We start from the raw sequence: 144179 nt of genomic DNA, 5'->3' as shown, positions 1-144179 counted from the left end.
ACATACACACACACACACACACACACACACACACACACACACACACACACACACACACACACACGCACACACTGTTATATATCTTCTGTATATGAAACTGTATTCAGAACTGAATTTTGAACGAGATCAGGGGTCAAATTCTGTAGTTGGAGAAGAGCCAAAATCTGTGGTATCAACTTGTAAACTGTTGGAGCCTGGCAACAGTAGGAAAAGACATATAAGCATACAGTATATGTTTTTTCTATATAAAGCTGATTAGATTTTAATTGGATTGACAAGGAATAACAAAGAAAAAAGTGTAACCTATGGTTTAGATGGTATAATGTAATCCAATAATCAAAAGGTTGCCAGTTCCATCCGAGTCATTCTTCATTGTGTCATTGGGCAAGACACGTCACCCACTTTGCTCCCACTTTCTCAGACTGGTGTAAGAATGTCAGGTCAATATTGTAAATAAGACATACTGACCCATCTGGTTATGTAAAGGTTAAAAAAAAAAGCATTTGAGAATATCACCTTAGTGAAAACGATGATATATAAAGGTGACTTTGCAAATTTTACATTTCCAAAAGATGTTTGAGTGGACCCATGGAGGATTTGTCTCGTTAATGACTCACCCAGTACTTTAAATAAAACATATCGTACAGTGATTATCCACCTCAATCACCTTTACATCGTGCTGACAGGGTCTGTGTTGTTGGGTAATTATTACAAATTAAAGGTTGGGACCCAGTAATTGGTCCAATGTACTATGCTGTGAGTGCTACAAACAAGAGAACACCTGACATATTTCAGGGGGGTTAGTGGGTTGTGTGTGTTGTGTTTCTCACCTCTTCTCCATACTGTTGCACCAATGAACTGCTCCACCATTCCCCCCATTTCAGTTGCTTTGTTGGATAACTTCCTAGGAGTTCATGTGCAAAGGGTGGTGCAGTTAGTTGTAGTTAAGTGCAGTTATTGTGATCAATTTGTACATGGAAGGAGTGCAACACAGGGCCCTGACCTCATTCAACGGAGCAACACCAAGCCACTGGTTCTGTTACGTGGACAACACATGGCTCAAGATCAAAACCCACGATGTGCAACCTTTCACCAAACACATGAACAACGGCAATGTCAAGTTTTGCAGAGAGGATGTAAACGTAAAGAAAACAGGTATAATAACAGTGATTCCATACGTGTCCTGAGTGTATGGAAAATAACAAACAAATTTGTTACAAATTTCGAATTTGACTCTATTTTGGCCCAACAAACTCCTTTGAAGAGTGGCATATGTAACACAAACTGTATATAGTTATGTTAAAAGCCTATTACAACCTTTTTTTTTAAATTCAAAACAAGATCCATGAGTGTGTTTTTAGCTTTTACGTGCAAGAAAACACAATTTTTCCATTTTAGAATTTGACTGTGTGTCTAATTTGGCCCAACAAACTCATTTGAATAGTGGCGTAAGTGACACAAACTGTGTATAGTTATGTTAGAAGCCTAGGCAACCTTTTTGGAGTTCAAAATCAATTCGATGAGCATGGTTTTGACAAATATCAAAGGTACCAAAAAACAACCACAATAGGTCAGGGGTCTAAGAGTTAAACAGGTTTGGGAATAGGAGGTACTTTAAAAAGGTATATTTGGTGCAATTTGAACTAATAGTCAACGCATATAGTAATCTTCTTTTCCCTGAACACTCTAAAGTTTGCTGGTAGGTAATGGAATAATGGATAAATCACTGCTGCAAAATAACTGATTTATTTTCAAGACCTCAGAGTGGACTAGTAAACAGGCCGTATACTGCTGGAGGCATAACCTAGTATGGAGTTGCTTGCTAAATTGTTGTCTTTCTATTTCAATTTGGTTTCTTATTCTCCTGAAGTTGTGTTTTCTTTAGTTTGCGTTATTTTTTGTTCTACATTAAATACGCTACTACTGAAAAGAAAAAACATAGACAACTCTGACTGACGATTAATTTGGAGGGAATTTATTCACTCACAGGCAGTGATTTGTCAAAAAAACAGGGAGGGGGGTCTTTTTTAATCATAAAAATAAGCAATCAACAGGCCTAATTTAGGTTAATGGTAAGCCCAATGAGCTTACAGTTGAACATTCATATTTAACACAAACTTAAAAAGACATTTAATTTTCTGTGCTGGCTGTGATGTGGAAAATGAAGATGATCTAATTAGGCTTCAGATCCATGAATAAAGAATAACAAACAAGGTGAGGATCTATCCTATGAACAATTTGCTCTGATGTCGGACTTCATGTGGCCTTTTCACTTTCCTGTTGGCGTGTCATCTGCAGAGTTTCATCATTATATTATTCGCATCTCTGGGAACAGGGAAAAAAACGCAGTATTTATGTACATGAGGATGTTCAGGAACATTGAGACTACTGATAATTAGAGCCAGGTTGAAAGTTAGTGTCAGCAATGTAGATTATAGGCTACCATTAAAAACCTTGACCACAACCTGCGTGATGTTTCTTTTTTTTTTTTTTTTTGACAGGTTGTCAACAATGATGTATTGCATCTCCTGGGGATCGTTGGTGCTGAGGTACAAGTAGGAACCAGCTTTGGCCAGGTTAGGATTCTGGCTGGATTCATTCATAATTTTTTGACAGCTGAACATTGATTTCTTAATATTTTGCTGTTTGACATTAACTGTTGGTCAATTTAACTGAGAAATGTAATAGAAATGAAACTGAGTAATCAAGTATCAAGTGTTGTGTCAGATGTTTGGTTACCAGAAAGCGCATCAGCGCATCATTCACGTAAGTGTGGTGAAATGCCTCAGTGACTTAAAGCTTGGCTTAGTCTCTAGACCCTCAAGGATAAACTTCATTCAACAGACGTAGACCTTTTTTTATTTATTTTCTGTAGAATTTTATGTTGGAGTGACCTTGTTGTATATCCTGGTCCAATGTGCAGAGTTGAATATTTCTGCATTACAGCTCAAAAGAAGCATACGACGTTTCCTCAAGCAGTAAAAGATAAATTTTTGAGATCATTCCTGAAGGAGATTTTATGTACAGTCAGAAAGCACAGTCTGATGCTCATTATTCCCAATAGAATTTGAAATGTTAAACTTTAATGATGAGAGATCTTGAAATACTTTCTTTATGAAGCTAATTCATCAAGTCTTAGAGCATTCTAGACTTTCAGGAAATACCTCCAGAATTAATTGTGATGTCATGAAATAATGCTTGTATTTATATATTTTAAATTCAAGTATAAAGTGCCACAGGGAAACTTTAGAAAAAGAAAACAGCTGTCTCGTGTCATTTCACATGCAGAATCCAAACTCAAACATCCAAGTGGCAGAGCAATGAGAAAAACAAATTTGTTTGGAGGACTTACTATGTTAGTCCACGTAATACGCTCAAAAACAACATGACAAAGCAGAGCTGCAGCAGGAACCCATAAACAGCCAGAGATTGATTTTATTCACCCAAATTAAACTCTGTTAAATAGTATGATTAATTCTCTACTGGGAGTAAAAATCAAAATGTGTCAGTGAAATCCAAAGTGCCTGCTAAACACCAGCAATCTTTCCCTAATGAGAACTATGAGTTGTACCTTCAGTGAATGAGATAAGTGCTATTGAACAGTGTGATGGATTACACTAAAATGATTTATCTTTTAGGAATGCTGTTATCAATCATGGAGCACAGTTTGTCTTTCATCCCAGACAATCACTGTACGCCCCTTCATGATTTATTTTTCTGGGCAGCTCCAGATATTTCACCTTCAGTGCATCACTTGTTCAATCTCTTCTCTCTAGTGTTTCCCTCTGGAATACAGATCAACAAATATTAATATGTCCATCTAAAGCGAAAACACAAGTTAGCCATTCTGTTGTCACGTCGTATTGTCCACCTATCTTCAAATCTTATCTGTTGTGACCTCATGTCCTGATTTGCTGATGAATGGCTCTCCTAGCAGGTTGGTGGAGAGATATACTGCAGGTGGTAGAATGTAAATCACAGCAAAGCCAAAGGATGGAAGTTAATTAAGAAAAACAACCATGGGCACAAATCACAGTGACTTCATGCCGTATCGCACTTGACAAAGACAGACAGATTTATTATGGTTTTTATCATTTGATTTTATTGAAGAATGTTTCATTAATGTGAAGCATGCCTTGCTTGAAGAACAACAAACAGCTCAGCAGCTTTAGTTTATCTGATTGACTGCTTTATCTGCCTTCCCTTCTTGTTTAAGCGTGCTATTGTCTGTTTAACAGTGTGAAAGTTATTGGTATGGACTGGAGAGAGAATCACTTAGTGCACAAAGACATCCGAGTCTCTCTGTGTGAAAAGGGAAGAACTTGCCGATCCGTTCAGTGCAAATGTTACAGGTCCAGGCATTGGATCCCGTCGCAGATAAACATTTCTGTAAATGGAAGGAATAATGAGGACAGGCGACGTTGTGTGTTGTCAGTTCAGCTTCTCTCATTACGATTTATTTACCATTAACCTAAATATCTCGTTCCTTTTTTTCCTTTGTGTTTCTTATTTAAATGTCCTTTTTCTTTTTTTCTTTTTTTTACAAAATATCCACAGATAACAAAAATAAAACAATATGCTTACATATTTGTCTTTTCCCACCTTGAAATAAAACATGCATTTTCCATTCATCCATGAAAATGATGCTGAAATCACAGCAATACTGTGCTAATAAATCCTTCTTCAGTCCCTAAACTGAGGTGTTTTAGTGTACTTCACAACTATCAAAAATGCAAATTTAACATTCATCTAAAATGTAAAATCACTAGGCACTTATGTTTCCGTGACTTACGGTGCAAAAAAAAGGGATTAACTAGCATTATTCTAGTAAGAATATAAGATGAAGACTGGCAAAGTGCTTTTCTCCTTTTCTCCAACAAAATACTAGAAATGTTCACATGTGCATTAAACTGTAAACACCAGGAACACATATTCATATATATTTGGAATGAGCTGTTGCACAAAACCCAACAGTATTCTACTAAAACCGGAACTGTACTGGAGTCTCGAGCTAGCTTAATAATAAAAACATAAGACTGTCTCAACCCGGTCGTGGTGCTACTTCAATGTTACAGAGGGCATCATTTTAGGCGACCGTAACACTACAGAAGTGGTAGTTTCTCCACTTTCCCATATAACATGTAAATGCGGCATTTACTCTCACAGAATAACTCGAATATTAAATATGAATTTAAAAGGTGTATGTGCATTTATACTGGTTTTGCAACTTTACAAACCTGTAAATGGAAGGAATAATGAGGATAGGCAACGTTGTGTGTTGTCAGTTCAGCTTCTCTCATTAGAATGAGGACAAATAAAGAGAGACAACAAATGACTGGTATGTTTCAAATTCAAATATTATCTTAAAAATTAACAAAATAAAAGCATTCATTAAATAACATCAAATGTGATCAAATATTTTGTGTGTCACACAAAGCTCGAGAAATTTGAAAGAAACGTAATGAGATAACCTGAGGGATCCATTCGCTGTGGTATTATTTTCCAACAATTCATTCCAATAAAAAAATAGGCAGCTGTCATTGACAACACTGATTTATCCCCACAGGTGTGCATTAGTTTCAGAGTCAGTGCTTTTTTTTGTGGCAAACTGCCAGTGTTTAACTGCGGCACATCAATATGCTTCGTATAGAGATATCCTCATCGGATTTCATCTTACTCTGCTGTCTCAGCTATGGCTCTGCTTTTGTTACACCCATTTCTGTTGGATTTATGGAGGAGCAAAGCTGCAGTCAATGTCACTGTCACTTTCTGTGGCTTAACTTTGTCTGTCACAGAGTTTAAACTTAATCTGTAGCGCTGCCTCCAGATGGAATTACAGGAGAGCGCAGGCCATAAAGTATTGTAAGAGTTGTGTGTGTGTGTGTGTGTGTGTGTGTGTGTGTGTGTGTGTGTGTGTGTGTGTGTGTGTGTGTGTGTGTGTGTGTGTGTGTGTGTGTGTGTGTGTGTGTGTGTGTGTGTGTGTGTGTGTGTGTGTGTGTGTGGTCCTTACGACCAAGGTTATTGTTATGGCATTTTATAGAATATTCATAAATTTAGCCATTTACATTTGTTTCCTTTACCATTTTACCATTTTTTAATCTGGAGGTTTGTAGAGTTTGCAACTGAATACACTTATCATGAACCCTTTAAGTGATAATGATCTGTTATCTGTCACATATCATATCAAGTCCATGTTAGAGAACAAACTGTTAATAAAGCCTTACAGATCTCTTTCTCTCGTTTGCAGGGAGATCAAGTCTCTTAAACTTTGCTGCAGAAACTTATTTTTCCCTCATTTTTTAATACTCATAGAGACATTTTTTTCACTTTTAATCATCCTAAAATCCAAACAGGTATTTTTGCCACAGTAGATGAAGTACCAACGACTCCTTAATCTAATTTCAGAGCTCGCTTCTAGCTGCAGGTTACTTGCTTTCATCTATCTACTTACCTACCTACTGTAACTACCTACCTACTACCTACATACATACATGCACATATATAGAGAAAGAGAAAGAGAGAGTTAAATAGTTGTTTATTACAAAGAAGTCAGGTGATTGCAAGTCTGACATTGTGACAGACGAGTTGCACCATGCACTACAGGCAGAAACAACATCCTGCCTTGTGCTCCATGGTGTATTTCGGTTGTAGGAGTCTCCTGCTGAAAGCACTCCTGTGTTGAGCCAACATATCATTAAGGGGATGAGAGACATTGTCAAGGGTCATTTGCAGCAAAGACAGCATCCTTCTCTCTGGCACTACCTTCAGAGTCTAGTCGTAACCATCCAACATCACCAGCTTTTCTAATCAACAACCTGCCAGATATTGTGCTGTATGTTTTTGCTTATTGGTAGAAATTAAATACGGAGATGCTGTTATCTACCCCAGAAAATGGATGTATGTTTGTAAGAGATACTGGTCCATTACTGTGTGTAATGTACTTCACTGCCTTTTATTTTCTTGGTTCTGTTCTCTGCTATATGAGCACACAAATCAATAAAATGTGTGTGTGTGTGTGTGTGTGTGTGTGTGTGTGTGTGTGTGTGTGTGTGTGTGTGTGTGTGTGTGTGTGTGTGTGTGTGTGTGTGTGTGTGTGTGTGTGTGTGTGTGTGTGTGTGTGTGTGTGTGTGTGCGCGCAGGGCTGCAGAGGTTAGTCATAGTTCAGTAATCAAAATTTTCACTGATTAATTTTGGTAAATGTCAAACTCAGGGACACAACTTTAACCCACACACTGACTCAGTGCCAATAAATTATGCATTGTATGTATCAGGACACTTGGAAAAAATAATTAAAAGAAAAAATTAATTTTTGAAAACCATTATGAAACTATTAGACTGGTTATTCAGTGGTTTTCCCCTAGAGTAACTGAAATAAAGGCACCTTAACCCTCCATCCTTTATGGTTTTCCACCACTGTCAGTATTTTAACCTTAGGAGGGGTTGCTCTGAGATTATGAGGGCAACCTATTTTACTTTTCTAGCTGCTGAGGATGAACGCTGCAGACTCTCGTTAGTGTCGAGAAGCTGCAGCAACTGTCACACTGCCTGTGTTCTGTTATCAGCCATGTCAGTGGCTTCAGATGTTTTCATATTAAGGAACCTGAAAATGACACAGTTTAAAATGAGAAACCCAAGTGATGAAGGAGAGCAGATTACTGCAGACAATGCAATAAATGACCCATGACCAAACTGTCACACAGTCTATCATGGATTTACACATAGATGGGATTATATTTGCTGATGACCCTCTGGTACCTCTAACAAAGACCGCAAGAATCATCTGCTTACACACTTTAAAAATCACTGCACTGCAATACAACCAGATTGTCATCATGCAAACATAAATCCACTGTTTCCATATTCAATATAGGTTTGAGAGTGAATTTTCATATTTTTGATATGATGTGACAAATTATGGTGCATAATAGATATTGTGGTGTATATCAAAAGAATCCTTTTACATTACATGAAGAAAAAAATTAAAATAGAATATTTTGATTGTGCTTTATCACATACCTTGAAAAAATACAGCATGTTGAATTAAAAAAAAAATCATATAAAATTGAGGTTTCCGAAAGAAAACTTACAAGTAATTTGCTCATAACTTTGAAAATATTAAGTCAATTCAGTGATAGGTCTACTTTCATCACAACATACCCCTGGTGTCAGCCGAAATACTGTTTCTGATCCCTTCTTCACATTCTAACAATAATAAGTATTAATGAATGAATTAAGTGACTTCTGTGGATCATTTGAACACCAGCTCTGTAACAAGAATAGAATATAAACCATGGGTGTTGCTTAGGGCCCGATATTCATTTAGTTACTTGTTCTGAAGATTTGATATGCTGAGGCAGGAATGTTTCAGAAGGTGAAGCTTTCCACTCATCTTCATGTTGGTAGTTTGATCCCTGGGCCCTGCAGTCTATGTACATGTCAGAATGTCCTTGGGTGACATTCTGAGCCCTGGGATGTTATCAGTGGTGATTGAGAACATTTATTGCCCAGAATGAGCAGGTGGCATCTTGCCACTTTCTTGTAGGACTATGTGTGTGGATGAGTGGATGCTGGCTTGCAAAGTGCACTGAGTGGTTGGCCACAAATGCTTTAAACGTACAGCATGTAAGTAAATTCCATTTACCATATATTCACCACCTCTTTGCTACTCTGAGTCATGCTATCTTTGTAATTCTTTGAGTCCTATTATGAAAAACACATTTTTTCAGGTCTCTACAGAAACATAATGGTCTTCCCTAACCTTACCAACCCCCTTAACACGGAGTGTTTCAGGGCGGAAGTGATTTTATCAATATTAAATCAAAAATATTAAGGATCACAGATCAGTATTGGGCAAGACATTTCAAATACAGTGTAGTTGGACATCTGGCAGCTGAATGACATGAATTTTTTTTAAAAAAAAAAGCATAATATGGGACCTTTAATGTTACTGCATTCAGTGATAGAGCAGAGTAAAAACACCTAAATCACAAGTTTAAAATCACCAATAATTATTCCAAAACCCGTAGGACACATATGGAGGTTAAGTAGCCCCACCCTTTGACCTCTGCTATGTAGAAAGAACTAGCATGCCTTTCAAGGAAGAGCTTCATAATCTTACATTGTGTTTATTGGTCAGCATCTTATATAAAGTCACATGTTCTGGTTTGATTGAATTTCTGTTAAGTTTCAGCAGACATCTAGGTTTAATACTGTAAGAAAAAATAACACATAATGGATTACTTAGGTAGCAAGTCGTACTTATTTTATTCTCTTATTATTTAACAGCAAGCCACTTACTCAAATTTTTGTTTTCTAATTGGACCTTTTCCTTGTTTTGTGAGAAGTCATTTTAACACTGGTGTTGATACATGTGTATCAAAAAGTAAACACATTTAAACACTTTTTCTTCACCAACAGCAGCAGGTTTCAGTACAATTATCATAAAGTCTTGCTGGATCTGCCTTCCCTGAATGATTTTTGTCTTAACGTTAATGGTTCTCAAGGTGCAGCCTAAAGCTTGAGATGTTATCTGGGCAGTTAAATTGGAAACTGACTGCCCCAATACTTTAATGTCAGCCTGTCTTCATTCTCAAAGACAGGTTGCTCTTTGGCAGTCAGGAAATGCTACTATATGATTGACATCCAAATCATGTGCAAATGAAATGAAACCCAGAGTCTCTGCAGACAAGAGTCAAATTATTGGCCCACCTTCAAGAGAGCATGAAAACAACAGGGAATTTGAGCAGAAATTATTACCACTATCGAGTTGGAAAAAATAACCAACACAGTTACTCAGGGGGGATTGCAGATAATAAATAGCTAAATAATTATTAGTTACACTAATTAAAATTTCTGTTTGTGCCCTGGGGTAATTAATTCGGTCTTACGGCTTGGTGTCCCATTGGATGAAGTGTCTGAACCATGATAATCTCTCTGGTTTTGGATTGAATTGTCCTGTCCTAATGCATGAAACTCTGTAATTATGCACAAATAACATGATGAAGGAGTGAACAACAGGCTATACTTTCCCTTACAGATGAAACTTTTAAGTCAGTTTAGTCCAATTACTTTCCCCGTGCTACACTGCAATTCTAATGAAATAGGATATGGAATTATTTTTGGCGCAGACATAATGACAGGGTTTGTGATTGAAAATGTGAAGCACAGCTTTGGCTTTTAATTGTTTATCTCCTGATGATTGTTATTTCTGACACTGTTAAAGTCTCAAAACTCAAAGTAAAAAAACCCCACTACATTTACCGGAAACATTTCTAAAACAAGACAGTCAGAGACTGCAACATCCCTGAATTCAATATTTTACCCTGACATAAACATTTTTGTGCCTCTGACTTCCTGAAAATGTTGCTTTTTGTTTCGTGATTATATCTCATCAGGTTTCAGAGATGTGTACCTAAAAAGGTATACAGTGTGCGTCGTTCCTCGTGATTAATGGGTTCCAGGAACCACTGCCTTACAAAAATCTGCGATGAGTACAAAAGTTGAAATTTGACCTTGACCTAGTTTTCTCAAGGTCAAGGTCATCATCTCAATTTTATCTCTTTTGCCACCCGAGTAATGTGCTTTTTGTTTCATCTTTCTATCTGCAACAGTTGTGAAGATATTTGGTGGAAAGACAGACGGATGAACACACAAACAATGACAATTACAATACATCACCGCTTCGCAGGATGTAATCATTTAGGAGGTGTGTAATTCAGCCCATTTAGTTTAATGTTTATTCCATGACAAAAATCACGATGTACATTTACACTGATGCATTTTATGAATGCCTGTCAAAAACCTTGTGTTACACCTTGTATTTCCTAAACAACCTTTATGCCCTGAACTTGTTGGATAATGCAGACATGATGCTCCACTCATCTCCTTGATGGACACCTTGAGTAGGCAGCAAATCATGAACAGTAGATTGTGAACCTGTAATGATCTGGATCAAAGCCAAAATTATTAATTTTCCATGGACAATGTCTCACTTCAGGTCAAGTTTTTTTGAGCGATCTTACTCATACACATTAGACCCTTCTGAGGCACCCAGAAAGCTTTTCTCTCATCGCTAAAGACAATCATTAGAGTTCTTACAAGATTAAAATTGGCAACTGTCATACAGCAGACCCAAGATTGTATCGTATAAGTGATGTCTTTATTTAATAATTTAATGAATTGACGTTAACGCGTACATTTGCGAACAGACTAACAAAGAAAATATTTCCCTTGGAGGAGGTAACTGACTTTTTAAAAATTATGTTATATCCTACTTCTTGTCTTACATTTTTGTTTACTGCAGCTGCTCAACAGGCATTTCACATTAATTCCTCTTCTGCTGATCTGGAAAGTACCATTACTACCAAAGCACCATATCTATCTGCTTGTCATTTTTACAGTATTTTACTGTGTTAATGTTTCTTTGCATTCCCCCTTGGGTAGTAGGCTTGTAGCTCCCTGCCAGCAACAGTGGGAAGGGTGTTAGGCCAGCCTATAGGCTAAAGCACAGATGGACCAGGTTGAATTGCTGATTCCTTTCGTCTTTCATTTTGTATGTGTGTCATTGTGCATAAAGAGCTGCAGGTGTATTTCCCATGTGCTTCATCTGAATTCACAGGAAATCCAGCAGTTTGATACCTTCCTGTGGCGAGGCGTGGGGCTTGTGTATTTTTATGTAAAACTGCAACTGTGGAAAACATAGAAAATACTTTCTTATTCTCTCTCCATCCACTGTTTAACTTGCTTGACCGAAGGCTGCTCTTGTGAGCTGTGAGAGGAGAGTAAGTATCTAAAACTGACTGATTAAAAAAGGAACATTGTTTACCCACCCTGTTGTAATCGATACACTATTTTCAAATCTGCAATCTTTCACTGTGCAATCTTTTTATGATCGAGCTACCAGAAAACAACAATAACAAAGAACAAATGCACAGACAGACACATAACTTCCTTGACAGAGAAAATGAAAAAAAATAATTTTTGACTGCTGGACTGGCTCATCAAAAAGGTCTTTCTTACTTCTTTGAAATAGCTGAGACAGGAATCCTCCTGCAGTGTGACAGTAATGTTCTTCTCTTTCTTAGAGCAAAGTGAGAAGCAGCAGTTTGGAAACTGGGACAGTGAGTGTTTGGGGTTGCAGTGTGAAAGTATGAATTCAGACTTTAAACTGAGGTGATTGAAGTTTCACTTTTTTACATTGAATAGAATTGAAAGCTAAAATATAAGACATCTCAATTCAAAATGATTGCATACAGACAGAAACATTTTGGAGCTAGTGCAATTAAATTTGAATTTACAGGCTACTAAAAAATGATGATTGCTCTTAATTATGTTTATTTTTGCAGGTTGAATCAATAAGCAGTGATATATGCGATATATGCACACAACTGCAACGTTGCATAAGAGTGTACTGTATATAATTATGTATTATGTATATAAAATACCTTAAATATATTCCTTTTGTGATAGGATAAATATATTCTACTACTCATTATAAAAACAAAGCAGTGGATGAGTTTAGCGAATTAACTCATTCATTGTTATTTGGCCTGATTTAAAATTCAATCCAAGCCTTACAATAATCATGTGAATGAAAGATTGCTGATGTGGAACTCACTAAAATAAACAATATGTGCTTATGTTTCCAATATTTAATCCATACACAGCAGAGCAGCGCCCAGTTATGTAATTTAGTCAACTGATTACACAATATAGCAGTCCACGAACCCTGTGGCTGGTCCTTATCGCACTTGTAATAACAGAAGAGAGAGTAATTCCTCTGATAATGAGGTCTGACTCCATATATTCACCACCCTACTCATTATTCTGTGTCCACTTTTCTCAGAATGTCAGTTCTCAGAGTACATTGATCATTGCTGCTATTGTTTACATCCAGTGTCTTAGCCAGATTATTGTCAAAGATCTCACTTATTCTGGAGACTCTTCAGTTTGGGTATGTGATGGACCTGTATGAGTTTGTCTGCATTCCAACATCAGGTCAAGAAATTCTTCCTCTTTTTCTTCTCATTTCATAGAAGTGACCTGTATTCATGCAAGATTGTACAAGAGTTTAATGAGCCCTTCCTATTCATGATGATTAAAGACACAAAAAAAGAGCTCAGTAAAACACTATAAATGATAATGTGGAATTCAGAATCAGAAAGCTATAGCTTGATCCATTTACCCCTAATTGAAAAGGAGCTCATACATTAATTCTCCTCTATTTCTCCTCTAATAGAAACCAAAATATAGGTTGCTTGTCGTATTATTCTCATGTGTTTCTAATGATAACTGTTAATGTCCCTATCAGTTATGAATAGCTCTTAGAATTTTACATTCCTCTGATAAATATTCAGCACCAGATTTGCACAGAGTTGGTTTATATCTGCAGTCAGTTGGCCTGTGTAATTAGCATCAGGTCTATAAAGGATGTAGCCAAATTCACATTCAGTAATGGGAGTTTGTTTCTAGTCATATTCTGGAAGTGAAGGAGAGGTGAAAGGGTGCTAAATAGTGCTGAATTTGGCCTTAAGACAATTTTGAAAGACTTAACACTTTAGAAAACTTTTTTCTGAACAAGGGTCTATTACCAAAATTAAAACAGGTTTACATCGGAGGATGCACAAATAAAAATTATGTTCTGCCATGCTAGCAGCTTTGTGAACCCAACCCAACCCTGCATGTCTTCTGGATGAACGACACGATCAATTCACTAAACCAACATCAGAACCATATGGGTGGAAAGTCTCTCAATTTCAAAATGTATCCAAATGAAATAGCACAATAAAGGCTCAGAACTATCAGAGATTTTTTTTAAAAAACATTAGCCGTATCACCAAAGCATCTGTTGATGACTTCATCAAAAGCTGTTTCTGTTTACAGTTTGACATTAAAAACGGTGTGAATGAAAATTCTTATTGCTAAATTTTACTGCTACCTCAGAGAAGGAGCTCAAAAAAGCACCATTAGAAGCTATTTATCAAATGTACTATTATGAACTTGTGGCAAGGTCAAAAATATTAAATCTACTGTGACATAGAAAATCTTTTTTCCTATTAAAATATGGCATAATTAATTGCTAATGAAAAAACCTGTGATTACATGCCAAAACTGTACATGCTAGATAGGAAATTTCATTAATACTCTAAATGCAAAAGTATTATTCCCTAAGACTGATCAGAACCAGGACATAAAACAATACAGAAATGAGATAAAATACTGTAGTACCATGATATAACTTTTTTGTCTCTGCAGAATGAATTTTATCTTCAGGGGTGCAAAGGCTAAGCCAAGCTTTAATCCACTGGTGTATTCCACCGCATTTATGGGAATGACGCGCTGATGCGCTTCCTGGTCATCAAAAATCTGGCACAAGACTTGATTTGTTTAGTCTCTTTAATTTCTATTAAGTTTCTCAAATAACTTAACCAATAGTCAACATCAAATAGGCAAACATTCAGCGTACAGCGGTCAAAAAACTGTTAATGCCAACATTGGGTGGGTTGGGTTCCACTGGGTTCTACAGAGTGACAACCTCATCAATAATTTTTAAAAATATGAAATAACAAGCAGGTTGTGACGGTTTTCTTATCGGTAGTCTATAATCTACATTGCTGTCACTAATTTTCAACCTGACTTGAATTGTGTTCAGTGATGATGTTGGTGATCGTCCTCATGCACATAATTACAATGTGGGTTCGCTCCCTGCACAGAAGTTCACAGAGATGTGGATGCTGCAGATGATGCATCAACAAGAGTCTTACATTTGCTGAGTTATTTTGACATGACACGTGAAATCATAATCTATGGGGTGTTAATGTTATCAGGGATTGCAGCAGTAAGGAGAACTGCAGTAGTTGTAGTCTGTTATGGCTGCGCACGGTTGTTCATCTATGAGTGTTTGTAAGTCGGATGTACATATCTTGAGGACTACCTGCAATCATAAATATTGTGGCAGGGTTTGCACTTCATTTCAAAATATAATAACATGATATTTTCAGTGTTTGAACCTTGCATGGACATTCTGATGAGAAGAATCAAAGAAACCAGCATAAAAGCATTAATCAAAACCCTTCATATGTTGTGGTCTTGTGACATTTCTCTTCTGTAATCTATATTCTGGATTGCACTGCTCTTAAATAATGTTCTCCTTTGGTGCTGAATTCACTCTCTAGGCTGCAGCTGAGAGAAAGCTTCCTAAATCCATTAGTTATGCTCCAGGTCCAAACTATGACTGTAAATGTGTTCTGAGCAAGCCTGATTCCAAACTCACAAGTCACTTGACCTATGGTGTAAAAGGTTTGACCACAATAAATGCTGTGACAACCAGGGTCACAGCATAACAGCAAAGCTACCAAACAGTTAAACAATATGAACAGAAGAGGATTAGCTTTTGCTGAAACTGAGAAACAGAAGCATATTCCCACGTATCATTTCTGTTTTGCAACATCTTCAACAATGAAGTGGTAATGACTTAACCGATGCAACCAGAATACAGATAGTCTAAACTTGCAATGCAAACTGAAACAAGGGAAGCCTGAAACTGTGTATTTATTTATTTATTTATTTGCTTGTTTGTTTATTTGTGTTTACTTATTTAAGTGATCTATTATTTTTTCTAAATTCCCCTTAATATTTAAAATAATTCTATACAGGAATACATCAGTGCTGTCTGTATGCTACACATTTACTGTGTGGTAGTATAAAAATGTTGCATTTACAATTACCTATTATGTATAAACTATAATTGCAATATCTCCATATCTCCATATATGTCTCCATATACTGTATGTTAATCTTATGTAGCTGAGCACATGAAAACATGGAACTCAAAGCAAGTTTCTATCACATTCAGGTCTGTGTGCTATGCAAAGGTGTACAATAACCTGCTTTCATGTGTTTAATTCAATGCAGCATTAAAAGATAAGGTTGGAAACTGGTTACGGAGAGCTAATTTGCATTCATGTATGCTGCAGCAACAAGCCATGGTTTACCAAAGAGTTCAGGGAAGGGTAACACATTGAGAGAGCTCACAAGGCAGAAAATAGAGCGGAATGCAGAGCAGCGAAAACAGCACAGCAAGGAGAAGAGATTATACAAGGACACATGAAATCCTTGTTGCCTGAATGAGGTCGAGGACTCTGCATGAAGGGCCTGCATAACTTCTCCCACATCGTGTATGGACTTGTACATCAATGACACATTAATAATTTGTAATTAAATGGCAAAAATAGTGTCAATACATACATGAGTTCACTTCTTGATGGAGTGCAATGACACTTCTTCTTTTCCTTTCGGCTTTTCCCTTCAGGGGTCGCCACAGCGAATCAATTTCCTCCATCTAGCCCTGTCCTTTGAATCCTCTTCTCTCACACCAACTACCTTCATGTCTTCCCTCATTACATCCATAAACCTCCTCTTTGGTCTTCCTCTAGGCCTCCTGCCTGGCAGTTCAAAACTCAGCATCCTTCTACCAATATATTCACTATCTCTCCTCTGGACATGTCCAAACCATCTCAGTCTGGCCTCTCTGACTTTATCTCCAAGACCTCTAACATGTGCTGTCCCTCTGATGTACTCATTCCTGATCCTATCCTTCCTGGTCACTCCCAGAGAGAACCTCAGCATCTTCATCTCTGCTACCTCCAGCTCTGTCTCCTGTCTTTTCTTCAGTGACACTGTCTCTAGACCAAACAACATCGCTGGTCTCACCACAGTTTTGTACACCTTTCCCTTCATTTTAGCTGAAACTCTTCTATCACACATCACACCTGACACTTTCCTCCACCCGTTCCATCCTGCCTGTACACGCTTCTTCACCTCTTTTCCACACTCTCCATTGCTCTGGACTGTTGAGCCTAAGTACTTAAAATCCTCCACCTTCTTGATCTCTTCTCCCTGTAACCTCACTATTCCACTTGGGTCCCTCTCATTCACACACATGTACTCTGTCTTACTGCGGCTAACCTTCATTCCTCTCCTTTCCAGGACAAACCTCCACTTCTCTAGCTTCTCCTCCACCTGTTCCCTGCTCTCACTACAGATCACAATGTCATCTGCAAACATCATAGTCCATGGAGATTCCTGTCTAACCTCGTCTGTCAGCCTGTCCATCACCATAGCGAACAAGAAGGGGCTCAGAGCTGATCCCTGATGCAGTCCCACCTCCACCTTGAACTCCTCTGTCACACCTACAGCACACCTCACCACTGTCTTACAGTCTTCATACATGTCCTGCACCATTCTAACATACTTCTCTGCCACTCCAGACTTCCTCATACAATACCACAGTTCCTCTCTGGGCACCCTGTCATAAGCTTTCTCCAGATCTACAAAAACACAATGCAGCTCCCTCTGGCCTTCTCTGTACTTCTCTATCAACATCCTCAGAGCAAATACTGCATCTGTAGTACTCTTTTTTGGCATGAAACCATACTGCTGCTCACAAATGTTCACTTCTGCCCTTAGTCTAGCTTCCACTACTCTCTCCCATAACTTCATTGTATGGCTCATCAGCTTTATTCCTCTGTAGTTGCCACAACTCTGCACATCTCCCTTGTTCTTAAAAATGGGCACCAGCACACTTCTCCTCCATTCCTCAGGCATCTTCTCACTATCTAAGATCCTGTTGAACAACCCAGTCAGAAACTCTACCGCCACCTCTCCTAGACCCTTCCATACCTCTACAGGTATATCATCAGGACCGACTGCCTTTCCACTCTTCATCCTCTTCAATGCCCTCCTCACTTCATCCTGACTAATCTTTGCTACATCCTGGTCCACAACAGTGACCTCTTCTAGTCTTTGTTCCCTCTCATTTTCCACGTTCATCAACTCTTCAAAGTACTCTTTCCATCTCCCCATCACACCACTGGCACCTGTCAATAGACTTCCGTCCCTATCCTTAATCACCCTAACCTGCTGCACGTCCTTCCCATCTCTATCTCTCTGTCTTGCCAACCGGTATAGATCAGTCTCTCCCTCCTTACTGTCCAACCTAGCATACAAGTCATCATAAGCTTCTTGTTTGGCCTTTGCTACCTCTACCTTCACCTTACGCTGCATCTCCCTGTACTCCTGTCTACTCTCCTCAGTCCTCTCAGTGTCCCACTTCCTCTTGGCTAACCTCTTTCTCTGTATACACTCCTGTACCTCCTCATTCCACCACCAAGTCTCCTTATCTACTTTCCTTCCAGATGACACACCAAGTACTCTCCTACCTGTCTCCCTGATCACATTAGCTGTAGTTGTCCAGTCATCTGGAAGCACCTCCTGACCACCCAGGGCCTGTCTTAACTCCTTCCTAAAAGTCATGCAACACTCTTCCTTTTTCAGCTTCCACCATTTTGTCTTCTGCTCTGCCTTTGCCCTCTTCATCTTCCTCACCACCAGAGTCATCCTACACACCACCATCCTATGCTGTTTGGCTACACTCTCACCTACCACTACTTTGCAGTCACTGATCTCTTTCAGGTTACACCGTCTACACAAGATGTAGTCTACCTGTGTGCTCCTACCGCCACTCTTATAAGTCACTCTATGTTCCTGCCTCTTCTGGAAGAAAGTATTCACTACAGCCATTTCCATCCTTTTTGCAAAGTCAACTACCATCTGTCCTTCTGCGTTCCTCTCCTGGATACCAAACCTGCCAATCACCTCCTCATCACCTCTGTTTCCTGCACCAACATGTCCATTGAAGTCTGCTCCAATGACAACTCTCTCACTTCTAGGCATGCTCTGCATCACTTCATCAAGGTCTGACCAGAATTTCTCCTTCTCCTCCAGCTCACATCCTACCTGTGGAGCATACCCGCTAACAACATTGAACATCACACCTTCTATTTCTAGCTTCAGACTCATCACTCTATCTGACACTCTTTTTACCTCCAGGACATTCCTAACAAACTCCTCCTTCAAGATAACTCCTACTCCATTTCTCTTCCCATCTACACCATGATAGAACAACTTGAACCCTGCTCCTAAACTTCTAGCCTTGCTACCTTTCCACCTGGTCTCCTGGACACACAGTATGTCTACCTTCCTCCTCTGCATCATGTCAACCAACTCTCTACCTTTTCCTGTCATAGTTCCAACATTCAACGTCCCTACTCTCAGTCCTATACTCTTGGTGTTCCTCTTCTCCTTCTTCGTGCGAACGCACTTTCCTCCTCTCCTTCTTCGACCAACAGTAATCCAATTTCCACCGGCGCCCTGTAGGTCAACAGCGCCGATGGCGGTCGTTGTTAACCCGGGCCTCGACCGATCCGGTATGGAAGTCATAGGTTTGATTCGCATATTTGATTTGGCAAAAGTTTTACGCCGGATGCCCTTCCTGACGCAACCCTCTGTATTTATCCGGGCTTGGGACCGGCACAATAAGACACTGGCTTGTGTCCTCTTGCGGCTACATTGGATGGAGTGCAATGACACCCCTGGCTCAAAATGAGCTTGTCAGCCAGAGGTGTCCAAACTACGGCACACGGGTCAGCTGCCACCCATGACCCATAATAATAATTTTTTTTTAAATGATATGGCAACAGACAATTTTTGGAGTGACCAGTTCACCTAAGTTTTGTGTTTTTGGTGGTGGGAGGAACCATAAGGACCAGGAGAGAACCCATGCAGTCAACAGGAAGCATGCCAAGAAATTCTCCCTTCAAATTATGAATGAAAAAACGTTGCAAGAAATGACGTAAAAAAAAGCAGAGTCAAGGAAACACAAGATAGAAAGTGAGTAAAGAAAATATCAAACACATTGGGAAAATCAGTATTTCTTTACAGAAGTCAAAGGGTAGTGTGTCTGTTCGATATTCAAAGACACTCTGTACGTCAGCAATATGAAACAAAACATCAGAGCGACCAGTCCTACAAAAGCACTGAGCGAGCTGACAAAACGAAACAAATGGCAGCTAGTCTCCAGACTCAACAGCTATGTTTTCCGTACTGATCAAAAGAGAATAATTCCATAGTCTGCCAGAAGGTTGCTCAACTTACAGCAAGACACAGAAAACCTTTTTTTTGACTTCATTGAACATCGTCTCAATAAGTCACAGAAATAATGTGCCTGGAAGAGATCCAAGAAATCAACAACATGAGCATGTCCAGGAACACAGTTTTGTGTGTGAAGACTTGTCTGCAAAATAAAACCAAAAGTGTCCGTTTGTGTGCTTTTGATTTTGGCTCGATTGCATGTGAAGAGAGCACAGACGCCACAGACAGTGCACAGCTGTTCATTTTTCTGCAGGGAGTTGAAGAAACCTTTTGTGTTACAGAGGAGCTGCTTGATCTCAAGAGTCTAAAGGTCACAACAGCAGGATGTAAAAGAAGTGCAATTAGAAGTTACTGAGATGCAGTGTGATGATTCTCTGAAGGCACGCCGTCATCTTCTCTCCCTACCTGACTTCTACCAAAGTTTCCTCTGGTGTGACACCACACAAAAACAACGAGGAGCCTATTCAGCTCAAAATACATATGTGAGAAAATATTTCCTCTGGTAACTCTGAACAAAAGTAGACTGAAAACCAAACTGACTGACAGCCGTCTTTGTGATGTCCTTCACATCTCAACCACCAAACTGACTCCAGATCTGCCATCCTTCCGTCCAAAGAACAGTATTATTGCTCCCACTAAGTATATCGCTGTTCCCATCATGTGTCACACATTTATTACTCATCTATATGTTAATTCTACTTGATTTTCTAACAAAAGTTAATTGATATTGATAGCTTATTTACATAACTTAAATTTACTCCCTTGTCTCTTTACATTCCCTCTTTATACTGCGTGGTAAAGGGGGGTCTCCATCCTGTCTAAGAACCAATCACAGGCTGCTATTTTGGGAATGTGCTGTTAACCCATTTTGCAAAAAAAAAAAAAAAAAAAATGGAAAGTGGAAATGTTTTATTTTTCTATGTATGAAGATTATTATTATCAGGCATAAAATTTCACTGTTTGAGTGATCTTGTTACTGTAATAGTTAGCAAGCTGTTCATATTTTTTCCTGTAAGTGGTCAATGAACAAGGTTTGGACACCCCTGACATTAACTCATCACCTGCAGCTCTCCCTTCTGTCTTTTTACCAGCAGCTGGATAGGGCAATTGAAGAGAAAATGTTAAGCATGTTTGGCTCCACAGATTTATGTGAGCACTTTTCCTGTTATGAACCTGAACGAGAAGCGCTTGGGATCAAATCTGAGTGACTTCCAACTACATGACATTTTAGGCATGTCTACCACTGCTCTCCAACCAGACCTGAAAATTTTCGTGCTTTTTGGCGGGAACAGTTCGAAAGAAGTTACATCTGCTCCCACCGATTCTGTTCAAAACAGGCTTGGTTTGCTGCGCATCACATCATTTTCATGTCTGCTGTGCCTTAGTTTGAACAATGATGATAATGTGCAGTAATTATTATTAGACCTACAATGTAGGTACAAACATATCACTCATTGTAAGTGAGTGATATATTCTTACTGAGACACACGCTAACTGATAGCTACTATAACGTTTTAGTGGTTGGCTGTGTGGTGTGGATTCATTCTTGTAAAACAAACCCTTGTCCTGCATTTGTAATCTGTACAGCAGGCTACTAACATAGGTCCTGTTACTTTATCTTCACCTCTGCCCTTGACTCATTTCCCTTCAATTACATGTATTGTCAAAAAAATAATCCAATAGTGATGCAACTGGGTCAGAGAAGAGTACAGACTTAAGATTCCTTCAGTGCTATACAAGCATTATACCCACAGTGATATTTGGTATTCATCACAAATCATTAATAGCCTGCTGTGAACAGTAACGACTCTGAATCTACTGCCCCATCCTTAAATCAGCAACAAGGGATTACAGACTTTCTACAAAGAGGGAGATTATATAATATGGATAAAATAATGATCCATGTACTGGGATTCATAGACCCCCCCCCCCAACCCCCACCAGTTTCTGAAATGCATTCCAACACTTTGTTTTGATAAAGTGCTCTAATTAACTTTCAGTTTGGCCACATTTTGATCGTCCTATCTGGTCCACGCCTGTTTCGGCCAGTTATTCTCTTTAAACTCTCAAATTACTTTTTGGGTCTCTGTGATAAAGAGTGATGAAGGTTTTGTTTGTACTGGGGGAGTGAAAAGAGAGCAGAGGCAGTAGCCATTTGCTCAAATTACTGAAAACTTTTGTTTTTTTGTTTTTTTTCCACATACGAGTGATTTTAAGGATAATGTTCTAGACAGCACATTTCAGTCATAAACATTAAAGTCCCATTTTCATGCACATTACACCCAAAACCTGGCAATCAATGACCAATAGACTCACTGATTGGTTATTGAACAGCTACAAGTTCTATAGTTCGTGCACCCCTGCGATAATACCTGAAAATTAAATCAGTGAATGATGTTCTATACCTTCAGGAGAGGAATCAGCCGTAGAACTTGCAGTATTGATATGGTCCATTGCAGTAATCATTATGGATGGCAGATAAATATATCAAGGCTTAACATTTTTGAAGGGTTTAACAGAGGAAGAGAGACAGTAGCTAGACTTACAGTAAAACATGGGTGGCTTTACAACTTAAATATGATTGTGACAAACACAATACAGTCACCTTTGGAAAAAAAAAAAATTCAACAATTAAAATGAAATAGCACATTTCCCCTTTTGTTGCATATCTATCCCCATTATTTCTCTCTATTTCATTTTGTAAATCTCGCAAGCTGTCCTACCTAATAAATTTTATGCTGTAGTTCCAAGTCCAATACGTTCTTAGTCAAATATCCTTAGATAAGAGAAGATGACATCATGATTTCAGCATATTTATTGCATGAACTCTTAATTAAACTGAAATATATCATCATGTCACATAATGCACCACTGAATTACACAATATTCATTCACTCATTCATTCATTCGTTCGTTCATTCATTCATTCATCTTCTTATCCACTTCTTCCGCTTTCGCGGGTCATGGGGCTATTACACAATATATTATTAAAATATTCACATTAAAGACACAGCCACTGACCTCAGTGACATATGGTATGGTATTTTTTAACGTTGATGATAGAATATTAAACACACATTTATAATGATTATGGGTTCAAGCAGAGGCTTCTGCCTGTATAGTACACACACTTGTTCTGATTGCTCACAGACATGGACATAATAGACAAAACAACACAGTACCAATAGAAACAACTGGGGGCAGTATAGCTGTAAATCAATCACAAAGCCACAAATGTCATTATTCAAATAACAGAAATTTCGCTGGACATTTGCTTTTGGGCCTTTATTCCTTGTCTTGCACATATTGTGCTTTTACACAACATTAATTAACAAATCTTTAGTTTACCAAGGTTGACAATAAAAAGGCTAGAGTGTCAGAAATCTCAAGCATTGTGATACTCCAAACTTATATCTTTCCTTGAATATCACACATAAATACTCAATTACTTCTCAAGCACCTCCCTTGGCAGTATCATAATAAAACAGTATCATAATAAAACAGCCTTGACATGGATTTGAGTTGTTTGAGTAAATGATGTACTTTCAAACAGCTTAACTTGTCTGCACTACACTGTACAGGAGACTTGTCCCATTTTCTTCTGCACCTGGTGAGTCAATGTTGTTCTATCTGTAGTGTCACCACTGAATGCTAAGATTTACAAGAACTACGAAAAGAAAGGAGCCAGAGGAGATAGTTCAATGAGATTTTTAATAAACCCTTCAAAATTACTCCCATCTGGCTGTGAGAGAGAAGGATTAGATTTGTTGTCCTTGGTTATACATTTTTGTATTAAATATAACTTATAGAATTACATTTCATACAGCCTGATTGCTTGTGTTACACTAGAACTGTGGGCAATTTGGACCTTCATCATTGCTTAAGCTAGAGTTAGCATTTATGACTGATCTGGTGGTGTTTCTTTCTCTCTTCCATTCACTAATCACACACACACACACACACACACACACACACACACACACACGCACACACGCACACACTCACAAACACTTCCTTGTCTACAGTAGCATCTTGATTGTAGATGTAACATCACTGGTGAATAGTGGCATTTTTCATATTAGATTTTGTCATTTTTTTAAGAGAAATTGTTTGTATTATTTTACCTACCTAGGATGGTGTACACAACATATATAATTTTGATTTCAGTTTATACGTATTATGCCTCGACAGCTGAAGGCTGAAGGGTTGCACTACTTTACTTTTACCCTGTAATGAGATTTAAGTTCACAGTACATTTCACATTGATAGTGAGAGCAGAGGTCTTAATTCACACAATATTTGCACCTATCCAGGTCACAGAAATGAGACGGGTAAAAACTGCATAATCTTTCTGTATTTGTACTTCTCTACTTCCACCTGCTCAGACTTGCCTCTTCTCACTGTGAGTCACCCTTTATCCATTTTGCAAAGACGCATGTTGCACTTAGGAGAGCATGGGAAAAGGATAAATAATGTGACATTTATTTTGAGAAATCAGTTTTAACATTTTCTGGAACGATCACACTACATTACTTGCAACCAAACACAAGGCGCAAGGAGGGTTGTGGGGACAATGTTGAATTGAACATTCAATACATGTTATCTGAAACTGCCAGCCACGTCCCCCTCAGTGGGAGTCCACTTGTACCAGACCATTATGGAGCATGATGAGGAGGCAATACCTCTGTCCATAAGAAAATCTATGTGCTGTGGATTGAAATGACAGATAGATTCTGGTGCTGCCTTGACATTTTTAAGAGTCAACCATAAAAGACATGGTACATCTCAGATGAAGGAAAATCATTACTCTCCTGGTTTATGCTTCCTTATCAGGCTCCTACAGCCTAGGCTTGGAAAGAGAGAAACATATGCAGAGGTGGAAGAAAAAAATATGCTTAAGTATTTATGCATATCAGGTGTTGAGTTTTGCAACTTAAATTTCATCTCATCATTACACACTCTTAGGTTGGGATGCTCCGTGAACAGGAATATAAATCTGAAAGAGACTGATACCAGCTGATACAACCGATTAGGAAAAATAAGCACACAAAACAGTGTAAACAGTTTGAACATAATAATTAAATCAACTCAACATTATGCTGAAGAGATTTCTTAAATGTTGAGAAAACACGAGTATCAACATATAACTTTGTTAGCGACAGTATAGGCATCTTTACATCCGCATAGTGTGACATATAGATTTATTTAAGATCACACAGTAAAAATTTCTCAAACGCCTAGCCTCTTGTGGTCCTGACTAATAAATCCCTGATTCGTGGCCAACCCATGCACATCACATGCAGCTGCAGTAGAGGGATGGGAAAAATACTTAAGAAAGAACCTTTTTCATTGTTCTTCTCAGAAGCAGCCTTGGCTGTGCCTTTAGGCTTCACTTTGTCTTTGCCTCCCGCTTTCTTACGCCTCATATTCCTTTGGGGGTTGGTGCGAATGAAGAAGTAAGGAAGTGATTGAAGTTACAGCATACCGCTACGCTTACAGTCTCCCTGACCGACACTCTGTTACAACAGCAGAGAAAGAGCAGCACGCTAGTGTGTTTGCCATAAAACATGAAAAAGGATACAGATATAATGGCGTACCGCAACAGATGTTCTGTCATCATGGAGTCAGACTGCTCCACCCCCCAACAAGCAGACTGGCTGCATGCAAGCTACTTCTCACATCATCGTTATTGTTAGCTGCCTTAAGTTTTACAACAAATTAATTCTGAAAGCATTGAGGACAGTTTGAATTTTTGCTGCTTCTTAGTTCTGTGGTTCTGTTTGAATCACAAGTTCCTCTATATGCCGGATAACAATCACTTTTGAGATGCACAGAGATCATTTCGCCCCAGGTGAGGTCATTTCCAGCCTACAGACATTAAGCTTTAATCTGACTTCACTGGGGGGAGCAAAAACCTTCAGGTCACCTTTACTGTCAGACTCTCTTTACAGCTGAAATAATGTTGAGAAGACTTTGGTTTGATGAGACATCAAAACAGTTGAAGTGTAAATAATTTAAGTAATTTGTAATATTTTAAACTCCAGACCAATGTAAAAAATAAGCAGCAGACTTTATTAACATGATTAATAAAGTCAAGTAAAGACAAGTCATCTTTATTTATAAAGCACTGAATCACACCACAGAAGCCTCGAAGTACTTCACAGTCAGAAAAAAGAGGAAACCAATTAAAATCAACATATGTATTTGTGTGTGTGTGTGTGTGTGTGTGCGTGCGTGCGTGCGTGCGTGCGTGCGTGCGTGCGTGCGTGCGTGCGTGCGTGCGTGCGTGCGTGCGTGCGTGCGTGCGTGTGTGCGTGCGTGTGTGTGTGTGTCAGATTAACAAACAACACATTAATACACCCTATTCGTAGACTGCTGGAGATAACTAAGCAGCTGACTGTAAGGCCAAGCTAAAGCTGAGAGCTCTGCACTCTCCTCTATTGTAATATATACATCATGTACAGCAGTGTAAAAAAAGAAGAAAGCAAAGAAGAAAATGTAAATTCCACCGTGGGCAAGTCACATAAATTGTATTGCTATTGGAAAGAATGCAAATGTAAATATGCAATAGAACTTATCACTGCAGAGTTTATCATAGCAGGCACATGTGGTGCAACAAAACACCTTATTTTATCCTAGGATGAATTTTGGCCATGTGACATGAATAAAGAAGCTTGGCTATTGCAAACACAAAGACAACTAATCTGTCTCTTTGTCAGTTGAAATAGAGTTGGCAAACTGTTCTGCAGCTGCTAGTGGGTCACATATGTTCAGAGTTTTGTTTTAGATTACTTGAAGTTTGGCTGCACTTAGCTCCAGCATCAGCCAGAATGTTCCATACACTGTTGAAGGCTTGACATTGGGCTACAACCTCTGCAGTGATGTCTGGGAAAGAAGAGACTTTCTGATCCTTGTAGCTGAACGGTGTACAATGTCATCTTTGTCGTAGAATATGCCTCACGTCTTTGTTGTTATGAAATTTAGCATTGATGACCTTTGGTGGCTCCTCTTCTTTTGTCTTTGGCTTTAGGCTGCAACACGCTGTTTATTTTGACCGGATTTCTGAAGTTTTCTTGGTCAAGTAGCTTGGAGATCAGCGCAGACACAAATAACTGTTTTATTCTCCCTCTTTAATTCCAACAATGCTAATGAGTCTGCTTGAGCACCCTCCTAGGTCATTTAGTTTGGCACTAAGACGACCGTTGGCTCCTTGAAATTCCTTGCATATGGTCTCTAGTGCTGCAATGCAGTAGTCGGCATCTGTTGGAGCCTCATCCATGTCATCTACGCATCATTCCACTTCTTGATGTTTGTTCTGTAGTGCAGCCAGGTTTGCATCAATTTAGTCGGCGCGTCCTTCTATAGACATTTTATGTCTTCAACTAGCTTGGAAATACAAGTTACGTCTGCTCTTCCCTTCAGGCTAACATTGCTTCATTGCTAGCCTCAGAGGAGGGTTTAGGGTTGGAGTTTTGCTCCTTTGCATGTTCAACCTAAAAATTAGCCCACTAGTCCGGAATACAACTTAAATTCTGAACTATGACTTGAGAAACAATTGTTTCGGCAATATTCAATAAACAAAGAGGAAGTTGCACAGTGCTCTACAAAATTGTGAACCACTTTGTGATTACTGAAAGCCAACCCCACCTGGGGCCTTTCTATGCAGTTTTTATGTTCTCCCCGTGTCTGTGGTCGTTCTATCCGGGTTTTCCAACTTCCTCTCACCACCAAAAACATGCAATTTAGCTGAATTGGTCACTACAAAATTGCCCATGAGTGTGAGGTTGAGCGTGAGTGGGTGTCTGTCTTTTGGGGGATGAACTGACAACTTGTCCAGGGTGTACTCTGCCTCTCGCCCATAGTCAGCTAGGCTAGGCTCCAGTATAACTCATGACCCGGATGAGATATACAGGTGTAGACAAGGGAATGCCGATCTTCTAGTCTTTGAGGCACCGTGGTCTGAATCAACCCTTTATAAATAAAGCTGACTTGACTTCATTTACAGTCTTCAAGAACATGAATGAATGAATTTCAATGATCTTAGATTAACAAAACCATTTTGATTTACTGATCAAGAAATTTTCCTGACTATTTCCTGAAGTGCTGGTTTTTTCATTTCAGATTCACTACGTATGTATGGATTCCAGCTATGGCACAGTTAGAAGCACCACTCCACTCTTATTCCCTCTTACTAAAACCCTCATTGACTTTTGTGTTTCCTCATTCGTGAAAACAAAACTATTTGAGAGAAAATTTGTGATGTGTGGTGCCGTTCAGATGTTTGGGATTATAGCAATTCTGTTGTTTTATAAAGGAGAATAGCTAACATAAGTAATGCATCATCTAGCTGCAGTAAAAAAACAATTTCATGGGCCAATTTAGGGCAGCACAGAAACTGAACACTGCATTTACTTTTTCTTTGAATGTTGTTTTGGTCTTCGCCAACTGCTGAAGGAAACTTTTGTCATTAGCTGCTAAAATGGTTTGCTATGTTCACCAACTAGTTGAATCTGCCATTTTTTATTTGAAGAGAGTCGATCAGACCACAAGAAAAAAGAACACAACAAAATCTGTTAGTGTGGACCCAAACAATACATGACAGTTTTAAAATGAATACAAGGAGCTGCTGTTGATAAGTCATCATTTGTAGAAAACAATTGGTGCTTATTGCTAATATAAAAATTGAACAAGAAAACATTTGGTGCTTGTCGTTAATATAAAAATTCAATACTGTTATGCTGTAGCATTGATGCTGCTGAGGCTATTATTTTAACTGGAGGCATCTCCTGCACCAGTCTGCAGGGATTAATATTCATGATTCATGTCAAGACGGGAACCAGTGTCACACACTTTGACAGCACCTGAAGAGCAGGAACCTAGCATGACGGACTCCCACATCCAGGAGAGATTTTATATGTGAACGTTTGTGTCATGGCTCTGGACAGCATTGTTGAATCAATCCCCCCAGGCATGGCGCAGCCTCCGGTTATTATACAAGTAACTCTTACTGTCAAACCCATAGGAGCAACAATGCAGAAACCACTGAAGCAACTAGAATCAGAAGCCCAGATTAGCTATTGAACAGGTGTGCATGTTTCCCGCAAAGGTGGAGAGATGCAGGGGGGAAGACAAACAATTATCTTGAAAATAAAGAGCTGTCTTGATCGAGCATCTCCTGGGATTTTCTTGTACGAAGTTGAATCTAAAGGCACCGTTTTTGATCAGCAAGCTGTAGTGCGGTCAGCTCACTCAAAGGAAAAGACTTATGGATTTTCCAAAGATGTAATTGTGCCTTAATTGCATGTTGACTTTTAGGGGAAAATGTGATGAAATACAAAGCAATCTTAAAATATGTTCACAAAATATGGTGGATGGCTAATCGACTTTTTACTTCCAGTCAAAAGTATTTTTTTAAATAATAATGAGGGAGCCAGGGAGATGATTTTAATGCAGCAACTGAAGTGAAACAAGAAACAAGACAAACAGAAGAGAAGTTAAAATCATTTGAAGATCTTAGTGACAGAATTGAATGTCGCATGAGCAACTCGGTTCAGACAACTCGCATTAGTCTCAAACCTCAGACGTAGAACAAAAAAGATTTCAACTGAATCTGACTTTTTCAGGGAAGAAACATCCATGAAAATCCACTGTCATTGTATCATATTGGAACCTGCAGAGTACCTGAGCCAATAACTAAAACCGCTGGGGTTAGATTTTCCCCACAATGTCGGGATAAAACTAAATAAAATACTGTCCTTTTTTTTTTCAATGAAACTTCAGACTCAAGACAGGTAATTCATTAAAATCCATTTAGATGAAAATGTGGTGCGGCTGACAACTGCAGCAGCACATAACAGCTTGGACATCCAAGAGCCAATAAAGCAAATGTCAGATGTTATACACCAAGTACGGCTGCTATGCTGTCAAATTCAAATTACAAAGAGAATCTTGTTCTAAGTACAAATCCTGTGTCTGTGATCATGTCTTGCATTAAATGATTTTTAATGTGTTGGTGAACTGGTGTTTTCTCAGTGTTAGTTTATGATCTTGTTATCACATTTTCAGTTCTTAAGGCACAAATCCTTTACTGTGATGGACTGTCTGTTTAAAGCAAATTGGGTTTTTCTTTGATATATATAAATGAACTTAACTAATGGCTGCCTAGAAGGTAAAATATCAATTTAGAAACTTGTGCCATGCTTTAGAAAACAGGTGACAGCAGTATAAAGTATATCCAGTTAGTAGTTAATGGGCAGAATGTGTTAAACTACTGATGAGGGGTTTGAATCCACCTGGAAGACAAATTAGCAGACGAACACTATCAGAGATGAAAGATATATTTGAATAAACCCATGACCAGCTGTTTGCTTTCTTTGTGAAATAATTTATTTTGAATATGATGTATAGAATGGCACTGAACTGTAATTCATACTCATAAAAGATGAGTATGAATAAATGTGTATTTTTTTAAATCTTTTTATGGCGTTAGCTATAGCCTGTGTTTTCACAAAGAAGGATGAAAACTAGAGGAAGTAAACAGATGAGATATACATTTAAAATGTGTCTTAAAGTAATAGAATAGGAATCAGCTGTTTAAATTTGGAAAATTGCTTACATTTTTCTGACTTTAGTCTATAGAAAGGGCTCTTGTCAGAGTCCAGAGGGACTTCTATCTCCTCTGGTCTAATCAGAAGCATCGCTGTGAAGAATATGAAAAACTAGGATTGATATGATTCAGGGGAAGATCGAGAAGCAACTGATATGTTTTGAGCTCCTCGGGGGGAGCTGTTTGCTCAGGTGTCCACAAAAAAGTATTTTCAATATCTTAATGTGAACGTACTGAAAAAAACTGATCGTTGTGGGACACTGCTTATAGAACACATTTCACCACACATTTAGCAATTTTTATGTAGAATTAATTTCAGTCAGCATGCTCTATGTCAATGATCTGTGTTCATTCATTCATTCATTCATTCATTCACTACATTAAAAACTTGTGCACTCAGTAGACTGCAAACCTCTACAAGAGCCCAAAAGAATACATTTATTCATTTTGAATTTAGCAAAACCCTTTGCGAAATTGACAGCAAAATTTGATGGTTTCTACTTTGGCACATTCTCAGTCTTTCTACCCTGTTTCATCAAAATCTGGCAGCTCATGCAAAATAAACATATAAAAATGAACGAAAGTGAAAATAAAATCCTGGATCCAGTTTTCAATTTTCATGTAGAAAAGCATCAGGGGATTCTGATGTAATTCTGCTATCAAACAAAAAAGCCAACCAAGAAATTAGGGAAAACATAACCTCTTTTGGAGGTTAATATAATGTGAATGTGTTGGTTCCTTCTATTAAAAGGCTTTAGCTCATCATCCTGCAACGCAAATCAAATAGAATAATCCATGTTAAATATTTTAGAAAGAAACAGAGCAGGACAGGCAAAGTCGCAATAGGGGTTCAGATGGAGATGGGTGATGTTGGCTACCTTCACTACTGGGGATAAGTAAATGACTTCGTCTTCTAATGCTTTCCATGAAACGCAATATATTTCTGAGACACATTAATACTGCAATAGATATATGTTTCGAGAAGCTGCCATATATCTGTTTCATCTGACAGGTAACAAAACAGAATTCCTGAAAAAGTGCAGAAGAAAAGATTTACCTGTGTATAAATCAGATTGCTGCAGCAAAGACAATTTTTTACCGCAGCTGTTGCTGTGTCAAAGTGAACAGACCAACATCGTGAGGTCACAGAGGGAGACGCTCGTGCAGGAAGCATCTATTATATCCCCCAAGAATTTTCATTGGGATGTTTTTAGCAGATCCAGGACTGAACAAAATAATCACTATTATGTTATTTTTTGCTTTAAGATTCCAGAACACCCACCTAGGGGTACCCCACAATATTAAAATAAAATTTCTACAACAAACTAAACATATCCTTTATTTTTATTTTTCAAGTAGCTGAATTTTGTTTGGAAAAGAGTCTAGACAATCCATTTAGAAGTAGTTCCCCAAACAATAGGAAATTACTATATTAACTATTTGTTGTACAGACTGAATATTGTTGTAGGACAACATTGTTACATCTCTGTGACCTGTTCTCACCAGTTTCCTCACGTGGCTAACCACCTCATCCTAATTTTCCCTGCTGTCATCAGTGTTTTCTAGATGAAACAACACATCTGAGATTGACATTACTCATCAGTATCAAACAGGAAATTTCAAATCCAAATCTCAAGTAATTGCTTTATAGAGGTTCTCGGCCAGAATGTGAATTTTGTGGCAAAAACGCTATTTAATGACAGCAGTCCAGTAAGAAAAAGAAACAGCACCAAGAAATAAAACAAGGAGACTATTAGCGAGGAGTTGTACATCTCTGATTTTCTTAGAGATCAGGATGAAAGGACACATGAAGCAAAGTTTAAAAAAAAAAAAAAAAGAGGAGTTTTAAAAGTTGAAAAATGTGATGAAAGTAAAGGAAAATTCTTATATCATTTACCAAGTTTAACGTTTTATATTTTTAACACAGCCAGCTTTTTCTGTGATAGTCTTTCATCTGTTTTTGTGCTCTCTACTTTATCCTCTCCTGTGCACAGTTATCAATTTTCGTATCTGGTATTCGTCTTTTGTCTTTTTCCTTCTCCTTTTTCAAATCTTTTGTCCTTGTCCCGTCTCTCATCCCATCAGCGTCATTGTTTCTCCTCTAATAGAATTCTGAGGTTATCCATTAAGGTGCTCTTGTTTTTCAAGTACTTATCTGATGTTTCCCTGCCTCTCCGCCTTCTCTTGAGCTCCAATCGGCTTCCGGCTTGTCATTTTCTCTCACTGATGTTTCCTTTCTCTTTGCTTGACATAGTGCATTTCTGAGTTTCTGCTTTCTGAACATTCTGCAATGGTGGCTTTCCATTTCCTGTGACTTTTCAACCCTCTTGCTTCTCTAAATTTGACCTTTATCACACAGAACTAATTATCCAGAATGTTGTTCCATTTTCCTCTGTATGACTTGAGGGTCTTTTCTTGCCCACTTCACACCTATTTTCTTTCATATGGCTCTCCAATAATTCATTCTAGGGGAACATATTGTTGCTGCTTGTTAACATGCACAGTAAGCCCATACGTCCAGGTACTGGAGCTTATGTTATACAAAACATCTTTATGGTTGTTTGTTAAAAATATGTTGATTTATGAAAAAATGAAAATGTATTTCATTTAATATGTTTCTTATTTTAAATAAAAATTCCTACATAAAGATCAACCAGGGACCCTGAAATAATCATCACTCCAAACATGTAATTATATTGATCCACTGATTCATTCATCTCTACATTTTCATTCTGACCCACATACCCTCACCAGGATTCTGGGTAAAATTGCCTTTCACTGGTCTTATTGGCAGTGACAGGATAAAAGCCTGGAATAATCAGCAGTCTATCACAGAACTGACACATTGACAACCAACACTTGGACAAATTAGAATCTCACCTAACCTTCATGTCTTTGGATGATTGTTCCCAAACAAAACCCACAAATATTCAGGAAGGTCTGCACATTTCACCCTGAAAGGCTGCTTGTGTGTGTGTGTGTGTGTGTGTGTGTGTGTGTGTGTGTGTGTGTGTGTGTGTGTGTGTGTGTGTGTGTGTGTGTGTGTGTGTGTGTGTGTGTGTGTGTGTGTGTGTGTGTGGTTTATGTCACAAACAAGCATCTCTGGCTTTGACTGCATGCATCGGCTGCTATAGCAACCTCACAACCACTGGTACTGCTTATACACCAGACACAAAGGTATTATTAAACTTAACTGTAATTTCCACTTAATGATATATATGGTGTCGTCATTTTATTGCGTTAAACCAGTGCAGGTTAGCATCATTGATCAAGAGCAGAGTGTTAATGAGTAAAACTTCGTTCACCATCACAAGCAGGATGTGCAAGTTTATTATTATTGACTTAAGAAAGGAATATAAATGGAGACTCGCCCCAGGCCTGGGGCAAGTCGTCAAGTGCAGCTTGGACAGTGCTGCCACAAGTCTAATCCAACACATTCTATTAATGTTACAGATTTACAGATATTTTTTTCACTTGTACTCCTTACATTAGTGTGCAGCAGACATGACTCCATGACGTCAGCCTGTAAAGGCAATCAATGAACTGCTGCATGTCCAGATTAGTGTATTTGTCATGGTTAATAAGCTGGTCACAGATAGAAACAGAGTAGGTGAGCTACCAAGTTGAAATTACATTAGAGGTGACAAAAAATACAAAAGATGTAATACTTCAGAAACCCAAGAAACTGCTAAAATTTTAAGAATGATTTGTTATATAAAATTAAGCTTTCGTAGCTTTATAAGTGAAATGCATAATGATACCCACGTTGGACTTGAGGGGCTTTTGCAGCATTTTTAAAATACTGATCACACCTATGGTCGTAAGAGTTTTTCTTTCATCTGTAACAAAGTTTTGAACAGTTCAGAATTCAGTCAGCCAGGCCAGATATTCTATGTGCAATGGTATTGATCAACAGCTCCCTCAAACTCACAGACATATTGTGGTTACCTTTGTTGAAATGGGGCTGTAGATTTCTTTCTTCTTTCTTTAGCTTTCTTTAACCAGGAAGTCCTATTGAGATTAAAAATCTCTTTTACAAGAGAGGCCTGGAGTGATGGACGACTTTGTGAAGCCAGCACTGCTTGAGCTTCTGTTTGATATGAACAGTGCAGCTGAAACAGAATACAGTCACTGCACTGGCTGCTCACTGGTCAGTTAACGTCAATACAAAATGGAAATCAGTAAAGTGATTCCCTTACAAAGTCAAGAATTTGGGGAACAAAAGGATTCTGAATGGTTTCTGTGTTAAACAGAAGAATATTGTATTGGAGGAAAATAGATTTACACCCAACAAAGTACTGTATACAAACAAATGGTTTGGTTCCTGAATGACACCATTTACTAAAAAAGCTTTGATTATAAAATATACAACACAACTAAGCAACACTTGTTGGTCAAGGTTGAGTCAGGTCACATTTCCTAAATGTAACTGTAGCTTTTGTGTCTAAATTCACAGACAGACCCATTTGATGTTAAGCATGTGTTAGAAAGGCTTTATGTCAGGAATTTTGTGTGCCACAGATGCCAAAGGCTACAATTCTCACAGGGCCGTGACACATTGTTAGTGTGAGACGAGCTGGGATGAGAATATGTCATGCACACAGAGCACAGATGAACACACACGACTTTACAGCCAAATGCCAGAGAATAAATATGGAGTTTCCAGCAAGATTTGAGGATTATCAGTGGTGGGTTAAGATGGTGCACATCCCACATTCTGGAGGGGGCAATGAAACTTTTATAAAGGCTGTCACTGTGACTGACTGCCTCCGTATCTGTCTGGGTGAGGAATATGACAATAAATAAGTAAAACTAATGAAAACAATGAAGTGTGAGGTTGTAGTGACATGTCGTAATCTATTGACAGATTACTCAGGATCTCTTCCGCAACAGCGGTAATATCTTTTCCCTGTAGCGCTGACAAACAACAAAAAGCAGCGATGACATCCCTCTTTATGAGAGACTGGTGTCTGCAGTTAATGTGCCGAAGCACTAACTTCATCTGTGTTGTGCTGCAGACTTCTGAGGAGTTAGCAGCAGCCAATTTCGATGCAGCCTCTGTATGCAAAAGCCCACAGCAGTTAATGTTGGTTGCGTGAATGTCAGAATAAAGTATTTTATTTTATTCGAATCCTAAATAATGACAGCTACTGAGAAGGAGAGAGCAAAATGTCAAAGGTTTGATATATTCTGATCTTTGTTCAACTGTCATATGTTTGTGCTGTCATTGACTAATACAGTATTGCAATTCATTATGTTTGCTTTTTGGCCCTGTGATACACTGGCAACATGTCAGGGGTGTACCCTACCTTCTGAATGGAACAAAATCAAATGGATGGTGGATGTTTGCTATTTGTTATTCTACATGGAGCAGAAACTTTTATGCCACCTTAGGCTAATTTGAAATTGGTTCAAACATTCTGAACCATGAGGAGGGCAGTAAGGTGGAGTGGGCAGCGCTGTTGCCTAACAGCAAGAAGATCCTTAGTTTAATTCCACCGTTCTGTTCAGAGTTTTCTCCATGTGTCCCCGGGTTCTCCAGCTTCCTCCCGCCACCAAAAGCATTTAATTTATGTGAATTCTAAATTCTAAAGGTGTGAGTGTGATTGGGTGTCCAGGGTGTACCCCGCCTGCCACCTGTAGTCATCCGGGATAGGCTTCAGTGGGACCCGGATTCAGATAAGCGGCTGAAGAAGAGTCTCGTCTTCAAGAAGATGAATCGGTCAATCAATCAATCATATTTATCAGCAGCTATAACAAAAAAAAACAAAAAAAACTTGATGACAACCTAATTTGTTTCCTGGTAGACAAGAGTTTTATTTTACATACAAAATACTATTTCTAAGGACTTTTCAGGAAATTCTCATTTACAGTAAAGAAAAGTGAAAAGCGTGATTTTCTTTGGAGCATTTATTTATGAGAATCTCACTTCTGTATGGATAACACACAGGAGTGAAAATTCTTAGTCGAAAAAGATCATTATTTCTAATTATTTGTCACGTAAATAACTGACAACTGTTCTGTCCTTACTGATTTTAATTTATCTCTATAATAATGTGTTACCATATGTTCATGGAACCAACACTGTCTTACCTGTTTTACATACACAGATATGTATATAACATATTTATTCTAGACGTACTGCAATATAGAAGGATGAATGAAATATGTACTTAAACATGACACTCATACCATTAGCTGTTAATATAGCATGTTATTTACTTGAAGCTTATATTAATTAGTCTTCTTAAAACGGCTCACAGCAATCAAAGTGCAAATTATTCTTGAGTGATAATTTTTCATTCCATTAAAATCTGATCAAATTCATTCTCTCTCGCTGTGGAACTTCAATTCACATTAAACAGAAGAAAAATAGACAGACAGAATAGTCCCTCCTGAGCAATATCTCAAAACAAACCGACTCTGTGTGAGATGATCAAACAGAAAGACTTGAAAGAAAGTCATTTAAAAATTTAAGAGGTTCAACTTCATTCAAATGTAGACAGACTGCTATAGGTCACCATCTCCCCCTACTGGAGGGACACCATTCTCTTTGGAGGACACACTCAAACGATGTGCAGCAGAGCATATTAGACTATTACACAGTCTCTATTCTGTAGATTAGTTTATAGATTACATTTTGCAGCAGAGACCACAGTGTGACGCTTGTGAACACTGAAGTCGTATAAATAATAAATAAATGGCTTAAGGTGTGCACTGGTTTAAATGGAGAGCAGAATGTTATCTGTCTTCGTTGCCAACTGCCAGCCTTATTCTCATTCCAGTCCTTGCCTCTAAACCCTCAAGCACTGGCACAAGATTCTCACATGGGGACCAGGTGGGACGAAAGCTGCAGGGCCTCCAGCCGTTTCATGTCACAGAATGGGTGAACTGCAATTCTTTTAAGGAATGGGCTGCTGATTTGTATTGATTAATGCTTTTTGGGAACACAGCCTGAATAAAACCTGTAACTCCAAGGGACAATCATTATTATGTTTTATTATAAGGAGAAAAGGGGATCCAGCTTTGTTTGCCTTTGGCTGAAGGAGTGGCATACTAACTCTTCTGGGAGTGCAGAGAAAAATATTTCTTTCTTGTTTTTTTTTTTCGTCTGAATTGTTATTCCAAGCTTCCTCAACAATGTATTTAATCATTCATGAAGAGTAATAATCAGATGGACAACTTTAACTTGCGCCATAGTTTATAAAGGTACATTTTCCTATAAGAGGAAAGCAGTCAATGGGGGAAGGGGGGAGTACACTGTAAAAAAAAAAAAAAAAGTAATCTCTATGGTGCTTCAAACAGTAAATGCTTCAGGGACTCTTGTGAAATAAACAAAAACATGTAAATGTGATAGTAAACATCAATCCACACACATCACACACACACAGTGTATTTTATATGACAGACTTTTTTTAGTATTCATCAGCACCTGCAGGTGATATCCTGCCATCAATCTCCCAACACCTCACCCAACAGCAGCGTGTTGATTACACTTAGCCATAGCCTCCAGGCCCGTCCTGTCTGCACACTGCCGATTTAGTGTTTCTACAAGGACTACAAGGAAAGGGAGCCCCAAACTATGATAAATGGGCACCCTGAGAGGATACAGGGTGATGGAGAGTGAATGGAAAGTCAATAATGACCCTCCAGACCAGCAGGCGATATGCCAAAATAAAAGTATTTTTTTTCTCTCAAAATAAACTATGGAAATACGTAAAAGTTTTTCTAGATTAGACTACTTAAGTCATAAATATAAATGTAAACATTAAAATTTTGAAAGAGAAAACTTCAACCGCAATTCTGTGGAATCCAGCAAATACGTAGCTATGGAAAGAGATATTGGTCAGCTTATAGCCTGACGATGGTTTGAAACATAAGATCATCTGCAGGCTGCATAAAACTTCCTCAAGTAAAATTGTGTTGGTGGACCTTCAAATTACAGTTAAAATGATGATTTTCTTCCGCTGCCTTTATTAATAAGTTTTACTACATATCCATTATTATTTGAAAGGCATAAAAAATGAATAAAGAAAACCTATTGGCTGCAGATTCCGCTGTAGTATTTTTTGGTAGCCTTAAAGGAGTTCCAGATGAGAATCCAGCCAACAAACACTTTTGGTTAAATGTACAGTATTGCAGATAGAGGTGACTGAATGTGTTCTTGGCGTTGTGTTCATTCTGTTATGTTTCTGCACAAAGGCTATAGATCTCACCTCTTCTTTCACTCAGTGAAAAGCTGAAGAGATCATAAATATTCCATTAAGCAGTGGAATAAGCTACTGCATACAAACCAGTTGATGCTTAAACGTTCAGGTTAATACACGAAGCATCAATCTACCAGTAAATGCTATTTTCATGGTCAAAATTGCAATGCACCACATATGAGCACCTAATGGAGAGACAGTCAACAACAGTGGAATGTTTGATGTGATGGGATTCATAAACTTCAGCAGGCTTCCTCTTACAGATTTTAAGGTTTTTACAAAGTAGTTTTTTAAATGCATAAATCAGAAATGCACAAAATAAAATATTTACATTTGCGTGTTATAGAAAGATGCACAATGCACTGCCACAAGTCCAGAATCATCCAGCTTGCATAAGCACAAGAGACGAGCTCAGCTCTAAATGTGTGGGATGCAAAGTATTGTAGTTGAAGATGAGGGCCAGGAGTCAATTTGCTGAAATTTAGAGAAATACATTAATACAGCTTTATTTATTTATTTTTGTATCATTTCAGGGGATTTCAATATGAAATCCTTTTAATATGTTTGTTTCTTTCTTTTCTGAGAACAACACAGTATGAAGAATACATGTTGGCACTGTTTCAGCAAATCACAAATATGTTGAGACCTTAGATTATGTATCAATGCGTGTTTTGCTTCACTTCAGTTTTAGATGCCAAGCGCTGTTTAGATCTTGTAAGGTTTAGGCACAAAAAAAACTCAGACAAGATTGGAAAAGTTAGAGTAGGATTTTTCCTTAAAACAAAAATTGCTTTAAGGGAACTTCACAGATAAGGTGAGGAGCTGATATTTGACGCTCCTTCTCATCAAAAGGAGTCAGCTCGTGTGGCTGATTTATATGCCTCTGGGGTGTATCTCTTTCAAGGTCTTCTGGGTACATTCAGGTGAGACGAGAACCTGGGGAAGACCCAGAAATCACTGGATAGATGATATATCTCATCTGGCATGAGAATGCTCTGGGATACCCCAAGAGAAATGGAGAATGATGCAAATGAGAGGGGCATTGGAAATGTCCTTGAGAGAGGGAGGTTAGGAAGGGAAAATTGAAAAGGACCTAATTCTGTATCCTGTGAGGAATAAATAAATGTGAGGGTTGCATCTAACACCAACATCCAAGGTTGCTGTACCAAGAAAATAATCCATGATGATAATCCATGATGATAATCCATGCCACCTCTTTAGACTCGGTACAGTAGGAACAGAACAAAAGGAACACGTCCAGCAGTAGGAACACGTCCAACTGGAGGCTTTTGGATTATCTGAAGCTGCCAGCTTGGCTAAGAATTTACTTTTTTTGTTATTAATTTACAGGTTTTACATGACTTGGTGTCACAAAAACAACACATGCACTCAAAGCATTGTTGTTTCAGGGGTGAAACTGAATTTGAGCAATCATTCATACATTTGCAGTTTGAATATCATTTAAATGATTTTTAAAGGTCAAGAAGCGTGTTCATTAAAAACATTTACTGTTAAGTCAAAGGACGCATCTGGCATAAAACATCACCTGCTGTTAGAACAGGTTAAATGTTTTAAATCATGATATTAAATATCTGGTCAGATTCCCTAAATGTTGGAAACGAACGGCTGCATTCTAAAAACAGTGAAGTGCTAGAGAAGCTTCTGTTGCCTCCAGTCCTGTCTGACAAGGTCTGAAGACTAATGAAGTAGACAAGTCATTTGCTGTTAATTGCATCAGGCCAATGAACTCAAACTAATTTACAGCATCCTGTGGGATGTGTGCCCTGCTCTCAGTTACTGTTACCCAAAAGCTGCCAGCCAAATTAAGTAATGTTCAAAGGGTGAACAAGATAGTTTTCATAAGTTTAGATTTAGAGGGCAATGGAAAAAAATTACCAGGTTATCTTAGCATGAAGACTGGAAATAGCTCCAAGTTGAAAGAAATCTGCCTAAACTCACTAATTATGAACATGTGGTATGTCTTGTTTTTATCATCCTGCAACAACCAAATTGTGAACTATTGATAAACAGATTTCCCATTTTCTTCCAGTCTGAGCCAACAAGCTATTGAGTGCATTTTTATAATATATATTATATAAAAGACATGACTTTGTCCCAGTCTTCTCATCAAACACCCAAAGAATGTAAATACGTGTGTCAATCTTTTACCCTGAAAAAAGAATGGTTTCATTTCAGTCTTTAGGGACGGACCGTTACTGTTGAAGGCTTAACTACTGGCAGCTATCAGAGATGGAATAGTATTAACAAGTTTCTCAGAAGCTGAAGTGATGCGATGATGCAAGACCATCCATTAATTACAGCCAGATGTGGTGACAAGATGTTGTTGACGTTTTTTAATAATCCATTCTCAATGCCTCACAAGGAAGAAATATTCAATGGAAACCCACTTCAGTTCCCTTTAAGCATGTTCTTATGACCTGTGCCATCAGCAGCGTATTCCCATGAGAGACATGGTTGTCTGATAATCAGCTTTACAAGGACCTTGCACAAGTGAGTGCACGCCGCTTTACAACACACCTCCCAACGACACCCCTGATGGTGTTCGAGATCACGTAACTGTATCAACATGTGCCCCCAGAATGCAGTTGCAAGGCTTGGCAGATGGAGATGAAAAAGTCTTCCCCCAGGATGCCCTTTTACTCAGCTGTCAGCATGTCCTCTGCTCAAACCCTTCGAAAATTTTGAATTGAAGCTAAACACATTTTCAAAAAATCTTGGAGGATAAATGTTAAACTGATTCATCAAGTTTGTTTCTACTAAAAACAGACGACATATACATTTAGCTCTCTTTCTGTCTCTCTCTCCTTCCTTTTTTGTCTTTTCTGTCACTCAGCAGATCTTTAGGTTTCCATTAGAGGGTATTACACTTTCTGGAAAGGGGACCAATTTAGCAAGGAAAGCTCTGCTGAGCTACACAGTACAGAGTGCTTACAGACAAATTGGGGGCCGCCTCCCAACTTCTACCTTGCATATATTGTACGTCAGCAGTGACATGCACTATTTAGAATGTGTGCAGAGAGACGATCCAGATTAGATGAGTTTTCTTTGCCTGCCAGATTTTTCTGCCTGAAATGACTGTATGAAATGTGGGCATGCTTGAGGGGAGGAACAGTGTCAGCTCATTCATTCATACAGTTAGGTTGATTTAATACTCATCCTTTTTTTGAGTATTTTAGTTGACTTGGTTTTTTAATTTTCATATTTTAATTTTAATTTACTTTATTGATCCCGTGCAGGGAAATTATAAAACCACTCCACCACACACTGTTTTTATTTTCAGTTGTCATGTGATTTACATTTGGATGTGCCAAAAGCTAAACATGGATTTTCACATAATATTTAATATTAGTTCAAATTTGTGTGTTGCAAACTAAAAGAGTAAAACTGATGTCATAGGTCATGATTTTTTGTGTGTGTATTTGTGTGTGTTGGTAAATATGTTCACATCATTAGTCTGAAGTGACGCAATTTTTTTTTTTTTGGCTTTAACATATGATAAATCTGATTTTCTCCAAGACCTTCACATGTCCTACACTAGTGTCATATGTAATTTTATGTAATATGAACAACCGCCGGATCAGAATTATTGATTTATTTTTGCATATTACCATCCAGAGAGAAGAGATGAGGTTCACAAGCAGAGGACTGGAAGTCTTCTCTGGAACAAAATGTCATGCACCTGAGTGCATCCATTACAAATTTAGAAAGTATGAGTTGACTCGCAAATGGAGTATTCTTTTCTCGTCAGTGATAAAGACAGATGCTGTCACAACAGAGTGAGGTGCATGCTTATTATTTCTTATTATTCATTTGAACAAATGAAAAACTCATATAAGGAACATTGCGGACTGTGAAAGAATAGTGCATAAAAATATTCTGTAATACAGATGCATATCAATCTCATTTTACTAAAACGTACTCATGTACATTGACATGTAAAGGTGGAATATATTGTGTTTTCTTCGGGCGGGCATCCTGGATTCCAAAACCAAAGAGCACCTTTGTTTAAGTTTGTGTAAAGTAGCTTACACCTTTTTGTTAGTTAATTACCTGAAACTCTCTCTCAAGTCCTTTAGAACCGAGGAAGCCTCTCTCCTGAAAGGTGAAAGCACAAAAAAAAAGACCAGCCAGTGGTAATAGAACATAATCGGTAATAGTCGGCATCGTTTCAGATTCATTTTCTGAAATAAATCTCAGGGGATTTTAACATTTGTATCTGCTCCATTTTCTTTTCCTGTGATCTTTTTGAGGTTTGACATTATGAAGCACAGTCAGTCTCCTCACAAATAATACATAAAGGTTCCGTTCTTTATGTTCGCCCTCCTTTCAGGCAGAACCTTTGTCAACAATAAACACTGTGAGTCCCCTTCACGATTCATGCCAGCATTCAAATGCAGTTTGGAAACCCTGGTCAAAGTTCTGACTTTTGAAATGTTATCAAACTTACTTTTACCTACTTTTGCATTATATTTTTTGATTGGATGTTTACTGTTGCCTTTGATTGTAGTTTGTATGAAAATGCTATTTATGTCATTGGTCACCCAGTTAAAGGATAACACTTTTTACGGAATGACACAAACCCTGCTTTTTGTCCTGTTATAACACTTTTCATCACAACAACTGGCTGAATATGAAACAGTTTTCTAGTCACTAAACTAGTATTTTCTATTTCTTTTAGTTTTTATTTATTAATTACATTATTATTATTATTTCCTCCAAAACTACCTACATATGATGAGCAATTAGAGATGGATGGGTGGATGGATGGATGGATGGATGGATGGATGGATGGAGTCACCTTTCTGAATGTTCATCAAATCACTTCAAAGCATTTTGTTGTTTACTTCTACAGATCGAGCCACGGATCTGTTATTAGCGTCGGAAACGTTCCCAAATGTTTGCCAAGCCTGAGGCCACCGGCTTTGAGCAGAGAGGCAGAGCTTCACATTATTCCATTGTGATCAATTATTATTAGGCCTACGGCCAAAATTCCTTCTTCCCTGTGTGTGTGTGTGTGTGTGTGTGTGTGTGTGTGTGTGTGTGTGTGTGTGTGTGTGTGTGTGTGTGTGTGTGTGTGTGTGTGTGTGTGTGTGTGTGTGTGTGTGTGTGTGTGTGTGTGTGTGTGTGTGTGCGCGTGGGTCTGAGAGATAGACAGAGTTTGATCCCCTCAGATCCTCACTGGTTTCCAGACAGACAGGCCCTGAGGTCTGATCCCAGTTAAGTTTTCACGTTGGGATTGTTTCTGTGCCCATGTTGTACATTTTTGTGTCTAATTAGTAACATTTTAGGTGAAGAGCTACACTTTCCTAAAGAATAGACAGGTGCAATCAAACAGAATCATGTGTGATCTCTGATTGAAGCCTAAGGACCACACACACTTAAAAATTCCAATCCTAGGCGTGAGTAATTCAGTTGGATTTAGAGAAAAAGAAAGTAGTGATGATGAGAGCTCTTTTAATCACATCACCAGTTTATGCTCACCATTAAAGATGGCTCCTTGATGTGCATGTTTTCTAATTCACTGTAGCTGAATGAAACAGGATCTAACATGTGTGATGCTAAAGAGATTTCTCAGAGGGCTTCTTAGAGACAATATATTGGCCACTCTTACTGTGGATATTCTGAAAATGTCATCCAGTTAACATATCACTGGCAGGTGGAGAAAAAAACCCAATCAGATTCATTAAGTCAGTGGGGGTTTTTTGAACCAAGGCACACTTTTTTTTTTTTTTTTTTTTTGAAAAAAATCATAAGGCATCTTTATAATTTATAATATAATAATCAGTCTTGAAAAGCTCAACTCACACAGATATGTTGTGGAAGATGGGAGAAATGTTCAAAAAGAGTGAGGTCTTCCTTGGCAGTAATCAACCAAAACACTGTCCAAAGTAGATAAGCAAAGCTAAGCTTTAAACTACGGTTTTGTTTGAGTTCAACAGCTAGTTTTTAACTAAATGGGTTCCTGACCCATCAGAAATAAAATTTCAGAATAAACAAAACAGAAATAAAATGTCATCTTCACCTCTAGAGTTTTTAAAATGTTTATGTATTTTCTTGCACAATGCAACAGTGTTGACACTGTGCCACATAGCTCGGTGAGTGGGAACATCTCAAGGTTGGTACGTTCCACATGTTGTTGCCAGAGGTGCAGCTTTGAATGGAAAACATTTATTTTATCTGTGCTTGTAAGCACAATTTTATTTTGGTTCTGTACTTGTGTGTTCAGTTCATTCACATGCTCTAAATTATCTGCCAGGTGTGCCAGCCTTGCACAACACTCATCATTTGCAGGCAGCTTTGCATAATCGGACCCCTCATTTGTCAGAAACACTTAAAGTTCCTGTTGCAGCTCGTACACATGGGCCAGCACCTGGCTGCACGGCGCAACCAGACTAGCTCCATCAGCAGAGACACTCGGGTGGTTTTTTTCCACATAAAACTTCATTTAAGATACATTATTCTGATATGACTCAAAACTTCTGCTGTTGTGTTTTTCTGATATAGCCTTGAAAAATAAGACGTTTTCTCATCCCCAAAATACACATTGGGCCAAGAATAAGCATGTCCACCAATGTCCACAAATTCATCAAGTTGCGATGCAAATTTCAAACTGCTCCATATCTTGTCAAAAACAACACCTGATGTCTGCAAGACATGTCATCAATATGTCTGGAAATTGTGCCATCTCAAAGAGGGACTTTAGCTATTTCTTTGACAGTTTCAGGGCCAAGCATTTCATTCACAATGGCTTTGCAGCGACAGCATGGGGCTTTTTTGTTTTGGCTATAAGTTCAGCCAGTTTGGGTTTGAGGGCTCTTTCATCCATCGTGAGGCATTCCTGATAAAGACTATCTGTTTTTCCATGTTTTCATGCAGTCTAATAGAATAGTATGCCTCCTAGATTTGAAGTGATGGGTGTTTCATTTGGGGATGATATTGCTGCAGCAATGTGGTTGAAAAATACTGTATTGAAGACATCAATTTACAGTAAAACTAAAATTAAAATGGCTGAGGATAGCAGTGCAGATAGCTGAAGTATTCCAGAGTTGTACATATTAGAAAGTGCCACAGAAATGAAGACAGGAAGCCGAGCTGGAGGTGGCAGAAATGAAGATGTTTAAGTTCGCTGGGAGTGATCAGGTTGGATAGGATCAGAAAGGAGTTCATCAGAAGAACAACCAAGGTGAGATGTTTGGAGACAACTCTAGACACTTCTAGAGGAGAGATGGTGAGTGTATTGGTAAAAGGGTGTTGAGGATGGAGCTACCAGCCAAGAGGGCAAGAGGAAGACCAAAGAGAAGGTGGATGGATGTAGTGAGGGAAGACATGAGGGCCGCTGGTGTTAGAGAGGAGGACGCAGAAGACAGGCTGACACGGAAAAGGATGACGGGCTTTGGAGACGCCTAACGAGACAAGCAGAGAGGAAAAGAAGAAGAAGATTCTGTTCTCCTTCGGCTAATCTTCATTCCTCTCCTCTCCGGCGCACGCTGTCACCTTTCAGAAACATAATTGTTGCATCAGCTTATGCTAATGACTCCAGCTGCTGCTGGAAAAAACTGTCAAGCATAGTTTAAGCCAAAGATTGAAGAAGACAGTGGAGGCATGAAAACATGAAATGGTATCCGAACTAATTTTATAGCAGTTATATTAGCCATATTGCAGTAGCAGATTGCACAGGTAAAAAGGGTAACACTTCAATTAAAGCAGCGCCATTAAAGTGCAAAGTCTATGTTTCTGTAACTGGAAGGCAAAATAGAGCTCGCTTGGCATTTGATGCATAAAAATAATTAAAGATTGCGTGTGTGTGTGTGTGTGTGTGTGTGTGTGTGTGTGTGTGTGTGTGTGTGTGTGTGTGTGTGTGTGTGTGTGTGTGTGTGTGTGTGTGTGTGTGTGTGTGTGTGTGTGTGTGTGTAAAGAGAGAGAGCTCTATGCATTCTTTACAAACACACCAATATCATTACATAAGTCGCTGAACTTGGTCCTCATCATTGCTCTAAAGCTCTGTTTCATTTAGTTTGCAAGGCACACAAATACTCCACACTATCCAAATTCCAAACTCATTAACTCTGTTTTCTGGAAAAGTAAAGATTAATATGTGCTGCACTGCTACCTGTGAAATCAGTCATATGTGAGATGTCATTTCCCATTGAAGCAGACGCATCCTGTACAGACTGAATTACAAGATCTGGAACCATATCATAGATCAACAAGGACTGGAAAAAACAACAACATTTGTTCCGATCCAGAAACTGATCATGCACCACTTGTGCTTAGTTTGGATTTCCCAATGAGAATCCTCTGTAAAAAAGTTTCATTTCAAGAAGAGTTTCAAGTTCTGCCAACTGTGAAGAACACATATTCATAGGCAGAATTCCTTGAACACAGACTGTCCTGGCAAAGAACCCCAGAACCAGTGGGGTTAAATGAGCCTGTTTCACTTCCCCACAGACTTGACGGTTGTGGTTTCACTATATCGCTGAGCCCCTGCAGCTTTTGGATGCAACACAATAGCGTCATCCTCTCTTGATTGTTGCTTGGCGAAATTCACAAACACCTACCGAGAGACAGAAACATTAGGATGAACATGTTGTCCTCTGAACCAGCTTAAAGAAAGGTTTTCTTCATTTACCTGATCAAGAGTCGTCTGCGACACTGAGTAGTCTTCTATATTAAGCTTGTCTTTGTTAGCCAGAACCATCTGAAAGATCCTGGCCAGGCAGGAGGAGGAGATCTTGTACTGCAGGGTGTTGTAGTGTTTCTCTCTCTGGATGCAGCCGGGGAAGGTGCTCTCCATGAAAGCCTCAGCAAGGTTCAGGTCTGGGGCGCAGCCGGGCTTTTCGGCCCTGATTTTCATGGTTACCACGTAGCCATCACCAAACCTGTGTTGACGTCAACGTCACAGCGAATGAAATCCAATTTTAGATAATACAGATTGGTAATTATATTTAAATTTAATCTAGTTTGAAGAAAGATGAAGTTAAAAAAAAATGACTAACTTGTATTTGAGATGTTGAATGGTTCCCAGACACTTAAAGGATCCGTTAACCATAATTGCTAAGCGGGTGCACAGTGCTTCACACTCCTCCATACTGTAAAAACAGATGAAGAATAATCATAATTTCAATCTGTGCACGCACATATTGTATACAGTACATGTGTGTTGACACTGCACAGCAGGTGGGTTACCTGTGTGAGGTGAGGACTACGGCTCGTCTGTCCTGAATGACGCTCATGATGGAGTTCCACAGGAAGCGTCGGGAGAGAGGGTCCATACCTGTGGTGGGCTCGTCCTAAAGTTCAGAGCAAACACATTCAAAAATAAGAAACACTGACCCCTGCTCATGTAATTGTGACGCCACCGAGAAATGTCATCTGTGTTGAACTCACCAGCAGCACCAGCACAGGGCAGCCTATCATGGCAATGGCTGTGGAGAGTTTCCTTCTGTTCCCCCCGCTGTAGGTCCCAGCGCTCCGACCTGCATCTTCAGACAGACCCAGCTTCTGGATGGCCCAGTCTGCAACCTGAGCACCAGGAAGACGATTGGCTCAAACCACAATCCGATCGGTGGAGTTGTACATTTGATATTAAAATACACATGGCTTATTCTGTTTCAGTTTTTACAACCACAGTTTCTAAGTGTCCGGTTCTCTTTATTTTATGACTGAAATCCTGGAACTCTCTAGATGAAACAACAAGTGTGCCAGATATGTTTATGCAGCAGGTCTTCCATTCATTCATTTTTGAACTGAAATTATTATCTACTATATGTAAGTTCCAGATACTGTTTATTGAACTGAGCTCATTTTCCCCTCACTCTTCATGGTGAAAGGATTCATCTATATTTATCTTGCACTTCATTCTCACTGCGAATGAAATAAACAACACCTTTTCCATTTCATTTTTTATTGTAATTTCCACAAGAGGGAGAATGGTGGTTATTAAATTAAGTCTGGGAATCATATGAATTTGGACAAACATTAATCATTATAAATAAGACAGACTTGTCGTAATTAATATTTTACAAAACTGATTTATTGCTGCTGCTGCTCACCCTGCTGATGTCGGCCTCTGGGACGCCACGCAGGCGGGCGTAGAGGTGAAGATGTTCTCTTCCCGTCAGCAGCTCATCTATAGCATCAAACTGAGGACAGTAGCCCATGTTTTGGTGGACATCCAGGATGTTGGTCAACACACTAAATGTTCGGGGGAAAGTTAGACAATAAGAACGCTGACTGTAAGCCTAAGAACTGCTTCAAATTTGATTAAATAATGATAATTACTAACCAATGACCAGCGACTGAGGCCTCTCCTGATGTGACGTCAATGTCACCAGTCAGCATCTTAAATGTTGTGGTCTTCCCAGCTCCATTGACCCCCAGAAGACCAAAGCACTGCGGAGAATCAAGAGATAAACCTTCATGGATGAGGAAGAAAGTGACCTAAATAAAAAAACAATGATTTCACCACACAAACCTCTCCAGGGGACACGCCAACACAGATCCTGTCCACCGCAGGGATGATTGTTCCTGAATATGTCTGGCAAAGACAGATGGGGGGGGGGGATGACATCACAGATGGAACTCTTCAGCATCAATTTTGTTTTGATTTTCCTATTATTGATTATTTGAAAATCAAAATGTCTTGCCTTGGAGAGATCTCTTACGCGTAGGATGTCATTTGTTTTTTGGCCCTTATAGATCCGCTCCCTTTCCTCTGTTACGTCTACGTCTTCCTCCACAACAGGAGGCTTTGGGCAGTCAGGTATCCTGCTCATGGAAAACATACTTCTCAGAAAATTAACTTCCACTCATGTTAAATTTTGCAGCATCTTCACACTTTATTACACTCATTTTAATTTTGAAAGAGACATACGTGGGTGATCTGCTTTTCTAATTGAAGCTCTTACCAGTGATCCAGGAAGAAACGATACTGGAAGAGAAGGTTGAGGGTGAAATAAACAAATCCCTCTACTGCCATGAAAAAGAGGTTCTTCCCAATAAAGTTCCAGCTGTAGGGGTCTGGACTGTAGTCTTCACCTGAGGAAGAACAAACACCCATAATCATGTTTTATTTCTTAAAATGGCTTCGCTTATCACAATAAATCATATTCTTCAGCAAAAACGAGGCTTTTGTTGCTATTATACATTAATGCGTGTGTCTTTTTTTTACCAAAGCGAGCGTAGACGTCACTCACAGCCTGGTTCATAGCCATGTCAATGAGACCCCGGCCCAGGCAGTAATGGGGGAAGAGGAGCAGGACGGTCTTCAGCAGCTGGTTGAACTTGTAGAGAGCCTGGACAGAAATGAAACACAGTTTAGCAGATGCATGTAGAAGAGTGTGTAGTGTACATAGGAAAATCCAAGGGGTCTTACTGTGGTGGACTCAAAAAGGTCCAGGATGAAGGTGACAGCGCTGCTATTGATGCCAATGAAGAGATTGATACACGACAAAGAGACGTAGGCGGTGCTCGGAACACTGAATACGAAGGACATGGGGTACATCATGGGAGTCACAGACCAACTATAAGAGGAAGATATACAATAAAAGAGATTTAGTGTAACATAAATGTCAAAATCTAGTACAGCTAGAGACACAACAGACAATAAAACTAGTGTATTAGTATTAACTGGTCATCTGGAAAAAATAAGAGACTTAATTTTGGCAAAATACAAATTGTGAAATCAAAATTAATCAAGTTTTCAAAAGCTACTGCAGTGTGAGCTCTCCTGCCCGAGAGGTTGATAAATTGAAAAGTTGATGGCCTGAAGGGGTCATGACCCCTACAGGCCAAAAGTTCATGGCCTGAAGGGGTCATTTTTGAGGCTGAAGGGGTCATTTTTAGAAAACTAGAGCATTCATTTTTCATCATTCTCTCCTACATTTGCATGCTTATCACACAATTAGACCTCCCCAGAGGTTCACAGCGCTGTCATAATGACATCACTGTCAAAATGGGAACCACAGAGTCCAACATTTAATGGTTTTGCCCTGTTGTTAAAAATCAACCAACTGTATAATCATTAGCATTATGTTTGACATTTGAGAGATAATTTATTCTTCATTTCATCCCTGATCCAGAGAAACTAACAGGGAAAATTTAGGAGTTCATAAGGTGACATTTAGCTGTGCTGGTACAGCTGTAAGACTACTGGCACAAGTACAAAAACACCTACCCATAAAGCATGAGCAGGGCAATAAGGGGTTGCAGGTTGGTTGATGAGGTGAAGCATTTCTTATCAAAGAAGATGAAAATTTCCACCACCATTGCTGCACTGATGGAGTAATTCACCTGGAGGGCAAACACACTCCGTTCATAACAGAGTCTAAAAGCTATTTCATCAACAAAGAGCAGAAATGCAATGATGATCTTTACCCTGGTTGTTCTTACAAGTATCATTATTACATGCCCTTGACTACCACTCATATCAGCAAGATTCTGCACACAACTCAAGGCAGCAAGAGAATGGTACCATGTCCCAGAGAAAGTTGGCTGTCCAGTACACCAACGGACTGACACCGCTGACAAACTGCAGGTGTTTGGCCTGGGTGACCCTCTCCTGGATCAGATAGAGGACGAAGCTGGCCGGAACGAAGGACATGGCAAAGATGACACAAATGGCCACCACTGCATCCACTGAGGTGTTCAGGCTGTCAAGACGACAGAAGAATTAGTCAGATAAAAGGTCAAACATCCTTCTTGTTGGAAGCGTACTCCTGCACATTCACATTAAGAAAAAGGGCAACAAGAAGGAAACTAAACATAGATCAGTGAAATCTGCAACTTCACTCATGACACTGTGATTGCATCACTTAGAAACCAAACCACACAAAGGTAAGCTCACACAGTGATCTCAGAAAGCTGGTCTTTGGTGAGGTTCAGGGGATGGTTGATGGCGGTGATTCCATATTCGTCCAGGTTCACTCGTTTGGGAAGGTTTGCACGGAGGATGGCGTTATTGGCCACGTTCATGAAAGACACCATGGCATGCCAGCCCTTGTTGTTGTACCACACCTGCACAAAGAAAGTCAATGATGCTCTACATTTATTTAGCTTGTGCAAAATGACCAGGTTAGATTGTGAAGGGAGAAGTAAGCTGGACTGACCTTGATATTGTCTTGAGTCTCCATATACCTCAGAAATGTCCCGATGTCCCTCAGCGTTTGCTTGGAGTATCGGCCCTGCAGCCAAAAGAATTCAGACGCGATTAGGACAGTGATGACTTAAACACAATGTGATGAGTACACTGACTCAAATAAATAACATTTATACCGCGGTGACGTTGAGCAGACGTCCCAGCTGTGCTGCGACATCCTGTATGGCCTTAGGCTGCAGCTCCAACACAGGAAGCTGCCCGCCGACTGATATCCCTCCATACCTGGAAACCAAGGGGAAAAAAAAGGCTCCATTCTTTCTCCAGGACTGCAGCCCAAAGCCACCACATTCATGCTAGTAATAGACTTCAGAACGTATGAACATCAGCCTTTTGAAAATCTAATGAACCAGAAGAATACAAACTTTAAATTACCTTTGCTCGTTCACCCAATATTTGCTCTTCAAGCTGCAAAGTGATCAATAAAAAATGAATAATAAATACGTGAATATTTCAAGACTACACCTTTTATGTTCACTGAATAATAATAAATATTCTGGAAATTTTCTCACATCATTTTTACCGCATTACAATTACTGTCTACGATCCAAAGTTGACAACAAGAGATTTCTTGATTAAATTCAGAGACAGAATCTATGATAAGATGACAATTGAATATTTTCATGTCAGTTTACTTTCAGGTTTCTTTTTATGTGTTGTACCTGGTCCTGATGAGACTGGGGTAAGTCTTCACCAGGTAGTCAGAGATGTTCCTGCCCGTTAGATCCAAGAGAACATCTCCTGTTGACTGAATCCTCTGACGCATTAAATAATAACACAATGTGTATTTAATGTGAGAAACAACTCAGCCATAGATGTGATATTAGAAATGAAACCACATACTTGTGGAGGTGGGAGCCCTCCAGCGCCCTCAGGACACACAGGTAGCATGGTCAGTTTCTTGGCTGTGCTGCACTGACAGTCAGGAGATGGTCTGTTGAAGCTCCACTCTGGACCGGCCAGTGCTTCTATCAGGACGGGGTTAACCAGGGGCATCTCCCACTCTGTGGTGATGTTGTTACATGGGAAATCTCTACAGGGGGGAGAAATGGATCCATGTAATCAAGCAAAGCAGTTCCGAGGACAGATGATGTAAATCCAGGAAGGTGACTCACTCTAGCGGTTCGTCCAGCATGCAACGGGTCCCAAAGCCAGGCTTGTCCAACAACACTTCACCAAAGTATCTCATCTGAGCATCCTTGGGACGCTCGTTGCTGCAAATGATGAATAAAAAAACATGCAGATGTAGTCCAACTAAAGCACTGATCCCATTAATGTAGTGAGTCAGTTCATACCGTAGCAGCCAAATATCGCTATGCCCACCTGAAGAAGGTGTACTGTCTCCCATACAGCCAGGGACTAAGAGTCAGACTTGGATACTCTCCGAAAGGTGGAACTATCAGCGTGAATGTCAGCGCCAGGAAAACAAAACTGGCCGGCAGCACGATCTACCACAGATAGAGATATACTGTATAACTGCAATAAAAATTTCAGAACCTCTACAACATTCCACAAAACACGAGATGCCACAGGAATTACAGGTTGAACAATTACAGCAAGATCACCTGAGCGAAAAAGTCTTTGTAGGAGCGCGTCGTGTGATGCAACCTCTTGATCAGCAGAGCGAAGAACTGTTTGATGGTTAGACACAGGCCTCTGACCTGGCAGGATCCTCTGCCAGGACTTCCTTCAGAAGCAGTGGAGAGGCCCTGGCCAGCATTCTGCTGAGCTTTATTTGCATCTAGGATTTAGAGCTCAAGTCAGATGGCAGATAGACATAAAGATGCTACCTTAAAGCAGCCAGCCAGCGAGCCAAGCATGTTTAGTCTTCTGTGCAGAGAATGAAACAGGATTTACCAGCAGCACTGTAACTTGTGCCAGCGAAAGCTCTGAATATATAGTATATACTTATAATAAATGCAGCAGGTGGGAGCATGTCACTAAACAATACTTCAGCGAAAGCCAACTGCATAAAACTGTTGTCAGGAAAAACATTTTTGCTAAAATAGATGTTTAAAGAGGACAATTAAAAAATTAATGTGACAATTAGGGAACATTGACTGTATGGGAAGTCTTTTACCACTATATTAAAAAAGGAGTCACTGTCAACGGTCAGTTAGCTTTAAAGATAGCACAGCTCAGGCCAAAGCAGAATAATTAGCTCTAAATTGAATAATTCTCTCACAAAAATGTTTGTAACAGAATTATTAGCAGCATTAATCCAGAGCTCATTTCACCTTTTGGTGGCTCCATATCAACGGCCACCCTGTTGAATCCACAGAGACTACTTCGAGAAATCTGTTGCAATGATTTCTTGCCTGAGAGTGTTGGAATACAGATGATAAGGTTCACAGGTGGAGAAAGGAGGACTACAAGACATAAGGCTTCACATACAGACACAAAACAAATCAATAGAAAGAGAAAAGGCGAGTATAAAAACTGTTGTTTTTTTTACCATGTTTACATTTTCTGTTGGTTGCATTCCCATCAGCGGTGACCTTTAGGAAGATCTATAAGTAAATAACATATTTTATTGTCAGAAGCTCAGATCATAAGATCCTCCTGATTACACAGCCTCTTGAGACAGAACCCAATGTCTGAAAAAATTTAAGTAAGGCATGGACTATTTGACAGCTAAGTTAAACGAAACTTTCCTTACTTTTATTTGAACTCTGTATTGTTGCTGTTTAGCACTGAAAATGAAAGTATTTGTCTTTGTGATCTACTGTTTCCTTTGCTGAAGTCCTGAAACTTAAATATATTTCTTTAATGCAAATTACTTATTTGGCTTTTCCACATAATTTTGGAGGTTTTGAGTCAAACCAACTAAGTTTTCCATGAGTGATTCCTTTTTTAATTTGTTATGGCACACCTCCTCCAGCGACGTGTCGGACACGCCGAAGCTGCTGAGGCCGATGTCCACCAGCGTCTCCTCCAGCTCCCTGAACAGACTGGCGTAAGCCCTGGGCTGGAAGTTACGGTTGGGCAGCAGGAAGGTCAGTTCCTGGCCGATGGCCTCAATGAGCCGCGCCTGTGGCACGTGATGATGGACCAGAGCGGTGATCCTCTCCATGTTACCTGGGGGGGGGATCCAAAGGTGACTTTTCTTTATTTTAACTCTCATCACTGCTTTGTTGAAATACACACTTAAAGATCCTGCATTAAAACTGTAATTCAACAACAGCAACAACTATTAGCATTACAATTTACTCAAAAAGTAAGGGATGTTTTTTTTATCCACTGATATTCATCTATACTTCTTCTTCTTCTTCTTCTTCTTCTTCTTCATTTCTACTATATAATGAATTATAATTATTGATGCATTAATGCAAATGTGTAAATCACTTCAGCAGCTGGATCACGGATATCTATGATGGAGGAGGCGTTGAGTAAGCGTTAAGTAAAGCAATAATCAAACGTAACATTTCATTTATTGGGCAAAATAAGGAGAAGCTAAACCTTTAACACTGATTTAGTGGAGTAAACTAAAATAACTCTCAGAAATGTGGTCATAATGTATAATGTTGCAGAAAATGATAATATTCAAGTACAGTTGCTAAAACATTGGTAAATGTTTTCACATTCTTCAACGGACACAGTTGGACAATGACAAATCTTATAGATTAATCGCTTAACGGTCGAGTGACTTGAATGAACGTGTTTTCAACAATGAACTGGTCTCTTGAACTGATGGTAACCTTACCGTCCATCTGCCTCTCTGTCGTCTGGCTCTCCTCCTGGTTCCCTTTAAACTTTGAGCACTTTGAACATTTGCAGGAACAATCCTCAGTGCAGTCACAACTGGCCTAAAAGATACAATAAACCATCATTCTTACATCTCATGCATTCATTTCCATCTCTACCATAGTCTCACAGGAAGTCTTTACAAATCAAATTGCACATCACTTGGGAATTTAAAGAAAACAAACCACTTTATTATCCAGGTCAATAATTACTACTTGGATAAATCAAGTCTACATGGGCACATCAGTATGTTTTTTTTCTTTATTTGTATATTAATCTGTTTACTATGAAGCAGGGTTTGAAAAATTTAAGCATCATACAACCAGACTTCTCTTTCTTATAATGTTGAATCATAACAGGTAGTGGATTAAAATAACCCCCATCAATTCATGTACTGGCTTATAAATGAACGTTTTTCTCACCTTTGGAGCATCATGTTTCATCCGTCTGACAAGAGTAAGGTAGAAGCCAGCACCAAAACAGTTCTTCAAGAAGATGGGGGACCCGCAACAGTAGAGACGGCCCTGGGAGATGATGGCGACTCTGTCACTCAGTAGGTCAGCCTCGTCCATGTGGTGGGTGGACATGATCACTGTGCGTCCTGCGACACAGCGCAGACGGGGAAGGTAACAGATGTTTCATAGTCATGGTTTGCATGTTTAAGAACAGTGAAAATCAAATGATATTTGGGGTTTTTTTGTGAGAGTCTAGTGCAGAAAAATGCATTTGTAATTATAATGCATCACAGACTGACTTATTTGCAGCCCAAGCAGACAAATATATCATATTTTCTCATTGCTTAACATTTGCATGTGATGTAATTTACCACAACAGTTACTTTAACATTTTGATGTGTTTTTAAATGATCATTGTGAGGCTGAAGAGATGCAAGTCAGATAAACTTGAGCAAATTTTATTTGAGCTGTGAGTAAGGAAAGCTCGGAGATAACATCCACCCTTAATTTGATGATGGACCATCAAGTCACAGCCCATAAAGCAAACACACCTCATCACACTCCTCAATGTCGCTATGCTTAAACACACATGTGACTCCAAGGACATGGCACGCGCAAACATGTAGCATCTGGCTAAAAATAAGGAACTGAATACAAAATCTATGCTACATGTAATTGTAGTCACCCTTCAATTAAACTACTATACATGATCAACGTACAACTTACATGTACAATCACTTTTTTATCACAGCTTTTACAAATGAATAATGAACTATGGATGAATGAGTAAGCAAAAGTTAATATTTAAAAATCAACATTATAAACTTTTTTGCATTTTCATCAACACATCTTAAGGCATTTAAATTCAGGTGGATTTGGAGATCACATTTTAGATTTTTTTTTTTTAACATTAAGAATTTTTTTCTTTCGTTGATGCTGATGATTACTTCTCTCTTCTTTTTTTTTATTTCAGTTGTATTTGAGGTGCAGAAAACCTCAGCGCCACACTGTGTCGCTATACCCACTTCTGCCAGCAGGAGTCAGTGTTACCTGCACGATATTTGAGCAGAAGGTCCCAGATGGAGCGTCTTGAGTAGGGGTCCACCCCTGACGTGGGCTCATCCAGGATCACCACCTTAGCCCCACCAACAAAAGCCAAGGCAACTGACAGCTTACGCTGCATGCCCCCTGGATTAGAACATATGAAGTTCTGATGACTTAAATAACGCTGTCAGTGTGAGTAGTTTAAGAATACTTTATTGATCCCCGAACAAAAGGGAAATTACAACTATTTGTACTTAAAAATAAATCACAAAAAGTGCAGCATCTTATTTGGGGAATTAATTATAATCCTTACAGACCTGAGAGGTTCTGAGTCATTTCATCTCTTTTGTGAGGAAGACCCAGATCCAGCAGCATATTCTCCACCTCCTCTCCAGCCTCGGCCTCAGGACGGCCTTTCAGCAGCGAGTAGAAGAGGATGTGTTCTGCTACAGTCATACTGCAACAGTTACAGTTACAGCAGTATGACTTCATGAGGTGATTAGAATTTCATTGTTGTTTAAGATTCATTTTACAACAATTATTCTAAATGACAAAGACTTCAGAGACACATACTACTGAAACAGGATGTTGTGTTGAGGGCACATTCCCAGAGACAGGCGGACGCTGTCCATGTCTGTGCAGATGTCCTTCCCATAAACGGTGGCTGTGCCTGAGGTGGGGGGGAGCACTCCAGTCAAGATGGACCTGGACAACAGATGATGAAAGAAATAAGTAAAACATTTCTTCAACAGTTTTATCCTTTTTAAGCTCTAATGTCAGATGGCTTGGTTTGAGTGTTCATGCAACATCCGGGTAACATACATGGTGGTGGTCTTTCCAGCCCCGTTGTGTCCCAGTAAGGCAGTAATCTGACTCTCATAAAAACTGATGGTTAGACCATCAACAGCTGGTCTGGAGCTGCCACTAAACAGCTTAACCAGATTCTGGATGGAGACCCCCTCCACCAGGTCAGACGGCTCATCTTCAAAAAATGGCTGACCTGCATACAGCAAGAATATCATCACAGATCACTAACGCATGTGGTCAGGGTTGAATTCAAGTATTTAAAAAGCTAAATTAAATTAATCCAGCTATAAGAATAAAAGTTGAGTAAAGATTCAACCAAACAACAAAAAGGAACAATCACAAATAATCATCGCTGTCTTTTCTGAGGAAGGAAATAATATCTGTAATTTGAATGAAACACGTGAGATCAGGACATTGGAATGTCATCAGGTGTAAAAACAAAACTTGCTTCCATTACTTATTAACTCCACAGCTAGCATGTGAGTTAAATATGCCACCGAGTGCAAACACACACAAGGGCACTGAGTTCCCATACAATGAGTTTGATTGGCAGATGGGAAAGGTAGGAGCAAATAGCAATGGCCTGAATGGGCATCAAGTGTTTGCTTGAAGTTAATGGACGGACAGAGAGCCTAGAAGTTCTCCTTAAGAGCAAATCACACTTTTGCAGATTCGAAACATAATCACTTCTTCTGTATCTCAAATGAAACTTTCTACTGAATTTAATTTGAAGTATTCTACCATTCCTCTCCTGGTTCTCCTCCACTTCAGTCTGGCTCTCCTTCTCCAGCCTCTCGCGTTCATCCTGATGTTCACATGAAGCGGCCTCCGTCGGTGCTTTGGGTTTCTCCTGGTCTGGATTTTCCACCTCTTCATTTTCCTGCTGATCTCCTTGATCTTTTTTTACAAGGTTATCAAATCTGTGTTTATCCAACTTCATTTTATCATCACCTTTAAAAAAAAAAAGGGAAATTGAGACGAAGACCATGAATTTATATATTAGTAGAACTATTTAGATGGTTCTCATGGCGAATAAATCAGTAGGTGAAAGAGAGAAGAGGCCTGCCTGAAGCTGGAGCTACGCTGTTCAGCCAATAACAGGGCAGGAAGGGGAAGTAAAACGGGCGACCAATTCCATACTGGCCTGTGATGAAGCAAAACAAGCATCTATAGTCAGTAAATACAAATCATGTTTGTTTTGTCTGCAAAAGCTGAACCCAACCTTTTGCTTCTATTTATTCTCATCTCTGATGCACTAACCAGGGAAGACATTGTCCAGGTACCAGGCCAGCACTCCATACAGTATGGTGTCCAGGCCCATCATGCAGATGGAGGTAAGGAAGGAGAACTCGTCCCCCTCCAGAGGGCTGGTCTGGATGTTGTCCCACTGCAGACCCAGGCCCTGTTCTTCATACCGCGACAGGTACTCTGTCCCAAAGCCAAAAGCCACTTGGGAAAGCAGACTCTGATGGAGGAGGAGACGGTACAATCACATCTATGTCTTTAAACTCTCTAAATGACGTGATGATAAATCCCACCCACCACCAGGATCTTCATGTCTTTTGTGATGTGGTCTTGCCAGGCAAAGCAGAAGATGTGTGGAAGGTAGAGGGCGAAGTAAACAATGCCACAGCAGGCGGCTGCCAGATTGGCGTGGTTAAAGAAGACACTGAGGAGGAAGCATTGCATGATGGTAGCTGTAGTGAAGGTGAGTAAAAAGAGGAAGAGGATGACGGCGTTGCTGTAGTTCAGCACCCTTCCTCCCTGTAGGGATGGAAATATACAGAGGGTGAGCATGATAGCTTAATTCCCCATGAACACCAAAACACAACCAAACCCATCAAAAATAAATGATTAATGTTGAGAAAATTTTTTTACATATCCTATTTGGTAACATCTCAAATATTTTAATGGCTGTTTGTCGATTTGAAATTGGAAAAAAGGGCTCATAAATCACACAATGACTTAAGGCGTCGTGCCCGGAGTGTCCCCCGCCTCACGCCCCATGCCAGCTGAGATAGACTCCAGCTCCCCGTGACCCACTACAGTGGATTCAGCAGCAGAAAACGAATGAATGAATGACTTACAATAGACACATACAGGTAGTTTAGTTCTGGAAAAGAAGGGATTTTATTTCACATATCGACCACTAGAGGTCACAATAGCCTGTTTTTTAATCCTTGTAATCTGATCCAATGAGAATATAAAAACTGACATTTTTCTCGGGGACAACAGTTAATTATTGATCTACACATTTCCACAAAGACGTAGATATAATTCCCATGATGTCATCATGTTCACACCTATTCACTAATGATTTCTTTATCAGGATGTTCTCAGTGAGTCACTATCACTGATAAATAACTGATTATCATGACAGAAAATGATCCGCTAATGAGTCACTGTAAAAATAAGGGTTTGTGTGTGTGTGTGTGTGTGTGTGTGTGTGTGTGTGTGTGTGTGTGTGTGTGTGTGTGTGTGTGTGTGTGTGTGTGTGTGTGTGTGTGTGTGTGTGTGTGTGTGTGTGTGTGTGTGTGTGTGTGTGTGTGTGTGTGTGTGTTACAGTGAAGATTTCTTTTTCTTTTTCTTTTTAAATTAGGTGTAAATTACGTCTCTTCATTTGTTTTTCAAGATATTTGGGTTTCTGAAGACGATGAATCTCCCATAAGACAGTAGAGATTCTTTTATTTTATTTTTACCAGTTCCAGATGTTTTCTGAAATTAGAGAAGAAAGCCTCTGTACAGTTTCAGCACTCTGTACAATACTCCATCTGTTGTCTGGTATGACAAATGTCAAACACAGGAATGAGGATCTTTAGAAGCCTCTGAGGAAATGCTTCCTCACCATGATGATAGCGGTGAGAAGGGCAGTGCTAGTGCCCATCAAGATGAAGCTGTCGATAAACCATGTGGACCAGATGACACCGTTGGTGACCCCCATAACCTTTAGTGTCTCCTTCAGGCGAAGTTCCTTTTCCAGGACGATGCTCTTGACGATCATGGACACAGAGTAGACCCAGGCCAGCACCATGAAGATGGGAAAGCAGCGGTTCAGTGTCAGCATGAAGCTGCACAGCACAGGGGTGGTAGAAATAGGGTGAAGGAAAACAGTTTGATTTTCACAACTTAAGACTCACGAACCAAAATCAGGGTAAATCTAACTGTAATTGGGATAGATTTTTGATAAGCCTAACAAAACTTACAAAAAAAATACACTGTTGTAGCTGTTAAACGTGACTAAAATCATTAAATGGTGCTGTTGTCCACTCACAGATCATCCACATAACAAGGGTAGGGCATCTGCTGCAGGTAAACACCCTGTGGCCACTCCTTTCCTGTCTGGGTCTTGATGATCCCGTGCTCGATAATGTCCTGGAGGTAAGCAAAGCCGCCCCAAACATAGCGAAGGTCATCCATAGGATCTGCTCTGGGGCCGGGGTCCCAGTACCTGAGAAATACATGTGAATTCAGTCTTTTCAGTTTGACATCACTTTACCAGACCCATCACTTCACTGGAATTTGATTCTAACCTGTCTTTGACCTTATTGGTGCGCTCCACTGCATCAATATCCATTCGGATCTTGAACTTAACATGAGGCGGCACTTCGTTGGTCCAAGGGTACATATTTACAAATACAAGGCCTGCCCAGAACGTACTGTCATCCAACAGGTCCAGGGCTCGATGAGTGACGGTGTCCTCATCAGGAAGAGCCACAAACTTATCCAGGACTACACACTGATGGTGGACAATGAATGAGACAGAGGTAACCCTTTTATTTTAGAATTTCAAGTTAAACCATGTTTCCATAACATGTTTTTAGCACAATTAGCCCTTTCAGCAGCATCGTAAAGCATTGAGATAAATGCTAGCATTAGGATCCCAACATACCTAATGTTGAAGAAGCATAGTGATTTCCTCATTCCCCATCTTTAGATTAGCACAAAATCAACTAAAGCTGAGGATAATACTGTTTTTTATGTATTTGGTCATGAGGAAAACACATAGAATTCATGGAACAAAATTCTATGAAATTCTTTGAAATGTATCCTAATGGTGGTGACACAGTCAGAATATGGCCAAAGTCACGACATCTCATCCCAAGAGGAACATAGGCCAAATGTCTGCTATGATACTGACCAAAAAAAGAATCGGACATTTTTCTAATAATAAAAAGACGTTAGAAATAGAAGAGACACATGTGGGAAGTACAGATAATGTCCCCTTCCCAAAATTAATGTCACCACTTGATGGGGGAAAAAAATCAGCTCTAAAGAAATGCTTCACTCAAACGTAACCAAAGCAGAAGTGAGTTCCTTGTGGAAGATACATCACCTGTACATTTGTACAGGTGATGTGGAACCTAAAGCTATTAAAGTGAGGGGTTCTGATAGCAGCCATCCATACAGACACATACCACAAACTTCATAAGCAGGTTTGAGGTAAAGGGAATCAGTCAGCTGTGTCCCAAAGCACCTCAACTAGACTCTAGAGCACCCACAGCAGCTGGCGTGTTGGACAACATGTGGAGATCCCTACCCAAGATGCATTTGCACAACAGCAATATCACTGCATAGCACCGCCTGGCTAGGACTGAATCTCCAACCAGAACATCTTAAATCATCTATCTGATGCCTGTCTCCTGGCCATTTCGCACATATTTTTCTGAAGAATAAATTCAAACATTATTAAAATTAGCAGCTAAACATCAGATATGACCACGTCATGAGAAAGGAAATCATTACTATCATGGATTCTTACTTCTGTGACCATTAAACTCTCATTGCAACCCACCCAGGGTCACAGGACATTAAAGTAATCCTTTTGCATCTGTATGAGACACACTACACTTCAAACCAGCTCCAATATAAATTCATTTACGTCGGCACAATGAAATACACGTATGCACTGAACAAGCACCACAATTTATTCATCTCTTTAACACCGGCCTTTAATTCACTGCATCCCCACTGTGTGCTGTTATTTGCATGCATGCCACCAACGTGCAGCCAACCAGCCATCAAGCCCAACGGTCATTGTTGTGGCCTCATAATGAAGGGTGGATGGAGTGACAGCTGTAACTAATCTGCCTCAATCGTTCCCACTCTTTCTGTCACACTCAAGTGCTGTAAGCTTCAACTTGGACAAAAACAAAGAGCACCACCCAGCCATGCCCCCAGGTGCCCCCCTGTGTCGCCCCCCAGCGTGAAGGCCTCTCATCTCGATTAGCCTCCACAGGGAAAAGCATGATTTTAGCTTTGTTTCAAGTGCACTGACCTATTAAATGTGGAGGGTCTTCACCAGAGAAGCCTTCACGACCCTCCACTCCATCCGTAAAAATAAAAAGAACTGACAGGTAGTGTTTCTCTCTGGCTCTTGCCCACCTGGATAGATTTCCATGTTTTTGAATGAAGCGCAAAAATTACAGAGATGCAAGACATCACATAAAGGTGGCACTGAGCACAAATAGGTTAGGCAACCGGGGTATTGAATTCACCAAGTGCTAAGACCTGTGTTTAATTGGATTATTTCATGAATAGCTCTGTCCTAGAACTTGACCCTGCAGGTTAAGAGAAATGTGTGGAAAACAGTCCAGATTCTTCCTGCCATGGCCCCCTGAGAAAAAAGTTAGTAAAAACAATCCTGACACCTTTTTTTTTTTTTTATGGTGGAGTTCTTTTCAATGGTCAGTATAATTCTATACACCGATGCATTTGGAAGACATTCTAAGAGGATAAATGTCTTTTAGAAATGTGGACTCACATCCCCGTACTGGTTGAGCATCCTGATGACCCGGTCAGTGAGGTTGAAAATGTCTCGCCAGTCAAGATCAGGCATTCCAGCCGGACGATCTTCTGACAGTCCATTGTGCAGGAAGTTGAGGATGTGTTTGGACGTGAATGGTGTCTCCCTTAGAGTCCTGTCTATGAAATCCATCACTGATGGGTTGCGAATGGTGTCCTGAAAGGAAAGGAAATAGGAGAATAAGCTAGAAGACAAACAGTCCTGCTGTGATTTCAGTCACAAAGTAGTACACAAAATTATTTCACAAGAAAATCCAGAGGAAAAGCACAAAGAAAAAAACCCAAAAACATATTATTTACAGCTATGATGATAGTTAGATTCAGGTTTCACAGAAAAGGGTTGGATGAAGGCAGAGATAAGAGAAGGGCGACTGATGACAATAAACTGAATGCAAATCTATTGAAAATGTAACCTAATGAGGAAGAGTAGACTGTTAGTGGTGAGCTAGCAAGGACAAAAGATAAGATAATAGATAACAGATGGTATTTCTGGAAAGGGAGAGGAAAAAATAAGAAGAAAGAGAGGGGATGGATGGAGAAGGGAAAGATGTGGCATATTTTGGTAAGATAAGGTTCTGAATTCGAGCAGGAAACTTTCTGAACTTGTGAGACTTCAGCAAAAAACTGTCACTGAGAAGAAGATGAGGATAAAATATCAACATCATTAGTCACTTCACCCTTCCTTGAATCCCGCAGATTCAAAGGGACTATTGTTTGGAATTGGACGTGAGCAGAATGGTATCGTGAAGGTAGATCCTGATCGTATCTGCTGTATTAGGAACAGCAGTGCTGGGATGTAACTTTACACCACAAATGAAGGTAAGTCAGCTGTTTGTCTGAAGTGACCTAAATGCAGCAATCTTAAGGGAAAGCTTTCATTTTTTTATGATGTTTGGATGCTCCTACCAAAAACCCTTGAATCAAAGTTACGAATATGCGTCCTCATTATTTATGGTGTTCCAGTGTAGACCTATTTATTCAGTAACACTATATTGTTGTCCCACCCGGATCATCTTGACTTGGACTCCATGTTGGAAAAAAGCCCAGATCTGGGGCGCCACTTCCTCCCAGGCCTTCCCCATCGTCCTCAGTCTGTCCAGCTCCTCAAATGTAATGTTTGCCTGCAGGACAGACAGAAATGTGTGTTGTGTAAGTGTTTCTGTGTCACCACTGGAAGGACTGGGAATTCCTATTAAAAATAAACATTAACAAATAGAAGAGTAGACAAACATTTTTGAACATGTTCAGGGGACGTTGATATGGCAAAAAGTGTGCACACGTGTATGCGTGTGTGAATGACAACACCACATTCAGACACTCAAATACAAACATTGTCACAGATCTCCTAATCTCCCACTACATACCATTCCCACATCAAACTCTGTGTGAAAACAGGCTTTACAATGACAACATGCACATTCTCACACAAAGAATTCCCGCAGGCCTTTATAGATAACCAGCAACTTTGTGACAAATGCACTTTGTGCCAAATAGTCAAATATTTACCGCACACTTACTGCAGAAACTGAACGTGAGTGGGTACAGTGTTTTGTGTGGGGAAAACCAAAGGCAGGCTATTTCAGTATCCAGTTATGTGCAGTGGGGGATGAAAGCACTCAGGAGTACACCCAATTAAACGCCTTCCTCTTGTGTGTGTCTGATTCCGGGTGACAATGGGGACAATGGAGCTGGGGCGACAATGAGGGCCGTTGGTGACAACTGGCTGAATGCATTCAGCCTGTCCAGTGAATCCCAGTCAGGTTCCCACAAGTGAGTGCTTCCTTATTCCCGAGGCAGTTTAGAGCAGCAGGCTGAAGCAGGGGGATGACTGGGACATGTCTTTACGAGAGCAGTCCGGGAATCTTGTAGCTCTCCAAGAAGTGCTGAGATATTCAGGGGCCAATTTACTAAGTATAAAAATATCCTTCACCAATGTTATATATTAAAATTAATGAAATAAATAAATGGGGAAAAAAATACACGACTGTCTATTGAGCTGACTCATGAATAATTATACTGTCTGACTGCTTATAAAAGAAGGACTTTGAAAGGATACTTAAATCTAGCATGTCAAACGTGGGTGAGTGTTGTATGGGCATATATTGTAATTTATTCTATTCCAGTCCCCTACTTCAACCACTCCTTATTCAGTCATGTAATTATTTTATTTCTTCTTTCCCCTCTTTATTGGTGTTTTGTGTGATTTGTGTTTTTGTAGGAAGGCTTATTGTCAGATGTTATGTTTGGTTTGAAAAAACCTGAGAAGAACAAGATGAAGAGTTAAAACTACTAATATAAAGACTTCCATTCAACAACAGGGTTGAGTAAAGGATTCTCTCCTGCAAATGAAAGCAAGGCCAATGCAGCATTATAAAATGGATAATCTGTGATTAAACCTATCCATGAATGCCAGTGACTGGGTACAACTTCAGTGTGAAATCCTCTGGGACTCTATTCATGGAAGCAGCAGAGCTATATTTGTTAAACAGGGGTGTATTTGACTCAGGATGTTAGTCTACCACAGGTTTGAAAAACTGATCCCCAGAAAAATACATTCTTTTCTAGAGATCAGTTTATCTCACTGAACGGCTGATGATCAAGCTTGATGCTAAAGTGCAAACCTGGATGACAAGTAACTGTATCTCTTCTCTGCTGAAGACAATTTACAGCAGCCTGCGGAGCTCAGTAGATAACAGCATTCACATAAAGTCTCATATTTTATGTGTTTATGTTTTAATCCATGCCACTTCTTTTAGAGCTCCCTGAAACAAATAAGAGTCCATAGATTAAATGTTTTTGGTCTTCTTACGTAATGGATTAACCTCTGAGCCATTACTTTGTAAGTGCAATTAAGATCACAATCTGTGGAAAGAAAAAATGCAAGGAGGGCATTAGAGGTCATGAAAAGGAGGAAACACAAGTGTGTGTGTGTGTGTGTGTGTGTGTGTGTGTGTGTGTGTGTGTGTGTGTGTGTGTGTGTGTGTCTGTGTGTGATCACACAACTTTAAGGACCAACTCTTTGCTGCTTGCATAACACTGAAAAAGCCATGGCGCCAGCAGACTTTGTAGCAGTCACTACAACCGCTTGACTTGTGTTTTCCATTGCAACCAAGCCATCCATGACTGCCCCCCCACCCCCAGACACAAACACACACACACACACACACACACACACACACACACACACACACACACACACCACTCCCAAGAGGGTTTGACCAACACATATCTGTATCTAGATACAAAAGGCTGGACATGACAGGAGGGAAGTTGATCTGCTTTTCAGGCCAAACGCATTGTTCACAGGACCGGGTTGTGCCAAATAAAACCAAAGATATGGACGTTATAGAAAGTGTTCAAAGATGGGGATTAAAATATTTGTTGGCGTCCGTCCATCCCTATCTTTTTATTACTCTTACAGTGATCCAAACTTTGAAATTCTCACACAGATTTTTCAAAATAACTCTTGAAAGTAGAATGCTTCACCTCTTGATCAACTATTCATAACATTTATTTTTTTTAATTCTACCACACCATGCTTTGGATTAATTATGGAGCAGCGTTGCTTACATTCCGAATGATTCTCCTTACAGCCGGTGAGTCGGGGGCATAGAGGATTTGCCCCATTAACATGGGCTTGACAGAGTTCCACACAATCCTTGTGGTGGGGTCAGACTCCAGTTCGCTCATCCACTCATTGCAGAAAGATGCTGGAGGGAAAAGGGCACGTGTTCAAACCTTATGAAAGCGTATGACACAACTGGATAAATTATTTCTGTGCTCATCCCAAATATACCATATATGGAATTGGGAAGACTGGGTATAACTTCAGGTAAAAGGAGAACCATCTGTTAGATAGACACAGTTTTCTGTCGAATCTTTGTAAAAACTGTCATCAAAAATATCTCACTGATAAAACGGCATTGAAGAAAATATCATGGTGTTTCAGGAGGTGTGTGTGAACATTGTGCTGGAATAGTAATTAGAAATAGAAAATTACAATTGAAATAGTAGAATTTTTGAAGTCATTCCAAATTCTTGGAGAGGTCCCTTTACTTAAGTCATCATCCAGAGGTCCCACTGTCCACTCCACTCACTCGTGCTGTTGTCGTACGTGTGGTGGTTGTGCCTCCCGTTGCTGCTGATGCCCAAGAAGGCTTTGTAGTTATTGTCCTCATACCAGTTAAAGGAGGCGACGCGGGAGAAAGCGCCCTCAGTGTAGCCACACACCAGGCTGGAGGCGGCGGACATAACCTGCCTGAAGGAGAGATTGTTCTGGAAGAGAGGGGTCATGACCTGGAGGAGCTCCCTGGAGCTGCTCCTTTGGTGCAGCTGTGGAGATGAAGCAAATAAAAACAGAAGTTAAACAGAATCTTGTTGATATTAAAATGCTTCTATCAGTTTATTAAGAACCGCAGGGCCTTAACTCCATTTATATAGCACAGGTGTTCCTAGTTTTTGACCCCGTGGATTATCTGTTCCTGTTTTTTTTAAGTTGTTCCACAAAAAAAATATCTTTATACATATTTATGCAAACTCAACTATTCAATCTGGCTGTTATGTAATATTTCCTATTTTTATGGCATGGATGAAAGAAGAGGATATACAGGAATGTTTCCGGTGTGTGTTCACATTAATGGTACCCTACCTATTGACACACTCCATACAACATCCAACTTTTAAAATTAAAGTCTCCAAATTTCTGGAGATTTCTGAAGATTAATCATAAAGCTGATTTTTCCTCCGTAAGTTGTGTTGTCACAAAGCTTTTAAATATTATGTGGTCCTACAGGGTTGTGAAAAACTTTGGTTCCACAGTTTTGAGTATTTTTAATTTTCTGAATAACCTTTGCAACCTTTTGGGACCCTACATCTGAAATTTAGAAAGCCAGTGCTGACTCATCAGGTCGACTATCCTGACGGCAGAATGTCTGTCATTTAGACAAAGACAAGTGTGTTGCCAACAGGATGCTGGACTGTGGGCCAATAAACATTTACTTGAAACTTCCACAACAGTAATTCCCCGCATGTAAATACAAGCAAAGCACAGAATACAGGTGTATAGATCCAGTGTGATTTTAATGTCAGACTCAATGTCAATAAGGCAAAAATACACAAATTGATGCTTGTCGTGTTTCCGTGTCTGGAGGGTTCACCTGTTTTTGCAGTGTTGGGATTTCCAATGGGAAGGTCCAGTGATAATTATGATGTATTTGAGGTGAAAGGGGACCGTTCTGGATTTAGCCTTCCTAATACGCACTAAATGACCCCCTTACTGTCTATGTTTGTGTAAAAACACAAGCGAGAGGAAACAACTGTTTCCTGCCAGCTAAACTTAGCAAGCGGTGAACTTTTGAATGGAGCGCGGTTGAAGGTGGGTGAGCCGTGCCTTACCTCTCTCAGTTTGACAGAGGTGGCAGAGATGACCCTGACCCAGAAACGAATGTCGATGCCTTCAGAGTGGTTGTCCAGCACAAGTGGAAGCTGGAGAGAAGATGTAAATGTAAATTCAACATAAAATCCTTTTTTTTTTTTTTTTAAATATCTTATTTGGGGTTAGAGAAACAGCATGAAGCCATGACAACAAACTAACACCATTCTTCCCTGATTCTGTACACATGTACAGAGAATCAAGCACAGACAGAATTTTTATATTGGATGGAAGCCAAACTTCGAGAGCCTGCATTTCAGTCATTATAATGTAGTATATTCTAATTCCACTGATGCTAACAAGTTTGTGGGCCCATGTACAAAGGAGAAACCTAAGCTGTTGTGTTAAAAGTCTAAAATTAAGAAATGCAAGAGGCTGTTAGTCTCATGAAGAATCTTGGTTGTGTGATTATGTGAATGCAAATGATGGATTGGACTTTCCTCGAAAATTCTTTTGCGTTTAAAAGATTTCCTCCTCCTTCTTGCCATAAAAACCCCTTTCGATTTTGTAGCGTTAGTTGCTGCAACCTCCAGCTATGACAACATAATCAGGATATTTCCAGAGACATCCTGTCTCTTTGACACGTCTCCTTATCTGTAAGTGTGTGACCGGCAGGTTTAGACAGAACAATCTCCAGAAAAGCTGACGGACAGACAGCCAAACACACTTGGCCTGGTGTAACTGGATTAAGTTGGGGCAGAGGGTGGCCATTGTTGAACCGTCTGTCTCACTGCGACCTATGTTTACTCTCAGTGCCCTGTAATTACCACAGAGAGCAGTGTCTATACACTAAGCTAATTACAGACAGGTTAGCTTAGCTAATGCATTGAGGTTTCACAAGTTGTCTGCATCACCCCGACTGTACTATTTAAAGCTCATTAGCAGAGCTGTAAGACTAGTTTGATGCAGCTAAATAAAGCCCTGCTTGAATGTATTGAGGACGACTGTTTAAAAGAAGCACAGAGTCCAGTGATCATGGCTACCTCTTTAACTTCAGCCTCGGATTCAAACTCAAAACTGAATGAATTATATTTAAGCATTTCTGGAACAGAAAAGAATTGAAAATAATTAATATCACGAATTTATAGGACAATAGATTAAAAAAAAAACACTACCGTGCATAAAAAATGTGTTAATGTCCCAGTCAGAATCTAATTATTAAAAGCTATATAGCCATAGAGTAGCTTCTACATATTAGTCTCCAGTGGTTTTGAACATACATGGAGATAAAAAATGAAGAATCATATCGTATAATGTGGAGACTAAACAACTTGAGACATATTTGTCCCTCCCCATGAGTCAGAGCCCTCATTAAAACACTGCCAGCTGGTAATCCACTGTGGTTCTTGACTTCAACAGGGTTGCATGTTAGGCCTGTGTGAGCTTGTTGAGTTTCGGTCTGGATGGAACTGGAACAAAATTTCTGATGTTCAGACAAACAAGAGCTGTGACCAACTGATAACTCTCTAAACATGCAAGATGTGACAACTTCCTGAAGCTGTATGATGATGCTATGAGGACTATTAAAGCATTACATTGCATTTTTGAACACAAAAAGATTTCAAAATGCCCTATAGAAGACCAGAAGTCCAGTTGTCTCTATAACGTTAAGGTTTGTGTAAGAACCTTATTCAACCTAGTCTTGATTTACCTCAACATAGATCACTGAGATCCTACACAGAAATGGTTTTTATTCATTACACAATGAGCCTATAAATTGGAGGTTCAATGTTCTCTTACAAAATGTCATGTGAAATTAACTCTTGATTACGGTAGTCTAAGAATACATATTTTATATATATATATATATATATATATATATATATATATATATATATATATATATATATATATGTATATATACACATATTTTCATAAATATATATATACACATACTGTAAAAATATATATTAACACTCAGCAGTTACTGACCAGCTGGAAGAGCTTGAAAAAGTCAACATTGGCGTAGAATTTGTCCTCAATGATCTGCAGTCGCTGTGGGGTGAGGATGCACATGGCGTTGCGAACAGCGTAGAGTCCACGGCGGCTGGGAAAGATGAGGAATCGTTCCAGCAGGTCGAGGCTGCAGGCAACATCCTTTAAATGCATATCTGGAGCTCCAAAGACAAACTGGAGGGAGATGCACAAGGTAGAAGTTGTGATAGCTTCATGGGTGTCATCACAGTATTCCTCCAACAGCATGGAAACTTCTACTTTTGGTTCAAAATATTACACTTTGTTTATGATGACATTGTGCTTACATTATAGAATTTGCCGCTTAATCAGTTATTAATCATTACTTTAAGTGGTAACCCAAAAAAGTGTAATCACATACAATATATAAAGATTGAATAAATGGATGGAAAGTAGGTTAAATAGTAAGTCATGGTTGCATTAATTATTAAATCTTTATTCATTAAGATGTGAACATCTAAGTCCGTTACACTCCAGCTGGTAAGATGAACTCTGCAGAGGGAACAAGCCTTTACAAGTGCATGAATGATATTCCGTTCCTGCCGCAAGGGGTCATTCCCTCTCAGTCAAAACAGCTGAATCATAAGATGTAGTTTGGCAACCTAGTATGGTATCATGGAAGTCTTGGAAAAAGCATCACTGAACAATCATCTGCTGTGACTCCTTCCAATCTGACTCCACTGTCGACCTAATGAAATTAAAATGAATTTTAATAAAAGTACAGGTTTCATTTGGTTTGAACATTGTTGGAAACATATGGGTCAATAAAACTCTGGAACTCAGTTAAATAAAAACAATAGTTAACAACGCCTGAATAATATAACAATGAAATCATGCTTCATGTTGTTTCTTCAGCTATTCAAACCAACCATATGTGTGAGCTTGTGTACCTGTTCAGGCCTGATTTGAGCACTGACTAGATGATTCACAACAGACTGTGTCAGAGGGATGTCTCTCAGCAGGAATGACGTCAGCGTCTCATCGTCCTTGAGAATAGTCTCGACCTTTAGTCCCCGACCTGCAGACCAACATCAGGCGGTTGATTGCAAAGACAGATCAGAATTTACCATAAGCCTTGATATCTTTACAAACCATTGTTTTAATTTTTTATGTGTTGTTGTCTTTCATGACCTTGTGCTGCCTAACACACATTTAACACAGACATTAGATACTGGTTCAAGTATATAACTTAAGATACTTTTACTTCCAGACATTTTGGGCAGGCTGTGACAAATGTGCTGCATTTAAAGGATAGGAACACGGGATGAGGACACTCCACCTCCACACTGCCTCATTATAGTCTGTGACCTGTCTGTGCATGAATAAACTATGCACTACATAGCAAAGAGCTGGTGTGGCCTGTATTTAGGTTCAGTCCTCGATTGCGTAGTTAGGAGGTTCCCACGAAACCACTGGAAACCACAGTGAAACCAAAAATCAAGACCTGGAGATGAACCGCAATGTTAGCCAATAGGACAAACAGTATCTTCGTTATTAATGGGACACACTTTCTGCTTGATAATGATCGTCCATTCCACCATTCCTTGGTTTGATGGGAACTTGTAGGTTATTTCTCCATGAGAGTGACAGCATGACGGGTAACCAGATGTAATGACTCACATGCTGGAATGCACTCATTCTACTCCCACCATGAAGTTTTATTTTGCCACAAGGGAAACCGCTGCATATACAGTATGGAGTTTTATGTCTATGATGACTTGAGCAGACAGAAACAGGAGAGACGATCTCAAACGAAGAACACGAGGATCACTTCCCAACCAAATAAACAACTGGCTAGTGGTGAAAGTAAGCAGATTACATTATAGCTGTAGACTTAAACCCATGTGACGTAATCCAGTTAGGATGTGTAGAAGGAGGTAGCTGGGGAAATGGTGACATGGTAGAGATTGAAGCAGTCTTTGATAAATGATGGTTATTTTTTAGCTTGTGACATTGATTTCCAATACCTTGATTTGCAAATGAACATCTTATGTGTTAAAATATGGAAAATATAGCAATATGTATACTGTCTTTAAATATTCTAGAACAAGACTAAGTATTTGGAAAAGGTCTAATTACCTGAAACCAAATGCAAGATTGGCTTTCAATATCAAATTCTTCGATGCTGTATATTCACTCCTCAGAATTACCTTGATAAGCCAGCTAACGTTGGACTTAAGTCCACAGACATCTATGATTTTTGCAGCGTTATAATTACAGCCTGGAGCACTGACCTGAGACCAGTGCTGGATGGGTGCGTAGGGTGTCCATGAAGTTACTCATAGTGTTCAGTTCCCTCCAGAGACGACCAAGTTGAGGAAACTCTGGGTCACTAAATAGAAGCTCCTGCGCATCGGAATATAACCGAGCCAGACTGAAGACAGACATTAGTAAGAAAGAATATTCAGTCTTATTTAAATTCATATATATCATTTTATAAACAGAGACAGGCTTTTAAATCAGGAAGAACATTCTATAGAATATTGACTCCATCACATCTCTCTACTCTTTCAACTCATATCAAATGTTTCATGTGGTTTTGACACCTCTGACCTAAAATGATCCTCCTACAACAGAGTAATACTTACATGGAGTTGTTGTAGTTGGACACCAGGCCAGGAGACTCACCGCGGGTGGGGTATTGAAAACAAGGGTTATTGGCATTACAGAAGATTCCCTGGATCCATGGCAGGACCCCTGTGGAGGGCATGGCCTTGTTTGGAAAGTGGCCTGAAGTAGAGGAGAGACTATTGACCTTTTAGTGCCTCACACAAGTCATCTATAAATATTTAGGAATGAGGGTACCATCAATCATTCAGGACATCATGTTTTTCTCACTGGAGTTGAAATACTTGTGATATAATCTAGGAAAGAGCTGTTCACTCACATTCATGTTGACGGTACAGAGGGTTCACTCTCCTCAGCCACACCAGGCCCATAAACAGCATGACAGGCCACATGATCTCCATAAAGAAACGCACCTGCAGAGAGAGAGGGGGGGGGGAGACAAAAGAGAGATATCTGGTGGTATTGCCTAACTGATTTCAATCTCAAATTAATAAATGGAGTGAATAATTGATGTATGACACTATATTACCCTTTGCCTCCTGCGGACAGTCCAGTTCTTCCACAGCAGGAGTTTGACCTGCCTTCCTGCCCCCATGATTCCTGCTTTTCACCCCCGTAAGGGCAGGCACCAGGCAACCAACCTGCATCAGACCAGTAAACAATACCCTTATACGCTAAAAGGAGCTTCCGCTTGTTGTGTGGAAACACGCAGGGCTTTCAAAGCCGGCTGATGATGTGTTCATCCATTCATGTGAAGTGAGTGCTCCTCTTGAAGGCTAGCCGTAGCGCTGTGTTAAGGCTAATGAGCTCAAAGCAGGAAACCTGGTCTGTGTTAAAAATTAGAAACCTTTCCACTATGTCAGTCATATACACAATGATCTAAACACAAGTAATACAAAAATATATATAATATGTAACAAAATTAACCACCTATTAGCCCAGTTAGATTATACAGGAACTATTACAGCTACAACCTCACTACATATACTTTAACTAAAGCCAGGCTCTAGACTAGCAGGATGCACTGCTTACCTCAGAAGAACACTCGTACTGTAGACTGATAGCCAACATATAAAGCATAACGCCACATATTCCACTGCGTGCTCCTTGGGGTTGCTAACACAGCTAGAATCCAGACCTTGTGAATAGTTAAGCAGATTGATTTAATCTCCTTTCTCAGTGCTGGGAGACTAACACTCATCCATTTGTGGAGGCGTACATGACCTCACCAACTACCTTGTTACATTCTATAATCCTACCTGCTATAATCCTACTGCACGTCAAACAAAAAAAGCTAATTTTGATCAAATGACCAAAACTGAAACTCTCATCTGTAAACTCATGGATCATCAGGCTGCTTGGTAATAGCTGACTTGATTTCCTGGATCATGCAGTTCTTTCAGTACAAAGTGGTTCTTTAGGTTAAATATCACAAACTATTGTTAAATAAAGGTGCAGCAAGTTTTGTGAAGAAGAAAAAACATGGTGAAAGTTGCCAGATATATTTTAATAAGTTACAAAAGGGCATTTATTTCCATGTACCTGTTTTTTGTTTTGTTTTTTACACTGAGCTTTTCAACGTTCTTGTTGACCTTGTACATCACCACAAAAAAACAGATACAATTTAAATACATGGTGCACGTCCGAATACTTACAAAGGTTTAGGCTAATCACAAAACTACATCGCTCGGAAAAAGAAACAGCTTTGGCTATCAAGAAATGTAAATATTACTTTAAAATAAGACAGATAATACCATTAAATAATCCAGTGTCATTCCTAAAAGCTGTTCAGATCATTTGACACCATAGACGCTCAACAATATATAAAAAGTGGTTGACTCATACCCTTCATAACTGATGCTTAAACATTATCAAATGCCAACAGATATTGCCAGTACAGCATGTAACAAAGTACATTGCTTATTATACAAGATATTAACTAATTAGTTAGTTATGACCAACATGTAACAGTTCAAAACATCCTGACTCACAGGAAACATGAAGATTTGTGTGAGAGTACTGATGTCAGGAAAGTGCACCAAACTTATTTCAATATTGTGGCAAGATGCGCTAACACAGTTTAAAACCAGTTTTTGGTATATAAACATATAAAGATATTAAGACAGGAAGGGGTGTGTACAAAATACTATGATACAACAGGTAATTGCACAGTTTTAAACAGAAGTATAAATATTCTGATGAGGTGCCAGGCTGCACTGAGTGAGTGAGTGGTGAATGAAATATTAGAAAAATGTGTTAAGAGTATGCAGGATTTTAAGTGCATATTGTTTGTCTTTTAAAAACAAAAAGTCCATGTAACTGTCTTTGCAACGTCAATACAGACTTTTCTTATCCTTGTCCAGTAGAATATGGTACACATTGTTCACACCCGAGCGCTGTTTTAGTCCCGATGTTTATTCGATCACACAAAGTGAGCTTCTCGGTGCTCCACCTCTTGGAGGTGTCTGGACCTGAGTCTCTGGTACACCGGTTTGGTCTGGTTTGGGCCCAGTTCCTCAGGACTAGAGCTGGGAGACTGAGTGGTTGCTGCCTGCTCAATGTCATCTTCCACAGGCTCATCTACAGACACCTCTATCTCAAGTCCCAACTCCTCTTCCTCTTCCTCCTCTTCATCTTCTTCCTCAGCACTGTTGGCTAATGCACAGTTCTTCAGTGCTTTTGCTTTGGTCCCTAATGGGGGCTTGTAGAAAGTCCCTGGGGGAGGCTGGAGAGTTCTTGGAGCCCTGAAAACTGTGTTGACACAGTCATACTTGTTTATATTCTCCTCTGTTTTTAAAATCCTGTTGGGCCGCACTGCCACAGTGTAAGGTCTGCTGGGACAGATGTCACCAACAGCACTCTCAGAATCTCCAATGGAAACATTTGAAGCAGTCAGTGGCACAAAAGCAGATAAACTGCTCTCATCCCCTGCTGTATTTTCTGTCGGAGAACAGGATTGGACAATTCTGACAGTTCTTGAAACTTCATGCTTGTACTGTTTGTCCCAGGTCCTGCGTAACGTCTGAGTGTCAATGAATGTACTCCGATAATGTGTGTTCACTCGCAATTTTGTGGTTTCCATTTCGTCCACTTCTTCAATGGACTGGTCAAAAGTACTACTGCCTTTCCCACCATCTTGGCAGTAAGTATTCCGAGTGTTCTTCTTGTCCACCTGGCCTTGGTTGGATATCTCTGGAGTAGGTATGCTCGCTGGCCGGGAGGGGAATTTGCTACGAGGGTGACGAAGCTGGACCCTGGTGACGGTGATATGCTGAGAACGACTGAGGCCTCTCTCTTTAGTGACCTCAGGGAGGCTTGATGACAAATCCCCGTTGAAGGTCTGTGAATCCACTTCATCAGCTTAAAAAAAAGAGACAATAACAGGAGGTTAAACGTCAACATGTTGAGTAAAATAATTTGGATTTTAAAACCATGATGTTTCTATGTACAGTATTTTCCGCACTATATGGTGCACCTAAAAGCCTATAATTTTTTCATAATCCCGTAGTGCGCCTTATAATCCGATGCGCCTTGTATATGGATTAATATTATTAATAATAATAATAATACGTCCCCTAACAACGGTAGTCAAGGGGCGTCGCCGAAGTGCCGACTCTCACTCCTGCTGTTTGACGGCAGAGCCGCCTGCTGAGGAGAACACCGGTGACCGGCTACGACAACGTAGCAAAACATTGGGAATTTTCAACAATTCTATTAATAAAGTTTGACTGACTGAGTGACTGATCTCAGTATTTCCCAACTACTGTGGCGCCGGAAATAACCCACTTTAAAGTTAATTGGTCTAAAGAATGCTATTGTCGAGTGTCAGTACTGGATTCTGGTGACGGTCCATTCTATTAGTCTGGAAACACATGGAGAAACTGGCATAAAGGTGAATGAAAGACCCTCAAAGCTGAACTTCCAGCCTTTTCTGAAATTTCAAGAGCAGAGTCACTGCTAGACAAAGGTGTCTGGTGTGCTGCACTGATTTGAAAATGTAGTTGATAGCTCTGGGGGGGGGGGGCGGAGGGGCGCATTCAGGCTAGTGTATTCTGTCTGCAGCGACGTGCTGTGAGATTCACGGCGGTGAGATACCGACGTTAAAGTCAGTTCTAGGAGTAAAACAGCGTCATATTTGACAGTAAATTAGCAGCCTGACATTAAAAACTGGTCAAAAATTGTTTAGACAGCAAATAGCTGCACCTCACCTCCGACTGGACTACCGATCGATCGAAACAATATTTAATAAACGAAGACCTATTCCGCCCTGTTCGAACTGAGTGGTCCACTCATAATGAATTTAACCAGTTTTTAACGTCAGGTTTTTTAATGTGCGTGTTGACTTCTTTCTAAGATGGAAAAGTGATCAAGTGATCAGGTGTCCTTGATGAGGCTCAGAATGGCTTCATTGAAATAACAATAGCCTTTCACAGCTGACCAGAGGTACTCACAGTCATGAATGCTCTAGCTAGTGGACAGCAACTACAGCCACTAGTTTTTTAAATCTATTTTAATATTTTTTATTATATGCGCCTCATAATCCAGTGCGCCTTATAGTGCAGAAAATACTGCAATCCAGCATCAAGAAGAAGACACTGAATTACTGTTGGCTTAAAAAAAATGGCTTCTATTGGATATCCAACTTTGCAACAGTACTGACCAGGACGAAAGTCGTTTCCATCGAGACTTGGTGTGGTCTCCTGAACCTCTGCCAGTAGATGTGAAGAAGGAATAATGGAGGAGTACCTCTTATAAACCTTAGAGCTCTGCTGTAATAGACAGACAGGAAAACATTTTAAAAAAACAGAGCAGAAATTTGCCATTTAATGTTAGAAGATGAATCATTAGTTTATAACATTCAGGTCAAACCTTGCTACACGCCATACGAGTGAAGTAATACATTACCTCCTTAATGTCTCCCAGTGACCTGGAGTGTCTGCTGAGCTGCGTTCCTTTCTCCTGGTGGGTTAGGCGAGTGTCAGTACGGGATTGGGCCTCAGTGTCTGCAGGGGTGATGGCACTTAGGGGACTGAGGGGCTTGTCAAAGACAACGTGGTGGTGTCTGATCAGGAGTTCAACAATGAGTGCCTGGTATGGGTAATCCACCAGAGAGGAAAGGGAAACTTCTGCATCTGCCTGTCTCGGCTTGATCAACGTTGGGCCAAAGATAATGCCCAAGTTGCTGGCTGTCATCTTATTCTCCTCCGAATGCTCTGCCACCCTGGAGAGAGGAGAGTTTAAGGTTATCAGAATGATCTTCAATATCATGATTCCTAATAAGGTTTCCCTTCTACTTGTAAAATGACTAATTTATAAAGACACTCGGCAAAAGGCATTTTCTGGGTTACCATACCGGTGGTTAACATACCGGTTCAGATGCTCTATGAGGAACTGCAGTGTCTTGTAATGGGCTGGTGGAAGCTGCCTCAGGAGGTCCTTGATTTTGAAAAGGACCCGGTTTAGCTCCATGCTGGTCTGGGCTGACGTCACTGGGGTGGAACTGAGCCGTATCGCCTCAAGTTCCTCCACTATAATACTCTGGCTTTCCTTGGCCAAACCGATGAAATCGTTATAGTAGCGGAATAAAATGAGTGGCTCCGGAAGCTACAAGGAAGAACATAAGGGGAAAAAAAGACGCAGATAAATAAATCCATATAGGAACATAATTATAAACAGGTAAATAAACAGGCAGTTTGGACAGAATTTAAAAAAATTAAGGTGGATGACAAGTGGCAGTTGTACCACAAACACAAAGAAAAATAAATACCACTGCTGTGTTCTGTCTGTAAACACCACTTTTAACCAACTCAGGTCCTGATCTACATGACCGTCTTTGCAGGTGTAAGTAAATTTACAATATTTTAATAGATGTAACGGATGGAGGTGGTTTCAAATTCAGCCCACCTGTCTCAGGTAGAGTTTCAGTACGTTGCTAATGTCATGAGGATAAAGCTCAGAGAGCTCAACCAGGTGCTTCCCGTTCTCAAAGGCCTGACACAACTTCTCAACACGAGACTTGGCACCATTCACCCGGTAGATACCCTACACAACACAAAGACCAAATACACTCAGCACAAGAAAATGAGATGCAATCTTATGGTTTATCATAGCACACGACACAATAACAAAAAAGATAAGTACCAACACAATGCAGCAAAGACTAAAAAAAATGAAGTTAATTAATTCAGACTTAGAAGTGAAAGTCATACTTAGAGATAAAGTACATGGACTTTTAGAGATAAAGCAAAACATTAACAATTCTATCTTATCTTCCACATTTGACAATACCTTAATATTGAGGGCTCTGTTCTCGATTTCTGACGTACACTTCCGTATTATGAAGGGAATGCTGTCCGGACTGTTCTTAGCTGCCTGCGTGAAGTCAATGCCAAAGAGGTGAAGCCTCCCTTGGAGTTTCTTGTGGCCACACTGGATGGCCAGGGTCTCCAGACACTTCTTATGACAGGCTAAAGAACACTGCAAACAAAAGTACAGAAGGGACACACTGCTGAAGCCACAGCTCAAAAACAGTTACTGTATTATTTTTTTTCAAAATAATTTTGAGATATATATATATATGGTTCAATATTTCTGCATTAAAACTACTCAAAATGTTGTTTGTGAAACATTTCTTAGTTTTACATCAAAAAGTCAACAGGAAAACCTTATATTCTGATTTTTCCATGTGAATGTGTCGATCAACAAGACAGAACCTATCTCTAAAATAAGTTTTTCTTTTAAAAAATCATCTCAAGTAAAGCAAAACTCATGTGTTTCAAATAAATATGGAAAGAAACTGGATCTAAAATAAACTAGTGGGGGGTGAGGGGTGATGGAGATGAACAACTGAACAAAAGGTCTTCAGTTTCCGCTGCTTGTTCCCCGACTGAGACCAGTTGGTGAATCTGGTCTCTGAGGACGGTTTGTAGCCAGTATCAACTTTTCCCTTTTTTCTGATGTTTGATGAGGAATGAACACATCTTTTCCTTTTGATTTCTGCTTACCATGTGTGACAAAGAAATGATTGTGAAACTCAACAATATTAAATGTTGAGCTTAAATTAATCTGAATACTATGGTACTTTCACTAAAGGCCTAAGCACGAATTGTGGTTGGATTGCATTTGTGCCATTAGATAGATAGAAAGAGGAATATATATATATATATATATATATATATATATATATATATATATATATATATATATATATATATATTCCTCTTTCTATATATATATATATATATATATATATATATATATATATATATATATATATATATATATATATATATATATATATATATACACACACACACATATATATAGAAGAAGATATATACTTTATTGTTCCCAGAGGAAATTGTGAAATTAGTTCTTCAACAAAATAAAAAGAAGTGTTACCTCCTCGCACTCTGCTCCATGAAACACCACCAGGCTATCACACTCACGACACTTGGATGGAGCTCTCAGTTTTCTGAGCTTGTGAGTTTGAGCAGCTTTAGACATCTGGGTGTTTCTAAAGGGACCCGGGGAGCTGGCTGTTTCAATGACCATCTCATTTAAAGCTGCAGAGTGGTGGAACACAAACAAGGAAGCGAGGACAAAGGCTAGCATTAGAGGTAATTCTCTTTTCTTTTATGTTACGTGTGAACATATTTGAATCCAAGGATTTGCAGAACGTGAGGAAAATTGTTTGGTTCAAGGTGTGAAATAGTTCCAAGGGTCTCACCATTATCAAAGGGAGAGGGCGGTTCTCTCTCATCCAGGTCATCAGCAGACGACATAGTGCCGGTGGAGGGGGTTCTGGGTAGTCGCCTCTTGAAGTCTCCTGAACAGTGAAACAGGACACACCTGTAAGCCCACATCTTCGCAGTCATGTCCAGTCAGTACCTTCCTACAACCTCCCGTGGTCAGTACTATTATGACAAAATGCACCACTGATCTCCCGGGTAAATTACAAAGGTCTCACACAGTCATTACACCCACATTCTAGACTTTGGAAAACATACCTGCGTTAGAACTATGGAACTTGATCTGTATTTGTGAACAATAACAGAGGAAGTGTTGATGTAACCTTGACTACACCAAAACTTCCATTTCATGTTCTGGGTGTGTTGAAGAGTTGCACAATGTTCAACAGAAATGTGACAGCAACAAACCTGGATGAACATGAAAAAATGCGTGTAGGCCCCAGGGGCCCGTTTGACAGTCAGCGCTGAGGAATGTTCCTCTTGTCTATCAGCTCCAATGTGTGGTTTCTTTATCAATGAGACAAGACTGATAAACCTGACATTTAGAGCCAGATGTTGTTTTCCAACTGTGATGGGAAAACAGATGTTTTGTCTTCCTGGGCTATAAAAATAAAAGCTTGAGTAATGCTGAGTGAATAAAAAACAACTTGACTTCCTTTTTTTATCAGGATTACTATGATCTGGATGAGTGGGAAGAAACAAACACAAAGACTAAATGTGTTTCATTTCCTTGGTAGCTTAAAAGTCAGTTAATGTAAAGATTTATGTAGTGAATCCCAGTTTCTTTTAGTAATTGCTCATTAGCTTTTCAGTTACACAATACCCAATAACCAGATGGCTAATTTAACTTCAATCAATCAATCAATCAATCAATCAATCTACCTACCTACCTACCTACCCACCCACCCACCCACCCACCCACCCACCCACCCACCCATCCATCCATCCATCCATCCATCCATCCATCCATCCATCCATCTATCTATCTACTCTAAGGGGATGAATTACACACATTCAAAGTTTTACTTATTATAATTAAAGTGTTTTGTCCAGTGACAAAGCTGGATTCAGTGGTTCAGAGTGGTTTTACCTGGGCTTGCTGTGGGCGAGTCCATGGACCGGGACTCGCTGCTCCCTCCTGCACTTTCTGAGTCACTGCACATCCCTCCACCCTGGCTGGCTGAGGCCCAAGGACGAAACGGGGCCTGAACCCGGAGTCCTGAATAAAAAGAGAATTCAAAGACTGAAACCAACAAAACAACAGCCAACATTTTGTTCATTACAGAATATAGATAATATAATAATGTTAATGAATTACTGGTTTCAAACATTTGTTCGGTCATTTTAATTAATATTTAAGAGTACTTTCAAGGTTCACAAAGCACAGATTACTTGATGAATCACAATCCTTCTTGTCTCAGGGAGTTTGCATGAGCAAATCTCACTTCGTACTAATGAGATATTATATTTTATATATTCAGGATTTATTTCCCTTTCATCCATTATTTGCTCTCAGTACACCCACACCCACACCCACACCCACACCCACACCCACACACACACACACACACACACACACACACACACACACACACACACACACATAACCTCAGCATCTGATTAGTTTGTTGAGTTAAATAACCACTTAAACAGTAAACTACTGTTTACCTATTGAAACTTTTCCCTTAAAAAACTAGAAACTTATGAACCTCGTGAATTAGCAGACAGCTTCCCGTTGACTGCTACTTCTTGTGTTGGTTTATCAAACAGTTACTAATCTTAGTCCTATGAAGTTGTATTATCTCCATTAAATTTTATTTATTGATTTGTCCATTTATTGATACATACTAAAAGTAAGTAAAGTAAAAAAATGTACAATAAAAAGTCTTGAATTAACCTCTTTACTCATTCTAAATGTATCTCCTTCACAGCTACAAGATTCACCAAATTCCATCAGGAATTTTTGTGTGTAATGAATGGAAAGGAGAATTAGAAGCCTTATCTTGCAAATTTAAAAAAAAAAAAAATCCAAGATCTACCCATTTATATAGAGCCACTCCAAAACTTAAAAGTTCTTGGGAAAATCTAGTCTATCTACTCTTGGGAGTTTTTGTACAATCCTGTTAACACACAAACTCACACATGAGAATGTGGACATTATGTGGATGCTGTTATCTCTCTGTGTTCAAGTATTTACAGCCTGTTAAAATGTGCACAAACATTCCTGTCCTTTCATGTCATTCACCCTTCATACCTTGGCTGTCAGCGTTACTGTTGGATCTTCTCTCTGCTACCTTGGTGTGTTGGGTGTTGGTGGGACTCTCCACTTCATCTGCAACTGGAAGTTCAGAGGTCACGGACATCTGTGACAGGTTGCTGTGGGATGAGTGGCTCCCAGTTAATAAGCGTTTATTGACAGGCATTCTGTAGAGAATAATGGTGGAAAGAAAATGTTTTCTGTTAAAAAACTTGGTTATTTGTGTTTTTATTACATTAAAAATCAAGACTTGTAGGTGAATGTGTGATCCATGCTTTTTTTTAACAGGACAACACAAATTTATTTGTACAGATTTCAATAAACTCCTAGTGAGGTAGACAAGTTTTACATTTTACAAGGTCACATTTGAGGCATTTATTTTAAATTGCTTTACATATCATAATGATATCTTGTGACATCTGCATTTTGGTGGAATATAGCTAATAATAATAAAAATTATAAGATTAAAACAGGAAAGGTTTACAATCATTATACATAAAATGTCCTCCACTGTTAGATAATAAATCCAGATACAAACTCCACAGTCACAATTTCTAACGACAAATCTTTCAGAGAACAAACCCTATCATCAGATTTTGTCCTACAGTTGACAGTGATAATTAAATTCACATTTGAGGATAATAACAACATTCCTTTCAGATGCTTTTAAATAAGATCTGGCTCTGAGATTCAACTGCAGAGTTATTTATAATGTATAATACATTTACTAATTCATCAGCACTAGAAAGGATTTCTGAGTAATCATGATATCATGAGATCAACCCCCCCAACATCAAAGGCAGCAGCTGATGAGAAGGCTAACAATGATTAAGAGACTCAGGCTCACAAAAATGCTGTTGAAGAACTATGCCAACCATTGTCAACAAAACCACCCTTTTGTATCTCACGATATGCACTATATAGGTCAACGGCCTATATTTAACCTTGTGAAGGCCATTGCTGTGAATGCATGCCAGTATGTATCTGTCGAAGACTCATTTCCTCTCACACGTGTTGAATTCTTTCATCAGATGGATCAAAGTTGGAGAGGTGGGTGTGGAGGAAGAAAACTCAAGAAGAACAAAGACATCTCTTATTTGCGTGTGTGTGTGTGTGTGTGTGTGTATGTGTGTGTGTGCGTGCGTGTGTATCAACAAACCTAACTTTCTCAAATGGAAACAGAGCTTTCTGACTGAAAAAACAATCCCCACATGAAAAAAAAGACCATCAACATTTTAGTGTGGCTCAAAAACGATCCATTGGCTCCAGTTTAAAAACTACAGAACATTTTCACAGACGTTAAGTGATAGTGAACACACAACCCCCCTCCCAGCTCCTCTCTTCTGTGACCACAGCCATTTCCCCAGGAAGCCCTGCCAACCCAATTGTTTTACGCTTTCCAAAACAAGCTCACTCAATCATTACCCTACATCTCACCAGTGGGGTCTATGTACCCACAGTCCGCCGCATTTCACTGCAAGCACAGATTCTTCCTCTAAATTAATGAAACTATACTGACACTAACGTCATTTGCAATGCACTTTAGTTTAAGAACAACTTCTCAGGTGAAAGCCAGGCATGACTTTAATGAAAGTGAGCTAATTTTCAAGTCACCTTGTTCGTGACCTCTAATGTCTCCACTTACCCTATACAGTGATGACATGTGACCAGGTTTGTCTTAATGCCGACATTATCAAGACCACCTCTGAGACCATCTTGCAATGAATCCGTTTTTACAGCAGTTTCATTTTTTTAAGTTAAGACAAATGATTTGTTTACTTCCATACCGTGCTTTAAACCAGTCACTGACTCCATGCTTTTCTTTATGGCAGTATCCTTAAATCTCACCCTGTGCTCTGTGTGACAGCTGAATCAAAAGAGTGGTACTCCAGGCGAGGTCCATCAGTGGGCAGACTCCTAACAAATTCAATGTAGCGCTGGCCCGGCTCATACTGTTTGGTATTTTCACACAGACTCTGGTGGTTCACAGGGAGGGACACAACCTGGGCCTGTTGGAGCTGGAACCAGTTAACAGTGACCTGTACCAAGGAGCAAAATACTTGTATATATCAGGCACTCGTGCATCCTCATCAGTCAGCTGTTATTCAACTTGGTCTAAATTCAAAATATCTGATTAAAATTACAGTCAGACATACAGCCTTGAGGGTGAGGTCACATTGAGAGACCATCTCTCGAATTTGAGTGATGATCTCACTCTTGGTGTTTGCCAGATCAACTCTCTTCACCCCCACATCGACCTGGCATGCTTTGTAGTGTTCTCTGGCCTCCTCCGCCTGTCGAAAGGAAAAAGACAACACGCCATCAAAAGCCAGTTCTGATAAGGACAAATATGATATAAACCAAAGATGGAAAATAGTAATTCAAAAATAAAAACTACTATAAGATGAGAAAAGGTGTGACAGTGATCTACAACCTAAAAAAACAATGACAATAATCTTGTCTACAGAAAATGGGTGGAACGAAAGGCGAATAGGAGGCACCTTACCTTTTGCAGGGCTTCCTCCTCCAGCCTTCGTCTCTTCTCTAGTTGTCTCGCTCCTGCTGCTCCTCCAATCTGCTCCTCCTCCAGGCGGCTCGTGGACACCTTGGCCTTCTCATATTCCTCCTGCCGCTGAGCCTGCAGCAGCCGAGCCTTCTTCAGAGCACTGTCTGCCTCATGCTTGAAATGAAGACACATGAAGTTCGCAACCAAGAAACAAAGTAAAGTACAAACGGAGAGCAAAAAATCTCTAGTTGCATGACAATATGACAAAGAAGTACATTTGCACATGTGCATCAATAGACATCATTTTTATGATTATTCTTGGATAGAGCAAAGGAGCAATAGTGTCAATGAATTTACCATCTTCTTTTGCTGCCTCTGCCACTGCTCCTTAACCTCCTTTCTGAGTTTGTCCAGCTCAGTCTTTCTGGCCAGAAGAGGCTAGTAAGAAAAACACACACACACACACACACACACACACACACACACACACACACACACACACACACACACACACACACACACACACACACACACACACACACACACACACACACACACACACACACACACACACACACACACACACACACACACACACAAACAGTCAATACATTCTTTTGTATTCATCCTTTCCAAATGTGGAAACACACACTGTTTTGGATTACCTGCATGAATTTGTTGCTTTGGAGTATTGCAGCGGTATAAAGTACCAGCTGGCTGTATTCAATGTCATTTTTGAAGGCAGTCATGTAGATCTCACGGAAAGGCATGAATTCCTTCATTGAGAGAATATCTGAATGTCAGTTTTCAACAACTAAAAGGTGGCAGCAGTGTTATAATATGAAGGTCAGACCATCTCAACATCTACTAACCTGCTGACTTGCCAAGGTCTTGGCAGATTCTGCCATTTTGGCGTAACTCTTTGCACACTCGATATCTGCAAATGGACAAAAGTAAAGTTAAACTGAATTTAAGACCATCCTACTTTTCAGTTTTTTATCTGTAAACACAATATAAAATGTTGAATAAATTTGGTTCCACTTCATGATTGTGTCTCACATGTTGTTGATTCTTGAAAAATATTTTCAGTTTGTTATCTTTAAGTTTAAAGCCTGACATGTGGCAAAATGTCAAAAAGTTCTTGGGGTGGGGGGGCAATACTTTCGCAAGGCACTGTATATAGGCCGTGGATACTGGCCAGTGATCTGTCATGTGTATCAATATAGATCTATTTAACAAGAAATATTACAAAAATCTTCAAGCATTTTGTGATTACATCACACATTATATTAGTAAATACAAAACAGTGAAAGTACTAGACTGGGCAACTGAGCACTTTGCATTCTTGTGTTGTTTGGCCAAATGATAAAGTATTACACTGCATCCATTCATTAACTGGTGTGCCACACAAATGCTCTCACATTTCATGATCACCTTGAGCCTGGATAAGACTTCATTGTTTGACATGCTCAGGTGTACAGAAAATATTCTCAGGGTATTAGCCCTGAATTAATCCTCACTCTTTTTTGTGATTTGTGGCACTATCCAAAATAACATACTTGAAAGTAAACCATAAGTACTTCATACTAATTTTTCTCTTCAACATTTACTAAAAGAAATAAACTGAAAGTAATGCTTTTTGAGAAAACTCAAAATGTACAGGGCATTGTACATGAAAAATAATCACATTAAGGTTACCCGACCACCTAGACTACACACAGTGTGTAACGCAGTGCAAAGGTAAGTACACCTGTCATGACATTAACACATGACATTTGACTTCTGCACAGGGGCTACAAGCTGCTGCCTTCCTTGATGTGAGCAAAACCCTCATTCGTTCCTCCCTCACCCATATTGAGACGCTTCTCCACCCATGACAGCAGATCTTTGGTGTACTTGGACCAGGTCTTTGCGTAAAGCAGCGCTGACTCCACTCCGCTGTCCTGTCGCTGCAGTGTCCTGTCCACCTCTTCTGTCCCACCAGGTTGACTTGGCCCTGTGATAGCCACCAGATTTCAATGAGTAAAGTTGTATACAGTAACATTAGCTTAAACATGACTGATAGTAACCAGCCCCCCATGAAACACAGCTCTCAACATGGACAATACATAATACGTACTGTAAAGCTTGCAATAACTTGAGCTATGAGTCACACAGAAAACCCCACACTGATCTTGGCTGAGTCTGACATGAGCTAATACCATTTAAAGTTAAGTAAAACCGACAAGAGCTACTGCTGCATGTAAAGTAGCTTTGCTCTCACTCCACTAACTCCACACATACAAAACACCATCAACACACTGCTAAAATAGCTCAGAAAATAGAGACTAACTCCACCATAACCAATGTCTTCTTTTCATCTAATTTTCCAGGACTAGCTTCACTGGCACTTTAACAAACTCGTATTGCAGCACACAGATCCATCTTACCTGGCAGATCATCTTTCTCAAGACCAGATCCTCCAGATTCCACAGAGAGATTCTCAAAAGACTGGAAAAGAGACACAAAGAAATCTACAGTGAAGAGATGGCAACTAAAGGCACGGTAAGTACGTCCAAGACACTCAAAAAAAAAAGACTTATCAGACAGTTACTTCCTCTTAAGAACAGTTACGAAACCTACAGCAGGAAGAACAACATCGCATAAGACAAATCTATCATTTGCAGACAGAGTCCCTGTCTGAAACATGCATCAACATGCAAGTGTTCTTGTAACCCCTGAACTCTGATGGGTCATTTTTTTTAGATTCTTTGCATGACAAATCAGGGCAAAGAACTTGGTGTTCAGGGGACCCTAAAAGAACAAGACATGTTGAACAAACTAAATCTAATATTTTCTTCGATTGTAGTTCAGAAGTTGGTGAATTTGATATGTCACCTGTATGTAGTAAAGCATTGGCCTGAGGTGATGGACAAAACTACACAAAGAAATTATTTCACATTTCTTACCCTGCTTCTCTTAGTCAGGGGGAGCCCCAACACCGATCCATTCTCTACATCTCCCATAAGGAAGTCAGACACTCTGAGAGAAAACACAAATGAACATGTGAGAAAAAGTGAAATTGATCATAGAGCATTTGCGGGAATCAGTTTCAAATGTATCTCTAATCACCTTTGGTGATTTTTCCCTGAAAAAAGGGATTGAAAGGAATATTTCAGCATCTTATTTTTATACTGCCATACAGTTGCAGGTTAACAAATCTATCATAAAAGACAGATTTATGAGGCACTGGACAAATTTGGGGTACCCTTACGTTTATCTCCAGTATGGGGTAAATGATTAGTGTGTTATTTATCCCTTTTGTTGTCTAAATGTCAGCTTTTGTTTGAACACCTTGATACCAGTTATAGAAATGTTTCGTGCGTAAGTAATTTTGCTTCATTGATTTTTTTGAAGTCTAAATGAATCTCTTTTCATATGAGTAGATGTTTTTGTGAATATAGTCCCTTATCCTTTCTTTTAGCTCTTAATTCACCTTATCAGCCCTTCAGACAATTCTATACAAAATTATGTACACAGACAGAATGGAATGCTTTTTTGATTAGAAATAATACAACCACCCGGTCTATAATTTGAAATTACCCATAGGAATTCAAATCAGTGAGTCACACTTACACATTGCCAAAGGTGAATGCCAATGTGTCAATTGAGGTGTAGATCTCTCCAAAAAGCTTCTGTTTGTTGTCCTCATTTACCTCCTTATAGTTCACACCTGTCAAAATGTAATCAAGCATCATTTAGTCAGTTTTGTAGCAGACCTAAACACAGCAGACATCCTGAATTTGCATCGACTTATTTAAGCTGGGCTTGCGCTAGCCGATCGCCACAAGTAAATTCCAGAGTAGATACAAGGTTTTTAGCCTGTGTAGCCAAAGTGGTGTTCTTATTTTTAGGAAAAAAAGGTTCAAACTTACAAATTTTTTGGACTCGCGAAAATCCCCGAGCAATAACATAAGAAAACAAACTTTTTCTCTCTCTAGGCGGCATGCATGCCGACGGAAATAGCCGAAGTGACCCCGAATGCTCCCGATCATTAAACTCTCGTCCAATGAAAAAAAGAAAAGGATTCTATGTTATTTTATTTTAAACCCGCGAATTGGTGTACGACAAGGCGAGGACGATCGATCGAAAGAAAATTAGTATAGTGTTTTATAGTAGATTTTGTGTCTAAACTCTAATTGAACAACAAATGGTGAATGCTGAGAGGGGGTGGGAGTGGTGACAGACCGATCAGAATGTAAATGAAAGATATTATCAATACTTTTTTGTAGTTGTAGACTTTTCATCCCTATGACCAGCAGGAATAACCAGCGATGCATGTAAATGTTTTTTCACCTCGCTTGCTATTTTCACGCCTTTTTAAATTGAAATGAAAAATCATATTATCGAATTAAAAAAACAACCTAAAATGTCTTCTAGTCAAAGTATTGTTGAATCTCACATTCATACCTGCATAAAGTAAGATAGAAATAAAGATAGTTAAGCTTGAACTGTTGACTTTAGTGTATTTTTGTAGGTAAACTGAACAGAAGATTTTGCCCTCAGAATGCAGGAAAACAACACCATCTTCTAAAAAATTTCGTTACTCGTCGGCACAGTGCGCTGCGCCGGTGTCTTGGACACCGAATGTGGCTTTTTGTGGCTTACTCAATTCTTTTATACTGAGCCACAGTGGCTTAGTCATACTGGCTCCTAGTGCAAGCCCAGTTAAGGAATGACTCTCATGGTGTGATTCATCATCCTGTGTATGATGTCATGAAAGAATATTTTTTGAGTCATGCTGTACTTTTTAAATCACACTGTGAGCTAGAGAGAAATTTTCCTCTCAGAACTTCATACATTTACAAAAACTGTTCCTTAAGAGGAATCCAAAGACATCTGTTCCTTAAATCAGAAGAGATAAGCAGACTGCAAGTGTGTATATTTGGCTGTAATCTGTTAAGGCAGTAGTTTCCTGCTGTAAGTCTAAACACAGTGATGACTGAGGATAGAACAGAGGAAAAACACCAGTGTAAATATGGCTGTAATCAGTCCTCACAATAAACTTCCTGTCCTGAATGACCAGAGAGAAAATACACTAGGAGAGATGCTCAGAAAACAAGACAGAACACAAGCAATAAATCAGTGAGGTCACTGACTACCTTGCCGCCTCCATGATTTCCTCTGTCTTTCCTTTATATTAGAACAATGGAGATTTCTAGAGTTCAACAGAGCTGACATTTTTAAGAGAAAACTAAGCGATTATACTTTTTCTACAGAAGTAGATATTTAGACAAGTTGAGGAACGTATTTAAAATGTTTCCAAGCATCTGTAAGTTGTCAATCCAATAACCCACCTCAAAGTTTTCTCCAGCATTCCCAAAGTTTACCAAAATAAGCACTAAACTTTAAAAACCATCCCTATGGTGTGACTAAACTTCGAGTTATCTGCTCAAACACTAAACAAGTTGGGTTCATTGAGGGTTCCAAACGTAAAATCCTCTGTCCCGCAGATGCAGTGTTTGACAAAATCCAAAGTAAAAAGTCGTCCCTCAGATTCAGGAACGCAAGTGTTGAAAGTGGCTTTGTTGAAAAAACGGCAAAAAAATGGATTTTGGTGTATTCCAATGTCCACCGGGCCTTGGGAGCCTCTTCCAATCCCAGCCCAGCTATGGTGGCCGCCACCATTCGAAGCACACAATTCTCTTATGCATTACATCTCCTCCTCTGTCCAACCCCTACCCCCAACAGGACATCCTGAGGCTTTCTGGAATACAATGCCAGTACTCGCTAAGGCCCCAACCAGTGGTCCAAGCGTGGAAGTTACATCATCAGGGAAATATGATATTGTTTCAGGAGCAAACCTCCACACTGTCGAAACAGTCATCAGCTGTAAAGTACTACACAGATTTCAGGTCGGAGAGGAGTTTCTTCGAACGAGTATCACAGGATGACTGAAAAACACTGAAAGGAACAGCTACCTGATATCAGATCATTAATAATTAAACTGACCCCACTCAATCTTTTTTTTTAAGTGATGTCAGAACAAAACACAACATTCTAGTGAGGCTAACTCTTAAAACTACAGCGTGCAGAATATTTGTGTGAATAGCTTTCTGCACAATCATCACAAGAGGGTAAAGAAGTGACCAACTCTGGCCCCCTAGTGGCAGAAAAGACAACAGAGTTTGCATTGTGCACAGAGTTGTGTACAAACTACTTCATTACAGCTATTGTTAAAGGCTTTGGGTTTTTCTTTTTACTAAAGATGAAACTGTTCAAGTCGACTAATACTGATGTTCTTAATTCTGTTGCTATAGGGTTGATCAACTAGATTAGAATCTACATTTTTAATGTTTCTTGTCATAATAGTAATATCATTGTCTAACAAGGATTTAATAAATTTATTCATGTGTACTAATGTCACAAAGTCACATTAGTCATGCAGCCACTCTTTGCATTGCAAATTGAGACAAGGTTTTGCTAAGGGATTCTTGTGTGGCGGCCAAAGTAAGAATTGACCTGTATGCCAGATCTTTATCTCAAAGGGAGATTGAATAAGATTCTTCAGGGTAATTCCCTCTGGCAGACAAAGCACAAAGGACACCTGCTTTTTGCTGCCTCTGAATCAGGTATCAGACTCCCAATATTATTTTGTTGCACAAAGTGTGGGGTTTAAAATACAGGCTGCTGCGTCTGAGGACAGGAAACTACAGAGAAACATTCTAATGGAACTTCGTTTTTAAGACAGGGGAGGAGAGTGTGAGAGGAAACAGTAGTACAGTAATGGAAACAAACTGCCAAAAGAGAGTAAGACAAGCAGAGAGAAACAGGTTAAAAAAAACCCACTGAGGAGTAGTGGGCTATTTTACAGGAAAGCTATGAGTTGCATTTGTGTATTTGTTAAAGGGATATCTGCTCACCTTTGACCCTGGCAATGACAGTTCCAGCTGTACTGAGGATGTCCACCGAGTTTAGGGTTTGGTGTTTATTGATAATGGCTTTCAGAACTCGCAGCAGCTCCCCAAGACGCTCATGGACTGCTTGATGGAGGCAATCCTGGTGCTCTGGAAGATAAAAGTTAGATTTTTCTAGTAACAAAATCTACATACTCAATTTCCCAAAGTCGCAATAAATACATTTCATGACGTTTTTATATGAGATACATTCAAGCTTGCTTTATTATGAAGCAGAGTGCCTGTCTCTTGTCATTCATTTATTTTACAAGCGGTTTATGCGGACCAGGGGGGTTTGATGAAGCCTATCCCAGCGGACTTATGGGCGAGAGGCGAGGACAGGCGAGGAGATGCTCCGTACGCATCACCAATGCATCGCGGAGCCATAAGAAAGATGAACCACCACTCAAGCGCACACTCACACCTATAGACAATGTGGAACTGACCAATTCACCTGAAGTGCATATTTCTGGAATGAAGAGGAGGCCAGAGAACCCGGAGAGAACCGCCGCAGACGCGGGAAGATCATACAAATCCCACATAGTGAGAACTTGAACCCAGAACCTTCTTGCTGTGAGGCAGGACGATCTTTGCATGATCAATTTAATTCCGATACATGCATTATACTCCATTTAGCCAAAAGCTCAATGACATAGTAGAAGTGTCATTGACTTAGTATTTCATTTGCGACTTACGAGATGTTCAAAAAGAATGCACATATAACTCTGTTTTATCCCAATTGGTCACTTTCTATCCAATTTTATTTTTTGTATATGCCCCATATGAAGCATGAAGGGGACTATGTTCTCATTTTAATGTGCAACACAGTGTTGGACAAAAACAAATTCATTAACAATGACTCTAGTTTCCTTGAAACAGTGTCTTCTGGGTAACAAGCACTGAAATATCATTGTCAGCTATTTCATCCATTTGCCTTGTTAACCTCTGACTAATGACATGTTTTGGTGTTCCTTAGCTCATTGATGATAAATCACCGTAATTTAAGATTAACTACTGAATATGTAGCAAGGTAGAGTGCCCTATTGGCGATTATGAATCATCTTTTATTACAGAACATACTGCATTGCAACAGTGATTCTCATTAGTGTCATCCATCATGAACAATAAAACCTCAGCAGTTTGAACTTTGACCAGGTTACAGCATCCACTCCAAGAAGTTATGATGAAATATTTTCTAAAAAAAAAAGAAGAATAATCTGTAAATCTATACATAAGACTAAACTACTGACAACCTGTACCCACTGTGCACAAACTTCTGGTTTATCAGTTAACCAAAGAAAGTATGGCATCTCAGGTATGTGGTTCTACCTATTTACTGACAGTGAGTTCCCAACATTAGCAAAAGGACAAAATGCTCTTCGGTATCAATTAATCTAGATAAATGGTGACATGTCATAGTAGAGGAATGGGGTCATGAAATATTTACTGATTAAAGAAATTATCAAAAGCAGACAAATTCATTTACTATGTCCACTGGTGTTTTTGTTACCTGTAAAATGTTTATGTATATGCCCACACACACACACACACACACACACACACACACACACACACACACACACACACACACACACACACACACACACACACACACACACACACACACACACACACACACACACACACACACACACACACACACACACACACACACACAATGACTACAGACAGCTGAGGACACATTTTGTGCTGACGATCACCCCTGGATTAGCCCCTTCATGGAAAGTGGGATCAGAAAGACTTTAGCTGTCGCCCATTTTTCTTTTATTCATTAGCCGTCTTTTTTAGAGTGGGACAAACAGTGCTGCCAGTGGGGTTAATAATGCTGGGTCGTGTGGCTGCCATTACAATGCGAGCTGAGGCCTGACCCGGAAATCCAGTCAATTTACCAGAAGGTGACAGGTTCTAAATGAATAACAGATCTAATTATAACAACAATAATTGAACGACGCCAAGTGCTGCAAAATATAAAACATGCAGGTCAATATTGGACCAATAAATGTTTCCGGGTGCAGTTCCTCAGACATGATTATATCAGCCAATCACAATTTCCAGACTTTCCACTACCACATGAAACTCTCTATACTAGAATGCCCGTTGTTACTAGCTTTCCAAAAGTTAATCCACAAGACCTGGGCAGTCCTATCCCTCTCCATAGTGACCATGTTCATTTATCTTCATCAAATGTCATGCACAGCCCAGTCTAGAGCCAAGGACCTAGTGCGTTTTGATGACTGAAGCCTCTTATTCTTTTGTTTCAGCTGCCCAATTCTCCACAATTCAGGAAAGGGGCCAGCAGTGCGCTTCAGGCACATTCAGACTCAGTACTTCTATACAAATGATGCACATGGTAAACAGAGAAGGTCAGTTCTTTTGTTGGCAACCTAGACTAATGGGTCACCTGAAAAATGACACAAGCAGGTGACAAACTGTGTCAAGTAATTTTGAAGTTGCAAAACACATATATACATATATTAAGGCATTTTGTTGCCATTACAAATTTTATGAATGTTACATTCTAATTTCAACTGAGAATATTAACACAAGAAATTCAAAGATCAAATCACAGCTATTTATGCAAACCGATTCAAACTGTTCAAAACATGCTCATCCAACGAATATACAGGGAGTACTGCAAGGAGAAACCAGTCTTCCCAATGATCTGATCTCATCTTTATACGTGGACCCCAACCCACAATATGTTGATATGGGTCCTATTTCACAATGAGCTGTTTCAATCACTAAGCCCTTAATTGGTGCTGGTCAGTTCAGATCCCATTTATGGACATTATCATTTCAATGACAACATACACACAATGGCCTAAATCACCCCACAAATGTTATACACCCCATTCATTGACCGAGTAACTGAATCCCAAGTCCTGGAGGCATCAAGCCAGAGCAAGCTAGAGGTTTATTAGGGACAAGCCTAAACTCTGAGGAATGGGTTTTCCTTTGCAAACCTCTATGGGATTCCATCTTCAATGGCAGTTGTGTGGCCTATTGGATCATCCTAAATAGAGGCTAATTAGCAAGGCATTGTGGTTGTGTCCACCAGCTCAGCAGGACACAGAATAATGTACAGAGCCTGATTATTTAACCCTTCAACTACCATTCTGGACAAGACACAAAGAGAAAAAGGCTTGTTCCCACCAGAGAAGACCAGTTTAAACATCTGACAAGGGCGTTTTCTTTCAGCAGTGATATTCTCACTTTAAGATAAGACAATTTGGTGTCAGAAATTTTTTGGAAAAAAATACAACAATAGAAGATGGTTAAAATCTGGTAACTGGCAAAGAAACAAACACGTTGCTGGAATTGCTGTTCAGCCTTACTCATGAAAGACCAGTGAGATTTTATGTCTGAATGTATTTGAGGCCCGAAAACTCACTATTGTCCATGGGGCCACTAGCAAACAGAGTGACTGGTCGTCTCATGGGCCTGCCACATGAAGCATTTATGGAACAATAAATCACAAGGGCAGCTTTTCGCATTTCACGGGAAAGGAGGATTGGAGTATGTGTGTGTATGTCTCTTTGTCAAAGGATGATGGTTTAGTGGCATAAAGATTCCAAGAACTGATGGGGGAGGAGTTCTGGTAGGTATGGTGTGTGTGCTTTTTGGATGGAGGGGTCTATTTGGGATAGAGCTCTCCCCCATGGGATTTGTCCTAAACTTACCCCTGCACCCCACTTCCCTGCTTCAGTGGGGGTTATGAGAGAGGCAGAGAGTGGAGACATTCCTGGGCATAATAAGCCCTGCTGAATGAAGGCTACAGGGGGATCAAGCTCTGATCCTGATGAGAAGGAGGTTGCAGATCAGGAGCCGCTATGAGTTTTTTACTTCATTAGCATCCTGGAAACTCCAACATTCCAACCTCTTGTTTGGAAGTGAGTATGGGAGTGAGGGGTGGAGGGGGCTCTATAATGAAAACATTATTGGATCATTCACCATCGAGATGACACCTCAGTAATAAAATCTTCTGATGCTGTTGTGGAGTAGCAAGTCTCCAAAACTTTATAACATACAGTATGTACGTATAATATGATACAGTATGTTATAAACCTGGGTACTGTATTTACAAATGAAGATAGAACATTTGTAGCATTAGCACTGGGTCATTTTCATAATTAGAATGAGCGTTTTACGCCAATGGATGAAGGGGTTTTTCAATTCAACCATGCTGCACACTGATGTTTCTACAGTAGATGGAAACAGATTGCAAGTCATTGCTGAAAAAGATGCTGATACTTTTTCTTGATGTTTAGCCCTCAGAAATTCACTCACTTTAGGGACTTCAACAAAGGCTGACACAAAATGACTTTGCAACATTCCTTTTCGCTCTGGCCCTAGCTATGCTCAGTCATGCATTGAAAATCATGGGAGCAATGTATTATTTATGCTTCAAAACATTTGAGGGAAGGGAGGTATACTTATTGTCACAAAACAAGTGTGAAATCACTAAACATGTCACAACTGGGTTTTCAAAAGTACGATGAGATGGAAGAAACTCTTAGCAGACATGGATAATAGGATGATGGACAGGCTAGCTATGACCAACTTCAATCAAAACATCTCAATGTCTCCCTTCCAATCTGACCAGACTAAGATCTCCCAGCTACTCGCCCCAATAATCAAACAAGGAATCTGTATTGATAGTGTTTCAAAGAATTTATGTATTCCTTAAAATCTGTGATTACACTATGTTTCAAGGGGCATTTTTCTTCAAAATGGTTCCACTTAACCTTTAACTTGTGGCCATTGCAATGGGTGGCCCATGAACCCCTTGATATTCCCCTCCCCAACATACTTCTGTCCACCTCTTCTGACACACCACCAGCAGTTCCCTGTAGATTAGCAGATTACATGAAGTCAGTTAAAAGCAAAAGAAAAAAAAAACCTCACCACCCTAGACCTCTATGCTCACACTAAGGTATTCCCTGTTGCTTCACCTTTCAAGCTCTTTTTCCAATGACTGAATGCAGTTTATAAAGAGAAAGCCCAAAGACAAACACACAGCACTCTGCACCTAGGTGGCAAGCTTTTATATCTCAACTCTGCAGGGTACAGCTTTGTTAGTCTGGTTAGCTCACAAACCCAAAAGTGAATGAAATATTCAGAGCTAAAAAAAAAAACTAGATAAAAGACTGACTACTGAGGAAAAGTGGCAAGATATAACTCTATATTGCAAACATCAAAGACAAGATAATAATGATAATCATTATAGACTGTAAGATAAGTGGCATTATATTTTAGAGTTCTTACTACTAAACAGAAATGTTCACCTACAGATACTTTCCCCCAATAGTCGGCAGATAAATGATAGTGAGTGTGAAGGATTTGGTTTTACCCCTCTTTCATTTCTCTTTGGAGCTGTCTGTCAAAGTGAGGAAAAACAGACAACCTTTCTCTCTGGATACAGCCCCCCACATCACCACCGCCTACTGTTGATGCAAAGTTCTGAAGGTTGGCATTCCAACTATGCTTTCTTTAAGAGAAGCTCAAATCCCCCCACCGTGCAACCCCTAGCTGGCAGCCAAACTAGTCAGGCATTAAGATAAAGAGACCGCAGTGCTCCCCAAGCTGTGTAATGCAGGGAAAGGAACATCAGCAGGCCAGAGAGCTGGGAGAGCTGCCCAGCAAGTACAAGCCCCTTCAGTACACCTGTCAAGAGGGCAGAGCTGGGAGGTGCTGGGGTTGGGGGCAAACACAGCACTGAGAACAAGAGGACACTGTTTAACTTTACTAACATCCTAATCCTGAGAGAATGGATTTTTGCGTTTGAAAGCTTTCGCTGGAAAAATGGGATTGGGACAAATACACCTTAAACTGAAAGAACATTCCCAATTGGATGACAAAGTAAAACATCTTATGAGTTCAAGAAAAACAACCTCTGTGAGCACGAGGCACTGTTTTGTTTCTTGCCATGGTTACAATTAACAGCTTGAGCAGAGAGAGGCCTTAAATGGGTGTGAAGGTATCCAGGGCTGTTAAGGCAATGTTGATCTCCACCTGCCAGTCCTTTCATGGGTCGTAAACATGATAATGCCAAGAGGCCTCCAGCGTAAATCAGCTCTGTTTCTATTGCTGGTTAGCAAAACTGTAGATTTAGAAGCTCAAATTCCTCCCAAATATACTGTTTGTTTTTTTAATCAGTATAGAGAGGTCAGTTGAACAGAGGTTGCTTATGCATCACGTGTATTGACAGGTTCAGTCACACTCAATAGACTTCTTATTTCTCTGATTCTCTTTTTAAAGTACAATCACACCCAATTTTAGTCTAACAAGACAAGACCAGTTGTAGACAGGACATCCCTCAAGACCTCGTGGCGCAACGGTAGCGCGTCTGACTCCAGATCAGAAGGTTGCGTGTTCAAATCACGTCGGGGTCATTTCTTTGAATAATTTCCCTTTGGGATCTATGAAGTATTCTTCACTCATTCCTTTGGAAGGGAATTGCAAATAAAACATTAATTGAAATCAATCAGAAAATAAGACCATTACAATACAATTTGGAAATTACCCCACTGTGGGACGAACAAAGGCTTATCTTATCTCATATCTTACAAAGGTCGAGAGACTTTACCTCTGACCATACAGTCAACAAATCACGGAGTAGGATGCAATCTGGTTTCTTTAATTAGTGAATGGTTCAGTCTCATACTTCAAGGACAATGAACAAATGCTGTCCTAAAATTTGGAAATACAAAACCCTACAAATTTAAAAATGTCTCTGTATTTAAGTGAGGTCATTCAGATTGCTGGGATCTTTGATTTTTTTTAAAAGTAAATTTGGATTTAAATAATTCACGTTTATTTGCTTTGTGGATCTAGCATGATTCAAGTGTTGTGGAGTAAACTTGACTCTGATAATAAATGGGTTACTGAACATAAATATGCATTAAAATAGATCAATTAAAGACTTTTAATTCATGCAAATTGCATGTAAATGTTGATCAACAATTTTTAGTAAGATTAATGTTTGCATCTTTAATTCTGAACTTAAATTTGAACCAATGGGTGTTGATTTAATCTTACTCTTTGCTCTGAGTTACAAGGCACTCTTCTACATCACTAATGTAAGAAGGCACCAGTGAGGAGTGTTTAATGTAACACCCAAATCAGAGAGCCCGCATTCATGTGTAGTGTGGGAATCCTGGAGTTTCATCTCGGTGTGTGGCAGATATAAAGTGCTCCTTCAACAAAGCTACCCTGGCAAAAACAGAACCCATAACCATAAATCTTACCAGAGGGAAGGAAGACAAGACACACAAACAGAGAGATCCTTTAGGATACGACTAGTGAAAAACCTACAACCCTTCAGTTGTAGATGGATAATTTAACATGACAGGTAAGCACAGTTTTGCCACCTATATACAGCAATATTTAAATACAGAATTAGGTGGTGGTACTCTGCATAGTGCTCAGCAGCAGGGATAAATGGACCAACCATATGTCACAATGCCTTTAATCATGGTGAGCATGAGTCCAAGAATTAAGCCCTAGCCCCGCATCAACTAATACTGAGATAACATCCACCCTTTTAGATGAACCCAGAACAATTACGATAATGTATTAAATCTAATTAGGAAGCTCGGTTACAACATATCTACATGTACATTGTCATTAAATTGAGATCTTAGGAAATTGTAAGTCAGAGAATGTAACTTGATCTTTGAAGACAACTTAAAACTATCAAAAGCAAGTTGTCTTGTGCTTGATAATTTACAGTGGCATTACAAATGGTCACAGTAAAATAACCATAAAAGGAACTTTTTGGAGGCATGATGAAGCTTGCAGTGAATCTCAGACTTAGTGGGATAGACTGTCTAAACAGAGCACAGTTACAGTCATTAAGAAAGTCTGGGATGGTAAGTGAAAAGCCTAAGGATGGCTAAATTTAGGCTGGTATTTCACAAGGGGTGATTTAGTACACAACTCACTAAAATAGCATTTAGGTTTTTTCAAACAAGCAAGGACAGACTCACTTTCCCACAAAGCATTACAGCAGATTACTCCTCAGGTTTCCAAAAAGATAAAAAGTACTTATGTCAAATTCCAAATCTTTAAAACACATTTCAATATAGCTACAAAAATAAAGCTGAAATACAAGTTAGAGAACTCTGAAACCATTGCATGCACAGTATAATTTTCATTGCTGCAAACTGTTTTGAAGAGACAAAAAACTATCAATGAGTGGTCAGGTAAATTACAGTGCATCATTGCACATTACTCAAGACCTGCAGGACATTTTAAGTAGGGACCTGTTAATCATTAAAGCCGACAACCACAGGCTCACTGTAAGGCAATATGTTTGAAGCCCATAGTGATTCACTGAAAGGATGTATGTATGACTCACTGCTTATGAGCAAATTGCACTGCTGACATGTGTCACCGTCAACAAATGAAAACCTTTTTTCACACAGCTTTCATTCATGCTTATGGCACAATTATCCTCTGAAAACATGATTGTGCAATACTTAGTTTCTTAGATGTTGTTTCACCGGCTGGATGGACAATAGCTACAAGCATTTTTGGATAGATTGTCATTCTTGTGCAACACTAAAAACTGACATAGACCAACTACATTACAATAAAGACAAATACAAATAGTGTTCATATGATAAAGAGCCTTTTTGGGACACAGTCTTATCCTTCACCGGGTAACCACAGTGAAGGAACAGATCTCTTCCTTGAGCTGCACAAAACTGCCCATCAATCTCCTTGGCAGCATCTGGCACCAAGACACCTACAGTATGACACACCTGTCCCATTGAGGCCGGCAGCCAAAATGCTAACACCCTCTCTTGTATAATAGGTGATGAGATACACAACAATCATCTGCACAGCTCATGCAAAACAAAGCAACTCCATAACAGGTTTAAACACATGTTAGGGTCAACAACAACTTTATTCATCCCTCAATGGCCATTTTTTTCTTTTTGTTTGTTACAGATACAGGCCTGACATACAAACACAAAGGGACTATATAGGAAACGTGCTGAGAGATGGGGGGTGATGAGAAGCCATTTGATGAGACCCATGGGAGCAGTTAGATGTCCATTGCCTTGCTCAAGGGCATCTCTATAGCTACCAGCCCACACTCAAGACTGTGGTCCCTACTGGTCTTGGTTCCCAAGCCAAGTCCCTGTGGATCTCCTGCTGCCCAACGCTAATCGTATGATGGAGGGTTTCAGAGGCCCCATTCACATCACAGACACAAAGGCCAAAAGCACCATCTCCAGAGTACAACCCTGTCTCCACACGTCCTCTCTGACCTCTGCTAAGACCCACCTTCAGAACAATAATCCTCTCCAATCACTGACATGACCTTCACAAGTGGCCACTGGAGTCAGTTGTGACCTTAACGAACAAAGAAGAAATCTGTCACAGTGCTGAGATTATGTGAAGAGATTTGACTGCAACCAAGAAACAAAAACAAATCTTCCTTAGACACTTGTAACCCAAATTAAGTCATGCATCATTGACTCCTATCACAACTAAACAGTAACCATGCTGTAATAACCATTTATGGTTGGTGTGCATTGCTAGACAAACAAATTTGAAGGAATTCACTGAGGAAACCCCCAAGGGAAGAATCTCACAGGCCACAACTATTCTTGACTTGGGAAAGTATCATTTCTGCAAAAGCGGTCAGTTAGCAGCAGCATGCCAGCGTGCAGAAGTCTTCTGAGATAATGGACATCGGATTCACATTACTGCCTGAATGCAGACACTGTTTGCAGAGGCTGCAAAGAACATTGTTCTAGGGTATGAAATTTTACATTGGTTGCAGTGAAAGTCAAACAGCATACGAGGTAGAATTAATTCTGCAGTGATGCAAAAAATGATACATGTCGTAAGTTAAAGAGAATTCAACTAACATCCGACCAAAAAATTAGTGACCAAAAAATCTGTGTGCAAGCTTCTGCTGAAGCCCTAGAGTGCTAAACCTGAACAGTGACACTTTTTATTTGTATTGAGATGGGATGCTCCAGCATAAAAATGACTTTGTTAAACATCTCCCTTCAACATTTTTTTGAAAATTTTGAGGCACAATGGTCCCTTTGCTGCTTCCGTCGGTCACAGAGGGGTTTGTTTTCTACAATGCAATCAGCCTATTTCCCCTAATCTGCCCTTTCCTGCGTTTACCCAAATTAAGACCACTAATTGGAATACTTTGCTTTGCAATCGCCTGTTTACATCTCTGTGACTGTATTTGCAGAATTCAGTTTGTGCTTTGTAGGACCTATGAATTGCATGCAGTTGCATTTACAGGAGTTGGCTGATAGTCATGGAATTACATTGTTAGTGAGTTATTCTTTTTCCAGTCCATTTGAAGTGTGATGTTCTAAGGTTTGACACGTATTTGGAGAGAGCAGAGATCATAAACTGGTTTCCTAAGGACAAGCAGCATGAACAAATATGTCTAGCGTGACAGCTATGAAATCTTGTAACACAGCGAGAACCTTTGTTTGCATGTCATGTGGTGATCTCCTTTCATCTGTTATTTGACACACCATAATTGTAACAGTATCTGTTTCACTATAGTCAAATGTAGAGCTGTGACACCACAAAAAAGGTTGCTAAGCTTGCTAGTCAGCCCCAGAAGTACTTGATAATGGGGCCTATTTTTTGCACTTGTAGGAGTTCATACTGCAGCTGAGTATATGTGAGAGAGAGAGCATTGTTCCAGTGCTGCAGCAATCCCTTTTGTTCTTATGTCATTTACAATAAAGCTTGGAACTTAAACACATAAGTCAGCACAAACAGGAAGAAGAGCAGCAATAGATTTGATTAACTGCTTGCAATGTTGCAAAGAGCTTAAAATAGAAAATATTTTACAAAATTGTGCTCCATTTTAACTACTGTTAAATATATTTTAAAACTAGTACTCTTAAGTTTAAACTGATTAAATAATTTGGGAAATCACATGGAACATTCTAATTTTAATCATCCATCAGGTCTGTAAACCAGCACACATCACTCTTTTGTCTGTGATGTCTCTTATCTTGATCCTCTTCATACCAACAACTCACAGACAGTCTTGTAAGCTTAAGAAACTTGAATCCTACAGATCCTACTCACTAAAGCCAAACTGCCAAGCTAGGTCAGGCACATTTACTGACCTCTCCACATGACAAAACAGAGCCTGGGATTTATTGGATGTCATGGTATAGTTGGTCATAAGGTGAAAAAAAATCAACACCACACACACTTTTACTCCATTATCTTACTCAGATCTTCCTTAATAGGTAAGATGATTAACAAATCTTAGCAGGAGCCAAAAACCCATGCTGAACATACCAGGGTTAGGAATGCAGCTGCACCCACACACTGCACAGTCACACAAGCATGAGTCCATGTTAGTTTGATGTCAGTCTTTCATTGTGGTTTTGAAAAGAACTATTGCAACACTGACAAATTAAACCTTTCAATTGCAGGGCGAGTTATGGTTTATACTTTTAGATGTCTGACTGTCAATAGGTCCTGTCTAAAACCCAATGGTTGTTATGCTATGTTATGCTGGGTTATATGGCTAGAGTAGGAGAATGAGTTTCTGTACCAGTACTTAAACTTCGTTAAGTTATTAAAAAGATGTGTAAATAAATTTTCTTTGTATTTAATCAAAGGAAGGGAGGGCAGGAACCAAAGTAAAAGTGAGATAAGCCTGGTTGACTGACCGCGCTGCCAAGGCCACAGTGGAACAAAACAGGTGGATAAACCTGGGACTGTGTACACTGAGGTAAAAACAGTAAGCACACAAGAGCTGAATGGCAGCTGAGGTGCATTACAAACCCCTCTGGCTGTGTTTACATTTTTCCAAGTTTTTCTCTTCTGTACACTGCCACAAGTTCACATGTTAAAGTTGTTTTTCTTAATGTGAAGACAAACTTGAAAAAGAAAGTATTGCACAGGGAACAAACAAAATATTTTCTTAGCGGCAGCAAGCAGTCTTTCCAAACATACCTTTGGAGTTGAAAACTTCTTTGAGTTGTAGAAGAACCTCAGCAAACTTGCGTACATCGCTGACCAGCTGCATAATATAGTCTGGGTCTGAGGAGGGGCTATCCGGGCTGTCCGAGCTCACCGACCCACTTTTGGGAGCCCGGCCTGGGGCCAAAGGGCCCGTGCTGAGGGGGCTGGATGAACCCATGCTGGAACTTGACAGTCTGGAGATACCAAGGGGAGGTTTTGTCACACTACCGCCGCCGCCACCTCCTGATCCTCCACCTGTACTTTGGCGCAACATTGCAGCGAGCATGCCTTATTGATCCAGTGGCCCTCAGGCCTGGGGGCTGTTACTTGGTGGCTACGCTCCGTTCTCACACCCGGGAGAGAACCACAACAGGGGTTAAGGAGGCTGCAAAGGAAAGGAAAAACAACACTTACAATCTGTACAAGATCCATTCAGAAAACACAGACATGACTGACTGTAATTATGGCAAGTGATCAAGTGAATTTTACAAGATACAGCCAGACAGCAACAAGTAGAACTGGACTGTTCTTCAGTCTGCTTAACTTTCATTGAATAGCATTCACACAATATGAAGAGGGCAGTCCCTGTTAATAGCAGGTAATGTTTATAAAGAAATGGATTATGGGTCACATTAAACACACACACACACACACACACACACACACATACACACACACACACACACGCACAAACACCATGACCCTACAAATTACTGCCCAAAACCTGACCTGAGGGCAAACAAGTGTAATGACACTATTATTAGAACGCAACGCGTCATACAGGACGTGTAACAAACAAACAAACAAACAAACAAACAAACAAACAAACAACATATTACAGCAGTAAACACGACCAGCAGAGGAACGTGTTTCAGTCCACGCTCTCTCCATCCACGGCACACGGAGCGCATCTCCCAGTACGCACGGATCTGAACAGACTATCGCCTATAAACACTTTTTTTTTAACGATTACTTTTCGTGCTTCATTTGAAAACAAGGATTCAAGGCAGGTTAACATCGACGAGATCGTACAGCACTAGAATAACCGACTTAATGTCACCGTTTGTCTTAAAATCACGGCTTCAGACAGCAGTCCTGGCAGCTCCACTCCGTGAGCGTAAAATCAGCTCAAGAATTTCTAAGAAGAAACTTTTGACTTTTTGTTTTCCTGTAATGTTACTGAAGGGCGGCCAAGTGAGTGTGTAAGAAAAAATAGAGAAAGAAACCTTTAAAGTTAAGTCTCATTAAGAACAAGTAACGAAACACCATTTTATTTATTACGCGTTAAAAGTCACAGCAAAACAGACGCAGCTAACTTCCACCGTATCTTTCTGTCTCCTGTATGTGAACATGTGATCTATCACTCATGGGAACTTTAATTTTCCTAGAAAGACGAACACATTCTCAGACAAAACCACACACCTGCTTTTTGATCCTGAAACATTACAAAAGAAAAAGTAAGAATCTGGAGAAAGACGGAATCCTTACAGTCCCGAACCCCGAACTGTCACCTCCTCCTCCGGGTGATGCAGGCAGTAACTTGTGATTAGAATGTTGGGGGATTCATCGGGAGTCCTCCCTTAACAGCAGGTGTCAGACAGACTCCTGCGACTAAACGAGGAACATCCGGTGGTGTCCTTCAAAATAAATTTCTTAGTCAACCTTTACAATTCCTTTGGTTCCTTTGAACGATATTCATATATTCTTGCCAAAAGATTATTCCAATAAATATTCCAAATAGAACTACAATTTAAACCTGTCAAATCTAGCACAGGTCATGCATTGTGGGTAATTAACTACCTTATGCATGTAAGTGAGATTGGCAGTAGCTCAGTCCACTAGCTCTTTGGCTGGGGACCAGAGGGCAGCAGGTTCAAGGCTGATGTGGGCCATAAATATTTTGGAATGTGGAGAGGTGCCAGTTCACCTCCAAGCCCTACCAAGGAGCTCTTGAGCAGGGCACCGTCTCCTTCATAAGTTGCTTATTAGGAGTGCACCACAAAGAAGCTGCCCCCCACTCTAACCCTCATCTGCATGCTTACTGGCCCCTTGTGTATGTGCGTGTGTCACGGGCCTGTGTACATACACACATGCATGTGACAACACTGGAGTGGACAAATAATTTTCCTACGGGGATCATTTAAATTGATTTGATTTAATTTCACTTCACTCCAGTCCATTTCAAATGTATTTGTAGTTTTATTTTGAAAGACAATCTCTGTTTCCGGTATGAATCTGGCTGACTTCACCTTAACCTGAAACACACTACAGTACACAGAACAGTTCAATACGTCACTCCTAAAAGTTGCCAACTCTGTAAAAACCCGATGAGAGAAAAAATACAGTCAGAGACGCATTCATTCCACGAGCAGATTAGCATTATGTATATTATCCTACGGCGACTGGATCCTCTGTTGCTTTTGCCTGGGGTGTAAATCACTGCAATGTGTGGAAGCCTATACCTGAATAGAAAGTGTGTGCACTGCTCTGCAGGCTCCCTGCGGGGCAGAGGACGAACTCCTGAGAAAAACATGCATCCCTTACTGTCTTCTTGTCCGGAAACAAGTCAAAAATTAAAACCAATTATTGCCTGCTTTCAAACAGTATTCTGAGTCTGACAGTGCACTGTCTAAAAACTCAATTTTCAAAATATAAAACACTGACTGATCACCATGACACCAGCTTTTATGTGGATGTGGTTTAAAAATAGAATGTCTTTTTTGAAGACTTTCATCCAGGACTTTTAATTAATATACTGTGTGTGTGTGTGTGTGTGTGTGTGTGTGTGTGTGTGTGTGTGTGTGTGTGTGTGTGTGTGTGTGTGTGTGTGTGTGTCTATACTTAATCTAATCTGTTTGTTCTTCGCGTTGACAGATCATGGTCGAGAAAGACCATTTACAATTGTTAGCACGCACTGCCCCCTAGTGGTTAATCAAGAGGTAGAACTTTATTAATTCCTTTGGGGGTTCAAGTTCATGATCACCCAACATAATTTTGAGCAGATTGAAAGCTTTAGGCTGAAATTTTGAAATGGTGTCAGATTCTTTGAGAGACCTCCTTGTGAAGGTTTCTGCGCAAAGCCTCAAGGACAAAGACTCAGGATAGACCAAGATCCTACTGAAAATCAACCACTCCAGTTATGTATTTTTTTTATTTATTTTCAAAAACAGCAGTTACAAGACATTAATAAATGAAGGCAACAATAGTTTCTCCAAAAGTACAAAAGTACATGGTCAGCATCAAGATGCTCAAACACGTAAGCTATGATTTAAACGAACAGACAAGTTTACACGTATTCCAGACTGTGAGTCAGTGATTTTTAAACTAGTATAAAAGATGCTGGAACTAAAATTCAAACACCTACCTCTACAACATGAGAATTATTTGTAACAACTACAAGACATGTTTGACATTTCAGGTACCTGTGTGACCCCCAATCCCTGACAATGACTATTCTGATGCATTTTAACAACTAAAGAATTAGATCCAAGATTCCCAGCCCACCCAAACTCTACCAAGCACATTTGGGTCCATAGCTTGGTCAAGCAGACAGTCCACCTGTTTCTCTACTGACAAGCCTGAAGCTGGAAGCTGAGCGCGAATGTTGTGCTCCTTCATCCCCAAAGCCACAGACTGCATCCCAGAGAAGGCACCATCTTTCTCAAAGCCTAGCTTCAGCTCATCACTGGGAAAAACAAAAAACATTTTATCACACAAAAGTAAAACTCAATGTACTTATTATGGGAAAGAAAACAATGTGAGCTGCAACTAAAACTCAATATTGTGTTAGAAATGTAGCGTTCATTATAAAATTGTTCCACTGAATTGCATTATGTGACAGACGACTGTTTCCTTCTCTAAAACACATCAATAAAATGCCAAAACGTAATCTAACATAATTTAAGCATCGGTCTACTATATTAGAACTTGATGCTTTACCTGGTTATAGCAGCTGGATTTGCTCCTTCTAGTTTCCTTCTGGCAAAGTTCACCTTCTGTAAGGGATACCAGCTGATCTCTTTTGTGTTTACTTCTTTGGTCCACGAGCCTCCTTTCTTCAGTTGTTTCAGCTCAAAGTTCTGTGTAATAGAAATGGGAAACAAAAATTAATATTTGTTTATCTTATAAAGAAAAAAAACCCACAAAGATACTTAAATCTGCTCACCAAGCAAAAATAGTGTAAATAGTGTGTGATGACTGATACAGAGCTCATTTCTTTATGTCATTCTAATTGAAAAGTCAGGTTAGTAGATCACAATAAAACTTGCTCAAAATTAAGTTTAGGTTCACTGAGAACTGAGACCCCCACCCACCACCATCTACAACATCTACAACTTGTTCTTTTGGCACACACCAGCAGATGTTCTCCTCAAATTAACTCATAAAATCTGTTGTCCTAGCCAGAATGATGGGTACCTTCCAGTCTAGTGAGGGTTCCTTGACAAACACATCCATGGTGTTGAGCAAAAGGTCTGACTCAGTGCTGTAAGCTCGGAGGGAGTGGACCATAACACTCTGGACCAAACCAGACTCTTTCAGAGGCTCCATTAGATTTACAAACTGCTGGGTCAGCCGGAAAGGCATGAGCTCAGGCACCGGGAGGAACTGTGAGGAAATAGAAGATTTAAAGATCGGAAATTACATGAAAGAGAGGTATTTCTTATTCAAGAAGGTGGAGGTAATCTTCTCATTTTGAGATGGTCACACCTGGATTAACGTGGATAAACTGTACAGTTTTAGTTCTGCTAATAGCATGTGTCCTCTTCCCTCACCTGTGTGGCAGAACCAAATGCATGGCCAAAGTCGATGCCAATCATTCCTCCCGTTTCCATGTTGATCATGAAGTTGGACAGATGTCGATCTCCAATACCCAGAACCCAGTGGCTCACACACAGCAAGGCGTGAGAGCTGATCAAGTGGGAGCGTAATGACAGGAAGGCCTCAGGGCTGTTGCACATCTTCAGAAAAGCTCTCCTTTGGAATTTTAACACAGATTAAGACTGTTGAATTGTGGCGCTAACTCTTATTAGCAGGTTCACGATAAAATAAATAAATAAATAAAGATAAAAAGATTCAGTTTACTTGAGGAGATCACTGGGCACATGCTGTAACATTCTCAAAAAGTTGCTGACAGTTTCGGCACGTTTTGCTTTCCTGGAAAAAGAAAAGTAAATTATAATGAAACAGTCGTTGAACTTTGTTATTTTTGGATTTTTTTGTGGAAAAAATTAAAAAAATTTTTACCTGTATGCATGACCATATAGTTCCACATCCTTCACATTTAAATTTGGAGCATAGGATGAAAGCCATTTACTGTAAACTGCAACACAGCTTTAAGAGAAAGTTTCATGATAAACAAAAAAAACAATCGGTCACTTTATCCACTTTATCATAAACAGATTGTTTTTCGAAAATACCAGTGTCTTCAGCATGTATCACCATAAAATATAATTATCATTTACAAACTATTTACTTTAAAATTAAACAACGTCAAAAGGTTTGTCGGAAGGTTTGCAGTGAAGCAAACTTTGAAACAATCAAAGAAAGGTTGTAGAAGACATGAGGATGGCATTCAATCACTGGACAGCGGGTTAACGTTCAAGTAAAAAGAGTCAAATATATACAGTCATCTTACCCTACTGCCCTCTGCTTTTCTTCTTCAGTCATTGCTCCACAAAGGAAGTCTTTCAGAGTACAAGTATTCTCCATCCATTCAATTAGACCAATTCTGTAAAAGCAGTGAAGGCAGTGAATTGAAAAGATTTGAAATGTTTACTCCAGAAGGTCACTGAAGTGTTAAAAAAAAAAAACTTATTGTAAAGTGATTTTGGATGACAGGAAACCACATTGTGTTTTATGGCTTTATTCATGATTATGCCTATCAAGGAAAATCGAAACAAGTGTGACCTTATTCAGTGTAAATGCATCACATTTACGTGAAAGCACAGAAACGTGGTTGGGTGAACGAGTACCTTGTGGATATGGGAATGACTTGATATGTGCGCAGCTGCAAGCCTCTGTGTGTGCAGGCGGTGTCATGACTAAGCAAAATGTTCATGACGGTTAAAAGCTGCTCAATGCGTTGGTCCTGACGGAGGTCCTCGCCACCCTTCACTAAAAAGGGGTGATCACGTTCATCATCCCCACGAATGACCAGACGTTTGGGGCGACGAATAGAGGACATCACCTTTACCTGCATGGCAGAGATTCACACTCATCACTGATATTTCAAACATGGTATTTTAAACAACATTACATGTCAAACAACAAAAGCATACCCTTTCATCAAAGCCAGTTATTTTTGCGTGATACTCAGGCATAGGTTTAGATCTGCCATCATATTGACCTACACCAAGAGGAAGGAGAGCATTCTCATTAGCGAGTGTAAAAAGTTTAACATTTAAGTTTGTTAATTTTAAAGATGTGAGAAAGATTTTGCTGACCAGGGATCTCTAGCTCATTTGCGAACGTGTCTGCTTTAAATCCACTCAGCCAGGTGGAGTATTCCCTCAGGTTCCCCGGTTCCTTTTGAAATCCCCACATGTCTTTTAACAGAACCTCCACCTGTCGTAGCATGCTTTTGTCTTTTCTCTTCTCAAACAGCTTGCTGCCTTTAGGTCCCAACAGCTTTTCAACATTTTTAGAAAATTTCTGTGAAAAACAAAAAAGAAAAAAGGGAAAAAACAAGCATAAGGGAATTTTATGACTTACGGCATGCCATCCAACTACATAAGGCTTTAAGTGTTTGCTGCATTTTTAGTACTTTTCAAATTAATACAACTACCAAAAGTCAAAAAACCTTCTACGTTCCTTGAAATCTTTTCTTAGTTACTGTGTTACGTTTGGTATCTGGAGCACAAACTAACCAAGAATGTTAATATGTTATCAATCAGTTAATTAAACAATAAATAATGTGGCTGATGCTGGTGGCAAAAAACACTGACAGAGGTGACCCTCAAGGGCTTCCGTCAGGGCCTGAAAACATTCTGCCAAAAAGCATGAAGTTCAGCGTGACCAACTCAACAATGTCTGCATGGGGGCGTGGACCATGGGTGTTCTTTAATAATTCATCAGTGAAGAATTGTTTTTTATTATTATTATTCATTTATTGCATATTAGTTAAAATTTTTACTTTGTTTGATCTAAGAATATTTTTAGGAATTTTGAGAATCCAAGTTCTGATAGTTCTTTTGTAGGAAAAGAAAAGAGATGAAGATCTGAGCAGGTAAAAAAATGCTATGATAATCACTGAGCTCGAAACACAAAAAAAAAAAAAACATTAAAAAAAGAGCATGGAAACATAAATAATTTCACAAAATTAATGGAAAGCACATATTTGTAGTGAAAATGTCACAAAACACAAAAACTCAACTTTCAAAAACTTCAAACCTGGATAAATTTCTTGCGAAACACTCCATGATGGCCTGCTTTATAATCCCCGAGTGACGAGTACATGTCATCATATAATTCACCCATTCGTTTCTTGTCAAAGTTTGGTTTTTCCAAAGAATTTTTCACACTCTCCCACCAATCCTGTGTGGAAAAATTACAATATTTAATGACAGGACAAAAACAAAGAGGAAGCTTCATTAATTAATGTGTGGATTTATTGCCTTAAAAATCATCTCGGGGTTTGTAAGCTGCTGCAGCGCTTCCACAAAATTCTTCACAGCGCATCCCTTATCCAACATGCTTCTGAGCCTGTTGACACAAATAGGTTCATAAATTCTCAGAAAACACATGAATATTTCATCCTTCCCAAAAGAATAAAAAGATGGGAATTTACCCATTAACAAACTCCCGGTGCTTGTGTCCCATAGCAGAGTCCTCAAACTGGTAGCTCTCACTACTGGTCATTAGAGCATAAACCAGAGCTTGGGGATAGTGCTCTGCTATCTGCCCAATGGAGTGCTGCACAGCCACAGCTTCTGGTTTGTCCAGTAGAGCTACCATTTGACTGATCCAACCAATCAGCATCCAGCAGGGGACTGACATCACCTGCAGGTACATACAGGTCAGTTCACAATTACAGCTCATGTCTACTTCTAATGAATCTCAAAAGAATGGCATAAACTAAAGGAAAACATATAGCATAGTGTTTTTATATATAATTTAAAAGACAGCTTCAAATCTAATTCCTGGCTCCCTGCTATATTGTTGTTTTTTGCATTTTGGCCATTTGAGACAGGATCCATCCATAGTTGGATGGTTCTGTGGTTACTTGAGTGGTTGGTCGGTCGGTCCATCAAGAAAAAACCCTTCCAACCTCCTAACTTTGCCATCGGGCATGTTTTGTGAATGGTTTTGCATATAAATTGTTAACATACAGCAGGTTTGATGAACATTAAATATCAAGCTGACATTTTTTGTAAAGTGGTTAGGCATGAGTTTAAAATTAGATTAGAATTCATTCAAATGAATATTTATTAACATCGTTTCATATCATTATCTCACAAATAACGCACAAAATCATTCCACTGATGGAATTTGCATTTCTCATTTTTAATTTGTTAATCAATCTGCTTGTATTGCTGTTGGGTTGTTACGGTGATGTTATAAGGGCCACTGGTATGTAGGATGTTATTGAAGCTAAAAGTGTAAGTTAAACCCACAAGAGGATGCTTCACAGAAAGCTTGTATGTTCAAAATAAAATGCGCTGCTATTCTTTATGAATTGATCAGGTATCAGATCTAACATATTTTTGTTTTGTTTTAACAATTCTGAATGTGTGTGTTGTATATATTCAGTGTTCTGACTGATTTGCAGTCCTGTTATAATCAGCCTTAACCTTAACCTAACCTTCCAAAAAAGTTGGAGACTATCTGCACCACATGAACACTTTCACACACTTGCCTCCTTTGTCATGAGATCCAGTGTCTCTGAGGAGTACGATTCAATGATCTGCAGCAGACGAGGGAACTTTAGGCGAGCTTCCTCCGAGTTCATCTTCAGTGCTTTCAACATGTTCTCCACTAAATGAACTGGCAGTGACAACAGGTCTGGAAACTGGCTTCCTGTGGTAACATAGACAAAAAAAAGTGTCATGGAAGGATACTATTTTGCATCAGTTAGAAACTTTGTTCTGCATTTAATTCAGCAAACAGATCACCACTACAACTTGATCAATACACACCTACAGCAGAAATACATGCATGAAGACATGCACCAGTCAAATACAACTGCTTGAATGCAATCACTGGTAAAACAAACAAATGGAAGCAATTAGTTTATTGTTATTACTCACCGCTATCATTCTGCTCCTCCTCTCTAAGTCTCTTGTCACAGAAGTTAGCCAAAGCCATGTACGTCTGAATGATGCTGCTGCTTTCCACACAGTCCTGAGTGTAAGACTGAAGCTCTTCATCAGCCTTTCTCGTAGCATCACACAGCAGCTTCAACGCTCTCAACTGCAGCCCCACCTCCACTTTCTGAAGTTTAAACAGTTTATAGACGATAAATACTTACGCATGCAGTTTGGGTTTGACTTATAACAATAAATGTCTGCAGAGCGTTACCAACAGGAATCAACAAATTTTTACTGAAGTTAAATACACACAGTTAATCTCCTGTGATCACAGCTGTCGATCACATTGTGGCAGAGGTCATAGGGGCAGTAATTCAATGCCACCTCGTCTAATCAGACATTATTCAAAAGTTTGCCAATACAAGAAAATTACCTTTGGACTTTCCGAGGGCCACGCAGCTCCAGACAACTTTGCAACCATCTCTGCTTTTTCAGCCTCAACAGTTCCCAACACTGAAGGGCTTTTGCTCACAGCTGTGGCCAGGATTTGGAAAGATGTACCCAGGAGAATCTTTTGGTATCTGAAGACCTTAGATGTGGCACTCTGACAGTCAATCTGAAGGTCCTCTGTGGAGACATATTTGCACATAGGCATATGTAAAATGGATACAGTTTATATATTGTTTTCTAGTACAACATTTTTCCAGAAGCTTTTCTGTTGTGTTAGCACCACACCTGGGACATCTCTATATAGTTTCAAACATTTTGAGCTAGCTCCCATTATATACAAGTCTGAAACTGAACATAAACGCACCAGGAGGTAAGTTTAGCATTATTTTATAAATATTTCACCTGCAAAATGAGACCCTATGGACTGGGAGTATGGACTGGCCAAAATGATCTTACACCATATAATAGTAGACTAACGCAGTAATGGATCTGCATAATTGTATTTATATTTATGGTTACAACACTATTTCTTATTTTTCCTGTCTTCATATAAACATAACTTTAACCAAACTATCAACCTAAATTACAAATATCCTAATAAAGAAGAAGTGTTTACAAGTGTTATTCATCAGCTGACACCTTGATTTGTTCAATTAACATACTGCTTCAAACTCATATGCATAAATGACTTTGATCACTGGAGACTCTCAGTACTATTGATTTGTTGTTTTTATGTAATGTACAGGAGTCCTGGTCTCTTCTTACCAAGATGTGTGATGGTCTTTAGCATGGCACCGATCTGATCCACGGGACCCTGGGCCTGGCTGCGTTTATGGTTGTAGCAGCTGAAACTGTGGGCCCACCGAAGCAGCATGTCTCTGTTTGTTTTGGCCTCTTTGTGTAGCTCCTTCAACAGTTTGGTGGCCACAGGAAAGTTATTCTGAAAAATAAATTCGAGTTACAAGGTGAGTTTGATGAATAAGTTTGAATGCAAAACTGGATTTCTACAGCTGTTTCTTCACCTGCTTCCTTGCGCTGTCAGCCATCTCTAGCTTCATGTTAAACTTGCAGTCATTGATTAAAGTGTCGATGATTCCTGTTGGGTCCTCTGAACTGTCCACCTCCATACTGTCACTGAAAATGTGGCCTCTAAGCTTTTCCCTGATCTTGTCCAAAAAGAAGCATCTAAAAAAAAAAAAAATTTGTTCCTGTGGATTCTTTATTTGATTATTTAACTGTACTCAAAGTCTAAAATATATATTTTTTCTTACCGAGACGTAATGATGTCATCCCATAAATTCATGGGATCTACTTTAGCATCAGGATAACGCTCAGTCCACAGTCTGATGAGACGCTTGAGAGAGTTCACAGACACTGATAAATGGAACACATGTAAGAAAGAAAAGACACAACAAGAAAATAGGATATTACTGCTTGTAGATGTTATTTGAATATTTATTTTTGCTTGAATTTCAAAGGTCATACAAAATGTACTCACCCTCCCCTTTAATGAACAGCAGGAAGTCCTGGATTTCAGTCAAAGCCTGCACTGACTGCAGCGTGGTCAGTCGACTTTGAGTCAACAGCGTATCCACGCTGGAGTAATTCTAGACGAGGCAAAGACAATGAGTGAACGATGAATGAATGAGCCTTGTCAATCTAAAACCTGATGTTAAAGGATGTGTTACAACAAACCTCCATGAAGAGCTGCATGGCGTTGTTGGTGTAGTATTTTGCACGGTCATAATCCTCCTGCAGGATGTACAGCAAGCTGAGCTCTTGACTGTAATGACTCTCCAGCAACTTCTTGCGCTCCTCCACCATCATCGCTTTGTCAATGAAGGTGAGAAGACTTTGGTCTGATTCACCGAGCTGCAGCTGCTTCAGCATGCTGCGAATCATGTGAGGCAGGTACATTTCCTGGCATGAAGACAAGATTTTGTCATATGCTGCATCGGTTGTGCATTCTTTAGTCACATATTTCAAAATGATTGAAAATCCTGCAGGATGTTTTCCTTGTGCGAGATTGAGAAGTTCAGACCTGGTAGAGGGGCTCTGACCATATCTTATCAAGGTTGGGTGGGGTGGACTCATCTATGTATACAGTGGAGCAGTACTGAAGAGACTTCCATTCAGTCAGGTGACTGTAGGCTTCCATAGCAGCTATGTCCCAGAAGTCCTTCTCAGAGTCATTAGGCTCACCATCAGTCCAATGCTCAGTGTTCAAAGCCTGCCAGCATGGGAGACAGCAGACACACACACACACAGCAGCAATATAATAACGCACTGCATTTCTCCTGTGACATGCTTCATCTGCGCAATGGCTGACTTAATATCCTGAGAAAAACAATACCTCATTATAAAGCTTCACAGCCTCTGCAAAGTCAGAGCTGGCTTCAGCTTGAAGTGCAGCACAAGTGATGGACTTCGTCCCAACTTTACCACCAAAGATGCCACGCACCACATCATAATCCTCCAGAGACCTGTAAAGCCTGGTTAGAGGAAACAGAGACAACTTGTAGTTCAGCAAACGTTGTGGATTATTTAGAATCACCAAAACATAATTGATCTGTACATGCAATTGAGCTCCTGACAGTTACAATCTAACATAACGTATAGGGATAGTTGTAAAGAACACCACGTTATACCACGTGTGACATACATATTACCTTGCCAGGTGAATCCATTTGTTGGTGTCTGGAGGGATTTGCTTTGGTCCTCGAGGTCGCTTGGAGGGAGGTTCCACCTGTCCACCAGCATGGCTCAGTAAGCCCTCTTCCAGCAGCAGGATGCCAGAGGGCTGCTGGAGACTCACCAGACAGGTAGAGCTGATGGCTGCAGGATCAATGTGCTGCAGCTCCTTATTCTGGTAGCACATGTCCTAACAATGCAACCATCAGATTGTTAACCCAACCCAAACGTTTACAAGATACCTACAGCATGCAAAATTTAGCAGCACAAACAGTACTAAAAAGAGACACAGAGCTCAATGGAGAGGACAACCCAATAAAAAGCTGATCCAAAAGAAACAGGAATATCAATGTGAAAATCATAAACATAAATGTAATTACACTGGGCATAAATACAACGGCACTGTGGACATAAATGTCATTAGATTACAGACACCACCGTGACTGACATTCCAGTACTTCATACCTGCACACAAGCTATGAAAGGAGGGAAACAGAGAGTGCTGTTGCTCAGGAATCTATTGATGTTGACACGCAGCTCCTCTTTAATCCTCACACTCTCCTCTCTTGGTTTTTGCTCTTCCATTTCTTGCAGGATACCAGCAAACAGGGAGCTGAACAGATGTTTGGCCAAAATGGGATCTCTCTGAAAGGACATGGACTTCATTAACTGATTAAAGCTGCTGGATGTTGCTGTATATGTTGTCTGTCTTGTTTATGTTGTGTATATAAGGACAAGGGTAGTAGCAATCTCGCCTGGGCAAGTGCTTGGAGAGGGGTGATGAGGCTGCTGTATGCGATCTGGATGTCTGGAAAGTCTCCCACTCTGTAGTTACGATACAGAGTCACCTGGGCCTCTTTTCGCAGTCTTTGCTCAGCTTTTTCTTCCTGTTTGGCCCCACAAAGAACCACTGATGGTTATACTCCATGGCAATTTGGAGAAGTTAATAAGCATAAGCACTTTATTAATCTACCTGATGCATTAATGTCCTACCATACAGTAGTCTTAGATATACAAAAGACAGGAATATATGGATAAAACATATATCATTATATGAGGTTCTACATGTTTGATACCTTTTTCTGTCTTTGAAGTCGGATTTCTTTTTGTGCATAATTCAAGCTGACTTTCTCCTGATCCTTAAGAAATCTGCGTCTTAGTCTCAGGATGTTATGGCGCTGCTCGTTTAGTTCTGTAAACATGAGGACACAATAAATATATTCACATTAGGAGAACTGAAATGAATTTGAAATGTGAAATATTTAAGTCTAAAGAAAATCAAATGATAATGAAATCTTCTATGCAAATGGTTGAAATCACTTCTGCAAGAAATACGAGAACCATAAACCAGTGAAATAAAGCTGCTAACAATGGCGTAAGACCTCACCCAGGATCCTTTGTGTTCTAATCATTCAGTATATCCTGTTACAATGATAACAATGGCACAAACAGGAATCAAAGGCTTTTGGAGAATATATTTAAAGTGATAGCTTTCTTTAACAAACTTTAAGCATAAAAAAATAATGACCTGTTTAATTCTTGTTTAAATAGGTGAGTATTTCTTCTTAGGTACTAACCTCTGGTGCGACTGTCCACCTCATCTGCCGCTGCAGTGAGACGCCTCAGGCCGAAACCTTCTCCTACAGGTTTTCTTGCTAAAGTCCTCCTCTCAGTTTTCTTATCAAATGCCAACAATGAAGACATAGACTCAGATCCAGGAGTGTACTCTGCTAGTGTCTCCATGCTGGTGCCAGTAAGCCAGTTATATGCTGTGCGTCGACCTGAGGGGAAAAACAGATTCAAGCCAAATATGCCCATTTCAAACTGACTAAACTACAAGTACAGCAAATCCCATCTTTAGTCCAGCTTTACTAACAAGATATTGGATCTGATTTGCACCTGCAGTTTGAGTTTGGGAGAACTCTAATGAGGTCTGAGTGGCTCGGAGCATCCCCTTCGTGGCTCCAGACTGGGTCGCTGCTAAAGTCTCTGGGCTCTGAGAGCTTAAGGTTTCAACAAACATTGGAGTCATCACTGTGCTCCTGAAGCGCCAGTTGGAATCTATCACATAGTCCTAAGGAGTAAAAAAAGGAATTTGTGCATCAAGCTCATCAGTGGCATGATGTCAGGAATCTTAAAATAGCTTATTTATATCTCACCGAGGAGTAATTAAAGGTTTCAACTGACCTGGAAGGTACACTCTGACAGTGGATACTCAAATATGTTTCGTTTGAAGTCAGGACTCTGGCTAGTCATTTCCAGCAGCAGATTGGTAGCCAGGCTTAAGAAACACCTTTCTATCTGGCAGGAGTACAAAGAACTAAGCACTGTCAGCATTCGCTCCAAGGTCGTTGTGGGAAGACGCTTCTCTTGACTCCAGAAGTTATGAACATAAAGCCTGAAAAAAAACATTTTTTTTTTTTTTAATTATAATGCATCACTCAAAGACAGTGACAACTTAAATTAAATATGTGAATATAAGAAATTGTGGTTTCCTACTGGAGGCCTTGGTTTTCATCAGACAGTCCCTGCAGTAATGTTTCTTTAGCTGTATTCAAAATCTCTTCTGAGGTGTTGTCTTCCATACTCTCTGCATCACTGCAAGAATCGAACAACATATATAGTAAGTTAGTATAACAACAATACATATCATTATCACATCAGGCAGGTAATAAAGGGCTGCAGGCCTAACTAAACCTGTCCCTACACATGTGCAATGCCCTCTAGTGTCCACAACAGAAAAACATCTCAGGTCACAATAAATACACTGGGCATGATGACTGAAAAAGGCTCCAAGTACCTGTAGTTGTCCTGGATCCACATGAGGATGTCGTACATCCTCTCTCTGCACACTGGTGAGGGATGTGAGATAAAAGCCGTCACTGCACCCAGGAGCTCCTGAAGCTGAAGAGGATTTAGGAGGGCAATAATCTTGTGGATGATATCCAGACAAGCTTTCTGCCTCACTTCATCCCTGTGGGCACAGAGTGACGTATGAGGCCAGATTCAGATGTGTGCATTTACAGAATACCCCAATGTCAAATTTTTTTGATTTCCTGTAACTGATGATCACAAAAAGCCTCGGACAAATATTGTGAGATTTTTTTTTTTAAATACTGAAAAAAATGGCTCTGACATTACTGTTTCCTAGAATGTACCTTAAAGCGAAACACAAAATCATTTCATTTGTTTTTTGACAGTAGACAAATTTGAAATCTTGTTTCCTAATTTTGGGGGACTCTTTAAGAATGCAGCATAAAATCAGGTCATAGTTCTTTATAGTTTATAGCTCTCAAATGTCTCTAATGGATCGAAAAAAAATAATCCAGAGAGGAAAAACATAATGAAAATAAAGGAGATAATGGTTTTGACATGCCTATGGCTCATCATCTGGATGAATCCTGTGGTCTTCAGTTGCAGAAAGATGTCTGGGATAAGGTCAGCTCGGCTGAGCACACACTCCAAGCAATGAGTCTTCAAGAGGCCATGCAACTTCGGCAGCAGGAAGAAAACATGATTGACAAACCTGATAAAATGAAAAAGAAGCTAGAGTTTTAAAATAAGACCAGGATAGATGTGGAAAAAATTTAATTTTCATGACTTGGTTCAGATGATACTTCTGTTCTGATGCAAACTCACCGATCCATGAAGGGAGGAAAGTGCTTTGACACGTTGTTCAAACAAATTATAAACTTGTCATCCATGTCTTTTTTCTTCAGATTTGTTATCTTGCTTGCTGCATTATTGAGAAGTTCTTGATGATTCTGAGGCCAGAACAGAAAAATCATTAAATCTCACGTTCATGTGAGAATGTGATGAATTTAAAGTACCGCAGAAAACATTTGACATTCACAGAATTATTGCATTAACTTATTAAATCCCTACTTCAAGGCGAGCCGAGTTCATAAACAAATGCAGTATAACCTACAAACAGCAAAAGTCTCTTACTTCATTCATATTAGCTGCATTCTTAAGGATGAGACCAATAATTTCAGCAACGGCTGCATAGATCTCTTTATACTTCACAAAGGACAAGTTGTTGGTGAGAGACTGGATGTATCTGAAAAAAAAAACACAGTATGCCAACTAAATGTTTGAAAAGAAATTGTAATTTCACAGAGTGAGGTGTGATGTCACAAAGTTGTTACCTCTCATATTCAATTCCACATGAACCATCGTAGGCAGGAAGCTGGTTGGCCAGAATGATTCCCAGCAGCTGAAGCCCAACAGAGTTGTCTTTACTATTTGGGTCGGTGCCACAAAACCTCTCATAGATCAGACTACAAGAAGAAAAAAAAAAGGGTTTAATTCATAAAATACAACTACCAGATCATCATGTTCTAACTTGCTAACTATCTAACTAGTGAGATAAGGGCTTGTGTGTCAAAAGCAGATTAATCGTTTGCAGACAGCCACCAGGTCCAACCTATAAGGCACGTGCAGACAGTCTTTCCAGCACTCGACCAAAGTGCGAATGATCTCCAGGTTGTGGCGGAATACTGCCCTCTTGGAGTGGAAGCTGTTCCTCATCAGGAACTCCAACAGTCGATTGGCAAGCACTTCATCTCTGGGGTTACCCTAAAACATTATTATTGTTTTACATAATTACATTGAAATGATGGCATATGTATTCTAATTAAATAAAATGCTTATATCTTGCATTGATTTACTTGATAATGCATGTGTCACATGTTTGAAACACTACACTGCTGAGGCACAGATCACAACAAATATGTATGAAGGATTTCTATTTGTGCCTTTTAAAGTATTAGGAACCTTTGGGTTGGCCAGACTTGTCCAAGACAGCACCGTAACCACAATATCCACCACCATAAAATGAATCCCTTCTCCTCCATTGTTTCCAGACACAACGACCTGCAGGAGTGGCCCCAACAGATGCTTGGCATATGGTCGAAAAACCTGGAGAGATAACATTAATGTCTGAATCCACAAACAAACAAGAGGAGCAAACAATAACGTGTCACACACATTGAGCTAACGCCATATGTATTGTCTGTATCAACAGAGTGGATGGTAAATGTGTTCAGTTGAAGCAGTCCCTTCCTCGTGCATGCCAAGCTGCTACAAAGTCTGCTGTTTTTCCATCATCAGCATCGTCATTTCACATTTCTAGTGGTGTCATGCCAACCAAAAAAACTATAGAATTTTTCATTTTGAAATTCAGATTTCTGCCGCTGGAGACCAGGATGTGTGATGCTCAAAAACAATACTTTGCATCAGTTGTGTTGCAAACCAGCTGTTTGACAGCAAAAATTAAATTCTGAAATATAGGTTCAGATGAAAGAAAAAGTTTATTCGATGTGGCAGACTTAAATCTTTAGCTGCACTTATTTGATCTGCATTATGCCTGGAGTTGTGCAAGAAGATCTCAGCGGTAACAGAACAAGCTCAAGAATTCTGTGTTTGTTATGCTGCACAGCTCTGCAAAACAAAGACACCTTTGTCAGCTAATCTACAGTAACACACACTTTATTTATACAGTACTTAGCTTTACTGTTAAGTTCTCCCTTCACTTCTAACATGGTGGCATTTACCTCCTCTGTGTTGATGATCAGCTTTGAGATGAAGAGTCTAATATTCAAAGGTGTTGCTGGATTTGATAGTTTTGTATGTAGAAATTTCATCCATGGAGGAAGTTCAGAGGGTGAGTTCCCCTGTTTCATTTATAAAAAGAAAGCATTTTGAGGGACACCAATACAAATCAATATTCCTTTATGATGATGTGAATATTAATTATGTAACTGTACTCATGTACTGACCTGTTCAATTTTGGGGGTGATGTTGTTCCTGTGCATATGTCCAATAAGACCAGTCATGGCTGCCATGCATTCATGCTGGTTTAGCTCATCCATTTCTAGATCCACCACTGCATCCTGGGAGGTATTTATCTCCTCTGTTTCCTAGATGCATAAACACACCCACGTTCATTATCACAATCAGAACTACAGATTTTAGTTTTATCATGTGGATAAGCTTATTTAACAAGTTTTAGACATCATATGGTATTAAACCATAAACAGCCGACTGAAAAGCGTAAACAAAGAGACAAAAATCCAGACTCACTCTCTTTAGTACGGTGCGTCTGTGTCCTTCTGGGTTCTGGGAGCTGAAGGAAAAGCTCTGGACTCCAGTAGAGAAATCAAACTGGCTCATCTCTTCACTCAGGCTGCTGTCAGCCATGTAAGACTGGGAGGACAGATACACTGGTGCCTCTATGGAAAAAAAAAATCAATCTCATTATCAAGCATCTTCTTCAAATTTCTGGATACATGCATGTTAATTTTTTTTTTTTAAACCTATGAGGTGGAAACACAACATGTGCAAGGAAGTACAGCTAAAAACCACGTTGTCAGGAGTATATACCTCCACTCTCCTCGCTCACTTCTTTTCGAATCAAGACATATTTCCTCTTTCTCTCAAGTGGGACCTAAGTCAAACAAAACATAAATGAATAAACCAAGAACACAACTCAACATACTTTTAAACAAACAAGAATGATAAAATAATACCTCAATTTCTACAGGAAAGTTGTAGGTCCTTTTGACATCAATGATATTTTCCAGAATGAATTGGTTCTGGTCAAAGAGAGAAAATCATTACCACCAATGACATTTAACAAGTGAAGGGAGTTGTTAAATTTAGAGTTGAGCTGGGAACGATTACAAAAACAAGTACCTTCTCTGGTTTCTCACTGAAGAGGAAGCCGTGGTAGAATTTGGCCTCATTGAAGCTGCAGCTGATGGCCGCAATGGCACAGTTGTACGCAGCACAGTGATAAAGTCTCCTAAGCTGAAGGAGTTGAGTCTCACCTGCCATGTTTTCAGTGAACGCCTCAAAACATGTCCTAATGGAAAAAACAATGTAAGTTCTTCATGAAAGAATAAGAAAAATTATATGAATGAACTTCAAAAAGTGGCGGTGAGCCACACTTGATCAAGGTCTTGGATAACTCATTCCCCTCTGTTTTGTCTGAGCGGCAATATGCTTGATTGATCCGGGATTCCTTAGAATAAACCTCTTCTTTGGGAAGACGAGAATAAAGCAGCTCCATCAGCTTGAGGCAACCATTCTTCTTCAGCAACTGGATCTCAAAATCTGTTTCATTTGACTAAAATTCAAAAATATAATAAATATTAATTGACATTCAATGTCTTTTCAAAAACAATAAGACAGTATTAGTAGTACTTCAAGATATGAGGATGAAGATTATTCTAATTGCGTTTGCTGAATGGCTAAATATCCCTGAAACCCATGAATACCCAGACAGTGTACAATAAAATCCACAAATAAAGCTGTTGTTGTTTGAATGCATTTCCTATATGTAGCAATGTTAAGCAGCAGACCTTCGTGAAGCGGCTGAGCAGCAAAGCAGTGATGTCACAGACGTTTGACACAAAGAAATCACTGAGGGCCTTATTGCTGCAGTGAGAGGCCAGAGGCAGCAGAACCCTCTCCATCATGGCCTGCAGCATGGAGCTCATGGGAACATCACCCTGCTGTATCACCCCGTGTACGGCACACAGCAGCTGTAGCTGCCGCTCATTGCTTGACCTGTCAGATGACAAATACAGGATGTGGGCACAAAATAAGGAACTTCTTCCATGAATACAGAATGGTTTGCAAATGTTTTACTAACCGCTTTGCAATCTTTTGGAAACAGGTTTGGAACTGGTCCTCCATAATGTGTTTTCTATCCCGACAGAGGATCCCAGCCATCAGTTTGAGTAGCAGTGGGCTGTGAGAAAGCTCTAGAGCATCCAGCAGCTAAAAGAGAGAATGAAATGCATGGCTGGTCCGACAATATAGATGCCGGTACTGTCTGCTTGCTTTAGAAGAAATTAAATGATTAGTCCTGAGTAAATTCATTAACCAAAGTTCTAAAGCTAACGCACTTTTAATGTCCGAAGCCCTGACTTTACCTTTCGAATACAGTCCATGTAATTGTTGCGCTGAAGTGAGCCCTTAGCGAACTCATCTGACTGCATTGGGAAGTGGGACGCTACCAGGGTGTCGAGGCCTCTCTGCAGCTCAGCCAGCGGCTCCTCTGGGAGTGTTGTGAAAAAGGGCAACACCAACAGGGCCTGGCTCTGGGAAGGGAGGAAATATCACACGTAAGGCTTAAATTTGAGACAGTTTAGTCTATCAATCATTTGAGAAAATTCTATGTTTACTCTTTCTAATACCTTGAGATTCAGTGACAAGTTCATGTCAACCAGCAACATAATGAAGGTGGAAAAGACCGGTGTGAACGCCTCATGGTTCACATCCGAGCAAACAGAAGAGTCAAGCTGATAGAAAGAAAATACTTCATGAATTAAACTTGTTTTGTATTTAGTCCCTGGGACATTCAGAGTTGTTGATGTACTGGATCTACAAAGCTTCATCATACCTGCAGCAGCTTGGAGAGCAGCAGAAGAGTGGCTGTCTTGCTCTCTGGAGTTGATGAGGATCCTACCCACCATGACTGCAAGCTGTTCCATCTCCTAAGGACGTCATCGACTAACTGTTTCCCTTGAGTCTTCCTAACGGAGCGCTCACTGAAGCTATGGTCTAGCATGCCATTGAGCAACAAACTGACCTGTCAAATGAAAAAATGTTGTTTGATTGATCTTATTTGGGAAATTTTGCTCCTCTTCACTTGACTCTGCATTTGAAGAAACTTTCATTTGAAGCAGTAGGAGCTACCATGCTGGGATTTTGAGAGGAAGCCTTCATCAGGCGTGGTAAGGTGGTCTCCAGTGTTCTCAGCAGCCCGGTGTTGATGGTTGTCTGGAAGAGGCTATAGAAGTACTCGCCGTGTGAGAAGCTCAGTAAAGTGTGACTGTGACTTCCGGATATTGGCACGGAGAGCATAATGGTATTCAGCAACAAGTCCACCAGTTCCTCACTCTGCAAGCAAGCAACAACAACAGCAAGCAGTAAGTTCCTAAACCTCCAATTAACATTAAAAAAAAAAATTATTAATGGTATAGTATGTTCAATATTTTTTTCTCTTTTAACCATCCCTTTGGCGTTTTTATCTGAACGTTTTCCTGCAAATGACATAACTGCAGCTAAACATTCAATTTCATGACATCCAATCTAAACAGAGGTAAAGCTAACCTGGTGAGTCAGAGAAAATGCGAGCTGAAGCAGGCCGTCTGCTAGCCGCTTGGTGTTAATGTCCAATGACGGAAGTGCTTTCCTGTCCCCCCCGGGCGCTATACCTTTGTACACAGTCATCAGAAGTCGGGATCCAAGTGATTTGGCATAGGAGGCATCCTTTAACACAGAGGAAAGACAAAAGCCCACAAAAGACTGCAAATTTAGGACTTGGTCACTTTTTAATGATTTAATGGTTACATGTGAATCCAATTAATACCTGGCTGTGCAGAATGCTGCTCAGGAAGTTGGCTTTATGGATCTGCTTACAAGAAGAAAGAACCATTTCCATCTGGTCACGGTGGCTTAGAGTGCTGGAATGATAGAGGTCTAGAGCACACAGCTCCTCTACACTAGAGATCAGTATAGAGAAGAAGAAGTGAAAATCATAGCTTAATATCGGTGTTCATAATTGTATTATTACGTTATTATGGTCCCAGAAAATTTAATCAGAAGTAATGCTTCAGAAGCAAAACACATGTTGTTTCTGACATCAGTTTAGTAGAGATGTTCATTATTTTGTGATCCTCAAACTGTTCTTTAATTCTATCGTGCATCAAAATTAATCCAACAAAGGATCACCCACATTTACATTTAAAGGTTTTTGAAAAGTAATGTATAGCTATGACTAACCTTTCCAATCATTTATGAATCACATTTTCATCTTCAATGATGCGCATTTTTGCCTATTCTATGGTTTTAAGTTTTATTCTTTTAATAATGTGAATGAAAGATGAGTAGCATACCTTTTACGTGTAAGTTTGGTTCGCAGGCTGGCTTCAATGCGAGGACGGTAAGGTGAGGCCAGCAGGGCCTTTAGTAAATTCACACACTCGTCTGGTAGGTTCTTCATTACTTCCACATCAGCCATGTTAAAACCCACAGAGGATGGCTCACACACTACAAGCGCAGTCAGCTCAAAAAATTCTGACACAAAAATGTCTTGTTCCAATAGCTGTGAATAAACAATGGATATAAATCATCCAGAAAAATCCTTCAAGGACAGAATCACGATATTATTATTGATGTCAGAGTGTCAGATATACCTTACAAAACTCCTGGCCACCTTTGGTCAGAATCATGTTGGTAAACTCAAGCAGGCGGACCGTGATGGAACACTTGCTGAAGTTGTATTGGTCCACCTCCCTGGGGCTGAAGTGAGACCTTTTCCCACCATGAGGGAAGCAGCTCTCTGCTGCTGTCAGATCCTGAGCTGCCAGCTCAGTCAAAAAGAAACTTACGGCCTTGAGAAAGCAGGATTTGTCTCTGGAATCTTGAAAACCAGTATTTATTTCCATTAGTATATTAAAAAGAAAAAGAAGAGATCCCGCAAAGCCACTGTATTTTTGTTGTAACAGTAAAAGTGGCAAGATGCGTTCAGTTAAGTTCAAATATATTTTGACTTGCACTCTGTAAAGAAACCCAAACCTATGAGACTCTTTATTACAGTAATTAAAAACAAAAGGTAAATTACTTGGATAGCAGAACTTACCAATCATGTGACTAGGCTTGATTATGTGTAAGCTGATGAAGGTGTTGTAACAGTCCAGCGCTGCCAGCAGAAGGTCCATCCACTGCAGGGTGGATTTCAAGCTAAAAGAGGCCCTCAGGTCCCTGAGAGTTGGCTGGGAGAGGAGACCCCCACCCTCAAACCGGGAGATCAAGAACCCTATGCCGTGATCCTTCAGCATGCCGTCCAACCACTGAGATGGAGACTTCTTTCCTAAGTTCAGTCACACACAGAGTCTCATCACATGATTACCAAACATAATTTAAAATGTCAGTCCAATTCAAAATTCAAACAGTATTATCAAATTGTTGCTCACCCGGAAGGAGAGATATAAATTCGTAAAAGAGTTCCATGCATTTGTGTCGACACTCAGCCTGGGGGCGTCCACATTGTTCCAGAAGCCATAAAACCACATCAGAGAGACACAGCTTTCCATCAAGCGTGAAACCTCTGAAGAAAAAAAGAAACTTAAATCACCGTATATTAAAAAAGTATGATGCATGAGCATCACTGAAATTTTGGCAAAGGGGCAAAATGTTGATTTAACAACTAATTATGGAGCGTGAATCTATTAAATAGGCTAAAAATAAAAATGTAGCTGTTGAATTTTGTTTCAAAGCTGCTTGATCCCAACTGACCAAAGTCCTTCTTAACAGTCCATGAAGCACCGACCTTGGGATGCGCCGCTTTGCAGAGAACTGGTTGACAACGGGGGCCTTGTGTTTGATGATTCTTTTCAGATGATCAATAGCGCTGATGCTCTGCTGCAACGTACCTGAGAAGAATTAAATGAGAATATAATTATCTGAATTCTCCGATAACACACAACAAGTTTGAAAGCAGCATATAAACTTAACAAAACTAAATACAGAAATTCAAGAAAATCAAGTATCTTGAAACACAGTAACATAACTTTAGAATAAAAGAAAAATTCATGTTAATTCAAGAATGATTAATTAAAAGCTGTTTCTGAGGTACAATTCATACATTTCTGGTAATCCATATTTATATTATGCAAACAAGTTAAGAAAGACATGAACTAAAGTATCTGTAAATCTGAAGAAAGTACAATTACCCATCGATGGCTCATCTGAGTGAGCGAGAGCCAGACTTTCCACAAATACGACAAGAACTTCAAAAACAAACTGATCCACCAAAGAGCTTTCCTCCCTGCAGAGTCAAACAGGTAACATTGATAAAATACATCCAAGACAGCCTTTTAAGAATTAAATACAATTTCTACTTGTCCTTTTCCATGTTAATAATATCATGTGTGATTACATGTGAATATAATGATAGCAAAATGTTATCACTAGCAGCTGTTATTTACCAAATCAGACCAATTTAATATGACTGAAGATACTCGATGTTCTTCAGTAAATGGGGCTACAGAGACAAAAAGAAGCTGTCAGCACACAGGAGAGTGTACTACCTGAATAGTCGGTAGATGCTATTGAATGCTAAAGCGGCACCAAGTCTTTTGAAGCCATTTGGGTGGAGAGCCAAGCTGTAGATGCGTTTGAACAAGGACTTCATGTTTGTGGGGCTCTTCTCTTGCTGCTTGGGGGTGGTCTGTTTGATTGACCATTTCACAAACTCTTCAATGCAGCGGCCACAGAAGTCTCTGAGAGTGCTGTCCATTGGGTCGACCACACCGTCCTGGAGAAGAAGAAATACACAACAGGAAATGAGGCGATCGAAAGAGGAAAATGACTTAACAGAAACCTTTACTGAGTACCAGTTTATGTTTATACTAAGAACTCTCACCATAATGGACTCTAGAACAGCAACCGTATCTTGACTCTCAAACTTCTTGTTGTTTGTGAACCAGTGAATCAGCTGCATAACCAACGGTTCAAACAGCTGTCTGGTAACCTGGGAAACAAATTCAAACTCACAAACATTACTGATGACATTAACACACACATTTTTATTCCAAACAAAAAAATCCAGGTGCCTGGTGATGCAGAAAATGCAACCAGACAGGTTCAAGCTCCCAGACTGCGTGCCACCTGATGACCTCTTGTGACTTATCAGCTCTTATGGTTTTCATTTTTTTGTAAACGGATAAGGAATACAACTCTCTCAACCAAACTAAATAATGTAAACTATATAAGAACAAGAAGGCTGCTGACTCCTGATTTTTGAGAGGGTTTAGTCTTACCTATTTCTCTAACTGACTGGGTTACAATCCGTTCAAATTCCACTGTATTTAAGGACATGACCAGTAGGGATTATTTCTTAGGTTAATATCATGCTGGAGTGCACAAACCTGATCCACATCACAGGCTAGACGCAGCAGCACAGGAAACAGCCTCTTGTGTAGCTTATACATTGGTGGCAAACTGTGCTCTCCTTCAACCATCTGAGCGCTCTTCCCTACCATGTAAATAACCAAACTGTGGAGCAGCTCACAGGCTGCCACCTGCGTCAAACACAAGACAAAGAGGATTAAATACCTGTTTTCATTCATGTGTTTAGCTTTGCATGATCTAGCATAGTAATTAATTCAATTACTCTCTGAACTGACAAATGAATGTCCTTCACATTATCCACATACTTTGGTTTGTCTGTCGCTTGTGGACAGAGCCAGCTCACTGATGCGAGGCAGAAAGGGGTCAAGGTAGATGACTGGTTTCATGTCGGCAAATGGCACTGCAAAGCTGAGCCTTTTCTCAGAATCCCAGGCAACAAATTTCTTCATCATTTCCTCTGATGAAACCGCTAAAAGTAAAAATAGAGGTCCACAATCAACAGACACAGCAATTCAATCTGTGTAAAGTGACTCTGAGATACCTAAAATGTCAACCTGACATAGAATGACACAGAGGGCTGTTGAACTGAACTGAAACCCTTACCGGTTACAAGATTCTTGTTCAGCATTCCTCCCAGGTGACCAAGCAGCTTGACCACCCTGAGCCTCAGGGCAACTAGAGGAGCATCTTCCTACAGTCAGAAAGAGGTCATCATTAAGCCCAATCAAATACAGGGCTTCAGTGATGACAGGAACATAGAGCTTCTGCGCTCAGAAAAATCGTACCATTATTTTACTCTCATAAAGATTGAAACAGAAATTTAAAGACTCCCCAGTAATCCTTTAGTCCTTATAAGGGTCTGTATATTACTGCACATATCAGACAAAATTGTTTAACTTGCATTATACTAATGTTAACAGAGGAGGATACAACACTAAGGGGGAAAAACTTTTGTCATCTGGTACCATAGTGAGCTGGTTGCTTTTCTTTAGCAGCCTTGTCATCACCCTACTGTATCCTCTTTCAGTTCTCGAGGACGCAGAGGACATCACCTCCCAGTTGCGGTCGTCTTTGTCTGAAGCGAAAAACATGGGAATGATGCGGTTTATAAATTAGGTATATTCATCTTCACTTAATGAAATGTAAGCAAACAGTCTGTTAATCAACAAACAAGTCCCTGACCACTGCCTTTCATGGGCTTACTGTTGTTGGAGGATGTTTTCAGGTATCCGTCCAGAAGTGGAAGGACGGTCTTATAGCAGGGTTTCATGATCTCAGAGGGAATGTGGCAGGACCAGTCCTCTAGAGCATCTAGAGCTGCATTGGCTAAAGGAACATGGCTCAGACCCAACTTCAGTGCTGTCTATATTCAGACACAGACATAAATGATCATGGACCAGTAGCAAACCTCTTTTATCTGATGTACTCATACAGCTCTGAATTTAAGGATGCACACAGCTGTACCGTCCTATTGGACGACAGCAGTATTAATGCTTCGTCTTGCTCACAATAACACAAAAAGAATATAAAAGGATCCCACCTCCAGAGCAGGGCAGTAAGCCTTCATGTCCAGAGTGATGATGTTGTGGTGCAGCGACAAAACAAAAGTCAAGCAGGATGCCAGAAGTTCATCTTTGTACTGCTTCATTCTCACACACACCTATTAGGAAAACACACACCGTTACATGTCCTGCATGTTAACTTCCTCTGGAGTTTTTCTTGGCTGCAGCAAAATTGTTTAAGGCATTCCCAGGAAATACTGCCAACTGTAGCTACCTCTTTTCCAAATTTAGAGAAGAGAGCAAAACATCCACTTTTGACAGGGTCACTCGGCGTGGATGTGGAGCATCTCAGGCTAACACCCTGTTTAGAAACAGACTTTCATTATTGTATTTATACAATGTGTTTATCATATAACGTTCCCTTTTTTAAATGTCATATAACTGATATCTCACGCATCTGAGAAATATTACCTGGTAGTAGTTGATCTTCTTCGAAACCTTCATGGTGACAGAGAGTAGCTTGTAGAAGCCACTGACAAGTGGGTTTCTTATGGATTGGAGGATAAGTTCATGGCTGAAGGGATAAACCCAGGACTGAAAGAACTCCATGTGTGTGTTCAATAACAACTCACTGATTAAAAACAGAAAACAGTATTCAGGCTTTACACAGTAAATGATGAACATGCAACAGTATTAGTAGTGCTAATAGTAGTAGTAGTAGTAGTAGAATCATGGATGTTTTTTTATTACCTGCAGAAATCAACCAGGTTGATAAAGGCAGTGAAATCTTTGAGCCTGTTGGGCAACAGATGAGCCGTTGGGTCAGAGGAGGGAACAGCATGAGCTGCGTCCTCTGGAGACTTTAAAACAGAGACTTGTGGATTAACCTTCAGCAGACAAGAGACCACTGAAGACACACTGGTTCTGTTTAATACACAAGTTAAAAACCCAATATTTTCATAGCTTTCTCAGTTAAGATCAAGACAAAGTTTCATCATTGAAACAATAACACATATAATCTCTACAGTGGTAAATCTGAGATCTCACCTCCTCTCCTGTCGACACTTTCTGGACTGACAAATCCAATTTTTCCACAATTCTGAGAATTGATTTCACCAACTCATCATATAGCAGATGGCTCAAAGCAAGCAGTGCAGCATTCTGACTTTCAAAAGCTCCTTCCAGAAATCCTGAATCCTACAGAATGTGAATATATGAATGTTTGTTCATTCAACCAAGAATGATCCAACAGTTCTTACAGTAATATAACTTCATACCAAAGAAGGAAAATGAATCGGATACTATTGGATAGTAAAAAAACCTATCTAATCAAGTACCCAAATATTTACAACTCAAGACAAAACACATCCGTTAGTGTTAGAAGGGTTAGTAAAATAAATTATTTACAGAAGTCATAACTACTGTCTTTCAAAAGGGATTCTCAGGAATATTATGTAACGTGGAATATATAACAGGCCACATCAGACAAATAGCTGTACCTTCAGCTGATCACAGTCTAGAAGGCTTTTATACAGAGCAAGGAAGTTCTGACTTGATGGAACTTTCCACTTTCCAACACGAACATCAGAAGCTTCAGAGGAACCACCATCTTTGTCCTGAGAAAAGAAAGCCAAAGACATATTTTTTTAGAAGCAGAGTAAAAACTCTGTGTGGAGGGACGTAAAAACATGTCTAACCTCAGAGAGCATGATGGGTTTTGAACAAACACGAATCAAGCCCTGGTGCACTGGAAAAACATGCATCAATTAATTTATCAGCAAATACTGCTCAAATCACATGATAATAAAAATATGATTATAGCATAATATATGTTGATGGAACTTTAAAACTTGGTTTATTCAGAATTCATCTGAAACACAAAACCAGGTAACATCACACTGCAAGGTGTTCATAAGGGACTTACCTACTGAGCTAATAAAACTCCACAGGACTGGTCCTTTGGAGGCCACGGCCACCAGCACTTTCAGGATTGACCTGCAGCACGTAGTCTGCATTCTCTCACTGTACTGAGGAAAAATGTCAATCTGCACCACAAGGAGACGCTCCAGCAGAGGTGTGTACACCTCTGGAATCTGAAAGTACGAACACAAGGCAGGAATTCAAATGAGACAGTCATTAAGGGGCGATGACTCCTTAGAAATATACGGAGTTTAAAAAGTGGTTTTGATGTATAAGATTTTTGTTATTCAATATATCTAATATATAAAGATATATATATATATATCTTAAGGAAACTGTTACCTTGTCCAGTTGAATCAAGACACTAGCGATAGAGTCTAGGAAACTGGGCAGCTGATAGAAGCTGTCTTGATCGCTGTCAGACTCTGTCAGGTACATCTGCTTACAGCGCAGAATCAGCTCTGTGTACATCAAGTCCACATCTTGTGGGCAAACTTTCTTGCATGGCTACAGAAACAACAAATTACTAGGTGTTTGTGCATTTTTTTTGTATGAGAATGTTGTGATGACACTAAACAAGGCAATAGCGTACAGCTGCAAAGAACCCATATCCTCTTATGGCAATGGAAAGTTCTTTATTTGTTGAGTCCATTGTCTTAATGATGGCGCAAAACTTCTGCATGAAGAATTTCAACTTGCTTTTGTGCTCCTCGACATTCTCTGCCACCAGCCTTGCAACCTTGAAAAGACCATGACATAAGTTAGTGTTGGGGTTGATTTAGAGTTACAGTGACTCTGAAATACATCAATGAAAAATCTTCTAAGTTTATACCTGTTTGAGGAAGGCCTCGAGAGCATAGTAGCTTGTCTTCTTCATCTCAGCGTTGATGTGTCCGCAGAGTTTAGACATGACCTCAAACAGCGATCTGTAGTGATCCATCAGGCAGCTGCTAAACTGAGATGCGTGTCTGGAAAATAATCTGAGCCCAGCTGTTCAAGAAACAAAGAAACATTAATTGCGGAAGAAGTCATGTTTGTTTTGTGATGGAGATGGCAGGTCTTACCAAATGTGACAGCATAGCGACTCATTTCCATCTAGAACACAACAAAGCAGGCTGTTACGTTCCAAACTATAACATTCCATGTCAACTACAGGACAAACCAAATAAGTGTCATGATAAACTTTATGACGTACTCTGATGAAGAATAAGTATGAACACATTACATGAGTGTGACTGAATCAAATGTGAATTAAACTAAGTTGAAAAACTAACTTGAATAAATAAAAATTAATCTGCTAGAAATATCCCAATAAATGCATTCTTTAATACCTTCCCAGCTGCCCACTAACACCATATAGAGATTCACTAAAAACCTCCCTTTACCATGCAGTGTCCTCACACTGTACAGAATGTTTAGATGGGTGACACAATGACTTTTACCTGGGGACTGATTGCTTTCAGGGTATACTGGAATATATCCCTGGATGTAGTCGGATCTGCAAGTCAGAGGAAGACACTATGTAAGTTAATGTGTTAATGTGACACATAAATACAAACAACAGCACATACAGCATCCTACCTTCTTCCATGGTTTTAGTAAAGTTGACCATCAGAGCAGTGAGTCCTCTCAAACAGCCAGCTACAACAAAAAGTCTTGGCTCCTTTGTTGAAGAGGTCATCTGGGGGGAAAAAAACGTACTGAATAGAATTGGAATGACTTTCCTCATCAGAGATAAAAACTTTGCAGTCTGCAAACGTACCTGCCCTTTTAGCTCCCCTAGATAGGCTTTATACAGTTTGTCACAGTTGCTGACCATCTCACTAGGGTGCACCTCTGCAAGAACTCCCAGAATCTCATAGATTTTGCCGAGGACTGTTGCAAAAATAACAAAAATATGAAAAGGACTGCATGTATACAGACAGTCTATTTGTAACACCAAACTAGATTTCAGCAATCAAGACTCACCAGAATCAGGTAGTTTGCTCCTCTGATAAAGTTCACCGTAATATCGGTTAAAGATTTCACTGATTCGAAGGTCTGCAGCCACACTGGAAGTCTTTGTTTTATGAAGAACCTGTGAACAATACTCACTGAGACAATCTCACAAAAACCATATGAACAAAGAATTCTGTAGTGGATCTCTACTTATGGTCAGAATGAAGTTTATGTCTCTCATATTGCACACTAGGTTTATGTCACAGAAAATACATTAGATCCTGAGAGAAACCAACCTTAGTGAGGAGCTCCAGGGCCGGGGTCCTACATTTAGCCGCTTTATCCTTTGTATACACAACCATGCATGTGTCCTGCACATAAAAATAAACACAGAGAATGCATGAATGCTGGTGAAATTATTATTATTTGTAACTGGAAATTACTGTTTGCTAATGTTCAAAAGTCGTGCATCATACCGAAATGTGCATTTAATCATAAAAATGTATATGCATAGAAATTTGTATGTTTAAAATCAATAAATCCTCTGCTAACAAATACATGGATGTATCACATTCCCTGTCTGTCGGTCTGACCTCATCACCTCTCATCTACAGAGCAGCTTCTTCACATATCGCTCAAAACAATTAGTGCCAAAGAGGCAAGGAAAAAAAACAATTATATTGCTCTTAAAAATAAACTCACTCTTATGTCAATGGCATAAGTCTTCTCCCAACCTTTGACTCTTGGGGTGACCCTGTCCAAGAACTTGTCCAAAAAACCCAAGATCTCAACTCGGGTGTCCCGAAACTGAAAAAGAGGCATTTTTGTGAGCATGAAATGAATGTATACACGTAAATTCACTTATTTATTATTCAACCATTGTTATCATCTACCTCATCTGATCGCAGACACTTCCTGAGGAAACTGAGCAATCCATAGTCTTTTGAGAACAATAGGGATGTCTGTAAAGCTTCAAGATGAAGAAACAGAGATCAAATTAAAAAGAAATAAAATTGGACGGAATTGTTGGTGTGTTGAACTAATTTCCATCTACCTACACAACTGTTTTAAATCCGCAGAACACTAGGTTTCTGAAGTTAATCACTTAATTATTTTACGACTGTAAAGTTAAGCTAAAGTTAAAGTAATAGTGTCGTAGTTTAACGGAGATGTAGTAATTTTTTTATGATCTTTACTTTGTCCACACAGCATGTTTCTCTTCCTTGTTCTGACTGGACCAACACAACCAGCACTGGCGGGTGATGAAGGGATGTAGTGAACATGTATAAAACCTGCGCTAGGTGGGACTTCTCCTTCTTACCAAGTTCATTCTCAGTTGGTGTTAGCATGCATTCCTGCCCCAAGTCCCCCACAATATCGTGACATTGCAAGGCGGCAGCTCTGGAGTCTTCTTCGGACAGGGACTCATGAAGTTTCAGAAGAAGTCCGTGAATGCCTCCAGCGGTGCTGCTCTCAGGCATGACTGCAGCCCCGTGCTAAGCTAACATTAGCATCATAAATACACATGACATTGTGTTGAAATAGCAGTGAAAACTATTCTCTTATAGCTCTGTGAAGCTACTGTCAACCCAGCCTGCGCATTCAAACCCAAAACCATCGCGCAGACCAGGAAGAGGAAACAAGACAGGATGCTCCTTCAAAATAAGAGCCTCGGCGATGGACGTCTCAAGTAACATGCTGTAATTACTGCACGTTTTATAACTGTTTACTTACAGATCAACTCTATCTAAGTAAACAGGCTGTAAACAAAATATAAACGAACACATGTTTAGCGAACTTTTACTCACTTATGTTGAAGCGAGACTTTGAGAATTAAGCTTTGGGTTCAAATATGTCTCTGTATCACTAAGGAAAATTGTTTCCTTAGTGACCCAGGTCATTACTGTTAAATCTGTCCAGGGAAGACAGACATTTGAGAGGACATTAAGAACCTCTCATCCAACTGGAGAAACCATCTCTCAACAGAAAAGGATTAAGACACCATTGATCAGTCACTTACAACGCAGTTCTGACCTTCATCCCTATAAACCGCAACGACCATTCACACCTGAGTGCAGCTCTCCATAACAGAATGAAGTTGGGCAGAACACCTCCCTTATACTGTAGTAACAAATCCAAACAACACTTATTGCCTTGTTTTTTGCTCCAAAATGGGTAGAAGTACCTAGATTCTCTAACAATCAGTCACAACTGAAGAACCATTTTAGATAGGAAGTCAATAGCTATAACTGATGCAATGATAACATATTTTTTTCTGAAATACATTTTGGTAAATTAAGTCATCCAATGAAACCACATCATGAAGACAATTACAGAGTTTATTAGAAATACAATTCATTACAACCTGAATTGGTATTTACTAGACAAATAATTCTAAATCTAAACATGTAGCTGTATATTGTGTGCATTTGTCTTCTTTCACAACAATCCCAGTTTGTATTCCACCATCCTGTGTGGCTCTCCCATCATTTCACTCTGGGCTGGATCTGAAAGATGAGAGGATACAGACAGTGGTTAGAAATCATATCCAGATGGACTCATCATTAGTGAAAAGCTGAGGTTCTCACCATTTAGGATGTCCTCAAAACCAATGGTGTCATTGCTGCCTCTCAGTGTATCAAGAGCCAAGTTTGAACTTGGTAAAAATGGCAGACGCTGGATCTGTCTCGCTGCCCTGTATTCCATCTGTAATTTTAGAGGTGCATGAAGCCCCTGGATGTTTCTGAGTGAAGAAAAATTCATCTCCTCCTGGTTCAGCTGGAACTGCACACCACAGAAACACACACATTTGCCATAGAGACAAAAATATTATTTACTTGTTAATTAGTGGTTTATTCTGAATAAACAGGGGGAAGTGAAGTACAGCTACTTAAGTGCTCCCACTTAAGCCTGTCAGTTCAGTTAAGTCTGTCTGTTTTGTAACTAGCTGTCATGAAACAATGTATGTGTATTAACTCAGTGGCTGCCAAAAAACATCTTTAGATGTCTGTCAAAGCTTGTCAGTTAAAATCAGGCTTCTAATCATCAAATTTAGCATAATGACGACTGATCAAGTTACGGAACAGAGGATGGTGAATCAGAGGAAGACAGAAGTTGCAGCAGCTTATGATGCAGAAGTTTGTTGCTCTGAGCAAAGTATCTTGCGATCAGTAAAGAATGAAGAGAAAACAGCAATATATTTCCAGACCATCAGAAAAAGGATTGCTGCAAAGCGCTGGCAGCCAATGAGTTAACTATACACAAAGGCACAGGTAATGTCCTTGTGTTATGTAAAAACTGATGTAATTTTTTTTCCTTTTTTCATACTAAAATCCTTCCAAAACAAGAATAAGCTGCATACAACACAGTTTTACTACATTTATTCAACATTTCAATGGATTAAAGTAGAAAAGGTGTTATTAATTATAGATGCACAGTCAGGTTAAGTCCGACATCTAGTTTTACAGAGCTATTGTAGATTTGGGATTTCCACTTGTACTTTTCCTACCACCACAACTCCAATTGTGCAATTTTGAGTCACAAATATGATCACTGGCTTGTGATCACTTTCATTTACAAATTATTCCCACTACTATGCCATAAAAGTAGTGGGTTGTGGTGTTTTAAGTCCTGCAAATTTACAATACAGATTTGAAGTAGTGGTCCAAAACACTAACATGCATGATTACGTTGCAAGTTCTCGTCCCTGTCAAATTTGGTAATGCTGGTGGTTATTACAGAGTACTAACTAATCTATGTTAACTTTGTAGATTCTGTGACTTTCGGGTCCTTTATTATGTTGTGATTCAGATTACTCACGTTTTTTTCTGAATGCTCCAAGGCCTGGCTTGGAAGAAGCTCATTCTTTACACTGTAAAAGCTGTTTAATGAAAGCAAAAATGGAATGAGTGAGCAGAGATCAGGGCCATGTACATTTTTTCATAAGTGGTAGGATTATTAAACGTTAGCTGCCACACAAACGATTGAAAACACCAATACCAGTACAGTACTTAATTTTAATATTCCCCAAAGTCCAGGCATAACTGGGAAGAAGGCTGCTAGTATTTCTGCACCTAGGTTTTGGAGTAATTTACAGACTGATCTTAGACTTCAAATATAAGAAAATCTGAAAGGGTTTAACATTGTGATAAAAATCATCGAATCCAGTTTGTCAACACACATTTTTGTAATTGATAATATTCTGAAACTTTGAAATTAAAAATAACAAAGACACAGCTAAATATTCCTTGTACATTAACATGACCAATAATGGAACGATACTTTTGATTTGAATTCTACATTTGATAAATACTAGCAAATTAACCCTAGACTACGATGGGAACGTAAATGTTAACTAAGACAGTGTTATGACTGGATTGGACTTTGTGCCAGAAACGCAGTTAAAATGCCGATGTGTTGTTCAGCAGAAACATAGCAGTCTCTCTCTCTCCATGGGAATGAAATAAAACACGTTCACCTCACCCGCCACGCATGGTATCCTGCACGTCATAAGATCCCTGTGGACATGAACCCGCCACCGGTACGGTGTCTTTCAGCTGAGAGCGGAGACCTCGAGTGTTCTGTTAAAAAAACACAGAAAAATGGCGTTACATGTCCAGCGTTCAAAGCTGTTTACATTAATTCCGGTTTGTAAAGCGTACAGGCAGAATCGTAAGTTAACATTGACGACGCGCTAACTAGCATTAGCGTGAATGACTAATCAAATATACTTCTGGATTTGAAAGGTAAATGACAAGAAACGCAAAGGTGAAACAGAGTATAACTAATTAAGCTTTTAAAGAAGAACTACAAGTTAAGTAACAATGTCTCAATATGCAAAGTTATAATAAATTAGAGGATACCATCGCGATTCCGTTGTGTTTCCTTCACTTTCTTTTTACAGCCTTGAACATCCGGTTAAGTCGACTTTTGGTGACGAACTTCCGCTCGCCTTTGTAGTGTCGGCAATAATTTGCTCAATAGAAAAAGGTTCCGTCTCTATAATTTCTGCCATGTATACTTACTTGATATAAATTTAATTAATGTGATCAGCACACAATTTACCTTAGCCTGGCTTTACAGAAGTACGGTGGAGCCATGGCAATTTTGATATTATTTTATGCGATAGTAACATTTCACACGGGGGTATAGCTCAGTGGTAGAGCATTTGACTGCAGATCAAGAGGTCCCCGGTTCAAATCCGGGTGCCCCCTCTTTAAGATAAAATGACTTTTAAATGTTCAGTGCCTTCATGTCAAGGCATCTTGATTATTTTGGAGATAATAAAATTGGTAAAATAGGCAGTCCAACTGCTGGAACAAGAGTGTTTGTCTTCAGAGAGTCAGTATCAACAATTAATTATCTGTGTTTCTTTTTGGTTGGGATTTAAGTACTGTAGATAAAGGTTGAATTGGTGTGCAGGATTTGCTCCCTAAATATATTCTGCTCATAAATGTGCCCAGAAAAAAAAAACTGTTGTGGAAGTGACTTGGTAATTAGACAGATGTCCATTAGGCAAACATTCATAAGATGTATTTCCTCATGTCTACCTGTGGGCATCCAACAGAGCTCATTTTTTATGTATTCATGGCAATGCTCTGTGATCCTGATTCCTTTTAAAGATGGACATGTACAGTAGTAATACAGGTACAGTAGTAATCTCTGTACCTGCAATATTAATTGATTAATTTTCTACTTTATTTAAACTTACATTGTTTTGGTTTGTTTTTTCAGTGTTCTTCTGAATGTTTGGAAACATTGTGTGAGAGAACCTTTGAGTCAAGAATTTTATTGCCAGTGATTGTTCTATCAGTGATAATCACGTAACAATAAAGCCATGATTGACTAACAGTTTCTCCATTGAGTGTTCAACTCACATCAATAACATCTACAGTGTGAATGTCCCTTCATGTGACTTTTTTTTTTAACATTGTCGACATTCAAATCCATCTGAAGACCTTGCTTCTGTGGGTTCCCTCAAAGTTTCCCACTTTCCTTCCACCAAAAACGTGTAATACAAGCAAATGTGATCCATAACTGGCCGTGGGTGTGACTTGCCCGGGGTTTACCCCAGCTCCACTGGTTTCTAGTTGACCGATGGCAAAATAGCTGGTGTTAGTTGTGTTCCTACAGCCTCAGCATTGTTTATAATTCAGATTACAGTATATCCTGATGGAAACCTTTTCGTGCTATATTTGTGTTATAATAACCACACCAATAAGTTGTTTTTAATTTGTATCTTCTTCATTAAGAGACTATAATCAAAATAATATGTAGTCACATATACGCACACAAACGCATACACACAGAGTACAATTAATTAAACTTTCAGATAACAACTATAAGGTAAGTAACTATTTCAAAATATGCTACGCAGTAATACAATACAGGGTAGCACCGCGATTCTGTAACCGTGAATATCCGGTTCAGGCGCGTTTTGGTGACGAACTTCCGCTCGCCTTTGCGACTTTGTAATAGTAGTGCTGTGTCGGCAATGATTTACTGAATACAGAAAGGCGCTGCCTTTATAATCTGTTGTCGTTATACTTGTTTGATTTGTAATGAATTTGATTATCACACCATTTACCTCAGCTTAGCCACGTGATAATCAGAGGTGCACCTCTCATGATCTAATACAACTATGCGATCGTTTTCGTACACGGGGGTATAGCTCAGTGGTAGAGCATTTGACTGCAGATCAAGAGGTCCCCGGTTCAAATCCGGGTGCCCCCTCTTTTAGAGTAAATTATTTTTAAATCGTCTTTACCGTCACTTAAGGGCATCTTGATTGTTTTGGAGATAATAAAATTGGCAAAATAGGCAGTCCAGCTCATGTAAAAAGTTGACACACACACTCAACTAATAATACAATAAATTTACCATTTACTACCCCATGACATGCAAGCACTGACAAATTGACAAATTATCAAATGACGTTACTTGGAGAGCAAATAACGTCTTAATTTCCCCTCGGGGATTACTGAAGGATACTAAATTTAAAAAAAAATAAAAATGTGTCAGATCTACTGTATTAAATAAACCATACCCGCAATATACTTCTTAAACAAAAGTCATTCCTGACAAATGAATGACAAGTTAATGAAATACATGCACATCTCCTACAGAAATACATTTATATTCATCCAGCTTGATTTATGTGAATGTGGATGAACTTGTCAATGGTTGTTGGAGGATTGGCTGCAAGTGTCCATCAGTCTGTCTCAGGGCAGCTGTGGACATGTAGTTTACCATCACCAAACTATAGATGAGGAATTAATGAATAATAGAATCACTGTAAACACTTTGAGTGTTCACAGAAAAGCGCAATGTAAATCTAATCCATTATTTTTTTGATTAATCATTCTTGTAATTCTTATTTTTAAGCCTGCACGCGTGCACACACACACACACACACACACACACACACACACACACACACACACACACACACACACACACACACACACACACACACACACACACACAAACACACACACACACACACACACACACACAAAACACAAAACAGCACGTACTATCTATTTTTAACAAGTCTAGACTGAGTGACAGTGGAAAGGAATAACTGTGTTGGGCCCTCACTACACCCGTAACAGAACAATCTGGCACAGACAGGACCCAGCAGACCCTTTCTTTCTCTAGTCTCTTTTGCTAAAACAAACAGTGTGATCCAAGCATGGGGTTCGTCTGCCATCCCGATTCAGCAGTTGCCAGCCACCATGGCACAGCAGTCTGCCTCTGCCACAGTTCCAGCTCTTCTTGTCCCGGCGCTAGTGTTGCCTTTGGGCCACACATCAGTGCCCCGGGCCCATCAGTGCCTCAGCCTCCACCTGTAACAATAAGATTAATTTTTGTCTGTTCTGTGTGGAACACATAATCCCAAAAATGATTAGAACACTAATTAGAATATACTTGTATATTTGCATCTTCAAGAAGTTGAATTAATATAACTTTATACTGAATCTTAGAAACACTAACAACAAATAATCAGACAAAGAAGTAATTAAATTCAGATTTGACCATATTAAATGTAAATTTTATTTGATTTATGTTACATCAAGAGAGGCATAGCTTACCATTCATTCATTCATTCATTCATTCATTCATTCATTCATTCATTCATTTTCCTATACCCGCTTGATCCGCGACAGCGCTACCCACTGCGCCACAGTGCAGCCCAAGTTATCTTTAATTTAAAGAAATCAAAAAATGTTTACAACTGGAGTTGTTCATCTGGAC

General features: G+C 39.6%; 4 protein-coding genes and 3 non-coding genes across 15 annotated transcripts; 3 read left to right on the top strand and 4 right to left on the bottom strand.

Moving 5' to 3' along the window:
• Window positions 1-44629: 44629 nt before the first annotated feature.
• Window positions 44630-74933, bottom strand: abca4a (ATP-binding cassette, sub-family A (ABC1), member 4a). 4 transcript variants are annotated; one of them, XM_068343846.1, is made up of 51 exons: window positions 74834-74933; window positions 74331-74442; window positions 74121-74214; window positions 73822-73963; window positions 73468-73607; window positions 72124-72251; window positions 71192-71389; window positions 69223-69312; window positions 67926-68160; window positions 67399-67538; window positions 64833-64949; window positions 63788-63985; window positions 61557-61762; window positions 61298-61474; window positions 60872-61094; window positions 59569-59790; window positions 59287-59491; window positions 59093-59170; window positions 58768-58977; window positions 58042-58219; window positions 57793-57924; window positions 57537-57676; window positions 57226-57363; window positions 56143-56321; window positions 55680-55782; window positions 54849-55054; window positions 54432-54486; window positions 54214-54294; window positions 53542-53717; window positions 53300-53424; window positions 53092-53190; window positions 52820-53009; window positions 52639-52733; window positions 52352-52384; window positions 52096-52201; window positions 51930-52004; window positions 51668-51837; window positions 51296-51473; window positions 50999-51114; window positions 50198-50345; window positions 49994-50117; window positions 49731-49860; window positions 49470-49590; window positions 49298-49360; window positions 49109-49215; window positions 48876-49017; window positions 48211-48345; window positions 48010-48113; window positions 47820-47912; window positions 47453-47702; window positions 44630-47377 (listed from the first exon to the last, which is right to left on the bottom strand). In XM_068343846.1, the coding sequence occupies exons 2-51, from the start codon at window positions 74394-74396 to the stop codon at window positions 47258-47260; spliced, it is 6981 nt and encodes a 2326-aa protein (XP_068199947.1). In that variant the 5' UTR covers window positions 74397-74442; window positions 74834-74933; the 3' UTR covers window positions 44630-47257. The 4 variants fall into 4 exon arrangements, with proteins under 4 accessions (XP_068199947.1, XP_068199948.1, XP_068199949.1 ...); XM_068343847.1 differs by having other exon boundaries at window positions 54441-54486; XM_068343848.1 differs by lacking the exon at window positions 54214-54294.
• A 356-nt stretch (window positions 74934-75289) lies between these two features.
• arhgap29a (Rho GTPase activating protein 29a) lies at window positions 75290-106818 on the bottom strand. Of its 6 annotated transcripts, none has more exons than XM_068343956.1 (23): window positions 106739-106818; window positions 105242-105635; window positions 93218-93361; window positions 89931-90027; window positions 89264-89336; window positions 88745-88805; window positions 88165-88311; window positions 87188-87252; window positions 86981-87091; window positions 86673-86753; window positions 86316-86489; window positions 85966-86103; window positions 85658-85848; window positions 83807-83976; window positions 82643-82771; window positions 81531-81629; window positions 81203-81366; window positions 80090-80278; window positions 79706-79843; window positions 79170-79405; window positions 78707-79022; window positions 78462-78570; window positions 75290-77161 (listed from the first exon to the last, which is right to left on the bottom strand). In XM_068343956.1, the coding sequence occupies exons 2-23, from the start codon at window positions 105534-105536 to the stop codon at window positions 76224-76226; spliced, it is 4065 nt and encodes a 1354-aa protein (XP_068200057.1). In that variant the 5' UTR covers window positions 105537-105635; window positions 106739-106818; the 3' UTR covers window positions 75290-76223. The 6 variants fall into 6 exon arrangements, with proteins under 6 accessions (XP_068200057.1, XP_068200056.1, XP_068200058.1 ...); XM_068343955.1 differs by having other exon boundaries at window positions 106673-106796; XM_068343957.1 differs by having other exon boundaries at window positions 78462-78567; window positions 106673-106796.
• trnaw-cca (transfer RNA tryptophan (anticodon CCA)) lies at window positions 99592-99663 on the top strand. The gene has a single exon. It is a non-coding gene; the product is annotated as a tRNA-Trp (tRNA).
• A 1571-nt stretch (window positions 106819-108389) lies between the features above and the next one.
• Window positions 108390-137529, bottom strand: prkdc (protein kinase, DNA-activated, catalytic subunit). The gene is made up of 86 exons (XM_068304032.1): window positions 137245-137529; window positions 136817-136893; window positions 136626-136730; window positions 136220-136294; window positions 135954-136062; window positions 135748-135860; window positions 135567-135666; window positions 135428-135483; window positions 135050-135080; window positions 134818-134975; window positions 134578-134724; window positions 134328-134492; window positions 133990-134158; window positions 133763-133812; window positions 133565-133681; window positions 133113-133262; window positions 132816-132925; window positions 132537-132696; window positions 132340-132426; window positions 132104-132223; window positions 131767-131926; window positions 131529-131638; window positions 131167-131254; window positions 130869-131032; window positions 130581-130733; window positions 130076-130183; window positions 129741-129967; window positions 129384-129478; window positions 128981-129083; window positions 128625-128758; window positions 128291-128521; window positions 127845-128071; window positions 127545-127753; window positions 127019-127151; window positions 126760-126918; window positions 126343-126546; window positions 126047-126235; window positions 125841-125945; window positions 125577-125744; window positions 125294-125421; window positions 125001-125208; window positions 124587-124765; window positions 124333-124501; window positions 124167-124232; window positions 124021-124084; window positions 123721-123869; window positions 123417-123557; window positions 123192-123311; window positions 122413-122556; window positions 122063-122214; window positions 121785-121916; window positions 121585-121696; window positions 121276-121400; window positions 121013-121162; window positions 120437-120610; window positions 120136-120234; window positions 119824-120034; window positions 119536-119710; window positions 119214-119417; window positions 118713-118828; window positions 118392-118523; window positions 118102-118281; window positions 117615-117826; window positions 117299-117437; window positions 116987-117175; window positions 116641-116865; window positions 116444-116552; window positions 116217-116319; window positions 115968-116130; window positions 115711-115885; window positions 114929-115122; window positions 114496-114679; window positions 114105-114265; window positions 113037-113248; window positions 112864-112951; window positions 112640-112783; window positions 111694-111901; window positions 111529-111596; window positions 111223-111443; window positions 110886-110978; window positions 110495-110581; window positions 110333-110404; window positions 110023-110224; window positions 109667-109855; window positions 109190-109329; window positions 108390-108935 (listed from the first exon to the last, which is right to left on the bottom strand). Exons 1-86 carry the CDS (start codon window positions 137402-137404, stop codon window positions 108731-108733), a joined length of 12339 nt encoding a protein of 4112 aa, XP_068160133.1. The 5' UTR covers window positions 137405-137529; the 3' UTR covers window positions 108390-108730.
• A 719-nt stretch (window positions 137530-138248) lies between these two features.
• pomp (proteasome maturation protein) lies at window positions 138249-140864 on the bottom strand. Its single transcript, XM_068304118.1, has 5 exons — window positions 140786-140864; window positions 140406-140503; window positions 139743-139803; window positions 138512-138707; window positions 138249-138430 (listed from the first exon to the last, which is right to left on the bottom strand). The coding sequence occupies exons 1-5, from the start codon at window positions 140786-140788 to the stop codon at window positions 138363-138365; spliced, it is 426 nt and encodes a 141-aa protein (XP_068160219.1). The 5' UTR covers window positions 140789-140864; the 3' UTR covers window positions 138249-138362.
• Window positions 140865-141064: 200 nt separating this feature from the next.
• Window positions 141065-141136, top strand: trnac-gca (transfer RNA cysteine (anticodon GCA)). The gene has a single exon. It is a non-coding gene; the product is annotated as a tRNA-Cys (tRNA).
• A 1447-nt stretch (window positions 141137-142583) lies between these two features.
• trnac-gca (transfer RNA cysteine (anticodon GCA)) lies at window positions 142584-142655 on the top strand. Its single transcript has one exon. It is a non-coding gene; the product is annotated as a tRNA-Cys (tRNA).
• Window positions 142656-144179: the final 1524 nt, after the last annotated feature.

Source organism: Antennarius striatus, chromosome 20 (assembly GCF_040054535.1).
Source record: "Antennarius striatus isolate MH-2024 chromosome 20, ASM4005453v1, whole genome shotgun sequence".
NCBI classification, from domain to species: Eukaryota; Metazoa; Chordata; class Actinopteri; order Lophiiformes; family Antennariidae; genus Antennarius; species Antennarius striatus.
The sequence above is the reverse complement of the archived record's forward strand: the minus strand, read 5'-3'. Positions and strand labels throughout refer to the sequence as shown.

Coding starts and splice junctions, on each gene's coding strand:
- prkdc (XM_068304032.1), bottom strand. CDS start 137,404: ATGCCTGAGAGCAGCACCGCTGGAGGCATTCACGGACTTCTTCTGAAA. Junction 120,035..120,135: donor GATGAAAACCAAGGCCTCCA/GTAGGAAACCAC, acceptor GTTTTTTTTCAG/GCTTTATGTTCATAACTTCT. Junction 114,266..114,495: donor GGAGGAGCAGAATGATAGCG/GTGAGTAATAAC, acceptor ATGTTACCACAG/GAAGCCAGTTTCCAGACCTG.
- abca4a (XM_068343846.1), bottom strand. CDS start 74,396: ATGGGGGCAGGAAGGCAGGTCAAACTCCTGCTGTGGAAGAACTGGACT. Junction 59,171..59,286: donor CCTGGACAATGTCTTCCCTG/GTTAGTGCATCA, acceptor GCTTCATCACAG/GCCAGTATGGAATTGGTCGC. Junction 58,220..58,767: donor GGAGAACCAGGAGAGGAATG/GTAGAATACTTC, acceptor TGCTGTATGCAG/GTCAGCCATTTTTTGAAGAT.
- arhgap29a (XM_068343956.1), bottom strand. CDS start 105,536: ATGCTCGCTGCAATGTTGCGCCAAAGTACAGGTGGAGGATCAGGAGGT. Junction 93,362..105,241: donor AGAAGTTTTCAACTCCAAAG/GTATGTTTGGAA, acceptor TTTATCTTCCAG/AGCACCAGGATTGCCTCCAT. Junction 78,571..78,706: donor CACTGGGAGACATTAAGGAG/GTAATGTATTAC, acceptor TGTCTATTACAG/CAGAGCTCTAAGGTTTATAA.
- pomp (XM_068304118.1), bottom strand. Junction 138,708..139,742: donor TGGAGCATTCAGAAAAAAAC/GTGAGTAATCTG, acceptor TGTGGTGTGCAG/TTCCAGCTGAACCAGGAGGA. Junction 138,431..138,511: donor TTTTGAGGACATCCTAAATG/GTGAGAACCTCA, acceptor CTCATCTTTCAG/ATCCAGCCCAGAGTGAAATG.